The sequence below is a fragment of the Cibotium barometz genome, chromosome 17 (assembly GCF_041138505.1).
Source record: "Cibotium barometz isolate CiBa-2024 chromosome 17, ASM4113850v1, whole genome shotgun sequence".
In the NCBI taxonomy this organism is placed as follows: domain Eukaryota; kingdom Viridiplantae; phylum Streptophyta; class Polypodiopsida; order Cyatheales; family Cibotiaceae; genus Cibotium; species Cibotium barometz.
This window is the reverse complement of record NC_141062.1, coordinates 45838994-45983172: the sequence shown is the minus strand read 5'-3', so window position 1 is coordinate 45983172 and position 144179 is coordinate 45838994. Positions and strand designations below refer to the sequence as shown.

Here is a 144179-nt window from a genome sequence, read left to right as displayed (position 1 = left end):
CTCAACCCTCTTCAAGTCTATTTCTATTTCCTCCGATGTGGGGAAAAAGACTTGGCCTGTCTTGGCCACACTTTCCTTATCCCTCATAACCCTAGGGGCTGTCCCATTGATCCTCACTGTGTTAGTAAGCCTGGAGCCAAAGCTTGGAGCCAGAAGGTTGGGTTGGTAATTTTGGTCTTAGACCATGTCCAGTGTGCTGGCTGATGGGCCCATGCCTCCAAATTGTGTCATCTTCCGTGCCATGTTGGAGACCAAAAAATCCCCTGACCATATCAAAGATTCCACATGATCTTGCAAGGGAAGATGGTTTTTGTCCCTCTCAAAGGCCATAGAATCATAGCCCTTCTTCCATGGATTCTTCACTACTTGTATCAACGGTGGTCAGATTCCTCCAAGTTGAAACACTCAATTGAGTGCTCATTGAATGGCCTGAGCCCACACTCAATTGAGTGCTCGTTGAACGGCCTGAGCCCACACTCCTTTGATAGGAAGAACCTGGGTGGTTTGATGCACTGTCATCTCGGGAGAGGAAGATGGTTTTTCTTCCTCTCAAAAGCTAGAGAATCGTAGCCCTTCTTCCATGGATTCTTCACTTCTTGTATCAACGGTGGTCAGATTCCTCCAAGCTGAAACACTCAATTGAATGCTCGTTGAATGGCCTGAGCCCACAATCCTTTGATAGGAAGAACCTGGATGGTTTGATGCACTGTCATTCGGGAGTAGGGTCATCTCTAATGAGTTTATCGAACCTCAAGTGCATGAAAGTGTACTTTGAGAGGCGAAATTACCACTCTAATGTTTTCAACTGGTTTTCTGTGGAACAGTCTCTTTTGGCCATGAACTAGCAATAATCTGTGAAACCACAAAGAATGGCTTGTAAGATTCCTCCCCAGCCCCTCCAAGATGTCCAGTATCTTCCCCTGTAATCAATTCCCTTTTCTGAATAATAAAAGATCTTCTTTCTACCTGTTTTGGCCTAGAGAGAGAAAATATTCTAGAGAGAGATAACTCAGTTTTTAGATATCTTTGGATGGAAAAATATCCTTTCTTATTCAAATAAATTCCTCCAAAACAGAAGTTTAAAAAGAATTTCCTAAGGTGCATTAGAAATAAATTATAATCCGCTAAAAAGACCTTAGCCTAAGGGTCCAGATTTTCTAAAAATTTTGGATTAAGGTTCTAAGGGACCAATCAGATTAATCCAAATATAGGGAGGAGATAAATCAAAGAAATAAAGAAAAACCTCCCACAAATGAGTAAATACTCACATAAGATGAAGAGTGGGACCAAAGGAAACATTAAAAAAATGAATTTTTGACACCTCAGAGTGGGGATTCCCCCTCATGAAGGAGGCGCCTTTTTTCTCATTCATTGCTTTCCATTTTAAATCAATAAAATGAGATATTTCATCTCTCCTCTCTCCTAATTCAAGTCTAGTTCCAAAAAGTCAGATGAACTGACCCAAAAATGGTCAAAAATTAACCAAATTGATCTGAAAATTTCTAGAACCAGTTTGCTTGGTTAGAGGCGCACTTTTTCCTATAAATAGAAGCCTCCCCCTTTGTAAAAGCTTAATAGTGTTTATGCAATGTTACTCTACTCCTCCCCAGAGCCAAAAAAATTGAATTCACTTGATAATTCAATTGTTTTTTACTACATCCTCTACAAAGAATTGGTGGCCACTCGATCCAAACAAGAGTAGAACCCTCAATCCCTCAAGCCAAAGGAAAGCTCACAAAACTCCATGTAAGTTTTAAAAAAAAATTAAAATTTTAATCTATGGTTTTCTAATTTCTTTGCTTTTTTAATGTGAATATGGATGTTATGCCTTGATGTAAAGGCCACCCCCTTCTCTTCATTAAGAATTCAACCTTTCTTTATCCTAAAACGAGTAACAAATAAATTGATTTAAACTTTTCTTATTGTTGTTTACTCTTTAGAAAGTGAAAATTGAGTAGATTAGAGTGCTTTACTTCAACTTGGGATTAATTTAAAGTGATATTAGAATGTAAAAACTAAGAAATGGTCAGCCATACAAAGGAGGTTATAGTAAAATTTTCTTAAATTTTGTGGAAATAAAGTTTATCTTTATGTTATTCTAAAAGAGTAATCCCCACCGTTTGTGCATCCTAAAAGAATTTTTTTTTATAAAAGTGTTATTTTCATTAGATTAAATTTCTATGCATGGAAAGATGCATAATAGAAAATTTTTTATTATAAAAGTGTTATTTTCATCAGATTTAATTTCTATGCATGGAAAGATGCATAATAGAAATTTTTTATTATAAAGTGTTATTTTCATTAGATTTAATTTCTATGCATGGAAAGATGCATAATAGAAATATTTTTCATAAAAGTGTTATTTTCATTAGATTTAATTTCTATGCATGGAAAGATGCATAATAGAAATATTTTTATTTTAAAAGTGTTATTTTCATCAAATTTAATTTCTATGCATGGAAAGATGCATGATAGAAATTTTTTTATTATAAAAGTGTTATTTTCATCAGATTTAATTTCTATGCATGAAAAGATGCATGATAGAAATCTTTTTATTATAAAAGTGCTATTTTCATCAGATTTAATTTCTATGCATGGAAAGATGCATGATAGAAATTTTTTTATTATAAAAGTGTTATTTTCATCAGATTTAATTTCTATGCATGAGCAGAGGAGATTCGAGCATTGCGGTGTCCACGAGCGCCCGGATATCGACCTTCCCACAGACATCAACATATGATCAGGGACATTCGGGCACGACACCAGAGGCAACTACAAGAGAGAGGACAACAGAGACCCATTGATCTGGCGGCCATCTTGCATATCATTACAACTGGCACGTTGACATGTATGACATATTACACCCCCCCCTCACCATAGGATGGAGCTGACTAGGAGCATGCATGCATTGAGCATCGTTGTATCACCCTGGCATATAGTTGTGCCAGGGTGATACAACTGGCGGCCATCTTGCATATCATTACTACTGGCACGCTGACATGTATGACATATTACACCCCCCCTCACCATAGGATGGAGCTGACTAGGAGCATGCATGCATTGAGCCGTTGTATCACCTTGGCATATAGTTGTGCATTTACCCCAGTAGTTCTCCATCCTTATATATGTACATACATCCCCCAACCTCACAGTAGCAATTTTCTTCCAGTTGTTGTATTGTGCACTGAGCACCATATGATACTTAGAGATACCACATACATTGTACATGGTTTTGTCTCATAGGCCAATTCTCTTTGGCCTAAGAGAGACGGTAATACAATCTCTCTCTCTCTCTCTCTCTCTCTCTCTCTCTCTCTCTCTCTCTCTCTCTCTCTCATTGTCTCTTGTGCTTTGTGCTTCCTTTTATATCCCCCTTGCCATCACATTGTGGCTCACACTCTATCTCTGAACTAGTAACATTGTAATGACCATCACACATGCCATCTCTATGATCTTAGCTAAGATGAAAAAGCTTTGCAAGGTCTAAGGAATACCCTTTTCAGAGGTAATGTATTTTGGTGAGAAAAAACCTAAACTTTTCTTTGTAGATGTAGAATTTGTTAATAGTCATAGAACTTTTTATACATTTCACACATGCTACTCTCTAATAGATGAGAAGATCAACATCTCATCCAAAAATATAAACACAAGGTATCTTCCATTTGATTATATGCTATCAGTGCATTGGTCAAGCATGGCATATCCACAAACTCATAATGAGCACATTTGGTCATAAAAATCTGTCTTAGGGGGATGTACCCCTTGACATTCCAAACTTGGTGGTAAGCACTCTTTAGGTTTATCTTGGAAAAGATCATGGTACCATCTAAGTGATCTAAGGGAAACCAAATTTTATTAGTCGGCATGTTCAAGTACCAATAATAATTCACACAAAGAGGTGTGCCAATTTGTCCTTTTTTTTTAATGAAGAGAATTATGTGTAGCTATAAACCATGATACATGGGTGTATAAACCAATTCCTCTAGTTTTCTAGGGGTAGTGTCCGAGGCACCACTTTTAGTCTCCCCTCCATCTTGGGTTTAGCATGGAATAGAGTCTATCATAGCTTAAGTTAGAGGCTTGATGAGGGTGTCTTTGGCCTTTTGTGGAGGGTTAACTTCATAGTAGCCTGGGTCTACCAATAACTTTATGGCATCCAACGAGGCTTGGGTTATGGGTTTGTCTTTGTGGTGCTGCTCAAGGACTTTTCTTAGCTTGCCTTGTCTTGGGGGTTGGGGGTTGGATTCTTGTGAAAAAGATGTTGCCAAGTTTGGGCTTTGACATCATAGAGCCCTTGGCTAGCTAGGGTGCTTTTGGGCATCCACCACTACTCCTTAGGGGACACCCTTGGGGGTTGTGAAGCTTGGCATTTAGGAGGCGGCCTCCATCTCTATCGGCAAGGTTTTGGATCACCATAATAGTTTGAGGCAATAGTCAAGAGATGATAAGGCAAGGAGATGATTAATGTTTAAATTTATCTAAGTTGGTGGAATATATTTGGAAGACAAGGCTTGGGAAGTTAAAAAGTTTGGGGTATCCTTGTCTAAGAGTGTATGGTAAACTTACAAAAAATAAGCTTATTTCTAATGTAAAACTCTATTTCAAAATAACCTATGGTTAAGGATTGACAATTGTTTAACAATTGTTTATCATAGTGATGGTAGCTATTGAGGGTGTTAGGGGTGGGTGGCCTAGTGAAATCCATGTCTCCCATGATAACAAGTTGTGACTAGCCTTGATATCAACCAAGGATGGCTACAAAACTACGTGGTCTTTCTAAGGGAAACTCTATCTTGAGCAGGTTTCACTTGAGGGGTGGGCACCCTAGTGAAGTCCACGTCTTTCATGATAGCAAGTTGTAACTAGTCTCGAGGCAAGCCTTTATGTATATATATTTGTGTATAGATATTTGTACACTCTCGCTCTACAACCTCTTTGGTTCTTTTTTTGCCTCAAGGTGAGCCTTGTGTTTTTCATTTTTTGCACTTTGTTTTTTCCTCCTTTTTCTTGTGGATTTATTAGATCGTGTCCTAGGCCAGGGGTCCTATCCCATCCAAGGAGGTCTCTATTCTAGCCACTCCTTGGGAATGATCTTTGTAAAGGAAGCATCCTAGGTCCCTATACTTGAGTTTTTATTTTTTGTTCTTAACATGGTACATGAGTACCATTTCACCTTCTTTCATGTTTTTATCTTTAAGTTGGTTATCAAAAATAACTGCTTGCATTGTAGATTTTTAACCACTGTGAGCATAATGCAATCTTTGATCACTTAGTTTCTCTAAAGCAACCAATATCTTAGTAAAATGATTTCCTTGAAGATCAATACACGGATGCAATTTAGAGGCTTGGGACTAGATGTTCATGGCTATGTCAACCAATCTCTCGGTGAGAGGATTTCCTTAAAGATCATGCCCGAATGAAATTTAGAGAGGCTTGGGATTAGATGTTTATGATTGTGTCAAGCCTAAATGTGAGATGGTGGAAAGGTATGATGTTCACAACCACCTTATAGACTATACGGTAAGCCATAAAGCATAGGGTATTTCTTCTTCCAATGATTCCCCTACCATCTTGTTGCACACAAGGTCTTATTTGTAATTTTAGCTTGGTCATTTGCATGTGGGGTAGTCTTTTTATGCATCAAAAGGAATTCTTTGAGCAAGAAATCCACAACATTGTTTATGAAATGTGTTCCTCACTCTCTATTTCTAGTGGCAACTAAAATGAATATATAAAATCACTCACTATTTCTAGTAGGCAACCACAATGAATATACAAATGTTCATAAAGGAGCTCGGCTGTCGCTCTCTCGTATCAACTTTCTCTGTATAGCTTTGGCCTCAACCCACTGTGTGTGCAGTAGTCTATGGTGACTATAGTGTATCATGCATGGTTCCTTTAGTGGTTGGGCTAATAGGACCCACAAAGTTTATGCCTTACTTTTTAAATGGTTGTTTGGAGATCATTAGAGTACATGCAATCCTTCTCTTGGAACATGGAAAACCTTTGGCGTTCATCATAATGTTTGATGAACTCTATTGTGTTTGTGTCTCCAAAGAGTGTAGGCCACCATAGGCTTGGATAACCTTGTGGGCTATTGTGTTCTACCAATCCAGTGATGCTAGAATAGGTTTATTTAAGAATAGCTTCGTTCTCATGAATGCATCTAATGCATGTGCATCTATGCATAATGCCTTTTTGACATGCCATCTTCACCTTTCTTATGGAGATAAATTGATAGTGGTAAGCCTTCTTAATAAGGCATTTGGCTTTACCTATAAGATCCCTGTCCCCACCGCGCAACAGTTTCAGGGGTGCTAGCAGCGGAAGTAGCACTTCTTGCACGGGGCAGGGTCCCACACTCAGGGCCTCGCCCACGGATATCCGGACAAGAGACTAATCCATCGGTTTTTCCAAAACCGAACCCAGAAAAACTTCTTTTGCCCGGAAAGTACGGGCGATTCCACCAGGATAACTTTTCCCTAACGTAGTCAAAAGCCTTAACTAACTGAGCTCATTTGACCGAACCCGTAAGTCCCATAGTCAGATCAGGGAAAAAGACTGTACTTGGATCATAGAGACCAACGCTTTTTTCCTCATTGAGAGGCACAGCCGTTGATTCTTTTCCATAGAACAATTTTTGTCCGGGATTTACTTCATCTATCGAACTAAACAGAAATTGAGTCTCGATTTATGGATCCATCAGTCCAGCCTAACCCCATCCAGTTCCATGGGTTAGAACCACTGTAGTGATGGGATCCAATTAGGAATTTGGTTAGGTTTTGTTTTGGGTACCAGGGAAAAGAGTTCCCAGGCCCCCTAGCCAGAGCAAATTTAACTCCAGTCACACCACTTACACACCCAGTATGAAATTGCCTTTTTCTTAGATTCAAATGTATTTAATTCAGTCATTTAATGAAAACATAGTGTTATTGATCATAAACTTCCAAGTATCCGGTTGAATCTTAATTTCCAATCATTCCTTCATCGGAGTATCTATGACATCATTGGCAACCAGAACGCTCACCACCTGTTCACTCAGGGGCCTTTTCGATAGTTCCTAGCTCATAGTACCCGACAGATAATCACTTATAAAAATCAAGATGGAATCCTTGTTGAAGATCAGCAAGATCAACCAACAGATCCATAAAAGAGAGCTATGGACTCATCAGTTGAGGACCAGCAAGGTCAATCAACCAGATCCATACTCGGTTTCAGAAAACAACTCTTACTCCTTGTTCCAATATCTTCCACGACGCACGTGTGGGTATCTTTGGCGACCCAGAGCCCGAGCACCGTATGGTCAGCACCCTCTAGGATCCTTCGCAGGTCACCTAGTGCTTCACTCATAGGCCGCTTCCTTGGTCCCTCATCCACCGTACCGGAAGCTCACCATTTAAATCGAACCGAGGCTGGTCAAGACCTCGGCCGATCTTGCTACGCGAGACGTCCTCCATTGACTCTCCGTTCCCAGTAGTTGCAACTTTATCAGTTAGGTCTCTACGACCTTAATCACAAGACGGTCAAAATGCTTCCCCAGCATTCTTGACGTAAAACAGTCATTTACAAACACGTCACAAATATAGTTTCGATATTGAACTCTTGTCTTTCCACATTATCCCTCATCAGTCCACATTACTTATTCCACATTCCATTTATATATGTACTCATTCTCATCCAATCATATCATTTTCCATCTCATCACCTCAGGTTCATTCACATCACATATCATATTTTCACATCCCAATTCACATGTCATCACATCTCATCCATTCACATGTCATCACATCTCATCCATTCACTCATATCGATAACACATCATTTCACATACACATTTGCATTCATTATTCTACATACACATCCACATTTGTACATCCACATTATACATCTAATTCCACATCCGCATTCATACATACACAACCATATCCACATCCATACATCCACATCCACATTCATACATCCATATCCACATCCACATCCATACATCCATTTCCACATCCACATCCACATACATACATCCACATCCACATCTACATCCATACATTCACATCCACATCTACATCCATACATCCATTTTCACATCCTCATTTATACATCCACATCCATACATCCACATCCACATTGATACATCCATATCCACATCCACATCCATACATCCTTTTTCACATCCACATTCATACGTCCACATCCACATACATACATCCACATCCACATCTACATCCATACATCCACATCTACATCCATACATCCATTTTCACATCCACATTCATACATCCACATCCACATACATATATCCACATCCACATCTACATCCATACATCCATATTCACATCTATATCCATACATCCACATCTACATCCATACATTCATTTTCACATCCACATTCATACATCCACATCCACATACATACATCCACATCCACATCTACATCCATACATCCACATCTACATCCATACATCCATTTTCACATCAACATCCACATACATACATCCACATCCACATCTACATCCATACATCCACATCCACATCCATACATCCATTTTCACATCCACATCCACATACATACATCCATATCCACATCTACATCCATACATCCATTTTTACATCCTCATTCATACATCCACATCCACATTGATACATCCATATCCACAGCCACATCCACATACATACATCCACATCCACATTGATACATCCATATCCACAGCCACATCCATACATCCTTTTTCACGTCCACATTCATACATCCACATCCACATACATACATCCACATCCACATCTACATCCATACATCCACATCCACATCCATACATCCATTTCCACATCCACATCCACATACATACATCCACATCCACATCTACATCCATACATCCACATCCACATCCTCATTCATACATCCACATTGATACATCCATATCCACATCCACATCCATACATCCTTTTTCACATCCACATTCATACGTCCACATCTACATCCATACATCCATATCCACATCTACATCCATACATCCACATCTACATCTATACATCCATTTTCACATCCACATTCATACATCCTCATCCACATACATACATCCACATCCACATCTACATCCATACATCCATTTTCACATCCACATCCACATCCACATCCATACACCCATTTTCACATCCACATCCACATACATACATCCACATCCACATACATACTTCCACATCCGCATCTACATCCATACATCCACATCCACATCCACATTCACATTCATACATCCATATCCACATTCCACATTCATTCATCCATATCCACATTCACATTCATACATCCACATCCACATCTACATTCACATCCATACATCCATTTTCACATTTCACATTCATTCATCCATATCCACATTCACATTCATACATCCACATCCACATCCACATCTACATCTACATTCACATCCATACATCCATTTCCACATTTCATATTCATACATCCATATTCATAATTCACATCCATACATCCATTTACATCTATCTGATTCATATCACATCTTATCACATCTATTTATAGAATGTAGGAGAATTCTAATTTTTTGATATAAAGATTCTTTATGCATCTAATTAGGCATAAAGACAACTTTAGTACTAATAACACTTTTATAAAAATCCTTTTATGCATCTATTTAGGCATAAGTTCAATTTTAAGGAACATAACACTTTCGAATTAAAAATAAACCTTTTTTGCATTTTACTATGCATAAATTCCATTTTAATGAGAATAACACTTTCAAAATAAAAATAAATCTTTTATGCATTTTACTATGCATAAGTTTAAATTCAATGAAAATAATACTTTCGAAATAAAAATAAATTTTTTATGCATCTTTCCATGCATAAAATCAATATTGATAAGAATAACTCTTTTGAATAAATAAAAAAATCTTTATGCATCTTTCTATGCAAAAAATCAAAATTGATGAAAATAACTCTTTTGAATTAAAAATAAAATTCTTTATGCATCTATTTATGCATAAAATCAAAATTGATGAGAATAACACTTTTGGATTAAAATAAATTCTTTATGCATCTTTCCATGCATAAATCCAATTTAGTAGGAACTACACTTTTAGAATAAAAAAATTTCTCTTATGCATCTAATTTATGCATAAAATCCATGTATGATGAAAATCACACTTTTAATATAAAAAATATCTTTTATGCATACAAATCAATTATAATGAAAATCACTCTTTTAATATAAAAGAATTTCTTTTATGCATAAAAATCATTTATGATGAAAATAATTATTTTAATATTAAAAAATATCTTTTATGCAAATCATTTATGATGAAAATCACTCTTTTAATATAAAATAATTTCTTTTATGCATCTATTTATGCATAAAAATCATTTATGATGAAAATCACTCTTTTAATATAAAAAAATATCTTTTATGCATATGTTTATGCATACAAATCATTTATGATGAAAATCACTCTTTTAATATAAAAGAATTTCTTTTATGCATCTATTTATGCATAAAAATTATTTATGATAAAAATCACACTTTTAATATAAAAATATATCTTTTATGCATATGTTTCTGCATACAAATCATTTATAATGAAAATCACTCTTTTAATATAAAAGAATTTCTTTTATGCATAAAAATCATTTATGATGAAAATCACTCTTTTGAATTAAAAATAAAATTCTTAATGCATCTTTCTATGCATAAAATAAAAATTGATGAAAATAACACTTTTTGGATTAATTTAAATTTTTTATGCATCTTTTCATGCATAAATCTAATTTACTAAGAATTACACTTTTAGAATAAAAAAATAAAACTTATTTTTACACAATTTTAAAAAATTTTACCATAACCTCCTTTGTATGGCTGATCATTTTTCAATTTTTAACTCTTTAAAATCAACTAGAATTTCACCAAGAGTATTTAAATCATTCTAATGTAAACAATTTCTACTTATTTAAGAGAATCATTATGAAAAACTTGATTTTATCCATTAATCATTTATCTAGGATAAAGAATGGTTGGATTTACTAAAGAAGAGAGGGGAATGCCTTTTTTCAATGAGGCATAACATCATAATCAATTTAGAGAAGGCAAAAATCATTAAAATTATTAAAATTAAACATAAATAAAAATTTATGTATTTTCTTACTACCATTCATCAATTAACTTAATATCATTAAAAAGCCTTTCCAATTAAGCTTCTTAAGCTTGAGAGGGGTTGAGAAGAGAGAAACATTGAGAAATTATGAAAAAAGATCAAAATTCACACTTTACCTTACAAATTGCTTAATTCTTTGATCACGGTAGAGGCCCGCAACCAATCAATTGGTTTGGTGTGTTGATGGAGCCACCAATGGAGATTGAAGAAGGAGGAAAGCTCCAATTTCTTCAATTTGGAGAGAATTTTAGAGAATAGTAAAAATTATCATTATTTCAACATAATTCTAGCATAGTATAATTCTCCTAAAGAACTTGGGTTCTATTTATAGTAGGAGAGGGAGGCTCTAACGAGGCTCTAACCAAGACCAACTAATTTCTAGAATTTTCTAGATTCAGTTTGGTTGAATTTGGACTAGATTTGGACCTAGTTTGGTTCTTTTTTTATTCGGTTTTGATTCGGTTTGATCCAAGAGAGAGGAGAGATAAAAATATCACATTATTTTTTAGTTTAAAACTCATTCAAGCATGTGAAGTAGGCGCCTCCTTGAAGGGACTCCCCTTCCTTACAGGTGTCAAAATGGAATCGTTATACCCAAAATATCTCATTTTTTTAGTAATACTCATAGTTTTTTACTAGTAACCATTGTACATAGTCAACTCTTCATCTTATGTGAGCATTTACTCATTTTTGGGTATTTTTCTTTTACAAATTGAATTTATCTCCTCCCCATACATGTATTGATCTTATTGACCCATAGAAACCTTAATTTAAAATTTTAAAAAAATCTTGACCCTCAGGATAAGGCCTCTTAAACAGATTATACTTGATTTCTAATGCACCTTCTGAAAATCTTTTTGAACTTCTGCTTCGGGGGAACTTATTTTAATAAGAAGAGACATTTTTTCATCCAAAAATATTTAAAAACTGAATTACCACTCTTTAGAAGATTTTCTCTCTCTAGGCCAAGACTGGTAGAAACAAGATCTTTTATATTTCTGAAGAGGGATTTGACTACAAGTGTAATTTTGATTTTATGCATAGGAAGTTGCATAAAGAAATTTATTTTTATTTCAAAAGAGTTATTTTCATCAATTTTGATTTTATGCATAGAAAGATACATAAAGAATTTATTTTTATTCTAAAAGAGTTATTCTCATTAATTTTGATTTTATGCATAGAAAGATGCATAAAGAATTTATTTTTATTTCAAAAGAGTTATTCTCATCAATTTTGATTTTATGCATAGAAAGATGCATAAAGAATTTATTTTTATTCTAAAAGAGTTTTTCTCATCAATTTTGATTTTATGCATAGAAAGATGCATAAAGAATTTATTTTTATTCTAAAAGAGTTATTCTCATCAATTTTGATTTTATGCATAGAAAGATGCATATAGAATTTATTTTTATTTTATTTTGAAAGTGTTATTTTTCTTAAAATTGAATTTATGCATAAATAGATGTTTAAAAGGGTTTTTATAAAAGTGTTATTCCCATTGAAGTTGATTTTTATGATGTGAATGAATGGATGGATAGATGTGATGTGAATCAGATAAATGTGAATGAATGGATGTGTAATAAAGTAGGAACTTTATTAAATAGGATTAATAATGGGGACAAGTCCAGGTATAAAAGAGGGGACTTGGACCATGGTTGTAACTTTTGGATGATCATTTTTAGAAATGGAAACTTATGTTTCTTGGAGCTCATGGCTTCTCTCTTGGCTTGTGGAAGGCTATTTCCATTCTCTTGGTGTGAGAGACTAAACACACTTAGGCATCATGTTTACATGGTGATTACTCATATTTTCATGCATTACATCCCTTCATTCCAATTGGTATCAGAGCTCTTGATTTTGATCATGGGCATGCATGGGTTGTTGGGAAAATTTGCTTGAAAATTTGAGTTTCTTTTAATTTTTTTTCATTTTCTTGTAATCCTTGAGTGATTCTTGACAAATCTTCTCTAATCTTGCTTAATCTCATGGATATGGTGAGCATTTCATGGAAATTGCTTGAATTTTGAGTGATTTTGGCCAATTTTACCATTTTTGGACCAAATTTTGGGCCTCTGGACCAAAAATTTGGGGCAGTCGGGCCAAAACTTAGGGCAAGTGACTAATTGCAATTAACTTTTCTGTTAATCATGATTAGTAATCATCTTCTTCTTCCTCAAGCTTTCCATAGCCATGGGATGCTCTTCCTTTACCCGTTTTGATGCCAAACCTTGGGGTTTTTGTAGAGCTCATTGAGATCTTTCATTTGAGCCTCTTCTTGCTAATTTTTTTTCTCAAGATTTGGGAGCTTTTGTTCATTTCTCCATGGCTGAAAGTTGAGCTTAACCTACCTTCCATTGAACCATATCTTGCATTGCTAAGCTTCTACACATTTCATAGGCATGTTTGGCATTCTAATCATCTCATGGAGGAGGCTAAGATGCACACGGCGGGCTGCAGCATGCTGCCGCCTCAAAACGCGTTGAAATGATGGAGAGGGAGAGCTAGGTTACCTAGCTCTACTACCTCATGTGTTGGAAGCTATGCAATAGGGTTCTTAGCTATTGTTTGGAGCATATTTTTAAGCCTATTTCAAGCACATGGGAGATGTTATGTGGCTGCAAATTTGAGAGCAAAAGAGACCTACGTTTTTCTTCAACAAGAGGCTTCTTCAACAAATTTCAGTCATTGAAGCTTAAGGGATGCCATTGGTGAGTGCCTTCATCAATTTCTAGCAATTTTGAAGCATTCATTGGTGCTTTGGGAGTTGATTGGGGTTCATTACATTGAGAAACCCTAAATTTCAGAAATGAAGCATTTAATGGCAAATCCATGTAGCATTGGTTGGAATTGAAGCATCATTCACATATCATATACACCATTCATATGCCATATCCATGCTATGGATTGCCATTTGATAAGCTCATACCATGCCATGGACACATGCTCATTTTGGATGCCATATGGACACTAGGAATGCAATTACATATGCCTTGACTTTGGTCTTACAAATGCTTATGCAAATGCCAAATGCCATGGTGAGGGCATTGTGATTTGATGGTTGATGTTGGATTGTTTGATGAATGGAGTTATGAGAATGAGCATGAATTCATGCATAATGATTCATGAGAATATTGTAAATGGCATGAGTCATGCCACACACATGTAAGTGATTTTACCTTCATCCCATTTGTAAATTCCAAACACATACACTCACCATTGCATTCACTTTCATTTCCTAGTGAATCTAGCAATGTGTGAGGGTACCTTGGCGTTGGTTGGAGAGGCCAAGGGGAGCATGTTTTGAATCTACCGTGTCGTGATTGCTTTGGGAAAGCGATACGGTGGAGGATTAGGTACATGGTGGTGAAGACATGGCCTCAACCTTCACCTTGGAGGAAAACTTGGTGAAGGGGTGAGAAGGGCTTGGCCGGGAGATCGGCAAGCTTCAACGCGCATCCTCAACAATCCTCACATCGACTTTATGGATGCATTTGGGCAATGGGGCCCCTATTCCATCATATTGTGTGGATGTTGCTAATGCCTTGATGGACAAAGATTGCATAAGAGCTTTCATGGCATTGTGGGATGCAAAGAGCATTGTATTTTGATTTCAGAAATTGCATTTTCAGTTGAGATTTGGCTCCATTTACAAAGGAGACTATGGCAAAATCTTTCCAAAATCTTGGCTATGCATGGCAATTGAGGTTGGTGAAACATTAATTGCAGACCTTGGGATGCAAAGGAAGTGCAAAAGGTGCTAACAAAGGTGTGGGAACAAGCAAGGATCATTGGGGGCACAAAAGGGTCACTTGGGCAAGAAAATTGCAGATTTACAAAACCCTAATTCAGTCCCAAACCTTTTGGACTGAATTAAAGGTGATCATATGAGCTCTTAGTGCTTCCTTAGAGCTACCCAATGAGCCCTTAACCTTTCCGTTTCGATATCTCTTTGGGGTAGAAATTAGGGTTTTTGTAGAACCAGTAAACCCTAATTCAGTCATAGGGGTTTTAAGGTCTTCAAGATCTAATCACATAGGCTCGTAGTACTCATCGCGAGGGCTTCGATTTGAACTAAGAAGTTTTGCATTCGGATATTTCTAGCTCAAGTTATGCTCAAAATACTATTTCAGCCTATAACCCTGTAAACCCTAAAACAGAGAATAGTAGCACTTCTCACCTCTTAAGGGTCTTTGTATAGTGGTCTAGTACACCTCATTAGCTCTCCAACAAGCTCTAGACCACTTCAATCGGACATCCCTACCTCAAGTTAGAGCCAAATCTTTGAAACCGATACTTTCCATGGGAACGAGGACAAGAGGGCGACCAAAGCATAACACCTTGACTCCCGACGAGGTAGAGGGAGAAGAAGCAATTATGGAGCAAGGAATCTTAGATGCTCCGGAAGATACTTGTGGGCATACTTCAAGGGAAGTGCATGAAGAAGTGAATGTTGGAAGTGCCCACAAGCCCACCCCACAAGCGTCACATACCATTCCCATCGATTCGATCATGCAAATGCTGATGCAAATGAATGCGAAGATGGACACGATGGCTACAAGGGTGGAGGTCAATGATAGACTTGATACTATGGCCACAAGGATGGAAGTCTTGGAAGAGAGGGTGGCTCGGCCAATGAGCCAACCTTCATTTGATAGTGGTCATGGTGTTTCACATGCAGGCAAGCAATATGGGACAGCTTTTGAAGGCCGTAGGGAAGGCAAGCTACCTATGGCACAAGAGGTTTCTCCCAAAGTAATGCATGAGCATGCCACCAAGAATGCTACTTTTGGATTCATGGCGGATGCACGGAGGCCCCTTGTCAAGGACATGTTTCATTCTTCTTTTCACTCGGGTCCATCTAATTCCAATATGCACATGATTGATGAAGAGGTGGTACTCGATTGGAACCAATTGTCCTTTGCCCAAAGACAAAGGGATGCTCATGAGAAGTGGATGGAGTTACCAAATGACATCAAGAGGGACTACAAAGACTTTGCGCAATTCATGGAATCGTATATGAAGATGCAAAGGTTCAAACCCTCTACCCAACATGACAACCCATCCTACACAGCTTCTAAGGATGTCAAAGACAAAGTCTCACTATCAAAGTTCAAAGGTGATGGATCATCTCCGCAAGAGTTGGAGAAGTGGGCTACCAAGCTTGACACCTATTTCCAACTTTACCCAAAAAGTGAGCGTGATATGGTACAATTTGCTTCCCTACATCTTGAAGACTATGCTCATCAATGGTGGAGGTATATGGTCAAACAAGGGAACACGCCATCAACTTGGGAAGGATTGAAGCGGGAGATGAACTTGGCCTTCCTTTCATCCTTAGTGCTTGATCGATACCATGAAGAATGGTATGAGCTTTCTCAAAAGGGGATGATGGTGAGAGATTATATCAAGAGGTTTTTGAAGCTTTCAATGTATGTGGAAGGTTTGAGTGAAGACATGAAGATGAGAAAGTTTGTGCATGGGCTTGAACATTTCATCAAGGCGGATGTGTCGGCTCAAAGGCCTAGCTCTCTCAAAGAAGCTATGAGGTTAGCCGAACTTTATGAGCCAAAGTACAAGAGGTCTCAGCCCATGACCTTCGCCATAGACACACCCAAACCAACCACTACTACTTGTAACCTTGGGAAGGATCCTACCTCCACATTACCATCCTCTACTCCAAGGTTTCCTACATCATGTGGGAGTGGACAGCCAAAGGATGGAGTGCATATTGATGCCAAAAAGGGTAGTGATCCTACGAAGAAGCCCTTTCAACACTTCAAGGAGATTCAAAGAATGGATGATCAGAACATTGAGGAGTTGAGAAGCAAAGGGCTATGCTTTAAGTGCAAAGAGAGGTGGTCACCCGGGCATGCTTGCAAATCAAAGAAGATGGTGATCACTATGATCCTCATGGACAAAGAAGAGAACAAGTATGACTCTCATGACATTGAGGAATGGGAGGATTGCAATGATGAAGTGCATGAGGATGGTGAGTTTCCTTTTGACCCGGGAGGGTGAGTTAAGGAAAATCTTGTGGATGGAGACATGCCTACCAATGCAGAAATTTCAGTTTGCATATGCTCTATCTCACAAGATGTATTGACGGGTTGCAAGGACCCAAGCACACAAAGGTTGGTGGGGCCTAGAGTGCTGAAACTACCTTGCCAAATGGATACAATTACCCATGAATATGGCTACTTGGCAATCAATGGACTATGCCCAACAACATGGCTTACTTGTGGATGATTTTCTTGGCCAAGTGGTATGATTTACTTGAGCAAATTGGGTAATATGAGGAGGATTATACATGCTGTAATTTCTGGACAGCTTTGGAAAGGTCTACTATTGGGCCTATTTTTCTACTCCAACAAGCTTCATTCGGCATCAAAATGGAAGACCATGATGTGGGACATATATGGCTGAGTGTACATATCATTTCCAGCCCATTTTATGGAGTTTACATGAAGAATTTTCAAGGTACTTCATCGACTAGAAGGGCTGTCATAACAGTCTCACTTATACTTTTTGGACTTGGAGCTTGGCGGACTTGTGTACATCCGGATTTTCATTGCATATGTGCTTTGGATGTACTTGAGGACTCTCAACCACTTCCCATTGATTACATTAGAGTCTCATATTTGGAGATTGTACACATTATAGATTTTGAGGACAAAATCTTTGGGAAGGGATGGTTTGTAATAAAGTAGGAACTTTATTAAATAGGATTAATAATGGGGACAAGTCCAGGTATAAAAGAGGGGACTTGGACCATGGTTGTAACTTTTGGATGATCATTTTTAGAAATGGAAACTTATGTTTCTTGGAGCTCATGGCTTCTCTCTTGGCTTGTGGAAGGCTATTTCCATTCTCTTGGTGTGAGAGACTAAACACACTTAGGCATCATGTTTACATGGTGATTACTCATATTTTCATGCATTACATCCCTTCATTCCAGGATGGATAGATGTGATGTGAATCAGATAAATGTGAATGAATGGATGGATAGATGATGTGATGTGAATCAGATAAATGTGAATAAAAGGATGGATAGATGTGATGTGAATCAGATAAATGTGAATGAATGGATGGATGGATGTGGATGTATGCGAAGAATAGAAGTGGATGTATGTGAAAGAATGGATGTGGATGGGTGTATGTGAAAGGATGAATGTGGATGTATGTGAAGAATAGAAGTGGATGTATGTGAAGAGTAGAAGTGGATGTATATGAAAGAATGGATGTGGATGTATGTGAAAGGATAGATGTGGATGTGTATGTGATAAGTATGGATGTGGATGTATGTGAAAGAATAGATGTGGATGTGTATGTGATAAGTATGGATGTGGATGTATGTGGGAGAATACATGTGGATGTAAATGTGATGGATATGAACGAGAATTGAGGCAATGAGATGTGATGTAAATTGGATAGATATGAATGATAAGGGATGTGAATATGATAAGGGATGTGAATGAATGATAAGGGATGTGAATGAATGTGATAGCATGTGAATCAAGATGTAAACATGTGAATCAGGATGTGAATGAATGATATAGGATGTGAATGAATGTGTTAGCATGTGAATCGAGATGTGAATGAATGATATAGGATGTGAATGAATGTGTTAGTATGTGAATCGGGATGTGAATGAATGATAAGGGATGTGAATGGATGTGATGTGATGTGAATCGGGATGTGAATGAACGATAAGTGGTGAAGTAATGAGATGTATAGGTAGATGCAAGTGGATGAGATCTGATGAGGATAAATGAGGAAATAAGTGATGAGATAGAACAAGATGTGATTAGATGAGAATAGGAATGCTTATGAAATGAATGTGGATGGATGTGTAGATAATGTGGATTGATGTATGGATGATGTGGATTGATGTGTGGATGATGCGATTGGATATGATTTAATGTGGGAACGATGTGATGTGATATGGATTGATGAAGAAAATAAAATTATGGTAAGATGAGAAAAGATGGGGTCTAATGAGAAAGGATGCGGAGTAATGAGAAAAGATGGAAATATTGTTGGAACTGTATTGTATGTGAAATCTGTTTTCAAATAACTATTTTATGTCAAGAATGCTGGGAAAGCATTTTGATCGTCTTATGAATGAGGTCGTGGAGACCTATCTATTAAAGTTGCAACTGCTAAACGGAGAGTCATCGGAGGACATCTCGCGTAGCAAGGTCGGCCGAGGTCTTGAGTGACCAGCCTCGGTTTGATTTAAATGGTGAGCTTTTAGTACAGTGGATGAGGGACCAAGGAAGCAGCCTATGAGTGAAGCGCTAGGTGACCTATGAAGGATCCTAGAGGGTGCTGACCATACGGTGCTCGGTCGTCGTGAAGATACCCACAAGTACGTCGGGAAAGATATTGGAACAAGGAGTAAGAGTTGTTTTCTGAATTCGGGCATGGATCTGGTTGATTGACCTTGCTGGTCCTCAACGAATGAGTCCATGGCTCTTTTATATGGATCTGTTGGGTTGATCTTGCTGATTTTCAACGGCGATTCCATCTGGATATTTTATGTCATTATATTGTCGGGTACTATGAGCTAGGAGCTATTGAAAAGGCCCCTGAGTGAATAGGTGGTGAGTGTTTTGGTTGCCAATGATGCCATAGGTACACCGATGAAGGAATGAATTGGAAATTAGGATTCAACTGGATAATTAGAGAATTATGATCAGTAACACTATGGTTTCATTAAATGATTGTTTTAAAGATTGTTGAATCTGTGAAAAAGGCAAGTTCATATTGGGTGTGTAAGTGGTGTGACTAGTTTTATGTTTGCATGAATATCCGGCTAGGGGGCCTGGGAACTCTTTTCCCTGGTATTCGAGACAAAACCTAACCAAATTCCTAATTGGATCCCATCACTACATTGGTTTGGGAGTTTGGCTAACCCATGGGACTAGGCTGGACTGATGGATCCGTAAATCGAGACTCAATTTCTGTTTAGTACGATAGATGAGGTAAATCCTAGATAAAAATTATTCTATGGAAAAGAATCAACGGCTGTGCCTCTGAATGAGGAAAAAAGCGTTGGTCTCTATGATCCAAGTACAATCTTTTCCCTGATATGACTATGGGACTTACAGGTTCGGTCAGATCAGTTCAGTTAGTTCAGGCTTTGACTACATTAGAGAAAAGTTATATTGGAGGATTCGCCCGTGCTTTCAGGGCAAGGGAAGTTTTTCCGAGTTCGGTTTTGAAAGAACCGATGGATTAGTCTCTTGTCTGGATATCCATGGGTGAGGCCCCGAGTGTGGGACCCTGTCCCATGCAAGAAGTGCTACTTTCGCTGCTAGCACCCCCAAATTCATTGCGCAGTGGGATCAGGGATCTTACAGCTGGTATCAGAGCAAATTGGCTAATGAGAATTGACCAAGAAACCAAAAATGTCAAAAATTTATGTAGAAGCAGTAAAGGGTTGTAATTGTATGATAAAATTCATGCAAATTGATATTCAAACTGAAATTCATAAATTGGTAATTGGGTCCTTCAAATTGAAATTGGTAAATTGGTAATTGGGTCTTGAGATGGAAGTACTGTAATTGTATGGAATCCCTGACTTGCTTGAGGCCTAAATATGATGGAATTATAGTTCCATCATATTTAGGCCTCAAGCAAGTCAGGGATTCCATACAATTACAGTACTGTAATTGTATGGAATCCCTGACTTGCTTGAGGCCTAAATATGATGGAATTATAGTTCCAAGGACCGTGTGACTACCCGTATATACCGAGGGTATAACTGCAGCTCTTTACTTGCAATATATACGAGTAAATCTAAGACATGAAAGTACTGTAATTGTATGGAATCCCTGACTTGCTTGAGGCCTAAATATGATGGAATTATAGTTCCAAGGACCGTGTGACTACCCGTATATACCGAGGGTATAACTGCAGCTCTTTACTTGCAATATATACGAGTAAATCTAAGACATGAAATTATAAGCATTAATAATATCTAGATGATGAATTCGAATGTGATTGATATGATTTTAAATTCTGATTGAGAACTGATGAGTTGATTTGGATTCTGATTGAAAAATGAAGATTCCTAAATTTTGGTTGAAATGTAATAAACTAAGAAAAACCACAATGAGGATGAATGGGACGAGTCCCTGTGATGATGTTTGTAGCTGGAATGACGTTAATTGTTGCCATATATATAGGCAGTGATGTGTGTGAATACACTTAGGACCGCCGGGGCACTTTTTCCCTCTTTAGGAGGTTTTTTTTCCCAGCTTGTATATACGCCCATTATTCTAGGGCTAACTTATCTTTGTACATTGACACACACTGTGTGTTGTGTGCATTCTTGCTTCTTCTTCTCCAAGCTTTGTGTGCTTTCCTGCAACCCTAATTTCAACAATTGGTATCAGAGCAGGCATCGGCTCCTAGGGCTACGCCGCTACCACCCTCCGACTCACGTTCTCTGATTGAGGTGAGCTTTCACGAGCGCTTGTAAGTCCCTATGCTCTGTAGATAAGCCCGTAGGGTATTGCGTTCTTAGAAATTGCATCTGAGGTCGTTTCGGGCTCCGTTTTTGCATTACAAGTTCTGTATAGGTGTTTTCGTCATTTTGTGTAGAAATTTTGACAGTGCAGTTTTCTGCAAAATAGGCATACGTATTCTATTGTGGACCGTGCTACATAGCATGAGTTATTTTCTGTTCAGTCTTTGCTCCATTATAGGTAGCTTTTGCATCAGTTTCAGTCAGTGGCCATGGCTGATAACAGGAATGATATATTTCGCATGTTGTCTGTGCTAATGAGACAAATTGGATGGAGACAGCAACTACTCAGTTTGGGCATACATGATGCAGCATGTTTTGGTTGCAAAAGGAGTGTGGAACATTGTGCAGGGTATGGATGTACGTCCAGGTTCTGTGGATGTAGGATCTGTTGAGAATGTTGCAGGTTCTAGCAGCTCTACTATTGCTGCTATTTTACCCACTGCTGAGCAAGCTCATTGGGATGGTAAAGATGCACAGGCTCATGCCTTGATTGCACTTTCTGTCAAACGTAACATCACTCCATATATTCGTTCAGCTAAAACAGCAAAACAGGCTTGGGATATTCTAGCTGGTTTTGTATGCAGGTCGTAAACGAGGCAAAAATCTCTTACCTGCGTAGGCCCCTGATGAGTGAACAGGTGGTGAGCGTTTTGGTTGCCAATGATGCTATAGGTACACCGATGAAGGAATGAATTAGAAATTAGGATTCAACTGGATAATTAGAGGATTATGATCAGTAACACTATGGTTTCATTAAATGATTGTTTTAAAGATTGTTGAATCTGTGAAAAAGGCAAGTTCATATTGGGTGTGTAAGTGGTGTGACTAGTTTTATGTTTGCATGAATATCCGGCTAGAGGACCTGGGAACTCTTTTCCCTCGTACCTGGGACAAAACCTAACCAAATTCCTAATTGGATCCCATCACTACAGTGGTTGGGCAGTTGGCTAACCCATGGGACTAAGCTGGACTAATGGATCCGTAAATTGAGACTCAATTTCTGTTTAGTACGATAGATGAGGTAAATCCTAGATACAAATTGTTCTATGGAAAAGAATCAACGGCTACGCCTCTCAATGAGGAAAAAAGCGTTGGTCTCTATGATCTAAGTACAATCTTTTTCATTCAAACATCAATTCAACTTGTTTTTTTAGTAGGATGTTTTTATTAATTAGCATTATGTTAGGTAAAACATACATTACAAAACAGTCCTTAAATGGCAAATCCTAGGAGTTAAGATCGGCTCTGATACCAATTGTAAGGTTCTCCCCTTCTAGAATAGGGAAAACACTTAAGATAGTCCACTAACTCTTAACTTGGAGAAAATTTTCTATTCATCGACACCTTGACCATGTAGAGATTCAAGGATACGATTCATAGGTAAGACCTAGTCCTATCCCGCAGAGCAGGGGGAGCGTGATCTTCTAAAAATCAAATCACCCATAGGGTATTTGATCATAAATTGGGCAACTACTAGACTTAATTTCTAGAGACAACGCTTTTTTCCTCATCCATGCAAGGCACAACCCGCTGGCCTAGTCTTCTAGAATAGAGTTGCCCAAGAACCTCTTTATCTAGGGTAGGGCTTTCACTTAATCTGTTGGAAAGCTACCTGACTAATCGAGTCCACCCGTCCGTAGGATGGTGCCGTCGGGGCATTCCATCCTCCCACTTTCCACCCTACTCACGCGTCAATTTATTTTCTAATTAATCCTACCACACTATTTGACATAAATAAACATGTTCCTTAATTAAGGCTCTTTTCACAAGGTTTGTTAAAATAGTCTTTTTCCACAATACAATATACCAAAGACAAGATTTATAATATATAAAAAAATTATACATGAATCAATTCCATACAAGCCAAACCGGCTCTCTTATTCTTTTCCTTTATACTTAGAATTCGGCCTTCCAGCCTCTACATGCTGGGTAAAATCCTACGGGACCATACACCTCATTGTCGGCCGCCGCCGTCGCTCGCGAGGAGTCAAGCGCCTGCCGCCCTCTCAGGCTCCGTCGCTCAATCCTCCCCCCCTCAGAGGAATGTCTGGACACTAGGGTGGGCTTATTCACTGCACTAGCATGGGCCCTCAGAACTAGACATCATCATAATCTCTCGCCTCAATCGGCGAACCTTATTCTCCCAATGGTATGAGGGATACCTTGGGCCGTTCCTGGGCTTTTCTAACGATGTCACCCGGCTACACAAGCACGGAACGGAGTTAGCGTCGAAGCCAAGAAAAACTTGTACTCTTTAAAGATAACAATTTCAATGCAATTCATTGAATACAGCATCACTCAATTCGTAACTTCATACAATTTTATGTCATTATTTTAAAAGAAAAATATACACATTTATTAACACTAATATTTATTAAAAAAACTCTTCTTTAAATGATAACCAAGCTAACTTGGCCACCATTTCCTTGAGGAGCTTGTAAAGGGAGGGTTGGAGCCGGCATCGGGAGCATCTTCTCTAATCTCGTTGTTGCGCGCTCCTTCCAAGGCAATATCTGACGTTTCTGGGAAGGGGCCATCTTGGACGTCGTCTTGTAGGGCTCGCTGTCGCGTTCGAAACGCTCTAGTCAAATCTCAATTCTGAGATCGTTTGCTCACGGTATGAGCAAAGGACCACAGCGCATGAGCCCTCTCTCCTTAAGGCTAAAACCTCTTGCTAAAGTCCACACAAATTGGGGGGGGGTGGGAATTGTGAGATGTCCTTAACACAAAAACGTTTTGCTGAAGGGGAGAAGGGCTGCTGTAAGTCTCTTCACACGCGGGGGGGAGGGGGAGGTAGAAGAGTTAAGGACACTGCCTTCTAGCAAGAGGGGGATAGAGGAAAATTGCCTTATCTGAAAAGTGGCAAATGAGGGGGTGTGGAGAGGGGTGGCTATAAGGGGCGGCTGTACTATAGCAAATACACCAGCAAATACACTGCACTGGAACAGACGGCAGTACGGACGGCGGCACAGCAGAGCATAAGCTACGCAGAAATGCGTGTTGCCCATGGAGCACCCCGGGGGTTTATATAATTGTGGGGTATGGGTATGGGCACCGCGCAAAGCAAGGACGAAAGGACGGTGTACCAGCAAAGGCTGTAGATTAGTGGCCTGCATGGAGCACCCCGGGGGTTTATATAATTGTGGGGTATGGGTATGGGCACCGCGCAAAGCAAGGACGAAAGGACGGTGTACCAGCAAAGGCTGTAGATTAGTGGCCTGCATGGCTCAGGGGGAAGGTATGGTGTCGGTTAACAGGGAAAGGAGTGGTACGCATATACCTTACCTGGTCAAGGGCAGCATGGGTGTCCACGTAGCGGTACGTGTGGACCACACAGTGGGCGATCGTCCTTTGGTTCTTGTACGGCCATCGTACGGGCAAATTTTGGGCGGGGTCTCCAATTTTAGGGCACCGACCTTGATTTGCATGCCGGACTGCCTCGGGTGAACTTTTTTTTTGGTCCGGGATGTTCTCCTGGTCGTTGGGGTGCAGACCGTTTGTCAATCGGATGCCCGGTTGTGCATTTATTAAGGTTTAAAGGTCGTCGCTTTCTAAAAATGACTGAAATTTGCGTATAAGCTTGATCCGATGTCCGTTTTGGATACTATAAAATCCTATATTTGGGTAAAATCGCACGCAAATTCCAAATTTGGACTCAAAATTTGAAGATTCTAAGTAGAAATGACTCATTTAATAAAATCATTGATTTTTATACCATAAAAACTCATAAATTTATCTATTACATGGACATTTCTTTATTAGTGAAGATGGGTATGTTACAATTATGGACAGAGCATAATATGGGTTTCAACCAAGTCCTTAACCCATAATCATATGCAAAGTTTTAAAAACACAGTAATATGAAAACCATCGTGGGAATCCATAGTTCAATATCCCATCAATTGTGTATCAAAAGCAAGTCACTATGAGTTACCTGAGAGGAAAAAGAACTCCCTGCTGATGCAAGAACAATAGACATGGTGAAAGACCACCAACAAACGAGCTAAGTGAGTGTGGAAGCACACACCATTCATCGCTTATTTTATAGGTGGAGTCAAGTTGCTGTAGCCATTCATCATCGCCATGAAAGCTCCTTACCGACGTACATAGTGTATTAACCACAACCAGCCATAGCCGGCTAATGCTCAAAATGAATGTCATGTCAGGCATGCATAACTCGCATGCAAGATATTCAAGATATGAATATTTTTGGGTAGTTGTACGTATGGGAATAATATCCATACTTTAGGTGTTTGTGTGAAGCCATTCCCAACCCATTCATGCCATTAATAAGAGTTTTACCATAGATGAGAAATGTGTGTGGGTGTGTGTGTGTGTGTGTGTGTGTGTGTCCCAGCACTAACCTAGGAACCCTAACCTAGGAAGTAGGTCAACACTTGTGGGGCAATAGGCCACATCCGTAACCTAGGAAGTAGGGCAATAGGCTACACCACTCATATGGGTGGCCTACTGCCCATACCAAACTAAAACATAGGAATGTATGCATCATACACTAAAAGTATTAAAACCATGGATAATACTTAAAGGGGCAAAAAAGGACATAGAATACCTTTTTAGTAGCTTATACATGGACCAAATCATTCCAATGGTAGCCAATACAAATAGTAGATCCCCACCTAGTCGGTTAATGAGATAAGGAACTTAAACAAAGGTTATGTATCATTATATTCTCGATACTTTCATATGGTTACCCACCTAGGTATATGCCAACATATGCTCTTACGTGTGTACTAATGGTAAAAAGGTATATGTGATCAAGAGTATACCAAAATGGGAGCTTTTATGCAAAATCATGGTATCACTGTATCAAGGTGTAATAACCACAATAACATACAAGGTTGTGTAAATAAGTGTATAGTAACACCCATAATAACGACAAGTTTTAGTGTAAAGAAAGGTGTCATACAAAATGACATTTAAAGGTAATCCATTATAATTTTAACATGTAATCCCAAAGAAGAAATTACATAAACTCTTTTGTATTGATGAACTATCCCTCTCTAACCAATCCACCCATAAAAGGTACTATTATTGTGCATAGTCTGGACAAAACATGTATGAGAAACAAGTTGGGGTAGTGTAATTCACAAAGCGGTCTAAAGTGCCACAACTCCTTAACTACAAGAAACCCTAGCAAAATTGTGTGTGTGTTCTATCCTACAAATCATCACTACCACTTAATTGAGCCACTCAATCAAGTCAACGACCAACTCTATAAACAAATCACATTTCCAAACATATTTCAATGAGGCCACAAACTCCTTAACTACAAGAAACCCTAGCGAAATTGTGTGTGTTCTATCCTCACTTCCACTTAATTGAGCCACTCAAACAAGTTGATAACCAAATCTATAAACAAATGACGTAAATTCCATTTCAATGGAAACATATTTCAATGAGGTTATTAATAATATGCTCAAATGCCAATTAATAATATGGAAACATATGAGGTTATTACTAATTATTACTAATTAATTTATAATTTATTAATCACTATAAGTATAATCAATCCTAAAGCACAAACCATTGCATTGACACTTATCCCATATGCTATACAAAACTATCATCAATGGATTAGAGAGATGTATGTGGATGCCAAGTATATTAGTTATATCAACCACCCATTGTGTCATCAATGGATTAGAGAGATATATGTGGATGCCAAGTATATTAGTTATATCAACCACCCATTGTCATCAATGGATTAGAGAGATGTATGTGGGTGCCAAGATATTAGATATATCAATGGAGTAGAGAGATGCATGTGGATGCCAACAAGTATCTTAGTTATTATAAAGGGCTCTTATGTGCCACCATCCACAAACATCCAACGAACAAGAAAATTATATTTTAAAATTATCTAATGGGAAGGTAGGTGTCAAAGCCCTACCCTCCTTGTCATTGGGGTCACGTCCTTATGGATTGAATGCAAATGATGGTAGATATAGCCATATACTAGGGCATCAATAAAGAAAGTGAGTGTACATAAAAAATACACTCAAAGTAATAGCATACACACTATCCCGAGTGTGCATAGAAGCTCGAAAAATAAATACCTTGGCTCAACTAGCTCATATACCACCTTTAATTTAACAAAATGCCCACCTGTATGCAAAGACACATGTAGAGAGCTATCAAGTAGGATCCATGTAAACATCCCAATATGTGGTTAAAAACACACAACCATGATCATGATGTTTAGACATCTTAATTGCTTGAACCTAGGCATCAAACCATAAGATCAAGGTCATGGTGACCTACACAACACAACATATCTATATTTTCTATATGAAAACACCCTTATGAGCTAAACATCAATTGTGGAGACAATGGAATTTCATGAGAGTGTAAGCCTTTACATAAAGATTATTCTAGGCTTCCTAGTGTGCAATATTATGTCTAAGCAACCATGAGAAAGCTCAAGTGAATCGGTGCAAGCTTGGGAGTGATAGGGGATAAGCTTGTAGCACTGTCCCCATCATGACCACAATCGTAACAAGTCATACACCATAGCAACATCAAGTGTAGAGGAAATATAAACAAGATTGATGCAAGCTTAGGAGTGATAGGGGACAAGCTTGTAGCACATTCCATCATGACCACAATCACAACAAGTCATACACCATAAACAACATTGTAGAGGCGCGAGCACTTTGTGAGAGTGTGAGCCTTTACATTAGGCTTTTACACAATTTCTAGTGTGCAATATTACTTTTGAGCATTAATAAGAAAGCTCAATTGAAGGCGACATTAGTGCAAGCTTAGGACTGATAGGGGACAAGCTTGTAGCACAATCCATCATGACCACAATCATAACAATCATACATCATAAACAATCATAACAATCATCCATCATGACCACAATCATAACAATCATACATCATAAACAACATCAATCGTAGAGGCACTAATGCTTTATGAGAGTGTGAGCCTTTACATTAGGCTTATTATAGGCTTTCTAGTGTACACAATTATGTTTAAACATTAATAGCAAAATAGGAAAGCCGAACAGTAAGAAGGAGAGGCGAGGAAAGTTCCACGTACATGGAATGTAGCTACATGGGTGAGAAGTAGAGTAAGATAAGTGTGCAATAAAATCACATCACCTACCATTATGACATTGGAAGGGTCAATTTATTAAGTTTTAATTAACACATTTCGTGGGAAATTAAAGCAATGATATTCCTACCCCTGCACTCCCATAGCAATAGTACGTGTGAGTGCTAGAGTGTAAAAATTCAATAAGGTGGGTATTATCTTGAGTCAAGCTAAGTCCATTATGACACATAAAATATGTAATATGTAAAATGAACTGCGTTGAAAGGTAAAGAACATATATTCATACCCTTCAAAACTCTAAAAATATGTGCAAATTATGCTTAATCTTAATTTGAAAAACTCAAATTTTGGCATGTAAGATTTTATATACGAATATTTTTTTTATTTCTACAGATCATAGGAATTGAAGAAAGATAAGAAGAGTAAGAAAGGGGCTAAAAGCTCAAGCAATCACATTTACACCTTTGCTTTTCAAGAAGGAGCCTACAAGTCTACTTGTGGTGGTTTTGTTTTGCTAGATAGAAGGCTAGGTAGATATTTCTTGTTTGCTTGATAAAGTTGAGGGAAGCTTCTCCTCCATCTCCATCCAATATGTTTGTTTCAACAAGAAACCACATTATAGCTCACCAATCTTCCTTGCCTTAAAGTCATAGAGTCACTAATACTTTAACTCTATACTATACCCCGAAAAGATGCACTTGTGGCTTTTTTGTTCCCACTTGGTCTTGTATTTGAGTTTGACACATAATTAAAATAGATACTTTTAGTGAAGTTATCTTACTAGGGTATTGATGAGCCATACCCTTGACTTATGTTTTCTTCCAACAAGATTGTAGTGGGGTCTAAAATGATTACACCATCTCATCAATCAAATTGAAACCTCTAGTCATGGTCCATGATGGCCACAACAAACAACAAGTTCATCTTGATTTTTTGTACATAGAGAATATCCAAGCTTTTTAGTAACATTATTATTTGTCATAAAAGGAATAATATTAGTGCTTTTGGCATCATTTCCAGTACTACAAGGATGTCATCTCCTACTAGCTATAGAGACATATACTAATCCTTCTAATTGGTCATGTGTCCGACACTCCACTATTAATAATCCAAGAACCATCAAGTCTTTTTAAATATTTATTGAAATCAATAAAGAGATCTAATTTCGCTTAAGAGCTCTACTAAATTCCTTCTTGGTGGGCTTAAAAGTACGAATTTTCTCATGTGTTTGCCTTTTTTTTGCAATCATTTTGAATACAACTAGTCTTATTGCATTAGAAACACTTCTCCTTCTTCATCTTCTTCTCCTCCCCTCTGATTTTTTATTGTTGGAAAAGATACCAACCATCTCTTGCATATTTATGTACCCCTCCTCCAAGAATATAGCACTAAACTCTTCAAAAGTACAAGGAGGATTCCTAATCTATGCACTCTCACTAAAGCAAAAACACCATTTTATCTTTAAGGCAAGGCCCTTATGTATGCCTATTTATTTCACTAAAGTAACAAGAAATTATATTTTTAAGGCAAGACATTGAACTACATACATGCAAGATCTTTGGTTATTTTACTAAGGTTCTAATTATAAACTTTTTTAATTATCTTTTTAATTATCAAAAAGATTATTGATAATTGCAACGAGAATTGCTCCATCACTTCTACCTCATAAAGCTTATCAAAGGAAAGTTAATTCTCAAGGTTTTGAATCCTTGCCGAGATTGTGATCTCGTACTAACTTCTCTCATACTAATGTCTTAGAACTAGTGAGGTTTTGAATCATTGTCAAGTTTGTGATCTCGTACTGATTCCTCAAAACTAGGAAGGCTTTTACAATCATAGAAACATGTTGGATGCTTGTGAAAATAGAAACCATAAAAACATGTTGGACGCTTGTGAAAATAGAATGTAGTGTAGTGTATCTGCATCTCTTCTCCTCCATGCCAAGATAAGAGCAAGATCTGGAAAAAGGATTGACTATCAATTCCATTAATGGTGTCACATATCCCTTACAAAAAGATTACCTTTATCTTCAACTTCCAGTAATTTCCCTTTAAAGCTAATTGGAAGAACGCTTGTGAAAATAGAATGTAGTGTAGTGTATCTGCATCTCTTCTCCTCCATGCCAAGATAAGAGCAAGATCTGGAAAAAGGATTGACTATCAATTCCATTAATGGTGTCACATGCCCTTACAAAAAGATTACCTTTATCTTCAACTTCCAGTAATTTCCCTTTAAAGCTAAGGTGATGGAAGAACCCTTTAGGTTGCATTAATTAGAAATTGAGCGATTTCTTTGAATTGGATCACACATAACAACTAGGCAAAGAGTCTTGTCTACTAGAGCTTACACTTTGATACCATGAAATAAATTATGACTCGCAAGTCAAACAGTAAGAGCTTCAATGTAAGACTAGGTACAACTTGAAAAATGAAATAAATTATGACTCGCAAGTCAAATAGTAAGAGCTTCAAATGTAAGACTAGGTACAACTTGCAAAATGAAATAGATGGGGAACAATGCTAAATTATTGTTACAAAATAAAAAATACATTTGATGGTAATTGCTTCCTACTTGACTGCTCCAATTGGGAGCTTTCATAACATTCATGAAATATACTAAGACGGAGTCCATATATATATATATATCGCATACACTATAAAGCAAGGGTGCACATACAATGAAGCTATATGATGATATTTATTCTTATTTGAGAGATGCATTATGTGTTTATATATAGTTCCCAAGGGGGTTGTATGATAGACCCATGTTAGCCACACACTCCATTGGGTCAAACTAAACCCAACTCATAACGTCACTTGAATGGTTCAATATTAGACTAAGCACTAAGCATAAGACCATTACGCCTTAGTGTAGCTTCCGGACCCATTTGAGATCACCTAGGCACCCATTTAGACCCTATAACTTAAGCATGATGTGTCTTGAGAATATCTTTCGCTACCCTTACTGCAATGAGATATGGGAATATCAATTGCACGTATATGTAGCCTACTTGGGTGGATGCCAATCCTATCTAAGCCATGTCTAACCCCATCAAGCGTTAATGTTGTTTCAACAAACACAAAGCAACTTCTCCTCATAAAGAGAGCCTAACAAATTAGAGTTGTTTGATACCCATGTAGTAAGTTGAGAGTGAACATTTTTCAAACACCCCCTCCCCCCTATATGTCCATTTGCATGATGTTGAGTTGATGAATATACGATTCTAGAAGATCTCTCCCAAGAGCCTTTATGAAGATATATGTATAATTCTTTGTTGTTAAGAAGAGATGATCTTCACCTCTCCATCCATGATCATTTGCGTATAAAGTGACTTTAAAGCTAATGCACTTTGTGGGTTCATGGAACACAAGGTTCTTTATGATTGACGTGCAACTATGATTATGACACTTTACATCTTCATTAGCTAACTACTCTAGCACTATTTCCATATCCCGTTTAACCAGATTGCTTTATAAGAACCAAAGCTTGTTTCTTTGTACTCAAAATTAGTACATAAAAGGACCAAAATAATATTTTTTTTTAAAATCCATGACATAATTCCATCCAATAAAGAAGTGGTAATCTATCACTCATCATCTCCTACTACAAAAATCACTTACACACAAAACCTAGTTAAGGAGGCCTTGCTCACCACATATAGGTGATGTCATACACTCTTATGTACCTTTGATGTATGTCAATGCCCATAACCCTACTGTAATGGTTCTTCGAGGTTTGTTTTTAAAACTTCTCAACACATTAATTACATAGTTGATGTTTGGCCATATATTACACAAGAAGACTAGATTCCTCTCATTAGCCTCTTCCACGATTTTCATGTCCCAAGTAGGCTTATTTCATACAAGGAAAGTACGTGAGGTGAGTTCATACAAAAAGGTGACTTATCCACCAAGGGCCCCTGTAACCATCTTGGAATTAGTTTCCAACTAACTCGCACTCAAACCCTTTGAGATTATCTGAGTTCATACAAAAAGGTGACTTATCCACCAAGGGCCCCTGCAAACCATCTTGGAATTAGTTTCCAACTAACTCGCACTCAAACCCTTTGAGATTATCTGAGTACTTATTTTGTCCATAGAACACAAGAGCAATATGTCTTAGGATCTCCCTTAGTTTAATCCATTTCACCCCCCCACCCCCCCCCCCATGTATGTTGCCTATTTGGCCGAATGCTAGCCACACTCAACCCACAACCTCCACATTGGAACTTCAACCCCCTAATCACTCGACAGCATGGTAGGTAACTTATTTCTTCATTTTTCAATGTCAAGTTGCCCAAAAGAGTTTGAATGTACGTCTTTTTGCCTTGAACTTAGGAGAGAGCTTTGATAGAAATTGGAAAAATAAAAACTCTTATGGGGATCCTCCTCATAATCTCTTTTCATATAGATGCTTACAATGTTTAAGCATACTTCCTTCACCTTCAGCAACACATCGCAAAAAGATGTAGCATCTTCAAAATTAGGGATGTGGTATATTCAACATGATAAAGGGCCTTGTTACATCACAATGAAAGACATTTTGATCCACTTTGCCTCATTTTTTTTTTTACAAGATTAATCTTGTGACATTGATCATTTCCATGCCCTTTGTGGACCCTAAAATTGCCATTTTAAAACCTAGAAAACATAGTTCTACTTTGTAAGTGCTTCAATGCACCCCCTTTTGTAATAATCCAAATCAAGGAGGCCAAGTCTATGAAGACATATAATATAAAGAGACTATAATTTTCATGGCTACCTGTAAACCACTTACTATTCATGTTGGCGAGGACACTACCATAGCATCCCTCTCCAAAAACAAAGGACTAATAGTGCTTATAACTTGCTCTTTGTTGATGTAGCTTGCAATGCGCTCATACCAAGTGGTGATAGCCCTATAGATGATGGCCTTGCAATCTTACAATTGGTGGTTCTATTATTGCTAAGAGGTCCATTGATAAGGAACCCACAATAAAGCAAATTAGCTCTTAAAAGCTAGGGTTTTGAAGAAAAGCTAGAATTTGGAAGAAAGGCCAAGGTTTCTTCAAAGAGAGGCAACCTGAGGCCTTGTGGCATTTATCTGATCAAAATAGAAAGACAAGATAGCACCTTTGAATTATTCTAATAGATAGACAAGATAGCACCTTATACATTTGAATCCTAATGCGAGGGTTTCAAGAGTAAAAGTTGCATGTATGGACACATAGTAAAGGGGGTTGTCTTGAGAAGCAAACAAGAAGTGCTAATAATGAAAAGCATGTGTACTAGTTAGTCAAAGATAAGGTTTTGGGAAATAATAAACATCTCAAACTCCACATTAGTGTTGAAATTCGAAGCCTTCAGAGGGCATCAAAGTCCTTCAAACCTTCTAAAAATGGCATCTTAGAAAATAGGGTTGCAAGAGAAGGCCACCGGAAGCCACTATTTTGAATCCTAATGAAAGTTGCATGTATGGACACATAGTAAAGAGGGGTTGTCTTGAGAAGCAAACAAGAAGTCTAACAAACAAAAAGCATTTGTACTAGTTGGCTACAGATAAAGTTTTGGGAAAAAATAAACATGTCAAAGTCCACACAAGTGCTGAAATTTGAAGCCTTCAGAGGGCTCAAAGCCCTCTGAATCTTATAGAAAAGGTAGCTTAGAAAATAAGGTTGCAAAAGAAGGCCACTATTTTGAATCCTAATGAAAGTTGCATGTATGGACACATAGTAAAGAGGGGTTGTCTTGAGAAGCAAACAAGAAGTGCTAACAAACAAAAAGCATTTGTACTAGTTAGTTAAAGATAAAGTTTTGGGAAAAAATAAACAACTCGAACTCCAGAGTCCCACCCCACCCCCCGCCCCCCCAACCAAAGAAATCCCTCTATTTAGGACATTCACACATTTTCCCATGCTAGCTCATAATCCCATGTTTTTGCTTAGCAGCATGGGGGAATCTACCTCGCCCCATCTCTCATGAGAATAAGAATCCTCTTCAAAATTTTCAAGTTTTAGTTATGTTTTGCAAAATTTATAGAGAAATGCCTTCTCAAAATGGTCAATTTCCTCTTCAAATTACAATGAGAAGGTTTTCAATTTGACTCAATAAAATGTATTTCCCAAACACTACTCCATATCTGTCCCACAAATTTGAGCAAAATTTGAACAAGTTCTAGGCTAAGTCGAACTGAGTCTCCCCATCCACTCACCTTTTACGCACACACCCAATATTTTCGCCCTTGCCCAGCTCGTGTGTGAAGCCCCTTAGGGACTTGGGGGGGGGGGTTCACACGCTCTAAAAAGTTAAACGGTTTGACAATATCTAAAAAGTTAAAGGGGCCCAGTGCCATGTAAGCATAAGAGAAATTAAATGTCTAACCTGGCCGAGGCTCGTGAATGCTACACAGGACTTCTTCATTGTCAGAGGTTTCTGCTCCAAAGTTCAAACTCCAATTTTGGATTCATGGCGATTCTGTATGCCCTGGTGGCCAGGGGAACTGTGGTTCTAGCGGAGTTCAGTGCTGCGTCCGGCAACGCGGGCACCATCGCCCGCCGCCTGCTGGAGAAGCTGTCCATAGCAGTGAGAGGGGACACGCGCCTCTCCTTCGCCCAAGACCGCCATGTCTTCCACATCATGCGCTCAGAGCAGCTCACCTTCCTCTGCATGGCCAACGACACCTTCGGAAGTAAGCCTTTCTCGCACGCGAATGTAATTGTAAAGGGATGTGAACTGAGGGTTTTTGATCTATACATGTGTTTACATGATCCAGATCACCCTAGGGTTCAGTTTTACCGCTAGGTTTTCATGTAGGGTCGTATGATGCTAGGATTTGTCATGTTTCATTTAACGTAAGGGTTTAGGTAAATGTCTTGTTGTCCATATTACTCCCAGAGTATCATTTTCTGCTAGGGTTTGTTATCTATCATGGGTTTTCATTCCTTTCATGTACTGCTAGGGGTTGCTATGTATTATATCCTCCGATTATGGAGAGAGGTTGATTGTTTATTGCTGATCTCATGGCAAAAGTCAATCTGCCGTTTGGTACTTGCATGGACCATTTTGCAAACTACTCAAGTTTATTACTACATTCCTGTGTGCCATGTTTTTCTTGGCCAGCCTTAGTGGGGACAAGCTGACAGCTTTCCTTTCGAGTTCACACCATTTGGCAAATTATTCATCTCCAATTTTTGGACAGCAGGTGCTAGGAACAATGGGAAGCTAGAAACAATGAGATATGATGGCAGGTAGCAAACATGATTTAGTCTAAATTAGTCCCAATCTGGCATGGGTTGGCCTTTGGCTGGCCCATAGGCATGCTTAACATGCATCTACCTGACTAAATTGAAAGAATGTGCACAAGCGGAAGCAAATAAACATGAGAGAGAGAAAGATTGCAAGCAAGAACAAGAGCTTTATTAGCTTGAGGTTACAGAGTTCAAGAGCCAGCAAATAGGGCAATTGAAAGATGATTGAATGAATAAAAGAGAGCAAGTCTTATATACTTGTGCATGAAGCAGTTGGCTGTAGAAAACAGGCCGACAAGACTCCAGAGAGATGCAATATTTTAACACCCTCTCTGCATCTTGAAGTGTGCAAAAAAAAAATAAAATCAGAAGAAAATTGATGAAACGAAGGTGCGACCATGGACACCTCAGCATGGCCAGGACTGAGTACACCTCGGAAAATGCACGTGTCAGCTTGTTGTCTTTAGAAAACATAATGCCACTATAAAGAGCAAAAGAAAATCTGCATGGCTCCAAACTCAAAGTAGAACTGTGAACACATCACATCCAATAACCTCGAACAAATGAACATGGCACATCCTATCCATAGTCTCTGCTGACCAATAGTTCTGGAACTCATCCAAACCATGAAGGAAACTTGGTTGATCCTGGAACTCATCCGGACCATCAAGTGAACTTGCTTGTCTTTATACTTGGAACTCCGACACACGGGTCCCATGCTCCAGATTTAATATAAGAGAGCTTTTGAAAGCTCCCTCTCTCGCCCACAAGCCGTTTCTGGAAGACAGCGCGCAGGGGATGTCCTTAGGATCAGAGCAAGACACCAGTCATGTTCTCTCCAGTCTGTAAGGCCTTGGGAGAGCTGGGGTTATCACTAGATGAGTCAGTGTCAGTGTCATGTGACTTGTTTTGCCCTTCTTTGAAGACTTGCCCTTGTCCCTGGCTTTGCCTTTGTTCTTGGACTGACAATCCTTTGACAAGTGGCCTTTCTTCCCACACTTGTAACATCGACTCCGAACTTTCTTCTGCACCGTCGAGAGTGCCTGATCAGGTCCAATAGATGATGAAACTTTCAATTTCCCCTGTGAAACTAGGATGGATTCCTCTTCCACACAGATCATCAAACTCGAGGGAACGTGTTGTGATCTGAACCCGCAAAGCTCGGGAAACCATGTCATAATCTGCAGGAAGCCTGATGAGGAGGAGAGCAGCTAACTGAGAAGAGGTTAGGGTAGTACTCATTGCCACTAATTGGTCATGAATTACCTTAACCTTCATCACAAATGATTGCATGGAAGTCCCTGCTGTAAACTCCAGGGAAAAGAGCTGACCCAATAGGTTGACAGACCGCATTGTAGAGTCCCGTGCATATAGATATGTTAGCTTTCTCCAAACAGAAGCAGCACAATCCAATGTTTGCACGGCGGGGGAGACCTCTGGTGAGATGGCTCGTACAAGTGCAGAGTGAGCTTTTGAGTCTTGATTCTCCCAAGCTAAAAGTTCTGCGAGAAAGGCATCCTCCTGGTCCTGAGTCCACTTCTTAGAGCTAGTAGGGCGTTCAGGCTTTCGTTCGTGGCCCTTAACAATCTCCTAGAGTCCCTTGTGTGTGAACCAGACCTTCATCTGTAGCTTCTAGTGATCATAGTTTGAACCACTGAGCTTGTCCTCCTTGTTCGTGAGGGGGGGACCCATGTCTGCCTCAAAGAAGCTGTCTCAAACAACCTCTGTAGCTAAGCAATCCACGTGCTCTCTCAAGCACCTTTCCATAGGATCCAACTAGGGACTAGTAGCCCCCTCTGAAGATGCAAGCTGGACAGCAGCAAAAGAAACCCAAAAACACACCACTGGCAAACTCCTACCGGAAGAGGGAGGGGATCTTGGAGGGAGAAGAGCTGAGGTGCCACTTGTCTGATGCACTTACTGAATCTGCAGCTAGAAATCCTCCACTTGCCTCTGTAGAAGAAAACGCAGCTTGGGGGCTGGCCGACAGCAGTTGGAGGGCTTGTAGAGCAAAAAACGCAGCCACTGTTTGAAGGATCTACAGCCTGGAGAATCTAGGGAAGTAGAAAACGGAGAGAAGTAGATTGTGAAACAGCCAGAGCCTAGGCGTATGATACCATGAAGAATGTGCACAAGCGGAAGCAAATAAACATGAGAGATTGCAAGCAAGAACAAGCGCTTTATTAGCTTGAGGTTACAGAGTACAAGAGCCAGCAAATAGGGCAATTGAAAGATGATTGAATGAATAAAAGAGAGCAACTCTTATATACTTGTGCATGAAGCAGTTGGTTGGCTGTAGAAAACAGGGCGACAGGACTCCACGACAGCATTAAGAGAGATGCAATGTTTTATTAACATAAACTTCTACATTCTTGCTAATGCACGGACTAAAGCAAGGTTGACTTCTACATGAACCTATATGAAGGTTGACTTCTACATGAACCTATATGATGAATTCTCCAAGTGGAGAGGACTGACACATGTAGACTCTCTATGGCTGTGGAGACTGACTTACATAGCTCGTGCCTAACATGTCCCGAATTGGGGCTCACAATGGGGCTACAGCATATGAAAAAATATTCCTAAAAAAGGGAATCCTACTTTATACATGTTGCATTGATGTAGAGCTAGTGCGTCACATAGCACTTTAGTGCAGGGTGCATGTTACATATGGGGTAGTTATCACTATATAAGTGAGGCTTGGATTATTATTGAGACAGTTGTTGTACGGATGCACCACTAATGTTGTGGCTTGGACCAAGAGAGCATACATGCTCATGCCACGCACATGGCGGCTACGTAGGTTGGCATGTCGAAGGCATATGGTAGGCTTCAGTGGTATGGGACGCTGGAGTTAGACATGGGCCTATGGGATTGTGCAGGAAGCCCTAGCCTTGGCCTAGGGGAGATCGGTGGATGCCGGTCATGGTTGGGAGATGACTATTACACATGATTCGGTTTAAGACTAACCTTGGTTTTTCATCTGTGTTTAGGGAGATTCAAGGAAGGACTTTACACATATATGGGTGAATAACTCTTTTTATTTCTCCATTCTTTGTCTTGATGTCTAAATTGTTTCAGTGGATACTTAGGATTACTTGCAAAATGTTTCTATAAGAGTATCGAATAGTATATTTGTCACACAAATTTTTTTCCCTCCAACACTATGTTGTATTCTAAAAGCACAAGATTTACTCGCTAGTGTTTTGTAAAATATTTCAACCTTCGATACCGCTAACTTAGATTCCTTAGCAATAAAATAAATGCATTAGGTTCCTTTGGAGTAAACTCACCTTGCCACCCAAAATTATTAAGGACTATGAATCAAGCATTTCTTTTATTATTGACAATCACTTTTAAATAAATGCATTAGGTTCCTTTGCAGTAAAAAACTCACCTTGCCCCACCAAAAATTTCCAAGGATGTATTAATCAAGCATTTCTTTTATTATTGACAATCACTTTTACTGCTCATAGTCTTCTTTTGAGTAAGAGGGAATGTTACATTTAGTGATCAAGTAAAGATAATCTTTCTTCATTAATAGGGTATAGCTTTTTGTTGAAGCACAAGCCTTCTTTTTAGAGATACAATTTTTTAATTGTAACTCCACACTTTATTTGATTAATCTATGGATCAAGGCAATAAAATACTTATTATTAATGTCCAAATATTCTTGGGCTTTGTAAGGTCAGTCATGCTCAAGCTAATTAATATAATTAGTAAGTGTGTTTCAAACTTTCATGGTTACTTTATATGTAGTTAATTTAGACCAACATCAACATCCACACCTTTGAAGCACAAGAAAATTTGGTCTTTGTTTCCTTCATAGCCGCATGGCAGAAATAAAACAACGTAATGCTTTTTTTGTAATCAATTGTACCCATCCAAGTTTAAACTTTTGCATATTCCTGCATCATCAAGTCTTAGGAATGCAATACATGTGGAGTCTAGACAATGGTATGTATCTTTTGTAGAGCTTGTTCTATTGCCAATGGTCCTTTTTCTATGTTAGAATCAATCATACACAAAGCTCTTGTTTGTGAGTCTCTGGGGAAGAATTTTTGGAGTTTGCGGCATGTGTTGTTTAGCATAAGAATGCAGGCTTATCAAAAAAATTAGGGGCTTTTGACTTTTCAATCATTTGGTGTACTAAATTGGGCTCTTATTTGGATATCCTTTTGGTCGTGTAATTGGTTGCCTTTGTCATGACACCATAGGAAAATCTCTAAGTCCTAATGTGGAAGAGAAAAAGGAATTAAGATAGAAAGAGGACTCTCTAGTTCATTCATGAAACAGAAATCGGGATTGTTGGAGAATGTACAGGCGGAAGCATAAACAATGTTCATTCTGTCAGAATACGCAGCGGAGGTGATGACCAAATCTGGAAACACAAGAGCACGTGCAGAAAATAGACAGCAATGGAGAGAGAGAGGCGTATAACTCTACTGTATATACACAAGATCCCGAATACAATACACAATGTGGCAAGGGGCTGTGGGGCCATTTTATATGGCCCCAAACAGCAGTCGGCCTGTTCATAGGCAGCCGACAGGACTCCAGAAGTGCCCACGACTGTATACACCAGTCGGCCAGCTCATAGGGGTGTCGGCCAGCACCAAGGAGGTCCACGACCCGTCCACATACAGTCGGCCACCACCACTAAGAGGACTGATGCAGTCGGCTACCAAAAAGGACATCGTGCCACCTCAGGGCTGCCTCCCAAGCCACAGAAAAAATTGGGAAAAATGGGGGAAAAATACGAGGAGTGAGGAAAAATGAGAAAACACCTACAAAGGGCGGGCACACCCACAACAGAGGCCCTGGTGTCTGGTAAAGATAGGAGATGACTTCTAACACATTCTTGAACAACCGGAGGAAATTAGGAAAGACAAATTGCCGTGGAGAGCATGTTGACAGAAAATGATCAAAGAAAAAAGTGGTTTAATAATAATCTCAAGGATAAGGAAATCAATGAGGGAGACCTTGTTCTTATGTATGGAGTCTGTAACATTTTGTGTCTACAAAATAACACCTGAAGGTACCATGCGTGTTGAAACCCTTGATAGGATTGAAATCATTAGCTTCCTTAATGGCACAAAACTCAAAAAGTATAATGATCCTCTTATCGAGAAAGCCTTACAAGTCACATATGATAAGAAGACAGCCAAGGAAAAAGCAAAATTAAAGAAAGGCCAAGCTGGACAAGAAGCTAAGAAAGGCAAATACGACAACAACAAATGACGAGACATTATTCCTGAATCTGCATATGCCTTGTGGGAGAAGTTGAAGGAGACATAGAGGAGCACATAGCACCTCTATGAACATCCATTCAATTGCCTAGCCCTTATGGTAAAGTTGAGAGAGAGTAGAGAGAGCTTGTGGACAAGATCACCTTTTATATTAGCTTGAAGCTTTACAATGGCAATTGGCCAGCAAGAGAATGTTGAACTCGTGCAAGGGATTGGATGATAAGTGAGCAATGGGGAGGACTCCTTATATAGTGAATATATGACCTGGCCGATATCTCTAAAACAGGTCAACTAGCTCACGACCTACTACATAGGGAGAAAATACATAAAATACCAAATAAATGGTACAACTCCAAAACACTAAGATGCATAAATTCTAACACCCCCTCTGCAGCTCATAGTGTGCAAGAGTCGGAAGAAGATAAGCCGATTAAGATGCAACCATGGACCCTCTAGCACCGCGAATACTGGAATCACCTCGGAGAGAGCACCCACCAACTTATTTCTTCAAAACAAAATGCTACCACGAGCAACAAGGAACTTTGCTTGGCCACGAATTCTTACACAAGTGTGCAGTGAACTCCAAGAATAGATGATGAGCTGCTGGACACACCGTCCCCATAATCCCCAACAGTGGACGGAAAACACATCACGTCCCAAAAGCCTCGAACAATGAACTCAGAACGGATCCGGTCCATAATCTCTACTACACAAAAGATAACCATGTCCTTCCAGATGTCTAATGCTTGGAACTCCGAATCACAGTCCCTATGCACTAGTAAGTGGAGCTGTAATCAGCCCCCTCTCCCGCCCACAAGCCTCCTCTGGCTGGAAGCACATGGGGTAGAGAAGCACACCATTTGGGTCCTCCTGAGCCGGAAGCGCCCTGGGAGCCCTAGAAGTGGTACCATAAGAATCTGTATCATTATTTTGTGTATGATTATTACCCGTTTTTGTTGGCCAAATAAACTTGTTTTCCAAAAGAGAAGCAGTGACACTGTCGTGTATGTTGCACTGTAACAAGTGCTTGATCCTGTCCACTAGGACGGAACCTTACTTGCTCTTGAGAAACAAGGATAGATGCCTCCTCCAAGAGGGAACCCATATCCGCAGCAACAAGAAACACAGATGTCAGCCCTCAAAGACTTCTCTCAAGTGCTTTCCAATGAAGCGAGGCTCCAGAACCAATCAGCCCCCTCTCAAAACTGAGAGAGGAGGAGGCTGGACAGCAGCAAAACAGTGAACCTCCTACCGGAAGGGCAGGGACTCGTGGAGAAAGAAGGAGATGTACAGCCACTTGTCTGGCAACTCCACATGCAAGAAACTCACCAACAACTGATGTCGGAGTAGAAAACACAGCCAAAACTCCAACGCTTGCCTCTGTAGAAGAAAATGTTTGTGGCATGTGAACAGGTGATAAGTATTAATCTAAAACTTTGTTTATTATTATCAAGGTTTTATAACCTTAGCTGTTTCCACTTATTAAAGTTGGGCACTGCCCATTGGCCAGTGTGTCTCCAGATCAGTTTGAATCACTATAAGCATATTACCCCCCCCCCCCCCCCCCCCCCCCCGGGCACGCGTGCGGGGCGGGGCCCCGCCGCGGGGGGGGGGGGGGGGGGGGGGGGGGGGGGATAAAACAAGCCAAGATCCAGGGTGCCCTGAAAATAGTGGAAGATACGCTTAACGCTTGCCAATGCTTAGTACTCGGAGTGTGCATAAATTTGTTGGCTTGGGAAACACCAAATTGTATATCTGGTCTTGTGTTGCACAAAAATATGAGACATCCAACTACTTGGCTGTACATACTCATGTCATAAGGCTCTCCTGCATCATACATGCTCAATTTATTCTGTAGTTCTAGGGTAGAAATAGACTTACAATCCTGAAAGCCAAACTTATGCAAGAGCTTTTGTGTGTAGTTGGGTTGAAGCATCGTAATGCCGTCATCTGTCTACACAAACTATATGGCCAAATAGTAATGCAAGAGACCCAGATCTGACATCTTGAATGAGGTCTTTAATTCAGCTTTGAAAGCTGAAATTGCATCCTCACTATTCCCAGTCAATAGCATGTCAACCATGTAAAATATGAGCACAAGTAAAACCCTATGATCCCAATTACTCTGGCTACCACCGAGGCAACAATTGCCGTGTGCGCCGGGGTGGGGTGGGGTGGGGTGGGGGGGTGTGTTTACCTGCCCAAACATCCCTCCGATTGAATGGAGGAGAGGGTGATACAAGCCGGGGAAGCAGATCGTGACGGGCAAGCTAGAAATACCTGTAAGGGAGTTAGATGCGGGGTTGAAGCCGTGATGCCATCTAGCCAAAAACGCATGAGCATTGAGTATTGTGATGGGGCTCTGTTGCATCAATCAACCTGCCGCCTGCAAAAAAAGGATACCGGTGATTTTGCCCTGCTCACCAATGAGGGTTGCCTACAGCAAGTCCTGAATTTGTCCGTGTGGGGCGGCTCCCTACGAGCTTGCAAACTAGGGAAGATGTCAAATCCACACGGATCTTCCCTCGTGATCGATCTTGGTTCGAAACTCGAATCCTGCAAACAAACGAACAACAAACAAGCAAGGGGGTGCAGGCCTGACTCACCTCCCAACCATGACAGCCGTGGGCGAGCCCACAGTCTTGGCTGTCCCCACCGAGCCACGAGCTGAGCTAACTAAGTTGACGTACCGACCAATCTCCTCCTCGCGACGTCCCATACCGCCACGAAGCTGCCCTCGCGGGCCTCGAGATTGCTGCCGGCCTCGGCTGCATAAAGCAGGTGCACGTCTGCACTAGATCCAGGCTCCAAGACCATAGAGCTCTCACAAACTCGCGAGACTCTCTATGTTCCAATAACTAACCTTGGCCACCCTTTTATAGGCTCTTGGCCGGTCATCGGGCGTCCACACTTGGTCGCCCGCCCGTCCATACTTGGGTGCCCGCCCGTTAGTATATCCCTAACTCAGCTCGTCAATCAGCCTGCCTAGTTCCAAGCTTCCCCAAGCCTCGAAACTAGTCTTGCATGCGTATAGCACACGGTAGATACCCACTGTGCACATGACATACTCCCCTTCCTCTAAGAGCTCACTCCTGAGCTCACTAAAAAGCCAGGGTAATCTCTCTGAAGAGAAGTCAGTGTCTCCCATGTAGCGTCCTCCTCAACACGATCCTTCCACTTGATCTTGTATTCCGTGATAAGCGTATGACGCAATCTTCGTTCACGAAAGCCAAGAATCTTTTCAGGTTCGTGCGGAACAAATGTCATGTCCTGGACATCTATAATTTCTTGAGGAGTAACTAACTGATCTGCTCCACCCAGTACTTCCTTAAGTCTACTGACATGAAATACAGGATGAACTTTCACATGAGAAGGCAAATCCAATTCATATGCAACTGAACCAATCCGTCGTGTAACACGAAATGGTCCACAGTATCTAGGGGATAATTTCGGAGATCTACCTGTCCGTAAAGTCTCGGAATCTTTCGGAACTCGCAAATACACCATCGTTCCTTCAGAGAACTCTCTAGGTGAACGATGTCTATTAGAATAAAACCTGTCTCGGTCTTGAGCACTTCTAATAGATTCCTTTGCAACTTGTAACATTTCCTGCATATCTTGCAAAAAATTACGTGCTGCATCATGCTGAAGTCCTGAGAATCCTACTGTAACAGGTGATCTTGGTTGAAAACCGTACATAAGCATGAAAGGACTAAACCCTGTACTCGTATGCTTAGTACTGTTGTATGCAAATTCTAACATAGGAAGATAATCCTCCCATGAACTTTGTCTTTTGGATACATATGCTCGAAGCATATCCTCCAAAATCTGATTCACTCTTTCAGTCTGGCCATCAGATTGAGGATGATCTGAGGAACTCAAATTCAAAGTTGTTTCCAACTTCTCGAAAACAAGCTTCCAAAAGTCACTCGTAAACTTAGAGTCCCTATCACTGACTATGTCCTGCGGTAACCCGTACAGTCTAAACAATTGCTCGATAAACTGCCGAGCTAATTGCGTAGCTGTAATATTCTTCCGGGTCGGTAAAAATCTAGCCATCTTTGTCAAGCGATCTACCACAACCCAAATAGAATCGTGGCCTTGATGTGTTCTTGGCAATCCGGTAATAAAATCCATGGAAATACTTTCCCATTTATTACGTGGGATTTGCAAAGGATGCAACAACCCAGCCTGTCTAAAGCGTTCAGCTTTATTTGCCTGACAAATATGACACTTGAGAACATAATCTTCTACATACCCTTTCATCTTCGGCCAATAAAAAGTGTGTTTCACTAATGATAGTGTCCTGTGTACCCCAGGGTATCCAGCAGAAGGGGCGTCGTGACACTCCCTCAGAATCTTGGACCTAATGTCCGGGATCTGTGGTACACAAATTTTGTCATTACGGAATAGTAAACCATTCCGAATCATCCACTGACCTCCTGCAGCCTGAATGGTAGACTGCGCAGTCACCGAGTCTTGGTCAATCAATGAGCTCCCGTCCTGGATCTTCTGCCAAAATGGACCAAAATAACTATTAGTCCTGCAAAGCCCTCTCAATGACTGAAATAAGTCAGTAGAAATCTCGGTGAACGACAAAGTATTCACCTCTCTAATCCGACTAAGCGCATCTGCAATATTATTCATGGACCCTTTCCGATAACGGATCTCAAAATCAAAATCTTGCATTAACTCTGCCCAACGAGCTTTCCTGCCTCTCAAATCATCCGCATCACACACATACTTGATTGACTGATGATCAGTCAATACCACAAACTTGGAGCCATATAAATAATGTCTCCAAACCTTGAGAGCATGAATCACAGCATAAAGCTCCTTCTCAAGCGAGATTGAGTGTCATCTAGCTTTTTAGTTTCAAAAGCAACCGGTCTACCATCTTGAAATAAAGCAGCCCCAATAGCATAGTCACTGGCATCAGTTTCAAGAACATAAGGCCGACTAGGATCAGGCAATGCTAAGATAGGTGCTTCCTTGACTTTATCTTTCAAAAGTCTGAAGGCCATATCCAAATCGTTATTCCAAGTGATAGGCTGATTGGACTTACGTCCACGACCTTTCAATAAGTCGGTCGTCGGTAGTGTGAGCTGAGAGTACTCTCGTACAGATTTCCTAAGAAAAACAACAAAACCGAGAAAAGAACGAAGTTGTTTCACTGTTCGCGGTATAGGCCAGTCCAAAACCTTCTGAACTCGGTCATAGTCAATGCTCAATCCATCTCTAGTGATCTTGTGTCCCAAGTAAATGATGTCGGTCATAAAGAACTCACATTTACTGAATTTAGCATATAGTCGATTCTGTCTTAAAATAGATAAGACAATCGTGAGGTGTCTGACATGATCCTCAAGAGTACGACTATATATCAAAATATCATCCAGGAACACCACCACAAATTTTCCCAAATGTTCACGAAAAAGATCGTTCATCATTTGCTGGAAAGTGGCTGGAGCATTGGTTAACCCAAAAGGTAATACGAGAAACTCGTAATGGCCATACCTAGTCCGAAAGGCAGTTCTTTCGACATGTCTTTCATGAATACGTATCTGGTGATAGCCAGTACGCAAATCTATCTTCGTGAAATATTTCGCTCCTGCTAACCGGTCAATTAGGTCATCTGATCTAGGGAGAGGATAACGGTTCTTAATGGTCAGCTTGTTCAATCTTTTGTAATCTATACACATTCTCCAAGTATTGTCCTTCTTTCTCCTAAGCAACACAGGTGCACCCCAAGGTGATTTACTTGGACGGATCTGGTCCATCCTTAAATAATCTTCGAGTTGTTTAGCCAACTCATCTTCCTCAGCTTGGCTCATCCTATAAGGTGGAATACTCACAGGATGAGCACCAGGGATCAATTCGATACGATGATCTACTGCCCGTTCAGGTGGTAAACCCGATGGCAATTTCTTAGGAAATACATCTTGAAACGAATCAAGTATCTTCTGTAATTCTTTGCTTTCAAACACACTTAATTCATTCATATCCATGGAAGGGATGAGAAAAGAAGAAAGTGGAATCAAAACACAATGGAAAGCAGTGTACAAAGAAGAATTCATTATATTTCCAAAATCAATTGTATTTACAAGAGGTCCCTGAGAGGGATGGATACAATCACCTAAAATACTATACTTGGTGTCCCTATGCTGAAAAGAAAAAATATGACTAGACCAATCTATCTGGACATCAAGAGTCTTAAACCACTCAATCCCTAATAACAAGTCTACATTTTCCAGATGCATGACATAGCATTCCAGAGTATCTTTGTAGTCCTGAATCTGGATTGGAAGCATCTCGACCTTGCGATCCCAAACTTGTCTGCCCGCAGGTAGACGTACCTCATAGGTATGGTCACTGAGTGTCGTGTCAAGACTCAATTTCTGCACAAGTTTGTAGTTAACAAAGTTATGCGAACTGCCAGGGTCTAAAAGAATGTGAATTTTATGGCCATTCACTTCTCCATAAACTCGGAGAAGATCATGTATGCCAAATACCTTAGAATTGAACAGACAATCAGAACAAGTACTAGGGCGAGAAAGTACAGTAATTGACGTACCTGTCAAAGACAACTGGTTAGCTGCCTTTGACTTGGGTCCTGCGTTTGACTTGGTACCCTTTTGCTTCGGGCACTCATTACGCATGTGTCCTTTTTCTTCGCAGATAAAACAACGTCCTTCCTTCTTGAGCTTCAAAGCCCTAAGGAGTCGTTTCTTCTTCGCTGGTGTCGAACTGGAATTCTTCGAAGGTTGGTCTGAAGACTTGCCTTCTGTCTTGTTAGCCATAGGTGCGGAGAACTTTCTTTTACGTTTGTTCCCCTGCTCGGTAACGGGTTTTGACTTGGAAGAGACCATCGTATCATCATAGATACGAGCTGAATGAATGGTCTCGTCCAAAGTTTTACATTTGTTATTTTTAACCTGTAATCGGTACGAGTCTGGTAAACCAGCTACGAAAAACCCCAAAAGAGTAGTGGGATCCATCTTTGTAGCCTTCATCTGCAAGTCACGAAACTTCTGGAGGTAGACCTCATAAGTGAGGTGCTGCGAGGTCATGGTCAAAGCTGAAAACCGGGCAACAACATCGTAGTCATCCTCTTTCTTGAGGAATTCTTTCTTGAAACTGTCTTCGAATTGTGCCCAAGTCGTTGGCTTTGGGTTCAGTTCCTTCCACCAAAGCAAAGCTTTGCCGGACAGGAAACCTGCTGCTAACTGTATCTTCTTTCCATCATCATATGGATGAAACTGAAAGTGAACTTGCCACTTATGTAGCCAAGTGTCCACGATCTCCTTGGTTCTCTGCTTTTGCTCGCCCCCGAACGGTTCCGGAGTAATATTGGGGCCTAAAGCTGAAGCCAAGGTATCCATTCCCGAGAAAGTAGAGAGGGTAGTGGTCAATAGAGCGATGGAGTTCTGCAAAGCCTGCATCTGGGCTGCGATTTGTGCCTGACGTTCCGCCGAAGAAGCTTCAAGAGTTACTTTGAACTCTTGGAAATCTGATTTTGACACAAACTCGTCAAAAAGATCGGCATCAGTGCCTTCCGTAGCCGGCAAGCCTTCGCGTTCCACGAGGGGCTCCAACTCTGATTCTTGGGTCGACATCGTGAAGAGGATACGTGGAGAGAAAATTTGGTCTTTGCACAACAAAAGTGCGAGCGAACTTGAGAGCTTGAGAGCTTGAAAACTTGAGAACTTGAGAACTCGAGAGATGTGTGGCAAGAAGCCCACGTGAGGGGGTTTATAAAGGTTTCCCAAAAGCCAAAAAATCTCGAAAAGCTATGCTTAGCTTTTGCTTTAGCTTTTGTGTTTTTTTTCTTTTTCTTTTTTCTTGAATAAATAAATAAATAAATATATATATATATATATTTTAATATATATATATATATATGGATATATATATTCGCTTTTCTTAAAAAAATAAACATCTTGAAACCTTTGAAACCTTGGAGGAGAGATGACTTTTAAATTTTTATAAAAAATTTAAACTTAAAAAAAACAAAAGCTTGTAAAAAAAACGTAAGCTTTACTTCTGTTTTTTTTTTTTTTCTCTCCTGGATTAACCCGTCGGCTGTTTGCAGGCGTCACACGTGCAGGGTCGCTCGCCATCTTTGCTGCCGGCCTGCTTTCCAACGTTTGCGCCAGCCTCGCGTAGGACTTGCCACCACTAGGCTGCGTGGGCCTGGGCTGGCTACGCAGGACTGGCCTGGGCGCTTTGCTTGGCAGGCCTGGCTGGCTACGCTACCTGGCTTGGGCGCTTCCCTTGTGGCAGGCCTGGCTGGCTATGCTGCCTGGCCTGGGCGCTTCCCTTGGCAGGCCTGGCCGCCTGGTCATGGAGGCATGGCCGCCCGCTTCCCTGCCTGCGCACAAGTCAGCCTGCGCACAAGCGCCTGGATACGTGCGCCAGAGCATATTAAACAACCTGCAACAAGCGACTGCATAATAATACCCGCCACAGTCGTCGATAGACAACGCTAGTACTTGCCAGTACACAAACGCTCTCTCTCTCACTCTCTCTCTCTCTCGTTCAACGAAAAGAAACGAAAAGCATCATGCTTTTTTTTCCTGATTTTCTGTTTTCTCTCATGCGACTGCACAACATCGACTCCTCTTCTTTGCAAAGCAATCAACCCTTCTTATTCTACCATCTCCCATCAACATGGGGTTCTTTGATGAAGAAAAAACACATACGAAATCTGAAACTGCAGTATGCACAGGCAAAACAGCAAGTTTTTAACACATACCGTTCTTCGACCTCTTCTTCTCTACCTACCGACTTGCTCGTTCACGAGGTATGCTCTGATACCACTGTCAAATCCACACGGATCTTCCCTCGTGATCGATCTTGGTTCGAAACTCGAATCCTGCAAACAAACGAACAACAAACAAGCAAGGGGGTGCAGGCCTGACTCACCTCCCAACCATGACAGCCGTGGGCGAGCCCACAGTCTTGGCTGTCCCCACCGAGCCACGAGCTGAGCTAACTAAGTTGACGTACCGACCAATCTCCTCCTCGCGACGTCCCATACCGCCACGAAGCTGCCCTCGCGGGCCTCGAGATTGCTGCCGGCCTCGGCTGCATAAAGCAGGTGCACGTCTGCACTAGATCCAGGCTCCAAGACCATAGAGCTCTCACAAACTCGCGAGACTCTCTATGTTCCAATAACTAACCTTGGCCACCCTTTTATAGGCTCTTGGCCGGTCATCGGGCGTCCACACTTGGCCGCCCGCCCGTCCATACTTGGGTGCCCGCCCGTTAGTATATCCCTAACTCAGCTCGTCAATCAGCCTGCCTAGTTCCAAGCTTCCCCAAGCCTCGAAACTAGTCTTGCATGCGTATAGCACACGGTAGATACCCACTGTGCACATGACAGAAGAGGCCGTGAGGGAGGCAACTGTAGAATCCAAGAGTTGGAGGTCTCCTTTGGAAAAATGGCAAAGGGTGGCGTCCTCGGTTGGGGATGACAGAGCCCAGAGAGTCCTACTAAAAGGGAAAAGCCCGGAGGAGCCAAACCTCGCCTAAAGAACAAAAAACCCTAACACTGGAACCTGAAGAGAAAAGGGAACGGACGGGGGGACGAGGGAAAAGGAAAGGAGCTGGAGAGGTTCTTGGGAGGAAGGGCAAGGGTAGGACAGCTGGGGGCTACAACATCAATTGAGGGTTGGTGGAGAAGGGCAATGAGGTGGGCAAGGTGGGCCAATGGCGGACGGAGGCTGAGGGGTAGGTGGATGGGAAGCGAGGGTGGTAGGCGAAAGGGAGAGCTCACAAGTAGGCAGGTGTGCGGAGGGTGGGGGACGGGCAGCGGGAGCACGAAGGCGGTGAAAGGCGAGAAGTGGGGGCGCAATGGCAAGCAGGCAGAGCAAAGTAGGTAGGCAGAAGGCGGAGAGCACATGGCGCAGGGAGAGGGGTGACCAGGTAAGGACGGCGCAGAGGGGGAGGGTGGCAGGTTTGTGCATTGGGGAGGCTCTGTCTCTCGTGTTCATTGATTATTTCTAGAGCACACAGGTCATCGGAATGTATTGATTTTGATCTCACATAATATAAAGCATTTGAAGTGATATCATTCTGAGTATTTTATCAAAGGAGATTGTTCCCGGGCATAGCATGGGCCTCCATTCTAGTTACTATTAGTTAAAAGTGAAATGAGAAAAATAAGTTGAGAAAAATAAAGTAGAAACTAGGGATCGATCACAATTTGGAGGAGATGGTGAGGAAATTGGGGTGAAATCCGGGAGGCATGTTTGGAGAGAACATTAGGAAATGGAAAAGGGCAATGATGACTTTGGTTTTCTACTTTTTTGGCTAGGAAATTTCATTTTTTTGGTACTATGAGTTGAGTTCTTGGTCCTAGAAGATAATTATACATTTCTTATTGAGGTTTTAAAGGCGAGGATGATTTATCATCTATGTTTTGGTAAAGTTTTTGGAGGCTATGTACTTTAGGAGCAATGCACATGCTTAAGAAAGCTAATTTGGTGTTGTCTTTCTAATATCCAATTAGTGCTACCTTTCTTTCCAAGTGTTTGGCAATGCTTGTGTCATGGATGTAGTTGATATTATTGCTTCTCACTTTTTCTATGTATATGTTATTTTTAGGACGCATTCCATTTGCATATTTGGAAGACATTCACATGAGATTCATGAAGACCTATGGACAGACGGCTTATATAGCTCTTGCTTATGCAATGAATGATGAATTTTCAAGAGTCCTACATCAGCAAATGGAGTACTTTTCTACCAACCCCAATGCGGATACTATTAATCGTGCCAAAGGAGAAATGAACGAGGCAAGTTTTTTTTTTGTTTTTTTTGGGAGATATATTAATGTCTTCAAAAGACTCGGAGGGTCTTTGTGACCAAAAAGGTAGTACATTGCATCCATAATGAATATTGAACCATGGAAGATTTTTTTGGTAGGAAACTAGCTACGACCACCATGCATTGTGGTCCCATAAATCACACAGGATAAGGATACATATACAATTTTCACAAAGGCTAAAGTATCCATGTGATCCTACATGGTGACAATGGGTGGCCGTATAGTGATACCATCCTCCTCCAGAATAGAAAGCAAAGTAGCCATAGCATCTCCCTTTGTGATGGGAGCTCGCTATGTCGTCGAAGGATATCCTGGATATGCAGCTACCGGGTGGAGGGATGAGGCCTCTGAGGTCTCGGTTGTTTGGCCCTCAGAAGGGATCACACATGCTCATTAATGACACTCAGTGTACGTGGGGCTGGAGGATCATGCATCTGTGTAGGCCGTCATGGACCTGCTGGCTGGTCGTGCTGCTACTCCTATCAGGCCACTATAGTTGGTAACTGTGACCCAAAGAAATCTGTGATAAGGTCTGGGAGGCGCCTTCCTGGCTTTGTATCTTGGAATGCTGCCTCAGCATGTAATGATGAAGCTCCAATAACTACATGCCTAAATATCTGTATTTTCGTATTGCATGACCTGTGATGAGGGGGGGTCGTGAAGAGAACGAAATCTCCCTCAGATCTCATAGTAGGGTGGGCAGCTGAACAAACAGTGCTTCTCATCCTCCACCTCACTAGTGGTGCATATACATGCATCTCAGATGCTCTTGGTTCTGCGAGACTCAGTACCTTGGGCCTTCAATGAACCCATCCTCAGAAAGAAGAAAAATCTCTGTAAAACTGAGGTGTTTTTTTGGTGAGGGCTAGTGGGGACACCCATGACCGGCTCGTGTGAAGCCATAGCAGGTCCAGATGAATGAAATGGTTGATCTCTTGCTATGTAGAGATCCTAAAACGGAGAATCCAGCTGTTGTAGAAGGGAGGAATCGGTCCATCTGCCTGCGTGAGAAAAAGAAAGAAAGTAACTTATATTAAATGTCTTTAAAAGACCTAGTGGGTCTATGAGACCAAAAGTGATACAATAGTGTCCATGTAATCTCATCATGGTACAAAAGAAAACAAAGACGAGAGCTATGAGCTGGGAATGTCAAGTCCGAGCCATCTGATACAAAGTGGGACTATCATCATCATACAACCTATGGAGCTAACCCCCCAATAGGAGGTCACTTTGTGCCTCTTCAAGATCTCCTCAAGCTGGGGCTGATGTCTGTGTTGCTGGTCGAGGTCGAGGTCGAGAGAGAGAAGCGTCTACTAAAGACCCAATCAGCCTATGAGACCAAAGTGATACAATAATGTCCATGGCATATCTCATCATGGAATGGAAAATAAAACAGAAACAAAACATTAACATAGCTATCTTGTTGGGGTGATACAAAACTGTTCATGGAAACTCATCATGGAATACTAGGAACATAGAAACATCAGAGCAGCATCAGCCCCCAGTAGATGGTATACCACTCTCGAAAATATCAAGCATGGCGCTAATGAGTATGGCCGAGAGGTCTCCCTCAGCTATGTTACGTGGAAAGGTAGCTCGATGGCGGTGGAGCATGTCCTGGATTTGGAGCTGATGAGGGCATCGTGGCCGGGGGCATTGGGCACGCTACTAGAGTGTGGAGGCCCGGTCCAAGGTCCGGAGCAACTCAAGGTGGGTCCACAAGATCCACTGAATTTGTGTCCTCCACCTCTTGGTTCCGGAAGAAACTGGTGATGGTTGGCCGGCAAGGAAGGGGGCGGGGTGGCTGGGGCCAAAGCTCTCTCAAGAAAGTGTCCCTGTGTCTGCCGAGCTCATGCAAGAAGAGGCCTAGGCAACGTTGGTCCTAGAGAGTGGACCAAATCCCTCATGAAACAGACAGTGAAACCTCTCGCAGATCTCATAGTATACTGGGCAGCTGCCAATGGCATATGTAATCCTCCTTTGTGTCAACCTTTGTGTGGCATAATCGGTAGATCCTCTCCTCTCTGGGTCTCTGTATGAGCTTCCCGGCTTTGAAGACGCGCTCAGCTCTACCTGTCTCCACTTTGAGGCGGTGGGATGAAACCCGTATCTGGCCAATTGCAATCCGCATGGCATGGGACATGTGAACAATCAGGCAGCTTGGCTGCTGAATGAATTCATTCTCAATGCGTGCTCTGTAGAAGTGCATCTTCGTTGGGAGTTTCGGAGGTGTGATCCATGTGCAATGGGTGTAGAGGCTGAGAAGATCTAAGTGGATAACCGGGTTGGTATCATAGTTGCCAGGCGTTTCATGAAACGCGTTCCATAAACGTTTCTTTCAAATCCCAGACGTTTCATACAAAACAGGGGGGGTTACATGTCAGAATACGCGGCGGAGATGATGACCAGATATGGGAACACGAGCAAAACGCAGTGCAGAAAATCGCAGCACAAGAGAGAGAGAGATAGAGGCGTGTAACTCTGCTCTATATACACAAGAAGATCCCGAGAATGATACAAAAATGACAAGGGGGCTGGGGGCCATTTTATATGCCCCCCCATCAGCAGTCGGCCTGCTGTAGGGCAGCCAACAGGACACAAAAACACCCCCACGACTGAAAAATCCACAGTCGGCCAGCAGCAAAGGGGGTCGGCCAGCATAAGGGAAGTCCACGACTCATGCAATGCAGTCGGCCACTTCCAGAGTCTCTAGAGATGTAGTCGGCTAGGTTCAAGGTCCTCCTGCCACTACGAGATTGCCTCCCATGCCACAGAAAAATAGGGAAAAAATGGGGGGGAAATACGGAGAGTGGGGAAAAATGAGAAAACACCTCATAAGGGCGGGCACACCCACAACAAAGGCCTTGGTGTATAAAAATAGACAGGAGATGACTTCTAACACCCCCTCTCAGCTCCTGGCTGTGAAACCAACCACAAGGAGCTGGAGTGCCGCCCGAGCAAATCCTGAGACAGCGACTTCGTGAAGAGGTCCATCGTACTGTCCTCCATCGAGCAGAACTCTAGCAAGATGTCATCAGCAACGATCTGTTCACGAACAAAGTGCCTCTGGATGACCATGGGTTCCTCCAGTGGAAGCCCAATCCTGCAATGCAACCTCACCTCCTCATAAGCAGCATCACAAGCAGCCCGGTACTCTGTCTCTGTCCTCGACAAGGCAAAAGATGACTCTCTTACTGCTCCAAAAAACTGCTCCTGGGCTTGAAGTAGATCTCCTCGTGTCCGGATCTCCTCCCCAAACTAAGTCACTCCAACCGTGGAGTCGGACTCCATCAATCAATCCCCCTCTTGTGCACAAGAGTTGAAACCGGCTTGACGGGCGGTGAAACAAACACTTGCACATAAAACACTTCAACGCCATTGAGGACCTAGAAAAGGAAAACAAACAGGGGGAGCTAGAGTGCTCCTGCAAACAGTACACGGACACCGATTGGCCCCAAAACGCAGTGGCGCCCCTTGCGGTATTTCTTTAATTGATTATAAGAGCTTTGATTACAATAAGGCTGGGAACTCGGCCGTCATAGTAGAACTCCTGAAGCCTGCAAAGAACCTGCATCATGGCTTCTTGTCCACTCGGCATCCACAAACAAATCCAGCCATTGTTCACATCGAAAGACTCTCTCACATTGAGTCTGCATCACATAGAAGCTTTCTCCCATGATCAGGACTGCCACAACCATCCATAGCCTCTCACACTATGAATAGCCTCAAGACAGCACCTGCACCTGGTCGCCACACAGCCCTGTGCCAGATGACGAGCAGCAGTCTGTACTTGGTCGCCACGCAGCCAATCAGCACGTTCTCTCCTTCACGCAGCCACAATCACCCTGAAGCGCAGCCCTGTAGCACACCTTGAAGCACAGCCCGCCAGCCCTTCCCATAGAGAAAAAGCGCACACTCCAGATTCAGTAGTCGCCTCCCAAAAAGCATGAGAGAGAAAAAGGCGCATCCTCCAAAAGTGGAGTAGCTTGCCAAAATAGCTTTTGGGCCACCAAAGGTTATAAAACCTTTTTAATTAAAATGTCTTTGTCCCCTTCACACTTGGGGTTGTCCACACATGGGTTTCCTTTTCAACTCCAAACAGATGCCATTCACACTGTCCACCATGTCCCCGTGCACACCTGCATACTGTCCAGAGAAAAACACAGGGTCATGACATACCTCCCTCTTTAAAAATTGCAAGCGTCCTCGATTGCACTCAATGGCACAGTAAGGCATCTTATGAGCAAAGACTCCCCATACGACAAAAGCAATGGCCCTCAAGTGCATCTGGGTGATGAAATAATCATCCTGCACAATAGGCCACACTATCACATCAAAGTGACAAACCACTCTTGCTTGTTCCTTCAGAACCTACAGCAAAAGTTTAAAACCAAATGGAAACACGTTAACTGTGTTAGCCAAAAACAAAACCATGCATCATTCTACATATGACAAACATATGCATGACACATATATGCATTCGCAAACAATATGCTCCTCAAGTTGCTCTACCTACTCTAAAGTAACAGTCTAAGGGCTGCTCGCAAGCCTTACGCCCATGGGCATCCCGCAGGACCCACGACTGATGGTACAACATGAGCATATGAAAGCATTCAATGCATCCAAACACTACATCCACTAAGTACTTCCCACATATGTCTCATGGCCATCCCGCAGGAGTCACACCCAGTGGTGCATCCATGCACATAATAAAGTACTTGATGTATCATACCAATATACATGCAGCACACGACACAATCTAGAGTATTACCCAATGTATTCTCAATGGTACCAGGATCCAATGGCACCAGAATACAATAATTCCACAAAAATTGTATGCATACATGCACAAATAGAGTTCGATCCATATAGCCATGAACCAAACCAACTCTAGGACTGCTCGCAAGACTTATGCCCTCCATAGAGTTATCCATAGTTGCAGTTATAGTTCAAGGTGCGCGCGATTGTGAACCATACTCAAGCATCATCTCATGTGTCTAGAACACAATATCATAGAAGTCCCATAAGCAAATGTACTGTCAGCCTTAGTACCTTCGGTTGAATACAAAGATGTCACCAAGCGACTCCTAGATGACAACTGAGCCTGTCTGTAACAAGGGAGCGGAGGTGCTACCCCCCTCTTGAGCATCAGGCAATGCTCCAGACCTATGCTCTACTGAACCTGAATGAGCCGTAACAAGAGTCGACTCCAACTCAAAGGCATCAAGATAAAGCTGCAAATCTGTCAAATCCCCACGGATCCCCTCGTGATCGATCTTGGTTCGAAACTCGAATCCTGCAAACAAACGAACAAACAAACAAGCAAGGGGGTGCAGGCCTGACTCACCTCCTAATCATGACAGCCGTGGGCGAGCCCACAGTCTTGGCTGTCCCCACCGAGCCACGAGCTGAGCTAACTAGGTTGACATACCGACCAATCTCCTCCTCGTGACGTCCCATACCACCACGAAGCTGCCCTCGCGGGCCTCGAGATTGCTGCCGGCCTCGGCTGCATAAAGCAGGTGCACGTCTGCACTAGATCCAGGCTCCAAGACCATAGAGCTCTCACAAACTCGCGAGACTCTCTACAATACAATAACTAACCTTGGCCACCCTTTTATAGGCTCTTGGCCGGTCATCGGGCGTCCACACTTGGCCGCCCGCCCGTCCATACTTGGGTGTCCGCCCGTTAGTATTTCCCTAACTCAGCTCGTCAATCAGCCTGCCTAGTTCCAAGCTTCCCCAAGCCTCGAAACTAGTCTTGCATGCGTATAGCACACGGTAGATACCCACTGTGCACATGACATACTCCCCTTCCTCTAAGAGCTCACTCCTGAGCTCACTAAAAAGCCAGGGTAATCTCTCTGAAGCGAAGTCAATGTCTCCCATGTAGCGTCCTCCTCAACACGATCCTTCCACTTGATCTTGTATTCCGTGATAAGCTTATGACGCAATCTTCGTTCACGAAAGCCAATAATCTTTTCAGGTTCGTGCGGAACAAATGTCATGTCCTGGACATCTATAATTTCTTGAGGAGTAACTAACTGATCTGCTCCACCCAGTACTTCCTTAAGTCTACTGACATGAAATACAGGATGAACTTTCACATGAGAAGGCAAATCCAATTCATATGCAACTGAACCAATCCGTCGTGAAACACGAAATGGTCCACAGTATCTAGGGGATAATTTCAGAGATCTACCTGTCCGTAAAGTCTCGGAATCTTTCAGAACTCGCAAATACACCATCGTTCCTTCAGAGAACTCTCTGGGTGAATGATGTCTATTAGAATAAAACCTGTCTTGGTCTTGAGCACTTCTAATAGATTCCTTCGCAACTTGTAACATTTCCTGCATATCTTGCAAAAAATTACGTGCTGCATCATGCTGAAGTCCTGAGAATCCTACTGTAACAGGTGATCTTGGTTGAAAACCATACATAAGCATGAAAGGACTAAACCCTGTACTCGTATGCTTAGTACTGTTATATGCAAATTCTAACATAGGAAGATAATCCTCCCATGAACTCTGTCTTTTGGATACATATGCTCGAAGCATATCCTCCAAAATCTGATTCACTCTTTCAGTCAGGCCATCAGATTGAGGATGATCAGAGGAACTCAAATTCAAAGTTGTTTCCAACTTCTCGAAAACAAGTTTCCAAAAATCACTTGTAAGCTTAGAGTCCCTATCACTGACTATGTCCTGCGGTAACCCGTACAGTCTAAACAAATGCTCGATAAACTGCCGAGCTAATTGCGTAGCTGTAATAGTCTTCCGGGTCGGTAAAAATCTAGCCATTTTTGTCAAGCGATCTACCACAACCCAAATAGAATCGTGGCCTTGATGTGTTCTTGGCAATCCGGTAATAAAATCCATGGAAATACTTTCCCACTTATTACTTGGGATTTGCAAAGGATGCAACAACGGGTATAGGCCAGTTTACACTAGTAAGTGGCCGCCACCGAAATGTGAATGTATCTTGAATTCTAAGCAAATTCTGAAGTGACCATAGTGGTCAAAGATGGTCAGGAGACCAGAAGGAATGCAGATGACATCATCCCTAAAATCTAGGGAACTGCTATTTTTGGCAGTGTCGGAATTGAAAAGTGTTCGCGTCAGTTTGTGCGGAATGTCAAGGGGACCAAAAGCTGACAAAGGACTGTTGTGAGAATGTGAACCAGTCAGGAGATTTTTAGCCTGGAAGATTGCATGTGGAAAAGGCTAAAAAATGTGCCAAGTGTCAAATTTATGGCATTTTTCCACATTAAGAAGAGGGAGGCGTGGGAATTTGGGAAAAAGGAGGCTCATTTGCAGCAATATGGTGGATTGTTGCAGGAAAACCAGCTATGGTGGTGCACTCCCTTGCCCTACAACTCATGAATTGAGGGTTGAGCTTGCTCCCCACAGCCTCTCTCTCTCTTTCTCTCTCTTGCAGACTATGGAAATGCTCTCATCAGATAAAATCAGGTACAGTTGTGTGAATTTCATGCTTATATGCAAAGGCTAGCTAGTTGCCTCCTTGAACAGGAACCGGTGTAGTTAGTTCCTACACCAAAGCAGGGACGGAAGAGGGTGATAACCTCTTCAATACAATGCTGTTTCAGCACTGTTTAGGTGCTGTTTTTGGGCTGTTATGTTGCCCGGTTGATGCCAAAATGCAGTAGGACTTTGTTAAAGTCCTCCAGGACAGTACAAGGGTTATTTTGGGCTGAAAACAGAGCTGAAAACAGGTCTGTGCAGAAAATTACAGCAAGCTGAATTGTGATGTTTTGGACTCCATTGGGTAGCTTGATGCCTATGGAAGTGAGCCTGTCAGTTGGGATTCATTCTGAGATGTTATGGAACAGTTTTAGTGCAGTCATGCTGGCAAATTTCTCCTAGAATTTGTAAAATTCAGCTGATGCAAGTAGAGTGCTTTGTTGCACTTGTGCTTTGTAATTTCCAACCTTTTAACAATAAAGAAATACCGCAAGGGGCGCCGGACTTCGGGGCCAATGTGTTGTTGAGCGAGGGAGCGAGGATTCTGTGAATGTGTGTGTCAGTAAGTCCAGGTTATTTGTGAATGAATTACCGCTTTATGTGTCCATAGACCGGTTTTATGGTTCCATTGCCGGGATAGGGTCCTCTTTTCTGCAAGAGCCCGGACACGGATTGGATTGGGTGAACAAGAGACACACATAGTGAGGCACAATTGATTACAGGTGAGAAAGAGTACGGTCTCTTTCTTTGGATACAGGTTCCCTTAAACTTTCAGTTGACAGTATGACAGACAAAGGGAAAGGCAAGCTCCCTGTCGAAGAGAGTTCCTCTTCTACTCGCAGACAGCATATAGAGGTGACAGGTGCCCAGGTGTTAGTCTCTGCTCGGACGGAGCCAGTAGTACAGCCAGCCTTGTTAGAGGAAGAACAGGAACAAGAGGATTTATTTCATGCGCAGCTCCTGAGCATGGTTGGTACCTTTGAACAGTTGGTGAAGAATCCCAGGATGAAGAGGTATTTGCAGTCAAGGATAGGGGATTCCCAGGCTGAATCATCTCAGCATGCAGTTGAGAGGGCACAGGAACAAATGCCAAGGATGCCACAGCATGTAGAGCAGACACCAGTAGTGGCACCTGATCCAGTGCAGCATGTTACACAGGCACAGGTACATGCATTTAATGGCCAGGAAAGTAATGTGCAAAGGGTCATGCCGACCATTCCTCCATTCGTTGCTTTCCAGCCCGACTATTTTGGTGGTGGGTCTGTTTTCTAGGCCATGGCTAGGCCGCCCACAGTTTTGCCAGGACTGATGTCAAGAGGGTCACCAGGAATGATGCCTATGGAAGCTGTGAACCCTCTTTATGCCAATATAGGTGTGCAGCCCGGATTTCAAACTTATTTTAGTCCAGCTTTGGGGCCCGCAGCACCTGTCAGTGTGGCTGAATTCTCTCAACCTAGTGGACAAAGAACAGTAAGGACTGATGCAGAAAAGGTGCAAAAGGATTACAAAGAAGGAGGTCAAGCAGTAAAGTTTGAGACTTTCAGTGGGATGCAAGACAAATTGAAAGCGCTGACTTTCATTCAGCAGTTTGATGCAGCATATACTGGGGGTAACTTTACAGAGTCTTCTAAGGTGCGGAAGGCTGCTACTTTCTTGAAAGGTAATGCATTGCAGTGGTGGACTTCATTGTTGATGCAAGGACAAGCACCTGCTACATGGGTTCAGTTTAAACAGCAGTTCTCTTTTGCCTGGCTTACAAATACTTTTGAAGTGGATGTTATGACAGCATGGCACAAACTTGATGCAGCCAAGTGTGTAAATTTGGAAGAGTATAATAAGAAGTTTTGGGATGCACTCTTGCCAGTAACTTCCTACAGAACAGTGCCATTGTCAGAGCAAATAGAAAAGTATTGCTGTGGTTTGCCCAAAGAAATCAGGGATTATTGCATTAAGACCAATGTTTCTAATATGACTCAGCTCATTGAGAATGCAAACATGGCTAATGCATTGTTACAGGGAGGTTCACGTGGCTTTAAGAGCACAGTGAACAAGGAACCTCAGGGCAAACAGGAACCAGTTGTGAAGAGGGATTTCCCACCTAGACCATTCTATGGAAAGAAGCCATTTGAGAAGAAGACTTGGCAGTCACAGCCTCAGAAAAGTGCTGGTCAAGGCAAAGGGACAGAAGAGGCCACTATATGGCAAGTCATTTGAAGAGAGAAAGGCATTGATGCAAGCTGGGAAATGTTTCATCTGTGAACAGAAAGGGCATATGGCTGCAAAATGCCCACAACAGCCAGCAAAAGATGCCGAGGATAAAGAAGGGCCACTCAAGAAGAAGACAATGCCGAGTGCAGGATTGGTACCTGACATGGTTGGTGACCAGCCATGTGATAATGCTACAGAATTGTGCAGAGCATGGGGTAAAATCAGAGATGCTACAGTGCTGATTTTCTTTGACCCTGGTGCTCGAGCCAACTTTATTTCACCGGCATTGGCAGCCAAGTTGGGAATTCGTGCTGAAGAGATGGGACCAGTTGCACAGGCTGATTTGGCATGCCCTGGGCATTCAGTTCCTGTCACTCCTATACTTGGCAAACTTCGCATGCATATACAGAGTTATGTGGACACAGAGGAGTTTCTTATCATGCCCTTGGAAGGATGTGATGTCTTGTTGGGAATTCCATGGTGTCATAGGAAACATGCAGTGTTGGATGCTTTCAACAGGAAAATCACAATTGTACATAGGGACAAGACTCATGTTTTGGATGTGAAGCTGAAAGGAGAGTCTGTCCCAGTTATTTCTGCTTCTGCTATAACTTCAGTAATGAAAAATCATCTTTCTGCGTACTTGGTTTTTGCAAAGGAAGTGAATGAAGTTGAAATTGATTTGTCTACACTAGACGAAGGTAGAAAAGCTTTCTTGGATACATTCAGAGACTGTTTTTCAGAGTCTTTACCAGGAGAGTTACCCCCTGAGAGGCCAGAGGATCATGCCATAGATCTTATTCCAGGGTCTAGTCCGCCCAATAGGCCATCGTACAGGGTTAGTGCAGCCCAGCAGAAAGAGATTATGACACAGGTTAATGAGCTGTTAGAGAAGGGACTAATTCAGCCCAGTAGTTCCCCGTTTTGTTCACCTGTGTTACTAGTACAGAAGAAAGACGGTTCATGGCGAATGTGTATTGACTACAGAGCCTTGAACAAGAACACGATCAAGAATAGATTTCCGATTCCGCGCATAGATGATATTCTTGATCGTTTGCAAGGAGCAGAAATGTTTAGCAGGATAGATTTGAAGAGTGGGTACCATCAGATTAGAATCAGACCCGAGGATGTGCACAAGACCGCATTTCGCACTACATTTGGTCTCTATGAGTTCTTAGTCATGCCTTTTGGATTGACAAATGCTCCTGCCACATTTAACAGAATGATGGACATAATTTTCTGTCCTTACAAAAGCTTTGTGGGCACATTCTCTGATGACATGATAGTCTATTCAAAGAGTGAAGAGGAGCACAGAGACCAGGAGCACAGAGACCATCTGACAGCAGTCTTTAATGAGCTGAAACACAACAGATTGCTCATTAATGGCAAGAAGAGTGAATTCTTTCTGGAAGAAATTCACTTCCTTGGGCACATTGTATCAAAGGATGGTGTCACAATGGATCCTGCTAAGATTGAAGCAATCGTTTCATGGCCAGATTTACAGACTGTGCATGATGTTCGCAGTTTTCTTGGCCTATGCTCTTACTACCGCAGATTTGTAAGGCATTTTGTAGAGATTGCTTCACCGTTACATGCGCTTGAAAAGAAGGCCAGATTGCTTAAATGGCAATGGACAGATAAAGAGAAATCAGCATTTAGATGCCTGAAACAGAAAATGACTACAGATCCTGTGTTGACATTGCCAGATTTGTCTAAGTCATTTGTTGTGGAGTGTGATGCATGTGGGAACAGCATTGGTGCTGTCTTGATGCAGAATGGCCGAGTCGTGGCATATGAGAGTAGAATACTCTCTGACACTGAGAAGAACTATCAGATTTATGAGAAAGAGCTATTAGCTGTGATCCATGCACTTACCAGTTGGAGACACTATTTGCTTGGTGCTGATTTTGTTGTGCAAACGGATCATCAGACGCTCAGATACTTTCTCACACAGGCAAAGTTGTCAGAGAAACACATGCATTGGGCAAATTTTCTGTCAGTGTTCCATTTTCAGATAGTGCATGTGGAAGGCAAGAAGAATGTGGTTGCAGATGCATTGTCTCGCAAACCACAAGTGTCAGCTGTTTCTATTTCTTATCACCAAGAATTGGATGATATGAAAGAGCAGTATGCCAGTGATGAAGATTTTTCCAGAATCTATGAGCAGCTAATGAATAATCAACATCATGATCACTATGTTTTGAAAGACGGCTTTCTCATGATGCATGGAAAGCTATGTGTGACTAAGCAGTTAAGGCTGAAAGTAATGCTAGAAAGTCATGCTCCACCGTATGCTGGACATCGAGGCATTGATGCTACAGTGAAAGCGGTAGAGACTTTCTTTTATTGGCCAGCTTTGAGACGTGATCTTGATGCTTATGTCAGATCTTGCCTAGTATGCCAGAAGGTCAAGTTTGATAGACAGAAGGCACCTGGGTTATTGCAACCACTGCCTATTCCAGAGAGACCATGGGAGAGTATTGCCATGGACTTCATTTTTGATCTTCCAAGGACAACGACAGGGAATGATGGAATTTGGACTATAATATGTAGATTCAGTAAGCAGGCACACTTCATTCCTGTTAGAAAGAAGATAAAGCCCGAGCACATGGTTAAGATTTTCATGCAGAATATCTTTAAATACCATGGTATGCCACAGTCTATTGTCAGTGACAGAGACCCAAGGATGACTAGCTTGTTTTGGAAAGCATTGTATGAGAATATGGGCACGACCTTGAAATTCTCATCTTCTTTTCATCCTCAAACTGATGGGCAGTCTGAAGAGGCTAACTCTACTGTCTTGGACCTGCTGAAATGTTATGTGTCAGAACATAAGGCAACTTGGGAGCATTATTTGCCATTAGTAGAGTATGCTTACAACAATACAGTGCATTCCTCTATTGGCAAGGCGCCTTTTGAAATTGTTGAAGGTGGCAAGAAAGTACCTCCCATTCTGTAGACAAAGGATAAGATATTTGAAGCAGATCGGTATGTTGAGGGATGGCAAGAAGCATATAAGAAGGTCAAATATGCCTTGGAAAAGTCACAAGCTAAGCAGAAAAGAGCTGCTGACATGCATCATCGAGAGCTCTTGTTTAAAGAGAATGACTGGGTCTTATTGCGTTTTGAAAAGGCACGACTGAGAAAAAGAAAGGGCAAGGAACGTCTGTTTCCTAAGCTGAGTATGCGATATTATGGTCCTTTCCAAGTCTCAGAGAAGATAAGTGATGTAGCATACAGGCTGAAATTGCCAAAAACCTGGAAGATACATAATGCATTTCATGTGAGCCTTTTGAGGCCTTTTATTGGCAATGTGCCAGAAGATATAGTGCCACAGGAACAGCCTGAAGTGGAGGAATTGGATGAGATTCTGGTTCCTGAGCAGATTCTGGCCCATAAAGACAGAAAAGTGAAAGGACAAGTTGCAAGAAGATACTTGGTGAAATTCAAAAATTATTCACCAATGGATGCTAAATGGATGGATGAGGTTGAACTGACTGATTCACCTCAGTTGATGCAACTTTACAAGGAAGCCTTCCTGTTAGAACCTGCAGTGGTTTAATATGCTTTTTGAAGCTGAATTCTAAATGACCTGTACATTTGTATTATATGTTTGGCAATGTACAGTTTTGACCTTTGTTGTCAATGACTTAATAAATGAATGAACTTTCAGTGCTTTGAAGTTGTATCTGTTACGCTTCAAATGAATGATTTACATGTTGTGACACTAATAGTACAAGATATATGCTATCGCCCTGTGTTGCATCCGGAAACATGTATTTGAAAGGCTTGAACCTGCGATGGCACAAATGGTAGTGGGGAATTCCTATCATCGCCCCGTGTCATGCGTTGGCAGGAGATACATGCGATGACACTAATCACCTGGGGAATCTGGTGATCGTCCTGTGTCATCCGTTTGCATGTGGACTTGCAATCGAGGTCGCTTGCTTCTTTCAAGAGGGGGGTATGTCACCAAGAGGTGAAACTTTTTGCAGTTGTTTTCCTTATTTACATTTCTTTATAAATATATATTTTTCTTTTCTTTCTCTTTGGTTGCTGTTGCTTTCCCCCGGGATCTCTTGGAAGGGCTTGGACCATTGCAATGTCAAAATGGGTCAACCAGTGGGACTTTGGACCAGTGGTTGGCTAAGCCTAAGAATTGCACTGAAAGATGAATGACAGTGTCTAGGACATGGCCACTGAATGAGGGTATAGGCCAGTTTACACTAGTAAGTGGCCGCCACCGAAATGTGAATGTATCTTGAATTCTAAGCAAATTCTGAAGTGACCATAGTGGTCAAAGATGGTCAGGAGACCAGAAGGAATGCAGATGACATTATCCCTAAAATCTAGGGAACTGCTATTTTTGGCAGTGTCGGAATTGAAAAGTGTTCGCGTCAGTTTGTGCGGAATGTCAAGGGGACCAAAAGCTGACAAAGGACTGTTGTGAGAATGTGAACCAGTCAGGAGATTTTTAGCCTGGAAGATTGCATGTGGAAAAGGCTAAAAAATGTGCCAAGTGTCAAATTTATGGCATTTTTCCACATTAAGAAGAGGGAGGCGTGGGAATTTGGGAAAAAGGAGGCTCATTTGCAGCAATATGGTGGATTGTTGCAAGAAAACCAGCTATGGTGGTGCACTCCCTTGCCCTACAACTCATGAATTGAGGGTTGAGCTTGCTCCCCACAGCCTCTCTCTCTCTTTCTCTCTCTTGCAGACTATGGAAATGCTCTCATCAGATAAAATCAGGTACAGTTGTGTGAATTTCATGCTTATATGCAAAGGCTAGCTAGTTGCCTCCTTGAACAGGAACCGGTGTAGTTAGTTCCTACACCAAAGCAGGGACGGAAGAGGGTGATAACCTCTTCAATACAATGCTGTTTCAGCACTGTTTAGGTGCTGTTTTTGGGCTGTTATGTTGCCCGGTTGATGCCAAAATGCAGTAGGACTTTGTTAAAGTCCTCCAGGACAGTACAAGGGTTATTTTGGGCTGAAAACAGAGCTGAAAACAGGTCTGTGCAGAAAATTACAGCAAGCTGAATTGTGATGTTTTGGACTCCATTGGGTAGCTTGATGCCTATGGAAGTGAGCCTGTCAGTTGGGATTCATTCTGAGATGTTATGGAACAGTTTTAGTGCAGTCATGCTGGCAAATTTCTCCTAGAATTTGTAAAATTCAGCTGATGCAAGTAGAGTGCTTTGTTGCACTTGTGCTTTGTAATTTCCAACCTTTTAACAATAAAGAAATACCGCAAGGGGCGCCGGACTTCGGGGCCAATGTGTTGTTGAGCGAGGGAGCGAGGATTCTGTGAATGTGTGTGTCAGTAAGTCCAGGTTATTTGTGAATGAATTACCGCTTTATGTGTCCATAGACCGGTTTTATGGTTTCATTGCCGGGATAGGGTCCTCTTTTCTGCAAGAGCCCGGACACGGATTGGATTGGGTGAACAAGAGACACACATAGTGAGGCACAATTGATTACAGGTGAGAAAGAGTACGGTCTCTTTCTTTGGATACAGGTTCCCTTAAACTTTCAGTTGACAGTATGACAGACAAAGGGAAAGGCAAGCTCCCTGTCGAAGAGAGTTCCTCTTCTACTCGCAGACAGCATATAGAGGTGACAGGTGCCCAGGTGTTAGCCTCTGCTCGGACGGAGCCAGTAGTACAGCCAGCCTTGTTAGAGGAAGAACAGGAACAAGAGGATTTATTTCATGCGCAGCGCCTGAGCATGGTTGGTACCTTTGAACAGTTGGTGAAGAATCCCGGGATGAAGAGGTATTTGCAGTCAAGGACAGGGGATTCCCAAGCTGAATCATCTCAGCATGCAGTTGAGAGGGCACAGGAACAAATGCCAAGGATGCCGCAGCACGTAGAGCAGACACCAGTAGTGGCACCTGATCCAGTGCAGCATGTTACACAGGCACAGGTACATGCATTTAATGGCCAGGAAAGTAATGTGCAAAGGGTCATGCCGACCATTCCTCCATTCGTTGCTTTCCAGCCCGGCTATTTTGGTGGTGGGTCTGTTTTCTAGGCCATGGCTAGGCCGCCCACAGTTTTGCCAGGACTGATGTCAAGAGGGTCACCAGGAATGATGCCTATGGAAGCTGTGAACCCTCTTTATGCCAATATAGGTGTGCAGCCCGGATTTCAAACTTATTTTAGTCCAGCTTTGGGGCCCGCAGCACCTGTCAGTGTGGCTGAATTCTCTCAACCTAGTGGACAAAGAACAGTAAGGACTGATGCAGAAAAGGTGCAAAAGGATTACAAAGAAGGAGGTCAAGCAGTAAAGTTTGAGACTTTCAGTGGGATGCAAGACAAATTGAAAGCGCTGACTTTCATTCAGCAGTTTGATGCAGCATACACTGGGGGTAACTTTACAGAGTCTTCTAAGGTGCGGAAGGCTGCTACTTTCTTGAAAGGTAATGCATTGCAGTGGTGGACTTCATTGTTGATGCAAGGACAAGCACCTGCTACATGGGTTCAGTTTAAACAGCAGTTCTCTTTTGCCTGGCTTACAAATACTTTTGAAGTCGATGTTATGACAGCATGGCACAAACTTGATGCAGCCAACTGTGTAAATTTGGAAGAGTATAATAAGAAGTTTTGGGATGCACTCTTGCCAGTAACTTCCTACAGAACAGTGCCATTGTCAGAGCAAATAGAAAAGTATTGCTGTGGTTTGCCCAAAGAAATCAGGGATTATTGCATTAAGACCAATGTTTCTAATATGACTCAGCTCATTGAGAATGCAAACATGGCTAATGCATTGTTACAGGGAGGTTCACGTGGCTTTAAGAGCACAGTGAACAAGGAACTTCAGGGCAAACAGGAACCAGTTGTGAAGAGGGATTTCCCACCTAGACCATTCTATGGAAAGAAGCCATTTGAGAAGAAGACTTGGCAGTCACAGCCTCAGAAAAGTGCTGGTCAAGGCAAAGGGACAGAAGAGGCCACTATATGGCAAGTCATTTGAAGAGAGAAAGGCATTGATGCAAGCTGGGAAATGTTTCATCTGTGAACAGAAAGGGCATATGGCTGCAAAATGCCCACAACAGCCAGCAAAAGATGCCGAGGATAAAGAAGGGCCACTCAAGAAGAAGACAATGCCGAGTGCAGGATTGGTACCTGACATGGTTGGTGACCAGCCATGTGATAATGCTACAGAATTGTGCAGAGCATGGGGTAAAATCAGAGATGCTACAGTGCTGATTTTCTTTGACCCTGGTGCTCGAGCCAACTTTATTTCACCGGCATTGGCAGCCAAGTTGGGAATTCGTGCTGAAGAGATGGGACCAGTTGCACAGGTTGATTTGGCATGCCCTGGGCATTCAGTTCCTGTCACTCCTATACTTGGCAAACTTCGCATGCATATACAGAGTTATGTGGACACAGAGGAGTTTCTTATCATGCCCTTGGAAGGATGTGATGTCTTGTTGGGAATTCCATGGTGTCATAGGAAACATGCAGTGTTGGATGCTTTCAACAGGAAAATCACAATTGTACATAGGGACAAGACTCATGTTTTGGATGTGAAGCTGAAAGGAGAGTCTGTCCCAGTTATTTCTGCTTCTGCTATAACTTCAGTAATGAAAAATCATCTTTCTGCGTACTTGGTTTTTGCAAAGGAAGTGAATGAAGTTGAAATTGATTTGTCTACACTAGACGAAGGTAGAAAAGCTTTCTTGGATACATTCAGAGACTGTTTTTCAGAGTCTTTACCAGGAGAGTTACCCCCTGAGAGGCCAGAGGATCATGCCATAGATCTTATTCCAGGGTCTAGTCCGCCCAATAGGCCATCGTACAGGGTTAGTGCAGCCCAGCAGAAAGAGATTATGACACAGGTTAATGAGCTGTTAGAGAAGGGACTAATTCAGCCCAGTAGTTCCCCGTTTTGTTCACCTGTGTTACTAGTACAGAAGAAAGACGGTTCATGGCGAATGTGTATTGACTACAGAGCCTTGAACAAGAACACGATCAAGAATAGATTTCCGATTCCGCGCATAGATGATATTCTTGATCGTTTGCAAGGAGCAGAAATGTTTAGCAGGATAGATTTGAAGAGTGGGTACCATCAGATTAGAATCAGACCCGAGGATGTGCACAAGACCGCATTTCGCACTACATTTGGTCTCTATGAGTTCTTAGTCATGCCTTTTGGATTGACAAATGCTCTTGCCACATTTAACAGAATGATGGACAGAATTTTCCGTCCTTACAAAAGCTTTGTGGGCACATTCTTTGATGACATGATAGTCTATTCAAAGAGTGAAGAGGAGCACAGAGACCAGGAGCACAGAGACCATCTGACAGCAGTCTTTAATGAGCTGAAACACAACAGATTGCTCATTAATGGCAAGAAGAGTGAATTCTTTCTGGAAGAAATTCACTTCCTTGGGCACATTGTATCAAAGGATGGTGTCACAATGGATCCTGCTAAGATTGAAGCAATCGTTTCATGGCCAGATTTACAGACTGTGCATGATGTTCGCAGTTTTCTTGGCCTATGCTCTTACTACCGCAGATTTGTAAGGCATTTTGTAGAGATTGCTTCACCGTTACATGTGCTTGAAAAGAAGGCCATTAAATGGCAATGGACAGATAAAGAGAAATCAGCATTTAGATGCCTGAAACAGAAAATGACTACAGATCCTGTGTTGACATTGCCAGATTTGTCTAAGTCATTTGTTGTGCAGTGTGATGCATGTGGGAACAGCATTGGTGCTGTCTTGATGCAGAATGGCCGAGTCGTGGCATATGAGAGTAGAATACTCTCTGACACTGAGAAGAACTATCAGATTTATGAGAAAGAGCTATTAGCTGTGATCCATGCACTTACCAGTTGGAAACACTATTTGCTTGGTGCTGATTTTGTTGTGCAAACGGATCATCAGACGCTCAGATACTTTCTCACACAGGCAAAGTTGTCAGAGAAACACATGTGCTGGGCAAATTTTCTGTCAATGTTCCATTTTCAGATAGTGCATGTGGAAGGCAAGAAGAATGTGGTTGCAGATGCATTGTCTCGCAAACCACAAGTGTCAGCTGTTTCTATTTCTTATCACCAAGAATTGGATGATATGAAAGAGCAGTATGCCAGTGATGAAGATTTTTCCAGAATCTATGAGCAGCTAATGAATAATCAACATCATGATCACTATGTTTTGAAAGACGGCTTTCTCATGATGCATGGAAAGCTATGTGTGACTAAGCAGTTAAGGCCGAAAGTAATGCTAGAAAGTCATGCTCCACCGTATGCTGGACATCGAGGCATTGATGCTACAGTGAAAGCATGGGGGCTGAGGACCTATATATACCTCCCTGGAAGGGCAGTCGGCCAGCACTAAAAGTGTCCACGACTGAAGAAAGAGGTCCACGACTGCATAAATGCAGTCGGCCAGCTATTTGATGCCCACGACTGGTAAAAGGCAGTCGGCCAGCAGCCCTGAAGCCCACGACTGATGAAGATCCAGTCGGCCAGCACTGGGGTGCTCCCGGCATCATCTGGCAGCCCTCCCAAGCCTCAGAAAAATGGGAAAAATAGGGGAAAAATACGGAGAGTGGGGAAAAATGGGAAAACACCTCATAAGGGCGGGCACACCCACAACAAAGGCCCTGGTGTATAAATCTAGACAGGAGATGACTTCTAACACCCCCTCTCAGCTCCTGGCTGTGTAACCAACCACTGGGAGCTGGGGTGCCGCCTGAGCAAATCCTGAGAGTGACTTCGTGAAGAGGTCTACCGTACTGTCCTCCGTCGAACAGAACTCCAGCAAGATGTCATCAGCAACGATCTGTTCACGAACAAAGTGCCTCTGGATGACCATGGGTTCCTCCAGTGGAAGCCCAAACCTGCAATGTAACCTCCTCCTGCTCCGTAAAACTGCTCCTGGGCCATAAGTAGATCTCCTCGTGTTCGGATCTCCTCCCCAAACCGAGTCACTCCAACCGCGGAGTCGGACTCCATCCAACAATCCCCCTCCTGTGTACAAGAGTCCATGATCCTTCGCATGCCGCAGAAACCACAGGAAACGCAATCCTGCCTCACAAAGAGACATCTGCAACCAAGAGCTCAACTGCCTCATCAGGAAGCTCCCGTCCAATCCGGTGTCCATCAACCAGATCCATGAACCATACAGCTTCTGAATCACAGAGACATCACACTGCTCACAAGGATCAACACCTGTTACGGTGCACAAGCAAGTCTTGGAAACCTTCTGAAGACCACGCAAGGCCTTCTGAAACCTGTCAACCACCCCCTCTGAATCCGGAACCACAAAGCCTGGAGAAACCACCTCCTTCTGCAAGTAATCACCTGTCACCTGCCTGGCTTTCCGAAAGGTCCCCGTGGAAAGAACATCCTCAACTACTGGAAGTTCTATGTCCCGAACACTAGGAGACATCAGAGCATAAGTGACCTGTTCAGCTTCCTCTGACTCACGAACACAAGAACTACCAACCTCAGTACTGGAAAGTTCCTGCCAACTGCTGCCATCTACTGGCAAGCTATCCACCATCTGGTCCCGGAAAGCCCGCACCTGCAGCGTATCCACACCTGAGTAGCTATTACCATACTGCCACTCATCACAATCTTGAGGACCTGGGAGAGAGAGTGCTGAAAGCCTGTAGACTCCATTCTCCACTCCACCTTCCCAAACCACTTGGCCTGTTGCTTTGTCCCGGAGAGCAACAAAATGCTCATCAAACTCCACCCGTACGCCAGTCTTGCAAACCTGATGCACTGACAACAGATGAAAACCAAGTGCCGGAACATACAACACCTGGGAGGAATGCTTCCCCCCTCTGCCATCGGGAACTATCTCCATCCTGCCCTCACTGTGAACTGGGATAGTGGACGTATCCCCAGTAAGAATATGACCAGAAAGCCTGCAGAGATCCTGTTAACCGGAATGGGAAGGAGTCATGTGCCTGGAAGCACCACTATCAAGAATCCACTCCTGAGTATCCGTTGTTGCGGAGAGTCCTCCAATCTCCTCCCTGCCTGAAGAAAATGAAACATCGGTGTCCATCACCTCCAGGTGCACAAAAGCCGGAGTCTTCGTGATTGCTGAGGAGTCTTCACCCTTCTCGGTCTTCCGCTTGGGACACTGCCTCCAGTAGTGGCCTTTCTCGCCACAATCATTACAGGTCCTCTCTGCCTTTAGTTTCTCGCGGTCAGCGTCGGACATCTTCTCAGAAGACTTCTCCGATGAAGCCTTCCTTTGCCTGAGTTACGGCCTTTCGACCGTTGGCCAGTAAAGGCCTCCGAACCTCCACCCTGAGGAGGGTTCGTGAATCGTTCCTCCTGGTCCAAGACCATGGGCACAACCTCCTCCCACGTGATGGTGCTGAGCCTGCCACTGGTAATCAACGACGAGTAAAATGCTAAGTACGAAGAGGGCAAATGTGACAGCAACGTTATGGCCATGTCCTCTGACGATATCTCCTTCCCAGCCTGAAGAACTTCCTGCTGAAGAGCCTGCAGCTTGTTAATATGCTCCCGCATCGTCGATGACCTTGCAGGGCTCATAACCCGCATCTGTACTTCCAAGGAAATCCTCTTCATGGGCGATACCCTGTTGTAAAGTGAGGCCAAATGCTGCCATATACCTCTGGCCAGCGTCATATGCTTTACATGATTGATTACTTGCGGTGTGCAGTTGAGGAAAATAAACGAACGGACCCTGGCGTTGACGCGATCCCACATCTGCGTCTGGGCCTCCCGGTCCTTTCGGGTTGACGGTAACTCCCCTTCCTCTTCTTCCGGCCGTGGAACACCAACAACGACGAAATCGGCGAGATCGTAGGACTCCAGAACGGATTCCATCATCACCTTCCATATGCCGTAGTTGCTTCTGTCCAACTGACGGTCCATCGGGAACGTGGGGAGTGTCGGGATCTTCACATGTCTCTCGGCCATCTCAAACAGATCTGCCATAGCGGGGATGTACTCTGAAAAGGGTGGGTGGGTGGGAACAAAGAAGAATTGATACCTGCAAGTGGCTGTCCAGCAAATCAGCCCGCCTTCCTCTTGCTTCTCCTCTTCCCGAACAGTCCAGAACAGTCCACCAATCAGCCACAAAACAGCCCCCCTCTTGCTCACACAAATCCCAAGACCTATCTAGAGCCTAGGCTCTGATACCATGTCAGAATATGCAGCGGAGATGATGACCAAATCTGGGAACACAAGAGCAAAAACGCAGGCAGAAAAACAGCACAAGAGAGAGACAGATGTAGGCGTGTAACTCTGCTCTATATACACAAGAAGATCCCGAGATATGATACAAATAAGGCATGGGGGCTGAGGACCTATCTATACCTCCCTGGAAGGGCAGTTGGCCAGCACTAAAAGTGTCCACGACTGAAGAAAGAGGTCCACGACTGCATAAATGCAGTCGGCCAGCTATCTGATGCCCACGACTGGTAAAAGGCAGTCGGCCAGCAGCCCTGAAGCCCACGACTGATGAAGATCCAGTCGGCCAGCACTGGGGTGCTCCTGGCATCATCTGGCAGCCCTCCCAAGCCTCAGAAAAATGGGAAAAATAGGGGAAAAATACGGAGAGTGGGGAAAAATGGGAAAACACCTCATAAGGGCGGGCACACCCACAACAAAGGCCCTGGTGTATAAATCTAGACAGGAGATGACTTCTAACAAGTACCTCCCATTCTGTAGACAAAGGATAAGATATTTGAAGCAGATCGGTATGTTGAGGGATGGCAAGAAGCATATAAGAAGGTCAAATATGCCTTGGAAAAGTCACAAGCTAAACAGAAAAGAGCTGCTGACATGCATCATCGAGAGCTCTTGTTTAAAGAGAATGACTGGGTCTTATTGCGTTTTGAAAAGGCACGACTGAGAAAAAGAAAGGGCAAGGAACGTCTGTTTCCTAAGCTGAGTATGCGATATTATGGTCCTTTCCAAGTCTCAGAGAAGATAAGTGATGTAGCATACAGGCTGAAATTGCCAAAAACCTGGAAGATACATAATGCATTTCATGTGAGCCTTTTGAGGCCTTTTATTGGCAATGTGCCAGAAGATATAGTGCCACAGGAACAGCCTGAAGTGGAGGAATTGGATGAGATTCTGGTTCCTGAGCAGATTCTGGCCCATAAAGACAGAAAAGTGAAAGGACAAGTTGCAAGAAGATACTTGGTGAAATTCAAAAATTATTCACCAATGGATGCTAAATGGATGGATGAGGTTGAACTGACTGATTCACCTCAGTTGATGCAACTTTACAAGGAAGCCTTCCTGTTAGAACCTGCAGTGGTTTAATATGCTTTTTGAAGCTGAATTCTAAATGACCTGTACATTTGTATTATATGTTTGGCAATGTACAGTTTTGACCTTTGTTGTCAATGACTTAATAAATGAATGAACTTTCAGTGCTTTGAAGTTGTATCTGTTATGCTTCAAATGAATGATTTACATGTTGTGACACTAATAGTACAAGATATATGCTATCGCCCTGTGTTGCATCCGGAAACATGTATTTGAAAGGCTTGAACCTGCGATGGCACAAATGGTAGTGGGGAATTCCTATCATCGCCCCGTGTCATGCGTTGGCAGGAGATACATGCGATGACACTAATCACCTGGGGAATCTGGTGATCGTCCTGTGTCATCCGTTTGCATGTGGACTTGCAATCGAGGTCGCTTGCTTCTTTCAAGAGGGGGGTATGTCACCAAGAGGTGAAACTTTTTGCAGTTGTTTTCCTTATTTACATTTCTTTATAAATATATATTTTTCTTTTCTTTCTCTTTGGTTGCTGTTGCTTTCCCCCGGGATCTCTTGGAAGGGCTTGGACCATTGCAATGTCAAAATGGGTCAACCAGTGGGACTTTGGACCAGTGGTTGGCTAAGCCTAAGAATTGCACTGAAAGATGAATGACAGTGTCTAGGACATGGCCACTGAATGAGGGTATAGGCCAGTTTACACTAGTAAGTGGCCGCCACCGAAATGTGAATGTATCTTGAATTCTAAGCAAATTCTGAAGTGACCATAGTGGTCAAAGATGGTCAGGAGACCAGAAGGAATGCAGATGACATCATCCCTAAAATCTAGGGAACTGCTATTTTTGGCAGTGTCGGAATTGAAAAGTGTTCGCGTCAGTTTGTGCGGAATGTCAAGGGGACCAAAAGCTGACAAAGGACTGTTGTGAGAATGTGAACCAGTCAGGAGATTTTTAGCCTGGAAGATTGCATGTGGAAAAGGCTAAAAAATGTGCCAAGTGTCAAATTTATGGCATTTTTCCACATTAAGAAGAGGGAGGCGTGGGAATTTGGGAAAAAGGAGGCTCATTTGCAGCAATATGGTGGATTGTTGCAGGAAAACCAGCTATGGTGGTGCACTCCCTTGCCCTACAACTCATGAATTGAGGGTTGAGCTTGCTCCCCACAGCCTCTCTCTCTCTTTCTCTCTCTTGCAGACTATGGAAATGCTCTCATCAGATAAAATCAGGTACAGTTGTGTGAATTTCATGCTTATATGCGAAGGCTAGCTAGTTGCCTCCTTGAGCAGGAACCGGTGTAGTTAGTTCCTACACCAAAGCAGGGACGGAAGAGGGTGATAACCTCTTCAATACAATGCTGTTTCAGCATTGTTTAGGTGCTGTTTTTGGGCTGTTATGTTGCCCGGTTGATGCCAAAATGCAGTAGGACTTTGTTAAAGTCCTCCAGGACAGTACAAGGGTTATTTTGGGCTGAAAACAGAGCTGAAAACAGGTCTGTGCAGAAAATTACAGCAAGCTGAATTGTGATGTTTTGGACTCCATTGGGTAGCTTGATGCCTATGGAAGTGAGCCTGTCAGTTGGGATTCATTCTGAGATGTTATGGAACAGTTTTAGTGCAGTCATGCTGGCAAATTTCTCCTAGAATTTGTAAAATTCAGCTGATGCAAGTAGAGTGCTTTGTTGCACTTGTGCTTTGTAATTTCCAACCTTTTAACAATAAAGAAATACCGCAAGGGGCGCCGGACTTCGGGGCCAATGTGTTGTTGAGCGAGGGAGCGAGGATTCTGTGAATGTGTGTGTCAGTAAGTCCAGGTTATTTGTGAATGAATTACCGCTTTGTGTCCATAGACCGGTTTTATACCCTTTCATCTTCGGCCAATAAAAAGTGTGTTTCACTAATGATAGTGTCCTGTGTACCCCAGGGTGTCCAGCAAAAGGGGCGTCGTGACACTTCTTCAGAATCTTGGACCTAATGTCCGGGATCTGTGGTACATAAATTTTGTCATTACAGAATAGTAAACCATTCCGAATCATCCACTGACCTCCTGCAGCCTGAATGGAAGACTGCTCAGTCACCGAGTCTTGGTCAATCAATGAGCTCCCGTCCTGGATCTTCTGCCAAAATGGACCAAAATAACTATCAGTCCTGCAAAGCCCTCTCAATGACTGAAATAAGTCAGTAGAAATCTCGGTGAACGACAAAGTATTCACCTCTCTAATCCGACTAAGCGCATCTGCAATATTATTCATGGACCCTTTCCGATAACCGATCTCAAAATCAAAATCTTGCATTAACTCTGCCCAACGAGCTTTCCTGCCTCTCAAATCATCCGCATCACACACGTACTTGATTGACTGATGATCAGTCAATACCACAAACTTGGAGCCATATAAATAATGTCTCCAAACCTTGAGAGCATGAATCACAGCATAAAGCTCCTTCTCAAGGGTTGGCCAACAAGATTGAGTGTTGTCTAGCTTTTTGCTTTCAAAAGCAACCGGTCTACCATCTTGAAATAAAGCAGCCCCGATAGCATAGTCACTGGCATCAGTTTCAAGAACATAAGGCCGACTAGGATCAGGCAATGCTAAGATAGGTGCTTCCTTGACTTTATCTTTCAAAAGTCTGAAGGCCATATCCAAATCGTTATTCCAAGTGATAGGCTGATTGGACTTACGTCCACGACCTTTCAATAAGTCGGTCATCGGTAGTGTGAGCTGAGAGTACTCTCGTACAGATTTCCGAAGAAAAACAACAAAACCGAGGAAAGAACGAAGTTGTTTCACTGTTCGTGGTATAGGCCAGTCCAAAACCTTCTGAACTCAGTCATAGTCAATGCTCAATCCATCTCGAGTGATCTTGTGTCCCAAGTAAATGATGTCGGTCTTAAAGAACTCACATTTACTTAACTTAGCATATAGTCGATTCTGTCTTAAAATAGATAAGACAATCGTGAGGTGTCTGACATGATCCTCAAGAGTACGACTATAAATCAAAATATCATCCAGGAACACCACCACAAATTTTCCCAAATGTTCACGAAAAAGATCGTTCATCATACTGGAAAGTGGCTGGAGCATTGGTTAACCCAAAAGGTAATACGAGAAACTCGTAATGGCCATACCTAGTCCGAAAGGCGGTTCTTTCGACATGCCTTTCATGAATACGTATCTGGTGGTAGCCAGTACACAAATCTATCTTCGTGAAATATTTCGCTCCTGCTAACCGGTCAATTAGGTCATCTGATCTAGGGAGAGGATAACGGTTCTTAATTGTCTTCTTGTTCAATCTTTTGTAATCTATACACATTCTCCAAGTATTGTCCTTCTTTCTCCTAAGCAACACAAGTGCACCCCAAGGTGATTTACTTGGACGGATCTGGCCTATCCTCAGATAATCTTCGAGTTGTTTAGCTAACTCATCTTCCTCAGCTTGGCTCATCCTATAAGGTGGAATACTGACAGGATGAGCACCAGGGATCAAGTCAATACGATGATCTACTGTCCGTTCAGGTGGTAAACCCGATGGCAGTTCCTTAGGAAATACATCTTGAAACGAATCAAGTATCTTCTGTAATTCTTTGCTTTCAAACACACTTAATTCATTCACATCCATGGAAGGGATGAGAAAAGAAGAAAGTGGAATCAAGACACAATGGAAAGCGGTGTACAAAGAAGAATTCATTATATTTCCAAAATCAATTGTATTTACAAGAGGTCCCTGAGAGGGATGGATACAATCACCTAAAATACTATCCTTGGTGTTCCTATGCTGAAAAGAAAAAATATGACTAGACCAATCTATCTGGACATCAAGAGTCTTAAACCACTCAATCCCTAATAACAAGTCTACATTTTCCAGATGCATAACATAGCATTCCAGAGTATCTTTGTAGTCCTGAATCTGGATTGGAAGCATCTCCACCTTGCGATCCCAAACTTGTCTGCCTGCAGGTAGACGTACCTCATAGGTATGGTCGTTGAGTGTCGTATCAAGACTCAATTTCTGCACAAGTTTGTAGTTAACAAAGTTATGCGAACTGCCAGGGTCTAAAAGAATGTGAATTTTATGGCCATTCACTTCTCCATAAACTCGGAGAAGATCATGCATGCCAAATACCTTAGAATTGAACAAACAATCAGAACAAGTACTAGGGCGAGAAAGTATAGTAATTGATGTACCTCTCAAAGACAACTGGTTAGCTGCCTTTGGCTTGGGTCCTGCGTTTGACTTGGTACTCTTTTTCTTCGGGCACTCATTACGCATGTGTCCTTTTTCTTCGCAGATAAAACAACGTCCTTCCTTCTTGAGCTTCAGAGCCCTAAGGAGTCGTTTCTTCTTGGCTGGTGTCGAACTTGTATTCTTCGAAGGTTGGTCCGAAGACTTGCCTTCAGTCGTGTTAGCCATAGGTGCGGAGAACTTTCTTTTATGCTTGTTCCCCTGCTCAGTAACGGGTTTTGACTTGGAAGAGACCATCGTATCATCATAGATACGAGCTGAATGAATGGCCTCGTCCAAAGTTTTACATTTGTTATTTTTAACCTGTAATCGGTACGAGTCGGGTAAACCAGCTACGAAAAACCCCAAAAGAGTAGTGGGATCCATCTTTGTAGCCTTCATCTGCAAGTCACGAAACTTTTGGAGGTAGACCTCATAAGTGAGGTGCTGCGAGGTCATGGTCAAAGCTGAAAACCGGGCAACAACATCGTAGTCATCCTCTTTCTTGAGGAATTCTTTCTTGAAAATATCTTCAAATTGTGCCCAAGTCGTTGGCTTTGGGTTCAGTTCCTTCCACCAAAGCAAAGCTTTGCCGGACAGGAAACCTGCTGCTAACTGTATCTTCTTTCCATCATCATATGGATGAAACTGAAATTTCGTAGCGTTTTTTTTTTCGCCCCTTGGATTAGCGCCGTCGGCGAGTTGTTGATGTCATCCATCGCCGTTGCCAACTGCTGTCGGCGCCTGTGCGACCTGCGCCAGCCTCCCGTAGGCCTTGCCATGAGGCCATGTGGGCCTGGGCTGGCTGCTACGCAGCTTGGCCTGGCGGGCTACGCTGCCTGGCCTGGGGTGGCTGCACAAGCCGCCTGGCTTGGCAGGCTTGGCCCCCCGGCTGCCTACAAGCCTAGCCCGCCTGCAACGTAGCTGTTCGACTGTCATGCCAACACAAATCGGCCAGCAACCCACTCGCCAGCACTTCGTTCGCTCTCTCTCTCTCATGCGTTCAACGAAAGCAACTTGCTTTTTCTCTCTCTTTTTTTCAGTTTTCTCTCCCTGTAGTTCATGCGTATGCACAACAATTCACCTCTTCTTTGCAAAAGCAATCAACCCTACTTACACTACCATCTCCCATCAACATGGGGTTCTTTGATGAAGAAAAAACACATACAAAATCTGAAAACTGCAGTATGCACAGAAAAACAGCAAGTTTTTTAACACATACCGTTCTTCGACCTCTTCTTCTCTACCTACCGAGACTTGCTCGTTCACGAGGTATGCTCTGATACCACTGTCAAATCCCCACGGATCCCCTCGTGATCAATCTTGGTTCGAAACTCGAATCTTGCAAACAAACGAACAAACAAACAAGCAAGGGGGTGCAGGCCGGACTCACCTCCCAACCATGACAGCCGTGGGCGAGCCCACAGTCTTGGCTGTCCCCACCGAGCCACGAGCTGAGCTAACTAGGTTGACGTACCGACCAATCTCCTCCTCGTGACGTCCCATACCGCCACGAAGCTGCCCTCGCGGGCCTCGAGATTGTTGCCGGCCTCGGCTGCATAAAGCAGGTGCACCTCTGCACTAGATCTAGGCTCCAAGACCATAGAGCTCTCACAAACTCGCGAGACTCTCTACAATACAATAGCTAACCTTGGCCACCCTTTTATAGGCTCTTGGCCGGTCATCGGGCGTCCACACTTGGGTGCCCGCCCGTCCATACTTGGGTGCCCGCCCGTTAGTATTTCCCTAACTCAGCTCGTCAATCAGCCTGCCTAGTTCCAAGCTTCCCCAAGCCTCGAAACTAGTCTTGCATGCGTATAGCACACGGTAGATATCCACTGTGCACATGACAAAATCCTGAGGTGAATCTGCTAAGTCATCCTCCTCCATCCACTTCGCATCCATCAGTGAACAGTTCTTGAACTTCACAAGATAGTGAAGGGAAACTTTACCTTGTACCTTTCATTCCTCATGTGCCAGTATCTGCTTGGGAATAAGAACCTCGTTAAGTTCCTCCGCTTCCGTCTGAGCCTCATCTGATACATCCTCAGGCACCCAAAACTTGCTTGCACTTCACCCAAGTGGTAAGCACAAGTCCTCGATGAAGCATAGTAGATCACCACTACTAAACATAGAAAGAAAGTGTCTTCCGAACCCATGAAGCCTCTATGAAGGTACGACCGGTGACAAACTGTCGAAAGCCATAGCCTTCAACCCATGTTTTGCACCATAACACTTCAACTCCTTCTTGCTGACTACTTCTTGTCCTTGGTGTCTTTTCTCCTGAGCTTCATCTTCAGCTCTTGCTCTTCACCTCATATAGGCAAATACACACAATCCTGCACTGCCTCCTGCACTTCCTTTTCACTTTCCACATGTTGAAGCTTTTGATGTGACTCTCATGAGACAACCACGAGCTCGCCCCCTTAGGAAAGTTGGCGAATGTCCCGAACAAAGCAACCACGGACTCGCCTCCTTGAGAAAGTCGACGATGTCCCGGCAACAACGGAACCTTGAAACCGGCCTGACGGGCGGTGAAACAAACACTTGCACATAAAACACTTCAACGCCATTGAGGACCTAGAAAAGGAAAACAAACAGGGGGAGCTAGAGTGCTCTTGCAAACAGTACACGGACACCGATTGGCCTCAAAAACAGTGGCGCCCCTTGCGGTATTTCTTTAATTGATTATAAGAGCTTTGATTACAATAAGGCTGGGAACTCAACCGTCATAGTAGAACTCCTGAAGCCTGCAAAGAACCTGCATCATTGTTGGGTTTTATGCTGTGTATGCGCCCAGAGGAGTGCTAGTGATCATCAGTAGATTACTGGGACACTTTTTTACTTCAGTTAGTGGAGGTTTTTTCCCCCAGTTTAGCTTAGTTTCACTTATAACAGTTTATAAGTGTTTTGGTCCACCCGGCACACTTTATGGCCAGACATGTGAACACATCTTTTAGGTCACTTCATTATGTGGCTATTGTACTTCACATTATCATACTGAATACAATAAGAGTCGTGTTCTCTCTCTCTGCTTCCCCACGTTTTCTGTTTTGCAGTACCTCTAAACCCTAACCCTAACTGCTGAAAGCCTTCATTTGGTATCAGAGCAACCAGGTTGGCCTGCCTTTGCCCTGCCCGTACTGTTCCACACCACCATCCGTACAGGCCATCTTCATTAGCTTCGCCTGCAACTGTCCGTACAGCTTCGCCTGCAAACAACAGCCCGTACCCTGCAGCTGCCCGTACAAGTTCGCCGACAGCTACACAGCACCGTACAGGCTACTGTCCTACTCCGTACACTATGCCTGCCCGTACTGTTCCACACCTGCGCAGACAGCGCTGTCAACCTCTGTACACACCTGCGCAGACAGTAGTACTGTCCTGCGCAGACAGCCGTACAGCTGTCCGTATAGGCGACCTGCATCATTCCGTACAGGCGACCTGCTGCGTACCTGTTCAATACCAGTCGACTGTACGTGCTGCGCATATCTGAAGTCAACAATCGACTGCAGCTTCGGTACATGCTTCCGTACAGTACTGGTACCTGCTTCCGTACAGTACCACGACTGCAGTTGCTGTGTACCTGCACAGTACAGTCGACTGTACTTGTTCCTTACAGGACACCAGAACCTGCTCCGTACAGTTGTGGTAAGCTTTACAAGTTTTGAAATTTGGGCATTTTTCTTTGTGAAAATCTTCTGGAAGATACAGGCAGATTTTCTTGCAAAGAAATCTCTACAGGTTTCTTGCAAGGTTTTGGGTGCAGTAACTTTGGGCATTTTTTGGGCATCTTGGCAGTGTGTAAGCCATTTGTGCTGCTCTACTCAGTCAGTGGTGCATTGTTTTGCACATTCAGAGGATTGAGAGTGCAGGCATATTTGGGTTAGCTGTATTCAGTGGAGTACAGTCGCTTTCAAGGTTCTTGCTATTGGGTTTTTTGATACACAGGTACAACATTGTGCATTGGCATAATGGCAAATCAACAGCAGAGTGATGTATTCACGTATTTGTCTAAGGAAGACAAATTGGACGGCACGAACTACTTGTGGAGTTTTATGCTGAGAAATGTGCTTGTGGCAAAAGGTCTTTGGGATTTTGTTAGTGGTGATGAGCCACGTCCAGGTCCATTGGCTCCAGAGACTCCTCCCCAAGGGGGTGCTCGTGGACGAGGACAACAGGTACAAGCACCAGGTCAGCCATTGCCTGTTCAAAGAACAAATGCTCAGAAGACATGGGATGCCAGAGATGCACAAGCCTTGTCACTCATTGCATTGTCAGTACAGAGGTCTATTATACCTCATATTCGTTCAGCTAGCTCTTCACGGAATGCATAGGTGACTTTGGAGCAGATGTATGCTGCTCGTAATTAGGCTCGAATCTCGTTGTTGAAGAGAGAGCTGGAAAATCAGAAAATGCATGAAGGAGATGATATGTCTAGCCACTTAAACAAGCTGTAGGATTTGAGAGAGCAACTCATCAATGTGGATGAGATTATTCCTGAGACACAGCTTGTGTCCACCATCTTGAACTATTTGCTAAGATCTTACTTGGCTTTTCATACCTCTTTGAACCTCAGCATGAGGAATGCTGTTGAACCCCTTAAGTATCAGGAACTTGTTGCTCTCTTGCTACAAGAAGAGCAAATCAGGAAGAATATGAATATGAACACAAGTGCTGAACAAGCATTTACTACAGGTCAAAAAGGGAAAGGCAAATTTCAGCCAAAGAGTTCAAATCAGAATTCAGGTGATGGTGGTTCATCTCAGGATACCAAGAAAGGTGATGGACAGCCCAAGAAGAAGGGCAAATGCCATTACTTTAAGAAGCCAGGTCACTACATCACAGAGTGTAGAAAGAGGATTGCCAAAGAGAAGGCAAAGGAATCTGGGATGTCTGTAAATGATGCCTCTAAAGCTCCTCCAGAGACTGCTGCTTTTGTTGAGGACAGGGATTATTGTTTCTATACATGCAACTATGATGCCTCTTGGTCTTCACAGGCACCCAGTATGACAGAGCATGCATGTACTTGGTATTTTGATAGTGGTGTCTCAGAGCATATCATATCTCGCAGGGATTTGTTTTGTCATGTAGGCCCTGCCCCTGTTGGCAAAACTGTTCAGTGTGCCAACAATGCTTCATATCCAGTTCGTGGCATTGGGGAGATTCAGCTCACAGCTATTGATGGCTCTATTCTTCGCCTTAAAGATGCCTTATATGTACCAAGGATAAAGAAGAATTTGTTGTCCATTTCTTCTTTAGCACACTGTGGTATGCAAGTCCACTTTGATGATGACAAATGCATGGTCAGAGACAAAGCTAATGCTTTGACCTTGATGCTTACTGGTACATTATGTCATGGACTTTATGAGTTGGATGTATTTCAGCCAGTGGATCAGTCTGCTTATAATGCATTCACTCTTACTCTAGCTATGGTTGATGCGGAGTTATGGCATGCTCGCATGGGGCATGTAAATTTTGGTAGTCTTATGCTTATGCAGCGACATAACATGTTTACAGACCTACCTCTTATGGAGAAGCCTCCAGATCACATTTGTGAAGGATGTATTTTGGGAAAAATGCATCGGTTTTCCTTTCCACGTGATCAGGCTCTACGAGCAACTGCAAAGTTGCAGCTTATACACAGTGATCTTTGTGGTCCCATGCAGACGAAGTCATTAGGAGGTTGCTTCTATTTTGCTACATTTATTGATGACTTCTCTCGTATATGTTGGGTCTATCCGTTGACACAGAAATCATAGGTATATGATGCATTTTTGGCCTTTGTAGCACTTGCTGAAACAGAGTCAGGATGCAAGGTTAATACTCTCCGTTCTGACCGAGGGGGGGAATATATGTCACACATGTTGAATTCCTTTCTTGAGAGTAGAGGTATAAAACATCAGTATACTACTCCTTATACTCCACAGCAGAATGGGGTTGCAGAAAGGAAGAATTGGTCACTCATGGAGATGGCCAGATGTATGCTAAAGGCAAAGAAGCTACCACATATCTTTTGGGTGGAAGCTGTCATGTGTGCTTGTCATATTTTGAATCGATGTCCTGCAAAGGCATTGGTTTCCATTACTCCTTTTGAGGCTTGGCATGGCCGCAAGCCTTCGGTATCACATTTTCGTACTTTTGGGTGTCTTGCATATGCACACATACCCAAAGAGCTAAGGAAGTTGGATAATAAAGCCACAAAATGCATTTTTGTTGGGTATAGCCGTGAGAGCAAGGGCTACCGGTTATATGACCCACTATCCAGGAAGATATTCACTAGTCGGGATGTGATTTTTGATGAAAAATCAGAAATATCCATGGCTGGTTACGATGCAAATCAGGCTGAAAATGATGTGTTTGAAGGTCTACTACCTATGGAGTTTCATTCCACAATTGGTGATCCAACTCATGAGGGTACAGGACAGCCAGCAAATCATGAAGGTGGTGCAGAAATTCAGCAGCAAATTGAGCCAGAAGCTGAACCAAATATGGGGCAGCAGGCACCACAGGTCAGACACATACCTAGATGGTATTTGAGGACATTACAGGACAGCCATCTAGAGGGTCCTCTTGCTGGTCATACTCGTAGGGAGACACAGACCAATGAGCATGCACACATCATGGATTTGAATATGGTTATGGCAGCCAGTTTACAGGATGATGATGAGCCTGATTCATTTGTGGATGCACGAGACAATGTGCATTGGAATAAAGCCATGCAAGATGAGCTTGATTCTATTAAAAGGAATCAAACATGGGATGATGATGAGCCTGATTCATTTGTGGATGCACGAGACAATTTGCATTGGAATAAAGCCATGCAGGATGAGCTTGATTCTATTAAAAGGAATCAAACATGGGATTTGGTTGATCTGCCCAAAGGCAAGAAAGGCATTGGTACTAAGTGGGTCTATAAGTTGAAAAGACATGCAGATGGATCCATTGACAAGTACAAAGCCCGTTTAGTTGCAAAGGGCTATGCACAGAAGAAGGGCATTGATTATGAGGAGACATTTGCTCCTACATCCCGTATGTCGACACTTAGGTGTGTCATTGCATTGGCTGCACATCGTGGTTGGGTTGTTCACCAGTTGGACATTAAGACTGCTTTCCTACATGGGGACCTCGAGGAGGAAGTTTATGTATATCAGCCCATAGGTTTTGCAGAATATGGTCATGAAGGGAAAGTATGTAGGCTGAAAAGGGCCTTATATGGTTTGAAACAAGCTCCACGAGCTTGGTATGCAAAAATAGATACTTTCCTACTCACTCAAGGATTTGTGAACAGTCCATCAGAAGCCACTTTGTATGTAAAGAAAGAAGATCTGCTGGTCATCAGTATTTATGTAGATGATCTCTTGCTCATGGGATCAAATGATGACAAAATTGCAGCTTTTAAAGAGATACTGCAACAGACATTTGACATGTCTGATTTGGGGCTTGTATACTACTATTTGGGCATACAGTTTGTGCAGGATAACAGAGGCATTGGGTTGTTGCAATCTAGGTATGTTGCTAAACTTCTGGAGAAGTTTAAATTTCAGGATTGCAAGCCTATTAGCACTCCTATGGAGCCTGGGATGAAACTGTCACTACAAGATGACAGTATTTCCTTTGATGCCACTACATATGCTCAGGCTGTTGGGTGCCTTATTTATTTGTGTACTACACGGCCAGATATTCAGTATGCCGTATCTCAGTTGAGCAGATTCATGCACAGCCCGCGATTGTCACATTAGCAAGCTGTGAAGCGTGTATTCCGGTATTTGCAGGGTACCTTTTCTCTTGGATTGCTTTATCCTGAGGGGGGTGACATGCAGTTATACGCTTACAATGATTCAGATTGGGCTGGTGATTTTGATACCAGACATTCCGCTAGTGGAAATTGTTTCTTTCTTGGCTCTTCATGCATTTCTTGGCTAAGCAAGAAATAGACCACAGTGGCCACTTCGTCTTGTGAGGCAAAGTACAGAGCAGCCTACACTACTACTGTTGAGTGTGTTTGGCTGTGTCGTCTCATGACTGATATGGATATTTCAGTGGAGGAGCCTACACCTATCTATACTTATAGTCAGAGTGCCATTGCTGTGGCCAGGAATCCTATGTTTCATGCTCGCACGAAACACATTGAGATTCACTATCATTTTGTTCGGGAGAGACTTCAGGCAGGTGATATCAGTCTGATCTAGTGTCCTACAGATCAGAATGTGGCAGACATCTTCACCAAGGCATTACCACGTCCGAAATTCGAAGCATTCCGCACTGCTTTGAATTTGTTTCCTTTTGGTAGATGATGTACAGTGATCACATATCACTCCAGGGGGGGTTTGTTGGGTTTTATGCTGTGTATGCACCTAGAGGAGTGCTAGTGATCATCAGTAGATTACTGGGGCACTTTTTTACTTCAGTTAGTGGAGGTTTTTTCCCCCAGTTTAGCTTAGTTTCACTTATAACAGTTTATAAGTGTTTTGGTCCACCCGGCTCACTTTATGGCCGGACATGTGAACACATCTTTTAGGTCACTTCATTATGTGGCTATTGTACTTCACATTATCATACTGAATACAACAAGAGTCGTGTTCTCTCTCTCTCTCTGCTTCCCCACGTTTTCTGTTTTGCAGTACCTCTAAACCCTAACCCTAACTGCTGAAAGCCTTCAATCATGGCTTCTTGTCCGCTCGGCATCCACAAACAAATCCAGCCATTGTTCACATCGAAAGACTCTCTCACATTGAGTCTGCATCATACAGAAGCTTTCTCCCATGATCAGGAGTGCCACAACCATCCATAGCCTCTCACACTATGAACAGCCTCACACCCTAACATATCCAGTGCTCCTGCATCACAACACAGACTACAGCATACCATACAGTCGACACACCCGTACCAACCTTCTCTACCTTCCAAGGGTACTATCCATCTCTGTCATGGATTCCCTATCCCCTGTCCAATCAGTAGCAAGGCTGTACCATACATGTGTCCATTCTTGTACCTTCTACCTGCATTTGATCTATCTCCTAGAGAAACCCAAAAAACATGTTTCCTCGAGAAACCTACGACCTGTTTCCACATGAAACCCTTAGGCGTGTTTCCCTTTTAAACTTCTGTCCTGTTTCCATACAGAACCATTCATAGCACCATTCAACAACAGTGCCAACAACGGCATACATCTAGTTACGTGTTCCCTCATGAAACATCTGGAAACATAGAGATGCCCATAACTGTTGGTCCCTTTGTTCCTTTCTAGCAAGAAGAAAACAATCTGCTCCATGAGCACGCAGCCATGCGAGCTTGCATCACTCCCATGCCAAGAAACATAACCAAGTGACCTGTACTTGCAGCCAAAAACCCAAGTACATAGCTGAATTTGCAGCCAAACAAAAACAGCCCATAAACAGTCCCGAACTGATCTCAAAACAGTCCCGGAATCGCTCATATTCGTAGCCACATGCACTGCCATGAAACAATCCATAAACCCTTTCCAAACAGTCCCGAACCAAAGCAAAGGGAAGCTGAAAGTTATCAGTTGAACGCCATCGACGTGATGTCTATGTTCATGAGAAAAACAGCCCCTATCCGCCTTTATGTCCAGTGAAACCAGCCCTTGGCCACCTAGGAGAAGAGCACGCAGCCCTGAGCGCCTGCAGTCCAGCCCTCCTGTGCACCAAGCGAGAGAGAGAGAGAGAAAAGAGCATGTGCCGCAGCTTCAGCCCTCCTTCTACTGTTTCTCCTGCAACTTGCCACCCTCCACGAGAGGGAACAATTCTGTCGGCCTGTAGTCCTGACCACGTGTAGTCCAAAGCTGTACTTCTCTGCAGCCCAGCCAGCCGCCTAGAGAGAGAAGGAAAACGTGCAGCTGTAGCCGGTCAGTTACTAGGTGGTAAACATCTGCTGTGCAGCCCCTGTGCACTGCTTGCCCAACCAACGCACAGTCCAGCCTGCTCTCCGCTCATCCTTCGTGCAGTCCAGCCCACTTGTATGCTGCGCCTGCAGCAATCCGTACAGGACAGCACCTGCACCTGGTCCCCACACAGCCCTGCGCTAGATGACGAGCAGCAGCTTGTACTTGGTTGCCACGCAGCCAATCAGCACGTCCTCTCCTTCACGCAGCCACAATCAGCCTGAAGCGCAGCCCTGTAGCACACCTCGAAGCACAGCCCGCCAGCCCTTCCCATAGAGAAAAAGCGCACACTCCAGATTCAGTAGTCGCCTCCCAAAAAGCATGAGAGAGAAAAAGGCGCATCCTCCAAAAGTGGAGTAGCTTGCCAAAATAGCTTTTGGGCCACCAAAGGTTATTAAACCTTTTTAATTAAAATGTCTTTGTCCCCTTCACACTTGGGGTTGTCCACACATGGGTTTCCTTTTCAACTCCAAACAGATGCCATTCACACTGTCCACCATGTCCCTGTGCACACTTGCATACTGTCCAGAGAAAAACACAGGGTCGTGATAAGAGTCCATGATCCTTCGCATGCCGCAGAAACCACAGGAAACGCAATCCTGCCTCCCAAAGAGTCATCCGCAACCATGAGCTCAACTGCCTCATCAGGAAGCTCCCGTCCAAACTGGTGTCCATCAACTAGATCAATGAACCATTCTGCTTCTGAGTCAAAAAGGCATTACACTGCTCACAAGGATCAACACCTGTTACGGTGCAAAACCAAGTTCTGGAAACTTGATGAAGACCACGCAAGGCCTTCTGAAACCTGTCAACCACCCCCTCTGAATCCGGAACCACAAAGCCTGGAGTATGCACCTCCTTCTGCAAGTAATCAATTGCCACCTGCCTGGCTTTCCGAAAGGTCCTCGTGGAAAGAACATCCTCATCTACAGGAGGTTCTTTGTCCCGAATACTACGAGACATCAGAGCATAAGTTACCTGTTCAGTTTCCTCTGACTGACGAACACAAGAACTACCAACATTAGTATTGGAGAGTTCCTGCCAACTGCTGCCATCTACTGGCAAGCTATCCACCATTTGGTCCCGGAAAGCCTGCACCTGCAGCGTATCCACACTTAATCAAACTCCACCCGTACGCCAGTCTTGCAAACCTGATGCACTGACAACAGATGAAAACCAAGTGACGGAACATACAACACCTGGGAGGAATGCTTCCCCGCTCTGCCATCGAGAACTATCTCCATCCTGCCCTCACTGTGAACTGGGATAGTGGATGTATCCCCAGTAAGAATGTGACCAAAAAACCTGCAAAGATCCTGTAAACCGGAACGGGAAGGAGTCATGTGCCTAGAAGCACCACTATCTAGAATCCACTCCCGAGTATCCGTTGTGGAGAGTCCTCCAATCTCCTCCCTGCCTGAAGAAAATGAAACATCGGTGTCCACCACCTCTAGGTGCACAAAAGCCGGAGTCTTCATGATTGCTGCGGAGGAATCTTCACTCTTCTCGGTCTTCTGCTTGGGACACTGTCTCCAATAGTGGCCTTTCTCGCCACAATCATTACAGGTCCTCTCTGCCTTTAGTTTCTCGCGGTCAGTAATGGACGTCTTCTCAGAAGACTTCTCCGACAAAGCCTTCCCTTTGCCCGTGTTACGGCCTTTCGACCGTTGGCCAGCTAAGGCCTCCGAACCTCCACCTTGAGGAGGGTTCGTGAATCGTTCCTCTTGGTCCAAGACCATGGGCACAAGCTCCTCCCACGTGATGGTGCTGAGCCTACCACTGGTAATCAAAGACGAGTAAAATGCTGAGTACTGAGAGGGCAAGTGTGACAGCAACGTTATGGCCATGTCCTCTGATGATATCTCCTTCCTAGCCTGAAGAACTTCCTGCTAAAGAGCCTGCAGCTTGTTAATATGCTCCCGCATCGTCAACGACTTTGCAGGACTCATAACCCGCATGTGTACTTCCAAGGAAATCCTCTTCATGGGCGATACCCTGTTGTAAAGAGAAGCCAAATGCTGCCATATACCTCTGGCCAGCATCATATGCTTTACATGATTGATTACCTGCGGTGTGCAGTTGAGAAAGATAAACGAACGGACCCTGGCGTTGACATGATCCCACATCTGTGTCTGAGCCTCCCGGTCCTTTCGGATTGACGGTAACTCCCCTTCCTCTACTTCCGACCATGGAACCCCAACAACGACGAAATCAGCGAGGTCGTAAGACTCCAGAACAGATTCCATCATAACCTTCCATATGCCGTAGTTGTTCCCGTCCAACTGACGGTCCACCGGGAACGTGGGGAGTGTCGGGATCTTCACATGCCTCTCGGCCATCTCAAACAGATCTGCCATTGCGGGGATGTACTATGAAAAAGGGTGCGTGGGTGGGAACAAAGAAGAACTAACACCTGCAAGTGGCTGTCCAGCAAATCAGCCGGCCGTCCTCTTACTTCTCCTCTTCCCGAACAGTCCCGTACGGTCCACCAATCAGCAACACAACAATCCCCCTCTTGCTCACACAAATCCCAAGAACTATCTAGAGCCTAGGCTCTGATACCATGTCAGAATACGCAGCGGAGATGATGACCAGATCTGGGAACACAAGAGCAAAACGCAGTGCAGAAAATCACAGCACAAGAGAGAGAGAGATAGAGGCGTGTAACTCTGCTCTATATACACAAGAAGATCCCGAGAATGATACAAAAATGACAAGGGGGCTGGGGGCCATTTTATATGGCCCCCCATCAGCAGTCGGCCTGCTGTAGGGCAGCTGACAAGATACAAAAACACCCCCACGACTGAAAAATCCATAGTCGGCCAGCAGCAAAGGGGGTCGGCCAGCATAAGGGAAGTCCACGACTCATGCAATGCAGTCGGCCACTTCCAGAGTCTCTACAGATGTAGTCGGCCAGGTTCAAGGTCCTCCTGCCACTACGAGACTGCCTCCCATGCCACAGGAAAATAGGGAAAAAATGGGGGAAAAATACGGAGAGCGGGGAAAAATGAGAAAACACCTCATAAGGGCGGGCACACCCACAACAAAGGCCTTGGTGTATAAAAATAGACAGGAGATGACTTCTAACATTACAGGCCCCAAAATTTGTATATAAGTTTATAATATGTAAAAAATATGTTGCCTTGCCTGCAAAACAATATTAAACATGCATCATTTACACATTAAAACATGTTTTCAAGTTAAAACTAAAGAATCTGGCTAAAAAATGCTTAAATCGTACAGTTCCCAGGTGGACACGAATGAAACGCATTTCATTCGTACGAAACGTTTTGTTTCATTCAAACTGAATGAAACGCGTTTCATTGCAACTATGGACCGTATCCTTGTGAGAGAATCGGAGAAAAGGGGAGTCCAAACTGTACTCAAGGGTGGTAGGCAGTCCATGCGGAACCCATATACTAAGAACCAAGTGGAAACTAATGCACACCATACTCCAGAGTGGCCCTCAAGTGCTAGCTGTCTCGAGGACTCTAGGGCTAAGAGAGAGAGAGAGAGAGAGAGAGAGAGAGAGAGAGAGAGAGAGAGATGAATGTCTACAAAAGACGCAAAGGGCCTATGAGACCATGAATAGTACAATGATACCATGGGTATATAGTGCCATGGAAAAACTAAAAAAGAACATGAAAACTGACTCTAGGTGGCACGTAGGATGGAGTAGCCATGGCCACTTAGGAGACTACCTTGGGATGCGAATATGCCCCATGTGTACGGTTGGTATGAGCTGATGTCGATGTGCAATGCTGGTGCGGGTGCTTGATGTGGATGCTTGTGCCGTGAAGAAATCAATAATGGATCTCTGGGCAAGGTCTTGTATGGGCTGGCATTGTCTCTCAGCATTTCCTTTCAATACTCTGTCTCTATGTCGTCTGAGCTCTATCAAGTACATCCCGAGACAATCTCTGGTCTTCATACTGCATCACCCATGCCAACGGCCCAAAACCCTCTTGGAAGAGGCAGTGAAATTTCCCCCGTATCTCATAATATGCTGGGTATCTGAACACAGAGTGAGCCTTGTCCTCTACGGTTCTACCTCCCCTACCGTGCTATGGTGCATAATCTGCATATCCGCTCCTCTCGTGGGATGTTCTCAGCTCTCCCAGTCTCTACTCGAAGGTGGTGGGAGGATACTATGAGCGGACAAAACGCAATGCGCATAGCATGTGACATGTGGATTTGCATGTACCTCAGGATCTCAAAGAATCCATCCCTGGTGAGTCTCAAAAAATGCTCCATTGCACTCTGTAGGACTTACGTTTCATCTCTATCTTTGATGATGACACCGAAGTCTAATGTATGTGTAGGCCGAGTAAATCCAACCGGATGTCATGAGAGGTTGAGGTGTAGGGAATCTAGGCTGTACTGAAATGGGGGGAGATGATCCATCTGCAATCCATGTGCATGAAACCATCAACTACCTCTTGAGTACTATACTTGCTTTGGTAAGGGTGGTGGCCATCTTCTCCGCGAGATGGAGGGCAGTCTGGCCTGTCTCTCTCGCTCCCTGTCCCTATCATGATACAACTACATAGAAGACTCTAGCGCTAGCCGAGGAAGACGGTCTCTGTTGAGGGAGTATACATGCTGAATGTAAGTAATGGTCTGGAAGAGAGCACCTGTGACTACTCTTGATCATGTGTGACAACATCAGCACGTGAAGCGTCTCAATACTCCTCCACACATCCTTCCTGGTCACCAAATAGCTGCTCCATACATAGCTGTGGGGTGCACTAAGGTGTAAAAGAGCCAACACATAGTGCGGGGTTCCTGAAAATGTGGCTGGAAGCAGTCTATCCAAATGGGGGAGGCATGCCCTCGTGCTAATCTGTCAGTGGCAGCAGTAGTCATACTAAACATGGGGCTTGTAAATGTGACTTCAAGGTATACATATCTTCGCACAATTTCCACTAGCGTTGTCACGTGCATGCCCATGCCATGGCTTAATCTTCAGCATGAACATGCTTAATCCTGACTAATCCAGTAGTTAGGACAGCATGCAGTGTCACCATCAGTGTTAGAAGCATCTTCATCAGCATCAGAATCATCATTGTCAGGACCATCATCATCAGCTCATAGTCGGCAGTAGGTGCAGAAGTCCTAGCATCAGATAGCATCCAGAATCAGTTGGCCAGCATATTGTGGGGATCTAGCATTTTATGCCACCAAGCGCTTAGCATTATATGTTAGTATAGGCATTTATGGGACTGTCCAGCAGGCTGACAGCTGTATAACTGTCTGACTGCTGTTCCATCCATATCTATAAGCATAACTCATAATTCAGCATTCAGGCACTCGATAGATCATCATTCATCCATCCATAGCAGTAGTAGAAGATTTGTAGAAGGGGCAGGGTCACCCCTATGGGGCTTACCAAAGCCCTAAACCATGTACAAGCATTTATCAACCTTTTTGTACCATATTAATACAAGAAAACCCTGACACCCAATCTCTCTTTTCTTCTCTCTCCTTTGTCTTAATCATGCTTATTTAACATCAATGTCTAAATCAGGCTTAGGGCCATGGATCGGTACAACAAGGCTTCCGTGCATGCAACAAGTGCGATAGGCAACATTTGGCGAGGGAGTTATCCGAGGGAATGCTGGTGTATTTGTGAATATCCAAGAGTTCAGAGATGTTATGCGGACGTGGAAGGTTGGGAAGTTATCCCCTAGGTATTATGGACCTTTCCGGATCCTTGAAAAGATCCCCAAGAGGTAGCCTATAAGCTAGAATTGCCTCAGAATGCGAAAGTTTATCTAATCTTTCATGTCAGTATTCTAAAAGAGATGTTGGGAGCTGAGGATAGCATTGTGACTACTTGGGAGCTCGTTGAGGTTGAGGACTCGTCCTATGTTCCACGTGAACCGAAAACGACGATTGATTTTAGGGAAAGGCAACTTAGAAATAAGTTGATTCCTGAGTATAAAATTAAGTGGAAAGATAGGGTAGAAGAGGACTTGACTTGGGAGACAGTTGCTAGTTGAAAGCATATGTTTTTGGTTTTCTTGCTTAGATAGATTTTGTTTCCAAGAGTGGAAATGTCTGAGGAGGGGAAATGTGTTATGTACCTGGAGCTAATCCTTGGGTTAGTTGGCCTAGTCTAGTAGGGTTAGGGACCCTGGTAGGAAAAATGTATTGGTGTAATGTGTACATAATGTCACATAAAATGTTGTTGGGGATAGTGCACACATGCACATACATAAGTGCTAGGGGCACATTAGATGTTAGGATTAAATAAAAGGTTGTAGACCTTAGTCTAGCACATAGCACCTTTATTAGTATAGGTACACATAAGTGCACACCTAGATGCACACATAGCATGAGAGCAATTATTTGCTATATCCTTTGTATACATGTGTCATAGTTACTATATGGGCATAAGGCCACAACTTGTGATAAAAGGAGGCTTAAATGTTAATAGAAAGTATGGTCTTCCAAAGATTCAAAACTCCATGTTTTTTCTCTTAATCCTATGTGTGCTGGTCATCATATTCTCTCTTTGTGTGTGTGTGTGTGTGTGTGTGAAATTTAGAGTCCAGTCGTTGCAGAACTGATCGCCCCACAACCGCCGACTCATAGCTGTTGCCGTCATCTTAGAGCCAAGCACCGCCAATCTCACCATCTTCTGCTTGCCACTCTCCGCCAATTCTCACCTGTGTTTCCTCTCTCTCTCTCTCTCTCTCTCTCTCTCTCTCTCTCTCTCTCTCTCTCTCTCTATTCTTCCGTTGCACATTCTATCACAAACCCCGTCGGTAGCATTTGCGGTGTGCTCTCAGGGTGCTTTGGTACTTGAGTGGTACTTTGGATTTTGGCATCTGTTATGGCTAGGGGTGCATTCTTCTTGGATGGATTGATTCAGATTGGTTGGAGATCCGGATACTTGGCGTTCGACCACTGGTTGTGTTTTCTCACTTGGGTCGGGAGCCATTTCATGGAGTAGTAAAAAGTAGACTATTGTGGCGCTTTTCTCTACAGAGGCGGAGTATCGAGAAGCTTGCTATGTTGCATGTGAGGCGATTTGGTTGCGGAGATTATTGGGATAACTTGGCTTTCCTCCTACTGGGTCTACTCTTCTTTGGTGTGACAATCAGAGTTGCATCACCATCACCAAGAATGTGTTTCATGCTTGTACGAAACACATTGAGATCTAGTATCACTATGTTCATGAATGGGTTCTTGCGGGAGAGATGCGTTTGGAGTACTGTCCTTCAGCAAATAATGTAGGAGATTTGTTCACCAAGCCGGTGTCTTAGGCTTCCTTGGCTCCTCATCTTTGGCTTCTTGGAGTTTGTTCACCATTCGGTGTTGAGGGGGTGTTGGCATTTCATCCTTGTATGCTGCCCATATTTGTTCCCTTTTATGGCCCTTGATTGTGGGCTGTGGCCACCCTTATTTTCCCCCTATTTTTCCCCTTTTTCCTAGCATTTTTCCCAGGTCGGGTCTTCATGACCAATTGGTCAGCTCCCTACCTATAAATAGGTGGGCTGTCCTCACCCATTCATATCTTCATTAGTTGAGTTGTCGGCCAGCTCATTACCTATAAATAGGTGGGCTGGCCTCTCCCATTCATATCTTCATTAGTTGAGTTGTGTGGTTCATGTGTTGACACACTGACTCCCTTTTGTATCCTTCACTTATGAGACTATTAAGTCTCTTGCTCAGGATTGTATTCACTGCAGTGTATTCAGCCTTTTTGGCTTCATATCTCCCTCTCTTTTGCATTCTCAGTTCAGCTCATTCTAGTGCTCCCTTTGCTTCCGCTCAGAGCACACAATCAATTATGGGGTTGAGAGAGTTCGAAAAAAATTGTGTATGGTTGCAAGACACGCCTCATTGAAAAGATGTCGTAAAAGGGTCAATTATCTTTGACCCACAAGCAAAGAAAATTGTCTGCTCAGCTCTTCCATTCTGAATTCCTCCCTCAAATTATTAGTGGTGAATAAAGAAAATGTAGAAGATTGGGTATGTGTGAAGAGATCTAGTGATGGCTGGTTAGGGACTTCAAGGAGCATCTCTATGCTACGTACCCCCAGCATCCTTGCCGTGACTCACATAAAAGTTTCAGTAGTTTTAGGATAATTTATTTCAGCAGTAGATTTAAGTGTAGCTACTTCTTTTAAAGTCTAGTCTTTGGTGGAAACAACTCAAGATAAGGAATGATTGATCTTAGAGATAAAGGAATGATTGAGCTAGTGTAATGAACAGGTGCGGGCTGTGATGGTGGAGAACATAGACAAGGTTTTGGATAGAGGAGAACGAATAGAGCTTCTAGTGGACAGGACGTCAACAATACAGGATAATTCATTCCGCTTCAGGAAGCAGTCACGGCGTCTTCAACAAGCACTATGGATGAAGAATGCTAAACTATGGTAGGTTTTATCTTGTAAATTAATTAGGGGTTGTAGCACATTGAGCATTGATTGTGCTTTTGTTTAGCTAAACCTCTAATTTATTATTATCTTTATTGTTTTGCAGGGGTACCTTGACTTGTATTATATTGATTGCTTTGTACTTAATTATAGCTATGATATGTGGTGGCCTTGCTCTTAATTCGTGTCGCTCGTAATCCGAGAGACAATGGGTAGTGTTTCACATGCTCTTCAACTGGGCCTTTTCACATCTGTTGTGGTTGCCTTTAGCGAGGGTATTGCTAGGTATCTCTCATTTATCATGCCCCCACACCAAGCTGGGGGGCTGTCCTTCAGGAAGCATCTTCAAGTGTGCTTTTGGTTTGTTGTTTTGAAGAGTGTCTCAACTGGACTTGTAAGCAGCCAGCATTCAGCATCCGGACATGCATTAAGGAAGGTTTGTCCATCAGTCCCATATGCAAATTTTGAATGTCAGCCTTGAAGGACGCAGAATACCAGGTGGTGGAAAACGGATGTGGTGTTTAGGTCCCTTGGTCTAGGGGGGATCATTGTAGTCCTTAATGTTTTTTTTAAAATGGTTGAACTATTAGGACAAACTTAGGGTAGAATTTATTTTGCAAGTATTCTTTCAACAGTTCTGAAGAACTGTTGCGTGCTAACAAAGTGTGCCCTGGGATTTTGTAGTGGTATTTATGTGTTGCCTATGAAGCACTACAACTTTTCATCTTCAAATGCTTGAATCGTGTTACTAAGTTTTCCTTGGGATAGTAATAGTGTTTAAAAGACGTATTAAATCACTCGAACTTGTTAGAAAAATGTTTAGTTACTCATGTTCCATAATAAACCGATTTCAGAAATGCCTGCTGTAGGACCCACCTGTGATTTCATTTGCATCTTCCACCATGATGCTAATGATGTAAATAAAATTTTACAGGAATAGCAGGTGCTTCCTACAAGGATTTTACTTCATGCATATCAATAACAAACCTTAATGAGCACAAACGCCTACGATAGCATAATTTTCTTCTCAACATGCTACATTGTCTCCTCTCTTTCTTGCTTGTTCCTTTCCCTAGCTACTGGGTGAAATCCTTTGTAGTTAAAAGAAGTTATTATGCATCTCCATCTGAGAGAGAGAGAGAGAGAGAGGTTGATTACATTCTCAAAGACTAGACTCCATGAAAATTAAAGTCTTTAAGAATGTAAAGTGATTCAACTTGACAAAGTTTAAAGTCTTCAAGAATGTAAAGTGATTCAACTTGACAAAGTTTAAAGTCTTTAAGAATGCGAAGTCTAAATTTGAAGTCTTTAAGAATGTAATCAACCTCTCTCTCTCTCTCTCTCTCTCAGATGGAGATGCATAATAACTTCAGTCTTTCATTGTTGCCTCTCTTAAAGATGGAGAGAGAGAGGTTGATTACATATGTGCTGTTGGGGTGAAGAGAGGCAACAATGAAAGGATACTAATAGGGGAGGGGTAAATGAGCAGGGGTTCAAATAATAAACTCGAGTGGTAAATGAGAAGGGGATTAAAGGGGGTTAATGCGAGACTATCAGTTAGAGGGTCCCCAAAGTTTAGGGTAAAAAGGGTTAGTTACATGTGTGAGTGTGAGTGTGAGTGTGAGTGTTTTGTGTGTGTGTGTGTCTGTGTGTGTGTGGGCAGTGGTCTTTGTGGGTGAGTAACCTTTGTGTGTGAGCTAGAGAAAGGCGGGTTTTTTTTTTCATTCCCAAGTATAAGTTGGGAAAGGCGGGTTTTTTTTTTCATTCCCAAGTATAAGTAACCTTTGTGTGTGAGCTAGAGAAAGGCGGGTTTTTTTTTTCATTCCCAAGTATAAGTTGTATGTATACTTGATTGGGGTTGTATATTACATACGTACAAATGAGGTTTTTTTTCATTCCCAAGTATCAGTTGTATGTACCCTTGATTGATATGTACAAATGAGGTTTAAGGCTTTTGGTTTACCATATGACCTTAGTGAGCAAAGGTAGAGAACCGATTGCCACAATGAAATCTTTGATGTTAGCGTCATTGGCTTTGCTAGTGCACACTTGATTAACTTTGTCCTTCTAGCTTGCGAGAGTTGGTGTTGCGTCATGGTGTACGTGGGTGATGTGGGACCATGGTGATTGCTCTAATTCTTTGGGTTGCTTGATTGTGCTGTCACTAAAGTTTGTACATTGATTTCTTAGGGGTTAGGCACCATAGGTGGCTCGCCCTTTCGTGATAATAGAGATGAGTAGGGCCACCCACATGAGCTTGGTGATCCCTCTTGCTGCTTGGTGTCCATGATAGTCTTCCAATTCCTTTGGAGAGATGGTGTTGGCTCATGAGTTGAGGTGGTAACCATTGCTCTCCATTCTCACTTAAGCTTTTTTTTTTTTGGGGGGGGGGGGATTCAAAGACATGGCTTTAGATTGCCACTCCATCTTTGGTTTGGCATTAGATGGCATGGTTGCCAAGGCTTGCAGTGAGAGTTTCTTTGACCTCAAGGGGTTCCCCTCTCATAAAAACCTTAAGCTTCTAGTAGTTTTGAATTTGGGGGGGTATCTCTTTTGACTCTCTTTGGCTTAGGAGATTTAGGTTCATACCCCTTGAGGTTTTTAGGAGGGTTTCCCTAGTAGTAGAAGCCTTGAGCTTCTAACATCTTGACAAGGATGGCTCCCGCTTGGCATATTTCTACGCATGGGTAGGCTTCTAGTATCGGTGATTGCCATGTCTTTGTACTCTTCCTTAGCTAGCCATGGTACTCTTGAGTATCCACTCCATTCTTTCATGGCGACCTCCCTGAAGGGTTATTGAGGTTACGTGGGGGGGCGCGGGGGGGGGGGGGGGGTCTTCATCTCAATGAGGTTTTGGATCTTTAACACATCAAGGTGAGGTGTGTTGAATTTTTTGCATGAGGCGATGGTATGTATTTGGAAAAGACTATGCTTGAGATGTTGAAGGGATATATCCTCGTCCACCACAACCAAGGTTATGGTGAGACCATTTTGTAGGGAAGATCAAGTGTGATTACGCAATTCATCCCCTTCTAAGGATGATGCCATCTTTCATTGTACCCCCACTAAGGTTTATAAAGCAATATTTACAACACATTGAGGTATTCATGAATTGGCCTCTATGCCAATTCTTAATGGAAAGAGAATTTAGCATATCTTAGAAAAGTATTTAAGAGGTGCAAAATATACATCTTGCTAAACCTACTTAAATGCCAATTTTGGGTTAATCGTGATCTTGGGACACAACAATGTAACCAAGGGGGAACAATATGGACTTGCACGTGAGATTTTCTACACAAATAGTTGAACGATGTTGAACGCAACTATACGAGGAAGGAATATTAGCTATGTTGTATGCAATTAAAAAATATCGGCACTATCTCCGGCCGTCAACAAGCATTGCTTTACTTGGTGGACAAGTCCTATGCCACATGGCAAATTACTTGATGTCTACTAATCCTCATATTTCTCTATCACATAAAGAAAAAGGTCAATGCATGTTCATGTGGACCATCTTTCAAGAACACCCAATGAAGAACCTCCCCTAGAGGTGGAAGATCTTCTTGATGCTTCACTATTTCACTATACCAAAATGAAGCAAAGTCATTGTCCACAACTTGGGAAAATGGTCTCTCATAAAAAAAGATAAAGCTAGATGCCTTATCAATAACATTTCACCCTATCAATTGATAGAGGCCAAGATAAATCTAGATGCCTTATCAAGAAGGTTGCCCCCTATCAATTGATCGGGGGGGCGGGGGGGGGGGGAAGAATGTTATATAAGAGAGGCCAAGATGGTATTATGGGAAGATGTGTTTAGGAAGACGAATTTATTCCCAAGGATAATTTAACTTAGAGGTTAGTAATAAGCCTATTTCTTGAGCAAGCTCATTTGGCAAGTGCTAGGATGCATTAACGGGTGATGGCTTCTTCAAGGGCAGGTAATGGTGGTTGAGCACTCAGGTTAAGCCATGACGATGGTAGGTTGACATGGCGGTGGTGTCTAAGATGAACATGAGGAAGTGTTCATTGAGAGAGAGAGAGAGAGAGAGAGAGAGAGAGAGAGAGAGAGAGAGAGAGAGATCATGCCATTATTGGAGAGGGAGGTGGTTATAGGCAGGTAGAGGGTTTTTGTTTTTTATTATTTTATTTTATTTTGTGCTATTTGTTTGTTATAAATTGTTTATAGTTTTTTTTTGGGGGGGAGGGTTCTTTTCTTTTCCTTTACCCTTATTAAATTATTTTTTTTCTAATTAGAACAAAAAACACAAGGGGGAGGGTGGTTTGCGACTTGTTTTGGAGGAATAAAATGGAGGAGAAAAATTTGAATTAAAATGATTAATATGAAGGGATACGAAAAACAAAAGGAGTTAGTGGATGAGGAAAACTAGGGGGGTGTTTCTAAATCCTTAGATCATGAGCTTGCATGCTTGAGTTAAAAGAAATCAGCTAGGTGGAGTAGTAGATGGGAAAGAAAGCACAACGGGCCTTCACGAGCGGGTAAACTAAGATGGCCCAACATGGTGTAAGGGATCAGAATAGGGCTAGATGAACTCAAATTTGGAGATCGGTGATACACATGGGGGTAGAACTTGAGGAAGTTATCTTGTGGATGATTGGATGTGTTAAAGGGGGGAATGAGCAGCCTCAAAGTAGTTCAAACAAGGCATCTGTGAGATAAATTTGGGCTCATAATGGCCTTTGGTGGTTAAGGACCAAACTTTGTCCAAGGTGAATCCACATGTAATATCACGTGACGAAGATGGGTAAGTATTTGAGGGGAAATAGCTATGAATGAGAAACCTTAGAGTACCTCTAAAAGCATAATAATTAATTTAATTAAGTGTTTGGACCATAGCAAGGCTGGTCGGCAGCCTAAAATTACTTTTAGAAAGGGTTTTAATAGTGTGAATACAAACATATGCTCTCAGAATGACTAGACCTTGGAATAAGAAATGGAAATCCATGTGTAGGACATAATGGTGAGGTTGGAGATAGGATCCCATCAACATAAGGCTTCTTGGGCGGCCTTTAAGCATTAAAATTAAATATTTTGAACACTCGAGGGATGCCTAAAAGGTCTAATTACTTCAATTGGTAGGCAAGTTAGTGTGGATAATGTAATAAAGTGGGTGGGACATTGGTGTGGTGTTAAAGTAGGTTTTACATTGAGTTTAGACATCATGGGTGGATAAAAAATAATTAGGCAAGGTAGTTTTCAAGTGTGAACACACTTATTTAAACTCAAAATGGTGTTCTCTCTTAAAATCAAGTAGATTACATGAAAAAGCATCTCATGGTGATGTCAAATTAGAATTGCCACAAGTATCGGGGATCTTGAGTAGCCTTAGACATAAACATAACTAATTTGAGAGGGATACTTTGGGCATCACCCATTAAGGGTAAATGGGGTTGAATTGGAATCATCTCATAGGGAAGGGTAAAGGCTAGTAGGAATCCACCCAAGAATGAAAGAAAAAGGAAGGGCAACATACACAAGCTTTGAGGGCAGTGGATGAAAGCTATTCAACAACCAATGGGAGCAAGGGGCAAGAATTTTGAAGCAAGATAAGGAGGAAATAAGTTCTAGGTGGGAAGGGAGGGTGGATGCATGTGTTTGCTAATGCAAAATCATTATGCATTTCAATGTATGCAAAAACTAGAAATATAACAAGGGAAATAGAATGGGACTCCTTGAATTCCTACTTTATTGTCACATCGATCCTTCACGATGCATGAACCATCATTCTTCATCCTTTCAAGGAAGATAAATCAAGCTATTAGTCACACAATCTTCTTCCCTCAACAATTCAAGAATCTTACAACTTTAAGCTTTGTTAGTTTTCTTAGAAAAATTTAAGTTAGGCCTTTGCTTCACCATTCTTCAAGGATTCTTGCCACAATGTTTGGGGAGTCTTCGGGAGCATCCTTTTTTTAAATTTAATCAAGGCCTAGAGGACCATCATCATTTAGAGGGTTATGAAGCTCACCACCATTACTTGTTTCTTTATGGGACTAGTAAGGGGACTTTGGATGTCAACCCCATGGAGGGTAATACTAATTTAGCCAGTATCCCGTGGAGGGTAATACTATTGTTGGTATAAGGAAAAGATCTTTATATTTATCTATTACTTGGATTGCTTTGTTGGGACCCATTGGGAAATAGACCACTTTGCATGGTCCCATCCATCTTTATTGAAGCTTATCTCTAGGAGCTTACCATACCTGGAATCATAAGCAAGAACATGCTTCTCTTTTTTACCTTTGGCTTGAGGAACCCATCAATGATAAACTTTGCTTCTTAAATGTGTGGCTTCTACTATGCATTGCCATCCATCCAAGAACTCCAAATGGAGCAGTCTTCTATTTAATGATTCATGTTCTCCAAGTCTCTTGGCTAAGGCTACTCGATGGGAAGGTAACTCCATCTCCATGAGGAAAATGGCTTCAGTTCCATACATTAATTGAAAGGGGGTAGCCCACAATGCTTCTAGTAATTTGTCGTCCCAATCTCACATGTGTGCTACCACCATTTGGGTAAGGATGGAGCATAGGATCGTTGGGGATTGTTGGTGACTTCCACTTGTCCATTGGCTTAGGGGTAATAAGGTGTTGACTTACAATGGTAGATATTATGCACTTTTGAAAGCTCTTCAATGATTAGATTTATGAAGTGGGATCCTCAATCACTTTTACTAACTCCAAGGGACTACCAAACCTTGTGATAATGTTCCTTCCATCTCCCTCGCCTTTTCTTCACACCATTTTGTCACATGATCTATGCACACTAAGATGTATTGGTTCTACCTTCTCTTTGTTGGCTCAAATAGTTACAAAGTCTATACCCCGCTTCTCAAATGATTTCAAGGCAAGGATGGGGTTAAGTGGCATATCTCATGTCTTGGTTAGCTTAGCCCCATTCATTGGCAAGCATCACATCTCTTGCAATATTTAAAGGTATCTTTGGCCACCACTGCTAATATCCTGCGCCAAGAGCAATCTTCTTGGCAATCTTTTGTCTTACAAAGTGTCCTCCACCACAAGGCTCATCATGGAAAGCCTTCAAGATAATTGAGGTTTCACTTTGGTCGATGCACCTTCTTAGGAATTTCCAAACTTACCGCCACTGATTGCATTTGCTATATCATTGCATTCATTAACTCCTTCTTCATGTCGGCCAAGGAGGTGGCCAGGTAGTCTTTTAATGTTCTCTTATGGTACACTCTTATGATACATAGCGGGGGCAAGAGTATGGGGATTCTATGCTATCACACTACATAAAAATAGACGGGAAGGAGGAGGGTTCCTTGGATTTTTATTTTGCTAAGGTGTAGGTAGGACACTATTGTTGACTCCATGAGGGTTGGGTCCACTGTGACTATGGGTTTACTACCAAAGGATGTGGCTAGGACCAAGCTTGACTCTAACTATGGAAAGATGCATGGGGTGGAAAAATTCTTAAGGGTGTTGGGGGCCCATAAATAATTCTTGGGTTGGAAATAGAGTTACCCATAGGTGAGGTAGGTAGCACTCCTCTTCCTCTTATCAACTGGGAGATCCTCGTGTCTACGTCATCAAACAATTTGGTGGTTGTCACACTGCCTCTTGAAGGGTGTGAGGCCTTTCTAACTTGATAAACTTTCTTGAAGGGTGTGGTAGTAGGTACTCCTCTTCCTCTTGTCTCGCGATAAGAAGATCCTTGTGTCTACATCATCATATAATGTGGCGTGGTTTTCACAGTGCCTCTTGAGAGGTGCGAGATCCTCGTGTCTACGTCATCAAACAATTTGGTGGTTGTCACACTGCCTCTTGAAGTGTGTGAGGCCTTTCTAACTCGATAAACTTTCTTGAAGGGTGTGGTAGTAGGTACTCCTCTTCCTCTTGTCTCGCGATCAGGAGATCCTTGTGTCTACATCATCATATAATGTGGCGTGGTTGTCACACTGCCTCTTGAGGGGTGCGAGGTCTTTGTAACATGATAAAATTTCTTATTATTGGGTCCATACCTCTTAAAGGACACCCTTTTTTGGATAAAATTTCTAACTCGATAAAGTTTCTTATGATTGGGTCCATACCTTTTATGGCAGGGAATATGGCTATAGTAGCCACCAATGCTCTAGGGTCATGGCATTGTTGGCTATTGCTACCACTAAGAACTCCACTACTTGAAGATCAAGGTCTTCGTTGTGTTCTCCTTTGAAGATTGGTAGTGTGAGATCACATTGACTAGGCAATCATCATTAACATACCTAGCTGCTGTAACTATTTGTATTGGGATCACTCCTATGGGTTCCTAGCGGAAGAGCCATGTAAATGAATAACAGAAATAAGCCTTCAAAAGCACTTTCAAACCCTTTCTCTGTTTCTTGGACCAACCTTGTTCTCTCTCTCTCTCTCTCATCTTACTAGATCTTGTAGCCTTTCTCTTAATTGGTATCTAATCTCTTTGTTTATAACTACAGTCTTGCATCATTTTCCTTTTGTTCTTTGTCTTACTTGAGAAGCTTTCTCGTTCCACAAGATTTTGTGGTCCTGTAGGTCGTACTTATTCTTAAGGAAAAATCATGTCTTCCTTTCCTAATAAAAAATATTTCCTCAAGTCTTCATATTTTACTTTTTCAAGGACGGCTATGGTTGTGGCTCTTTAGTATCCTAAGCAAGTAGAGAAATGATCTGTGTCAAGCTCCACCTTATCCACTAAGTCCTAGTATGTTGCTAATTGGACAACAAGGAGGTAAGGATCAAAATATTTCATGTATTCCAAGTTGTACACATCTATACAAAATATTCACACTCCTTTGTATTCCTAGTACTTGTTTCTTATCTTTTTTTACTTTATTCTTTCACACATTATTAGATGGCAAGGAGGTAAGGATTAGAATATTCCACATATACCAAGTTGTACACATCTACACACGCAAGACCCATTCACCCTCCTTTATATTCCAATACTTGTTTCTACTCACGTCTTGTATTTATTTACCCACTCACATTCTTGGAGGGCAAGGAGGTAGGATTAAAATAATCCACGTATACCAATTTGTACACATCCATACACAAGACGCATTCACACTCCTTTGTATTCCCAATACTTTGTTTCTACTCATGTCTTGTTTTTCTTTACATGTAAGGAGATTTGATGGTGATCGGGGGGAGGATGCCTTGCTTACAAGAATGCTTGAGCGCACAATGAACTTGATGATGAGCAAAGGCTACCAAAGTAGTCTATATATAGTGCCTTGGGTAGGCATGGATGTAGGTTGGCCATGTCAGCCAACGGTCTAAAATGACCAAATGACCATATTATCTGACTAGGACCATATTGGACCCTCTAAAAGGCCTCGCCAACAAGACAACAATGTGTCCTCAGTTTGTTGTCTAGCACTACTCACTAATATGGTCACATAGCCTACACATAGCCTACACAAGCATGCATCCTAGTTTGCATAGTACCAAGTAGACTTAGCATAGCATGCATCTTACTTGGTAGGAAATGTATCCTACTTGGTAGAGTGCTAAGTAGACTTAGCAAAGCATGCATCCTACTTCATAGGACATGCATCCTACTTGGCAAAGTGCCAAGTCTACATAAGTTGTCTCCAAACCATCTAGCCACATTTGGCCAGATGGTTAGGAGACTTGGTAGATGCTAGCCATGGTGAGGAGACTTGGTAGAGCACCAAGTCTATATAAATCATCTCCTAACCATCCAATGTCTAAAAACTGGGAATTGTCACGTGCTCAGGTGCTCACCACAATGGCTAATCCTCATATAGGGGGCCTTACAAAATAGAACACATTTATCATCTACTGTAACAACACGAGGGTGGAGCATTCATCATATAGGGGGCCTTACAAAATAGAACACATTTGTCATCTACAATAATAACATGACGATGGAACATTGAGCAAGTGCTTTTCCAATAGAGGAAGGTATACACTAGGGTAGTGTATGAAGGATTTACACAAACCCCCTTTCTTCACCAAAAAGATAACAAGGGGAAGAACTTTGTATGCTCAGTTTGGGAACCATGACCTCAAATTTTGGAAGAACTTTGTATGCTCAATTTGGGAAGCATGACCTCAAAATTTGGGTGTGCCTCATGCACATTAATGTCGTTGAGCACTCCTTTATTTACATTCCCAACCACATATCCATAACTATGGGTGTAACTTGCCTTAGAATGCTACAAAGTAAAAAATATTTCCTTAGTGCTACATGGATTATCCCAAAAATCCAAGAATGGTGTGGACACCTCTAGAGTTAGAGCGTTTTGGAAATGCTTGAATTTCCTTGACATTAACAAGGTTTTCTTTCTTGATCTCTATATTGAAGAGGAAGCTACCAACAAGTAATTTTTTTCTCACATCGACAAATATCGTTGAGGTGCAACCACATAACGATGAAGGTAGATCTAGATATGGCTCCAAAGTGAATCCAATAAAGCTTTTTGAGGGCAACCCTAAGCTTGGTATTTCAAAAGCTTGTAGTAACTCCTTGAAAGAGTAGGAGACAAAGTTCTTGAGGGTTATGTTTGCAAATGGAAGCCCTAAGCTTTTTAAGGGTAGCTCTAAGCTTGGTGTTTCAAAAACCTACATTAATAACTCCTGGTGATGACTTTATCCTTGTTTCTCCATGCCATGACATGAGTGATGCTTCTTTCATGTGACTTGCAATGCTCCCTACAATGTGACCTTTGTTTTAAAATAAGTAGATGCTTACACTAGTTTTTTGGGTGGTCTCTAGCCATTGCAATTTAACACATCCTAACGTTTTTTGTGTTGTTTTTTAATTGATATTAAAAATGTTATTTTTCTAATATAATTATTATGTCTTTTTCCCCAATATAATTATTATGATTATTTTTCCAATATAATTATTATGCTTACTGTGTTTTTTACTCCTAAATTTTTGAATCCTTCGTACATTTAACTTCCTCACATTATCTATGATTTTTTCCTACTGTGTAGGATTTTCATGTCAAAGATTCGGCCATAGTATGAGAGTATAATTAATCAGGGGCCTCAATTAAATAATACACACTCATGAAATAAGGTGAATGTGTAGACTTAAAAAAAGGAACTATTTAAGGATATAGACTTTGATTGGTCTGGAGGTGCAAACAAAAGAGAAGATCATTACTAGGGATCATATAGACTTTGATTGGTCTAAATAATGGAAGGAGGAGCAAACAGAAGAGATCATTAGTAGGGATTATGTAGAAGCCTTCAAATAATAGTAATAATGGAAAGGATTTAAAAAAAAACAAAAGGTGGAAACTATAAAGGAAAAGGCATAAATTATAAAGTAATAAAGGAAAATGGAAACACAAGAACTGATAACTAGGGAATAAAAGAGAGGCAAACAAAATAAAGATTATAGAAGCAAGCATTAAAGAGGTAAACCTAATCCCACTCCCTAGACTTTGATCGCAAACTAGAAGGGATGAAAGAGGCTTACCCATGGTCAAAGGATTGCAAACGAAGGAAGTGTTCTCTATCTAGACTACAAGATGGTCAAGAGTCTCAATGTTCTTTTATTTGGCTAAATTTAGGAAAAATAACTTAGAGGGAGTATTTAAGAATTTTGGCTAAGATTCCCACTCTTGTTACACATGGTGATCGCCTAAAAATGATCCATAAGGGGGCCTAAGGGGTGGTGGATGGTCGCCAATAAATATCACTTTACAGAGGGAAGATATATATTTTTTATTTTTAAATGAGTCTTAAGAAGAGGAGAGAGATATGGAGGAAGGGGTCTGAAAAGACAAATTTTGGGAGGGGCCCTCTAAAAAAGAGGAGAGAGGTATGGAGGAAGGGGTCTGAAAGACAAAGTTTGTGAGGGGCCCTCCAAAAAAGAGAGGTATGGAGGAAGGGGTTTGAAAGACAGATTTTGGGAGGGGCCCTCCAAAAAAAACCATGGACACATAGGAAGAATATTCTCTTAAGGCATGAATTTGTAGGGTTAAAAAGGGAGGTGCTCCTAATTTGAATGAAGAATGCACATAATAACAAAGAGGAGCACTCTCTTTTAAAAAAATATAGCACATCATCTTTAAAAAAAAAGAATGATTTTACCCTTAAAAAGGTAAAAGTGTCTCTACAAGGCTGTAGAAAATTTAGGAAAGCTTGAAGAAGAAGTGGCTTAAGCGGCCTAGGTATTGGGTAGCTTATTTGGTAACTCCCTTAATCTCAATGACTTGATTCTCGTTAATGCCAATATAAAGGAGGAGAACAACCAACAAAAAAGAAGCACTTGAGCATTGTTATATATGATAAAAGTGAAATTTAAGAGAAAGTGGAAGGAAAATTATGATAGTTACCTTATGACTTTTAAATTGCACATACCATGTACCTTATGAATTTTAAATTGCACATACCATGATGTACCTTATGAATTTTAAATTGCACATACCATGATGTACCTAATGAAATTTAAATTGCACATGCCAAGATGTACTTGATGTGTATGTAAGACAAGTTAGAGAGTTTTTCCTCTAAACTACACATGCTGACAAATGAGGATCCATTCTATTATGATTTCTATTGTACTATTCGACCCAAACATAAATCAACGCAATGCTTAAGCGTTGTTCTTGGGGGTAAGGATTTGCATCATGATCATTTCAACATGCTTACCTGCCTCATTTTATGGCTTAGATCAGAGTGGTGATTTCTACAATGCTATGTTGATATTCCTTGGCACCACAAAGATGTCAAGAACCTCAAATGGCATCACTAGCATGATGGCTTTCCTAAAGGGAAATCATCTATTTCATTCGAGTAGCCAAGGGTTTTAGCTGCTAAGAAGTGAGAGTGTGAGCACCATCAGTGAGCATGTGCAAAGTTGAAAGGATTCAATATGGTGAAGTGTATATGCCCACCAAAAGGGTAGCATCCATTTCCTTTGAGTAGCCAAGGTTTTTACCCAAAGTAAGAGTGTTAGCACCATCACAAGCATGTGCAAATTGAAAGGACGTAATATGGTGAAGTGTATATGACCAAAATACTTGGGCACTAGGTGTCCATCCATATTTAGATTTTTTACTTATCCATTAGGATTTATCTTTGGTAGTGATAAGTTCATGTGTGAATCCTAGAGAGCCTATAGGATGCATCTATGTAAATAAGCTTTGTGACAGTGGTTAACCTAGGTATAAGGATGGGTTCTTAAGAATGAGAAAGGATGGGTTTTTAAGCATGACTATATTTTGTCATAGTATAAATGGGTGACTATGCTAAAATGACCCTTGCTGTATGTAAGAGACATTTTTGTTACTAAAACAAATCTTTTTCTGTGCTTAATTTTGCATTATGAATATATATATATTTTTCCTTCTCCCCTCTTAGCTTCTAATAAACCCTAGCTATAGAGTCACACACACTAATCCTCTCCTCTCTTGCAATGTATCACCCACCTCTCCATTATCACATGCATATCACCCACCTCTCCATCATCACATCCAATTAGTGGAATGTGGATATTTCTCTTGTAATGACAAAGGGGGCCAATCCTCTTAGCAAAGTGCTCTAATGAGAAGATCTCAAGCTCTTTCTCTCCACATGTTGTGCATGAATTTTGATGAAGCTGGCTAAAAGAGCCTCTAATTTCAAGTATGTGATGCTTATTAGAGAAATATCCATTACCTCTTGCTTGTTGTGGAAGAGGAGGAAATACTAACATAAATTGTGTGTGTGTGTAAATAATGAAATTTAATCTTAATTAAAAAGAACTAAATACCATCCCTCTAAAGCATGGAGACTAATTAATCCCTCTCAAGCATGGATATTATCAAGGCAATAGGTTGTATGAAAGACTATGGAAATTTTGTGAGTAAAGAGGAGGAACCCCATCTTTCCCACTTCATACAATGAAGCAACCTCCTTCTTTTGATGGATTTGCTGACCATATAAAGGGTGATGGTTTTGAACTAGATTTGAAAGTGGATTGATATGGGAGTAGGTAATCAATCAAAAGGGGATTAATATGTGAAGTAGGTAGTGGACAAGTCTATGTTTTGGAACTAAAAGCATGCAAATCTATGCATGCATATCTATGCCTAAAATCACCAAGACTGGGATCTAAATGCAATAATACTCCGTTTCACAATTTTCCAATCCAATGTTATAATTAAAAGTTAGAGTTGGTATCAAATGTCCTAGAAGGATGATCTTCTTATAAAAAATATGTCGTTATTTTATGTAGACATGGGTATGGTATGCTAAATGTGATAGCCATGCTTTTTATTACATGTCCATCCAAGATCTTGCCTTAAGTGAGTATCATTGATGGGTTTTCATTGGGTGATGCTAGCAACTTTTCTTTTCTCTTGGGGGCCTCATGTGGAAGCATGGTAGTCCCTCATGTGGAAGCAACTTCATAGGATGATACTGGCAGCTTTTCCTATCTTCTCTTGGGGGCTTAAAGTGGAGATAACACCTCCTTAAGTTTTGGACTGGCAATTTTTTTAGCAAGCTTCACTAGTTGAGCTTTTTTTGCAATCCCACAAAGTAGCAAGCTATTTTTTGCAATCCCTTGTTTGGTATTCAAAAATGTTAGGAGATTGATTCCTTGGCCAACAATAGTATGCTCAATTATCCATCGAATATCTTCACACTTAGGGCATTTCTTCATCCCAAGGTGGCAAATGGTATGTAACATATAGAATAGAAGGAAGGTCTAGTGCAATCCTAGAGCAACTGAAAGAATGTCCAAGTATGATAAAATAGTACAATGTATACAAAAAAGGATTCATCATTCAATTCTACCAAATTATACATGTCATATGTAAACAATAGAAAGGTTCTATAAATGCAAAATTTCCATCTGTAACATAAAGTTTGATTGATGAGTCCATATCCATAAGGGTAGGTTAAATACAAAATTTCTACACTGCATACTATCAAGGCTATTATACAACCACATACTTTAAAAAAAGGATTATAGATGTGTATACAAAAAAGGATGGTCACCATAAAAGAGGATGGTGGTACTAAACCTTCCTCTAAGTGCGGCACACAAGTTAGAAGCACAATGAAGGTTGATGCATGAATATGTGCTCATTCTTATCAAGCCCCAACACACATAGAAAAACATAATAAAGATGCTTAATGCAATATATGCTTTTTTGGCAACGTCTCATTTATGGAAGTCTCACTAAGTACATTATTATGGCTCACTTTTTATATGCGCCTCATAAACAGTGGCCTCCTTCTAAAAGAGCATGTTGTTGCAACATGGAATATAATAAGTTTAGAGGGTTTCACTCTTGCAAGACATAAGCCTCCATTTCTTGAGTATTATGTACATTCTTCTTAGAATCCTTTGATGTAAAAGGGCACCATCTTGTCCGATGTGAAGAGCTATGATCCGTTCCAAAACTTGCGGGTCCATGTTGCATGTCTGGCTGTGAAGTTGAATGCAAAGAGCTTACAGGAATTGTTGTCCCCCCTTGTGTTGCTGTCAACTTTCTCATGAGAGTTGGAGGGATAGTTTCATGTAGTATAAAACTAGCAGCAGTGAGACTAATGCCATTGCTTCCATGGTTGTACCTTCCACACATGAGGAACCTTTTCAAGAGTATGCATGATGTTGGGATCTATGTGCCATGTATGTGTAACATCATCATTGTAGAACCACATCATTTGCACCTTTGGACCTCCTTTGCCAGGGTGTTTGCGCTCTGAATAAAAGCAAGGTGCTAGCACACCTTTTCCAAAGCTCTGAAGGTAATGATTACACTTGAGACATCCATTTAGCAAACCAAATCTCTTTTCTCTCTCTCTCTCTCTCTCTCTCTCTCTCTCTCTCTCTCTCTCTCTCTCTCTCTCTCTCTCTCTCTCATGTTGGTCATGTTAGCCCATGTCCGCCTGGCCATTTATGGTGTGAACCCTCTCTATCCCCGAACACTTTTTACCCTGATTGGATAGGGGTTTTTTCCTCGTGGGAACACTTTTGTGTGTGGGAACTTTGCCCTAGAGTACTTTAGTACTCATCCTTTGTACTTTCATTTATTATTATCAAGTACATCTTTCCAGCCTCTCACGTTTCTTTGTGTGCTTGAGCTTGTGTGTGTGTGTGTGCATGCTAGCTGCCCTCCTACCCAACATTGGTATCAGAGCTTGGTTAGGGTTACACATCAGAGCTAGGGTTAGGGTTAGGGTTACACATCAGAGCTAGGGGTTGCCCTTCTTGCTCAATCTTTGGCCTATTGCACACAGATGAGCAAGTCTCTTGCAGCAGCTGATGTACTGTTCTACTCGACCATTGCTGTGCACCGATCCTTGAAGCTGCCGACTTGCGCCGTCAACTCCTTGCAGCTACCGCCTTGCATTCCTTTGCACCCGCCCAACTATACTTGGCGAATTTGCGCCGACCTGTTGTCCTGCGCAACTACTACCACATGTCACCCCCGACTGGAGTTGCCTTGCTTACTCTACTGCCATGTGCTGAACCTGCTGCTATTGTTCATCCTACGCAAGTTACAAGTTGTATGCAACTTTGTGGGATTTGTAGATTTTAACCTGAAAATGCACATTTTGTCTGCTAAAACTTGGGGCTTTTCACCATTGAGCCTGCATTGCAACATTGGCACACATTGGCATTGATTTCACCACAAGATTTGGTGCATAATTGTACTAGAAATTTGGGGATTTTGTAAAAATTGACATTATTTGCAGGTCTATTATAGACATTTGCATGCATTTTGGGTGTTACAGGCACATTCACTTGGCATTGAGACATTTCCCCCAATTTTTTGGGCATTATAGCATTTGGTACAAGTGACAATTGCACATTTAGACATTTTAGCAGATTTATAGGTGTCGGTTCAAATTTAGTCTAATCGACTGCCTAAAAATTGGGGCTTTTCTACATTGAGCCCATTTTTGTAGCATTCGACCCATTTACCTTTGATTTTGTTAGGATTTGAGCACTTGCAGCTCTTACAAGTGTCAGCTAATCGTGTTTTTCATGGCACATGTATACATTTGTGGTTTGCTTCTGTAGTATATGTATGCCATTGTGGACACTTTGACAGATTTGCATTATCGTGCAGTACACTTGCAGATTTGGGACATGCATATGTATTTCTTGTGGTGTGAAGGAGTTCCCTTTCAGTCCATTGATTATCATGCTATTTATCTCCCGCATTCTTACAGTTTTGCTGGGCATTGCCTACTCTTGTGGTGACCTGCAGATTTGCTGTGTTGTTATAAACAACAATAACAATGACCTCTTTGGCAAGAGGACAAGCTTAATGGGGATAACTACCCTATGTGGGCTTATATGATGCATCATGTATTGGTTGCCAAGAATGTATGGCTATATGTGGATGGTATTGAGGAGCATGGTGAAGTGATTCCCTCTCACCCTCCCATAGGTCAACCTTCTCATCCTCCTCCTACCCAGCAGCAGCAGCGTACTTAGGATGCTAGGGATGCTCAGCCCCATGTGTTGATTGCTCTCTTGTGCCGTAGGCACATCATTTTGTACATTCGGTCCTGCACTACCGCAAAGGGTGCTTGGGATACCTTGGAGGCATTGTTTTCACGTCGCAAAAATGAGTTTTGTGTAGCTTACCTTTGGGGCAAGCTAACCGCATGCTTGAAGGTCTCTATTGTTTAGTACCTTACCCATGTGAAAGACCTTCGAGAGAGCAGCTCATTAACATTGATGAGGTCTTGATAGATGGCTATCTTGTGCAGATAGTCTTACGTAATTTGCCCGACTCTTATGAGACAATTGGCACCACTTTGCGGTTGTTAGCTGGCAATGCACCTAATGTGGTCACTTTTGACAACCTTGTGACTCTCTTGCTCAGTGAAGAGCAATGCTATTCCAACAGGAACAACATGATGTCTGATGAGTCAGCAACTGCTCCCCTTCGTGGGAATCGATCTGGGCCTAAACCTAGCCCATCGGATCCTCCCAAGATAGAGGACAAGCCTAAAAAGAAAAAGCACTATAATTATTGCAGAAAAATAGGGCACATCATAGAGGAATGCAAGAAGCATATTGAGAGTGAAAAAAAGAAGAAGCTGGCATCTTCTTCCATAGGTGCAGATCAGGCCAATTTGGCTACACATGTATCAGCCTTGACCATTACATCTTCATCACCTCCAGAGATGTCTTCTGATGCCATTACTTTTGATGACTATGCTTTATAGTCAGTACTTCTTGGTATGCATTATCTGTCAGATGCATTTCAGGGAGGGGATTTTACTTGCCCACATGCAGTTGGTGATGCCTCATGGTCACTTATTCTTGTTGACCCTTATGCTTGTCTATGCTAGACGCTTTCTCTTATATGTGATGTCTACTGGAGATGCCTTTTATGCTGTTTTCCCTTGCAGCAGGATTGTTTCTACAGTGTTGACATTGTCACTTTCTCACATGTGATGTTTACGGGGGTGGGAGTGCCTTCTACACACTTGGCCAGTGTTAGCTTGCCCTCATGGTATTGACATGTCACATGTATATTATTCACTGTGGGATTATGCATCTTTACACTTGCCATACATGCCATTGATAATGGCATCGCTGAAAGTTTACCCATCCTCTTATAGCATTGGCTAATGCCTGCCCCCCCGCCCCCATTTTTTCTCCTAATTTTCAGCTTTCCCCATTGTTGAATTTTTACTTTTATCAACCCTACCATTGCTGATTTTTCCTCATCGGACCATCCATTAATGAGTTTACCTCTTGCAGCTTACATTGCATGTCTCATAGGCATGACTTCTGGATCCTATTGCCTTTACACATGTGTATATCTGCTCCATTTACCTATGCTTATCACTGGTGCCGTTACAGAGCTATGCTTTGCTCTCTTGTTGTCATTGATATGGATTACATGCAGTTCAGTTTGGCATTTTTGGATGCTTACCTTGAGGGGGGTATTATCTTTACTTTTCTTACTTGAGGATATTATAACACACCTTCTCCTAATGTAGCTTATGCGATACCTCTTGATTTGATGCAATTGATGTACACATGATCCTTGACATGCATTTTAAGTGATGCGTTTATGTACTACTGTGCTCTAGCTTTAGTACTATGACATTGGGGTTTCTCATTTTCCCCGTCATATAGTGCTTGCTTTTCCCATTGGCACTGTAGCTCATCTTTGCCATTGTGATCTCTCTTTATCACTCTTACTGTGGAGCATAGTGCAGGGCAACATTCACAGCCTTATCACCCTGCTACCGGTTACACATCGTTCACTTGAGGGGGGTTTATTGGTCATGTTAGTCCATGTCCGCCTGGCCATTTATGGTGTGAATCTTCGCTATCCTCGGACACATTTTACCTTGACTAGGGTTTTTTCCCCGTGGGAACACACTTTTGTGTGTGGGCACTGTGCCCTAGAGTACTTTAGTACTCATCCTTTGTGCTTTCATTTATTATTATCGAGTACATCTTTCCAGCCTCTTACATTTCTCTGTGTGCTTGAGCTTGTGTGTGTGTGTGTGTGTGTGCAGGCTAGCTGCCTTTCTACCTAACATCTCTCTCTCCCCCTTTGTCAGTCCCCCCTGTCCCTTTCTCTCTTTGTGCCACCATTCACCCTCGGTCTATCTCTCTCCCTCTATATCGTTCTCTATCCCTCTTTCTCAATCTCTCCTTCTCCCTCCCTCTCTCTCTTTCCCATTTCTTCTCAGCACTTAACATTTATTCCCCCCCCCCCTCTCTCTCTCTCTCTCTCTCTCTCTCTCTCTCTCTCTCTCTCTCTCTCTACTCATGCTCTCTCCCCCCTCTATATATCCTTCTCCCTTTCTCTTCCCCTTGCCACCGTACATCCTCGGTCTATCTCTTTGTCTCTCTCTATCATTCTCTATTCCTCTCTCTCAATCTCTCCTTCTCCCTCCCTCCGTCCCTCCGTCCCTCTCTCCCCCATGTTGTCTCACCACTCTCGGCATTCCTTTCCACCCATCCATTCTTCATCTATCTCTATATCTCTTGTTACACAGATATTGCATTCTTGTTTCTTGCATCACAACCTTTCACAAACCTACATTGTGCTGAAAATACATACAATTGAATGGCTCTCTCTCTCTCTCTCTCTCTCTCTCTCTCTCTCTCTCTCTCCCTCTCTCACAAACAAACACTCATTATACTATAAATTAGTTCACAAAAGTGTTTTATATTTCTCCATCAGAGAAGATTTTTATAGCTGAGTAAGTGGCAACAAGGCATGTGCGGCCACTTTAACATTCGGCTTAACACAAACAACATTTCTCCCAACATGTGCGTATATACCCTGGCCAAATCGCTTGCTCCAACAAACAAGTCAAGGATAACATCCCTTGGTCTTATCATGGAATCCAATATGTGTTCCCATGTCTATCGAGCATGTTGTAAGCCTCCTACACATATAAACAATTAAAAATATGACTCAAACATATGTACGTTGGGACTTATGAATGGGGTCCATTTTAGAAATTTCTCTTACCTCTTCGTGGCTTCATGTTGTTCTCATATCCAATTACTTTCTTCACAATCGTGAAAAATATGGTCAACTTGTGGAGCGTCATACTACGATGCAGCACTTACTCTCATGAAAGCCATCATCACAAGTATCCATGTCTGTAAACCACCTCAAAACAAATGAAAATCACTACACATGCTAACCATACATTGCGTGTATTTTTAGACGCCACCAACCTTAAAGACATTTAAACTTACATGTGTACCACATATCGTTCCAACCTTGGTCTTGTGCCTTATGGTCTACATGAAATGCAGTTGTGCCAATCCCTTTCCATGTTGGACAATTGAATTGCACTATACATAATTGCCTATACTAACTAGTGTCCCACTGTCACACAATACTCTGCTAGTAATGTCAAACAAGTACTCCTCATCCTTCATAGTATAAAATTTCCAATCTTTCATCCCAGCCCTTATTCTATACACATTACCTCCAGTGGGTAGTCTTGCCATGACCAAGTCACATCCTGCTAGCTGCCTTTCTCCTCCCACGAGATACCTTGTTTCTGATTGGTGGAGTGACCCTAATGCTCCTATGATATGCTAAAAGTTCAGGGTTCCACTATCCTCCAGTAATTTAGCGGCTATGTTTATCGGATCAGCGACCACAAGCAAGACTTTGCCAAGGGCTGTTAACTTTGTTCACATCATGGTTCCTTTAACTATTTCATGATTCATACATGTTTCTCGTGCACCTCATATGTTGTATAAGATAAAGTTACCATTTCACAATGTGTTTTGGTTTCAGTTTCACTACCAATTTGCGTTGCCCCCACCACTAGGACCATCAATTGTTCTCCTACCCTGTCAAACACAAAAATATGTCACTATCCATGATACTTCTTGTAAACGGTCAATGTTACATATGCACTTACTTTTGCCCTGGAATAGGAGGCTTTCCATCATCATCTCTCTCACTATGCTCCTCTACTATTGGAGTAGGCGCACTTTGCTAATCATAGTGTTTTACATTATATCACATTGTTCTAGAGTTGTGAATCCAGCATCATTAACAAATTGTACCTTAGGTTTTTTGTTCCATACTGCATGTTGTCGTTCTTCATCCATGCGAGCACTTGCAATCTTTAACCACACACAACACTCCATTACTTCTACTTATCGTTACTTGTATGGAGGATGTTTGTTTACAATTACAATGTGTATAGAAAACACTCATTGAACCAAGGTGTGTTAGGTCTACGGGTGAGAAGAAGGAGGACCTCATGATTTGTTAGAACGGAGCTGTGAATCCTCATTGTTGTCACGTATACCAATTTTCTCTTCTTGAGGGCTTCTTAATTTTTTTCCTTGTGTAATAAATCTAATGGTTGTGTATTTTTACATTGAGTGGGTCTAACATCATTCATCCTTTTTTAAAACACGCTTACTTACTTTGGTATCTTGGTTGACCATCCTTTTCTTTTCTTGTAGTACAAATTCTGCTTGCTCTTCTATAGGATACTTTCCACGAGGAAAGTCCAACCACCAAGGACAAGTAAGAAAAACATCCTCCTCCCAAAATTCATTGGCTTGTAAATTTATGCACACTGTGTCGTTGGAGGAACTATCCATCTAAGATTTGACGATTGGGGGCATCGTCTTGATTTAACAAGCTAAAGTACATGCTCTTAGCCACCAACAATTCGTAGGTTATGTACAGTGCATGCTCTACCATACTAGAAGTTGGAAGCTTGGTCAACAAGAAAGTTCCTGAATATGCATCTCTTGGATGCTTGCTTCAATCCGGGCTGCTTGTCAATTGTGAAGGAAGACTTCACTCTCTCGATTAGCTCATCAAACACGCTATTGAAGTACTTCCTTTTTGTTTCGAGTATGGTGAGAGAATGTGTTGGGTAATTTTATTTTGTAGGTCGTCTCTATATTCCGAATTATGGAGGTGCTTTGTTTTAAAATCTAGCTCCACATCACCTCTCTTTTTAAGAACCTCCTGAAGTCTTGCATGTTTGCAAACGTTGTTCAAAATGGAAAAAGTCAGTACCACTCCTAGGCTAGCATGATTACCAAGATCGTCATCACTACTTTGGCGATTGCACTTACCATGAGGCACATGATGCACGACCCTTGTGTCCTTTTCTACATCCTTTAGTAGGTACAATATATGACACTTATCTACCGGCCCTAGTGTTGAGTGAGTGTGCAATAGAGTACACCCTGTCTTCTGTCAAGTCTTTTAGCTTGTCATCCCAATTCACTTGCACTAGCAAACTATATAAATGGTACATGTTACATGCTGCTTTCTGGTCATACAAGCGTGGTAAATAAATAAGGAGAAGATACAAACCTGAAGAAATCTTTGCCATTAATTGGATCTTCCACCATCATGGCAAGTCTCCTGGCACCTCGCATATAAACTTCGTAAAATGCCTCTCTCACTTACTTTAAAAGGTGTCAGACTTCAAAAAATCCATTTGTTAGAGATTTTCATGTAGCCTGGCCTGGTAGTCATCCTACAAGTATGATATTTTATGGCATTAGATTTATAGCTTGGTTATAAATGATTTAAAAGCCGTCAATACTAGAAGACTTCAATAACTTGGAAAAAATTTTGTGAGAGAACCAATAAGGGACAGCTGTACCAGGGTCGCAGACAGCCCACGAGACTCTTTCTGCATATGTTTCTCCATCTACTTTGTGTCCTCTGGTGAAGCCTGACAAAGTAACGTGTCTTTGTTAGCACATTTGAGTGCACGGATCATGCATATCTTATCCGTCATCGTGGAACGCACATATCCATTCTCATTAAAGCTAGAAGTTTCAATTATGTGTTTTAGTAATGAAGTTACATACATTTTAGTGTATTGAGATATAGCTTAGACATCTCAGTTGTTAAGTTGGGCGATCACCGAGACAACACCTCTCCTTCATCACGTGTGAAAATATCTAATAGGGTAGCCTTGACAAATAGATGTTTTGAACTGTCGTGTGTGAATGCTACATTGAAACTATTTCAATATGCAAAGCTATACTCTACGCACGGTGCCAAGGAATTATAACAACACTATACCTCTTTTGATTTCTTCCATCCAAGCGTGTAATTGGTAGTTGCCATCCTAGACATAAAACACTTTTCAAGATAAGAATTCCCACTTCGTCCCTTTTGATCCTCAAACTCTTTGTTCTTTCTCTCCAATATCTTATCCCATAGACCTTTGTTGCTTTCCATTATTTCACGTGTCAGAAGTGAAGGAGTTGCGATATAACATATGAATGTTTCTTTTGTACGCACGTAACCATGTTTCTTTTGTACGCACGTAACCATGGTTGAAAAACATGACACAAAGCTTCATGTACTGTGCATTTCATGGGAAGAGAGCATGTCATGCCGTCAGTCTATCCAAGACCTCTTGTAGCATGTCAACATGCAGTTCACTTTTGCTACCATAGTTGATAATGAAAGCATCTCGATGCTCATCTTCATCCTAATCATCCTCACTCACCATTGTTTGATTGGCACCCTTGCTAGCTTTTGATTTGCCTTCCATCTCCACTTGTGCTGCTTTCCCTTTTCCTCTGCCTTTTGGCTTCTTGTTGTGGACCATTTGTGTGTAATCACTATCACTCTCATCTTCATTCTTTTGCCTACCTCGCTTTCGAGATGACGTTGGCACTTTCATCGTGTAGTCCTCATCACTATCTTACTTTTTCTTTCTTCTATCTCTCTTGCTCTGGTTGTCTTGATTGCAGGGGCCTTTTGTGATTGTTGAGTGAGGACCACCGGATGTGTTATGTAAGTGTCAACATGAGATGTATGTACTATACTCCCATCTCCTTTAATCTGTTTACTTATAGTTAGTAGTTAAAAAAAAAACATGAGATGTATGTACTATACTCCCATCTCCTTTAATCTATTTGCTTCTAGTTAGTAGTAAAACTAAACAAATCATGAAAGTGACACTAACAAAGTATACTTACCAAGTTGACCTTTTCCTATATCACAAATGAGTTCATGGTGTCATGCAACATATACATGTCACGCTGCTCAATTGGATACGCAAGGGAATGTCTTTTTGAGACAATTCTCAACTATGAATCCCACATTGCCTTTCGAAATAGGTCAAGAATGCACACTTTGACTTGTGGATGTGTGTGTTACACGTCCACACCCAACCTTCCTTCATACAAACATAATTGACACTTCGTCATTATGCACAAAATTTTGATGTGATAAGTAAAACAAGTTAGTACATGCACAAACATAAGTTTTTGAAATGTACCATTATAAGATCAAATAATATAATTATACCTCTACTTTGTCCATATCATCTCGAATCCATCCCCAACTATGTTAATGATGCTAGCCATCTAGAAAACACAGTCTGTCCAAATTAAGACAATTATATCAAATTAATTATGTATGTCAAACTACAACAAATAAAATATTTCAAACTTTACAAATAAAAATAAATAAAAAGATAATAATATTTTTTTATATTTTTAATTAAACAATTTATTAATATTTTTGAATGATATATTTTAATATATTAAGATAGTTATATTATAACATTTTTTAAACACAAATATAACAAATTGCTTATGTACATCAAATTTAAACAAATAAAACATTTAAAACTATAAATATTATTATTTACTATGTACTAGTTATTAAACAAAAATATAACAAATTAAACGTGCATATCAAATTATATCAAATTTAAACAAATAAAACATTTTTAAAAAATGAATTAAAAACTAAAATACCCGAGAAAGGGAAGGAAGAGGACTGTAAGGTGGAGGGAGAGGCAGGAAGAGGGAGAGGAGAGGCGCGAGAAGAGGATAAGGAGGGGGAGGAGGGCGTGACGATAGGATAAGGGGAAGAGGGACCCCCCTTTATAAGGGGGGAGGGAGGTGTTGGTAAGTAGAGGAGAGAGAGAGAGAGAGAGAGAGAAGAGAGAGAGAGAGAGAGAGAGAGAGAGAGAGAGAGAGAGAGAGAGAGAGAGAGAGAGAGAGAGAGAGATGCATGAAGAGGATGAGAGAGAGAGAGAGAGAGAGAGAGAGAGAGAGAGAGAGAGAGAGAGAGAGAGAGAGAGAGAGAGAGAGAGAGAGAGAGAGAGAGAGAGATGCATGAAGAGGATAAGAGAGAGAGAGAGAGAGAGAGAGAGAGAGAGAGAGAGAGAGAGAGAGATGCATGAAGAGGATAAGAGGGATAGGGACCCCTCTTTACAAGAGGGGGAGGGAGGCGAGAGCGAGTAGAGGATAAGGGGGGGAGTGGCGAGGGGAGAGGGGGGGAGGGAAGAGGCACGAGCAGAGGATAAGGGGGAGAGGGACGGGAGGGAGGTAGTGGGACAGGATAAGGGGGGAGAGGCAAAAGTAGAGAATAAGGGCAGGGGGAGGCGTAAGTAGAGGATGGGGGGGAGGCGTGGGCATGAGGAGAGCGAGGAGAGGATAAGGGGGGAGGGACCCCCCTTTATAAGGGGGGTTGCCTATTTTTTGGGGGACCGCCTCCCAACAATCCCCATAGGCTATGTGTTGTGGGGTGAGCTTGCTATAACAGCCACGTGTTTGCCACCACAACCCGTGGCCTATGGGGACTGTTGGGGGGGAGATGTCACCCAAAAATATGCGACCCCTTATAAAGGGGGTCCCTCTCCCCCCTTAGCCTCTCCTCGTGCCTCTCTCCTCTTCTCTCCCCCTTATCCTCTCCTCACACCTATGCCTCTCCCCTTATCCTCTCATGCATGCGCATACTCCCCTATCCTCTCCTTGCGCCCAAAGACCTCATCCCACCTCCACAAAGACCTCCCAAAATATGAGAGCATTAAATGTCATTAAATAACATTAAATACATATCATTTATTAGCAATCATTAAATGATATTTAATATATTATTTTTTATTATTAATCATTATTTGTAACAAAAAATGAATTAACAGAATAAAATCTACTGACTGAGGAGTTACTATTTAATGCAATTCAAATACTGCTACTCATTGTTTTTATTGTAAATTCTTTCATATTTTTCATTTTTTAAAATTTCGTTTGATTTAAGCACCCCTCCAACTATGTCCCTCCCACATTTTTTGACTCAGTCTTTCTCACATTTTCGTCTCTAATATTGTGTTTTGAGCTATCTAAGCCTTTGTATTTGCAATGGAATGCTATGCTATATCAGTTTTCTTTGGTGCTGTCAATAATGAGAAAATGGTATCTTTTCCTTGTGTAGGTCAATATTTAGTATTGAAACACTGGGATAGAGAGAGGGAGTGAGTATAAGAGATACGAGAGAGGGCATGAGAGAGAGAGGAGTGGAGGGGCCATTGCTGGGCTAGGAGGGGAAGAGGGCATGAGAGAGAGAGGAGTGGGGAGGGGCCATTGCTGGGCTGGGAGTAGGGAAGAGGATGACCAACACCATCTCTAGTTGGAGTATCTTCACTCTGTGGTGGTGGGGCTAGAAGTCAATTTTCTTTAGTCTACCCTTTTTGCTTTCTGTCTTGATTTTCCATAACATATCCTAGACAGTGTGAGCTATTTTCCTCCACACCTATTGATCTCCATTTCTTTCATTGCACTATTTTTCTATCTTCATGGAGAGACCCTGGTTGCTCATAGGGGTACATGCAACAACCCCATGGATGGCTTGTACTATTTGTGGGGAAGTTGATGTGCTTCTTAGCGACGCTCATTCAATTAAGGTATCTATGCTAGAGCCACCACCAACATGCCTACCTAGCATGTAAGCATATTGTTTTGCACTTTGAAGCAAGGTATTTGCCATATCTAAGACACAAGCATCATAGAGAGTGATTTTCCATTAATGCTCTCATCCAAATTTGTTCTTGGAGTACATGCTTCCTCCAAGAGACTCCTCTCTAATTATTGAAAATAATTTGACATCCAAGACCACATTACATATCTACAAGAATGTAAGAAATGTTTATCTGATGTATGCTCACCATAGTCATAAGTTTTTCCCAATGTGTGACCCTCACATCCCACCACCTTAACCAAATATCCATTGATGGGATAGCCACATTACCCTGTCGCCCCCACCACTATCTAATGATCTTGGATTGATCAAAAGCCTTGTCTTTAGAACTTTTACTCAAGCGTCACCACTGCTCACATAGTGACAAATGTTCACCTCTCATTTTAAGCTTCACAAATTTGCAGGTGTGTTGGTGAAGGCTTTGCTCCCAATGGAACAAACATATGCGTTTTGTATCTACCATCACGTTCTATGGACCACCATTGAAAACTGTTCAACAACCTTCCAATTGGTCTTAGCCTCATCCGCCATGAACCCATGGAAAATCAGTAGGAGGATGGCCAAATTGGTGCATTGTTGTATTCAACATTTCCCAAAATAATACTTTTTTTGTGTCCTCTTCCTTTAATTCACATTTTGCAATTGTGAGTAACTCATATACGGTGTTGTTAGCCAAACTAGTAGGTAAGCACAAAGTTCAGCAAAACCCTACTACTAGTTTAATAGAAGCATGGAGCATACATGTTACCTAGGATCATACACATGAGATGCACATGTTACCTAGGATCATACACATGAGATGCCATCGTATTCCAATTAACCACCCGGTGTGTATGGTCAAACTACACCCATGAACTGCACAAAGCTCCTTTCTCTCTCCATGCCTCATTCGATTGACTAAATCCACACCTGATGTAGGACCCTTGGTAGACATCTTAAATAAAAAACATCTTTTGTCAGGTAACCCCTGACTTGGAAAGCGACTTGCATGAAAAAATGGATAGGTTGATCTTCTTTTCATCAATAAAATTATATCAAACCCTTCTCCAACTAGCATTTAAGACTTCTTTTCTTGCGAAACAATCCTTATGAACCAATACATAGAGAAGAAAAATTAAAAAAAGTACACACACACACACAAACACACACACACACATATGATACTATTGACATTCATACATTTTCATATCATACTTTTGATTTTCCATGAATGGAACCAATTCTTCTAAAAAGTTGTTGAGCTCAACATCCCCTATTATGTGATCAATTCGTATTATCATCTTCAAGGACTGTGGACATTAGCTCCTTTGCCAATAGATATTTGAACCTTCCTAGGTCCTGCATTCCTCTCTACCTTGACATCTGCCACCAATTTCTTTGTTTTCTCAATCATTGCCTTGGAGGTCCATGGTTGTACTGCGCTTATGATCACCATAATGGACCATGAGCCTGGTTATAATGGTATCATAGGGCATTACATAATACACCACACAGTTGCAAGTATTAATGCAATATGCAACCCTCTGGCAAAAATGGCACGTGACTTTATTGGTTCTCTCCTTTGCCAGTAGACCAAGAGAAACCTTTCTTTGGAGATAGCGTTTGAAGAAAGTCCTATAAAATTTCTTGTGATTGAGATACAATGGGCAAGTGTTTCTATGGCACTCTAAAGAACCAATATAGTAGCTCAACCTAACAGTGCATTGGATAGACACATTAGTGGTCATAGGCTTTGTCCAAAGGTGGCCATCATATTTTTGCTCCATGCTGTCCATGCCCTTGACTTTGCCAAATGTAGGAGGGAATTAAAATATCACATTCCCATTATATTCCCTTGGACTTCAATTCTTGACTTTAATACACTGGCCTTGGTACTTACTTCTCTTGATCTAAGGGAGAATGCTCATAGCCTTACCTTTTTCTTCAAGATCAATGAGAGTGAAATGAGGTCCGTGGGTTCATTGTGTGTCAACATTGACATGAGGGATTTCTATATCTGTCTCTTCAAGATCAATAAAAGGTGAATGAGGTCCTTGGGTTGATTATGTGTCAACATTAATACCGAGAAGTTCTATATCTGGTTCTTTAAAAGGCACTTCAAGTTCACTTGGTGTGTCAACATTGACACCGGGGAGTTCTATCTATGGCTCCTCTAATGAAACATCTGGCTCCTTTGATGAAACATCATGAACAGCACAAGATGGCACTGCTTTATCCTTCAAGTGGACTATTGTAGCCTTGTATTTGCTCATGCACCATTACATACCTTGTTGTTAATGAAAACTCTAGTACAAAATGCGTCGTTTCATCAATATCCCATTATGAGGAAGGCTCTATGCACATATTGCTACCTTTAATGTTAGCAATATTATGAGGAAGGCTCTATGCACATATTGCTACCTTTAATGAAAACTCTAGTACAAAATGCGTCGTTTCATCAATATCCCATTATGAGGAAGGCTCTATGCACATATTGCTACCTTTAATGTTAGCAATCAATGAAATGATCTTGTGGGTATTAGGAAGAAACTTTTGTAAAAATGCCATACTAATGTCCCTAAATGGGACAACTCAATGCAGCTTATCAGTATACAACTCCCACTTAATTGTAGCTTCAATATCCATAAGTACAATGAGTAATGTGGATGTAGAGGTTGAGATTGTAGAACAAGTGTGGATGCGGAGGGCTGAGATTGCAGAAGAAGTTTGTAGTGGCTTTTAGTTGATGACCTGAGGTGGATGTGGAGCAACACTAAATATGCTATCATGATGAGATTTTTGCTCAATTCTATCACTCCCTTTCATCATTAAACTTAATATTCAGTTTGTAGTGGCTTTTAGTTGACGACCCTAGGTGGATAGGGAGTAATTACAACAATAAAGATGCTATCATGAAGAGATTTTCCCTCAACTGTGTCACTCACTTTCATCATTTATTTTTTAAAGGTCCAAGGATGGCGGCCAAGTAAGATGTTCAATTTATGTTTAGATGTTGAAGATACATACATTACCTCTTATTTTTTTTAAGGCAACTCTTATAAAATAGGAAAGGTTCCAAGGCAACCATATGTTTTATGTCTTGTTACTTTGGGCACCACAACAATGTTTTTTCATATGCTCCAATGTTTGTATTAGATTGGCTCATTTACATGTGGCTCCAACGTTCTCACACAAGATCTTTCTCTTCCAAAAGTTTGGATTAGCTGACAAGTTTGGATTGCAAATCCAAAAAATGGGAATGGTTTCTTTTAGATGCTCTACAATTATGATTGGTCAAAGAAGGGGCTTGTCAATTCAATGACAAAGGATAAGATGTATCCTCTAGCAAGCACATGTCTCAGCCCAGAAAGGTAATTAAGATCCTTTTAGACTACATTTTAGAGTATATATTTACATGTTTTATCTAAACCCTAAACATGTGGATGTAGAAAAAAAGAGGTCCTCCACATGTTCATGACAACAAAAGTGAAGGATCTTGTAGCCTTGGGAAAGTTTGGGGATGCTAAGAAGCTCCTCAACTATGTAAAGAAGGAAGTAGATTGGGAGTACTTGCTCCAATGAGGTAAGAGCATCAGAACTCCTGGTCGCTACTTGCGGGTGAGGAAGTGCCTCAAGGGTTCAAGGTCTTCTAAAAATGGCAAAGAACATTGTGTCTTTTTGATTCTTTCCCTAATCTTTGGAAAGACGTGAGTGGGACAAAGGATTTGGAGAAGTAGCCCTAAATGGAAGAGAGCTCAAAGTGCTTGGTTTATAGGTACGAAATGGAACTCTTATAGCTCAAAGTGCTTGGTTTATAGGTACGAAATGGAACTCTTAAACATGTATGCTTATTATATATAGTTTGCCATTTGCGCTTGATGAGAACTTTGTTTAAACCTTGATATCCAATTGCAGATGGATAATGTCTAGGTACAGAGGTGGTACTTCTCGGAGAACCTCCCAAACCCTCTATGCACATGGATAGATGTGACTAGTGTAGATTCCATGTACCTGACATCATGGATAGATGTGACTAGTGTAGATTCCATGTACTTCGGAGAACCTCCCAAACCCTCTATGCACATGGATAGATGTGACTAGTGTAGATACTTCAGAGAACCTCCCAAACCCTCTATGCACATGGATAGATGTGACTAGTGTAGATTCCATGTACTTGATATCCAATTGCAGATGGACAATGTCCAGGTACAGAGGTGGTACTTCGGAGAACCTCCCAAACCCTTTATGCACATGGATAGATGTGACTGGTGTAGATTCCATGTACCTGACATCATGGAAATACAAGGAACTTAGCTAGTGGGAAATTCACGAATGCCCATAGTGGCTTGACTACCCACTAGGTTCAATTCATGAGTTCGAGTATGATTTGTGGGAAAGGGTACTATTCCACCTGCTATTTCAAAACTGCAAAAATGTATATATGCTATTATAAAACATAGTGCTACCGTCGCATTTCTTACTATTTTGCAGATTTTGAGCAATATCACGAACAGGAAGGGAATGCAGTAGGAAGAGATTCCCATGGTGCTGAAGGAGAACAAGAACATGACATTGGACCTAATGTAATACCTCCAACTGAGCAAGCCTCTAAACAAAGGCCTCAAGGAGACATAGTAGAGACCTCTTGAGAGATACGTAGCAAGAGAGGGCTTGACTTTCAAGGTCATGGCCATTCTGGGGGAACAAGTGAGAAACCACACTAGCACACCTACACACATTGATCCATACATGAGCATACCCCATGTGAGAATTGATGAGCACGACGTATCCCCTTTCAATCTTTGAGACAATCTTCATTGCATTGCGGTAATCTTAAGAGTCTCCTGTAAGCTAGTGCATTTGGAGTACATGTCAAGAGTGGTGTTCCAAAACAAACATCCGAATGGAGCCCACATTTATGAATATTATCATGAATTTCGTTACCAATAGCATCTAGAGCTTCATTGTTCTTCTCATGTCCTACCATCCTACTGTAGCATTATATGGTAGTGATGTGTGTGAACACACTTAGGACCGCTGGGGAACTTTTTCCCTCACTAAGAGGTTTTTTCCCCGGTGCGTATGTACACCCTCTTATCTACTCATTTTGGGGTGTGTACTTATCTTTTGTATCTGCTGGCACACATTTGTTCATTCTAATCTAGTGAGTTTGTGTGCTCTCAAACTTCTTTATCTTGTGTATGTGCATTGTTGCAAACCTTACCCTAATTCTAACAATTGGTATCAGAGCTAGCTTCCTTAACACTTGATCTAGTAGTCTGCCTCCCTCCTCACGACCCTATTTTTCTGTCTCCGATTGAGATACCCTCTTAGGAGAAGAAGGTGTATACTGTAGTGTGATGTATACAAAGTATACAAAATTTTTGGGGTCCGCGGCGCGATTCGGGCGCGTTTTGGGCACAACAAGGTTTCTGCAAACGTTCTGGAGAGGTGCCATTTTGGATTGGTTCTGCTCAATTTTGGGTGTTTGGGCTGTGTAGCGGTAAAAATTTGGTGCAGCAGTAACATCTATAGTGTCTTCACAACATCGACCATTATACTTTCGCCAGTAACACTCTATTCTCTACTCTGTGTTAATTTTCATACACTTTACAGGTGATTCAGTCAGCCATCCAAGGTTGCATTCAATGAATATTGAGTACTTGCAGTGTGTTGAAAGATTTTGCATTTGGTAGAAAGTCATGGTTGTTGGCAGTAGTAATGTATTCAACATGTTGTCTACTGAGGACAAACTTGATGGGACTAACTACTCATTGTGGTCTTATATGATGAGGCATGTATTGGTTGCTAAAGGCCTTTGGAATGTGGTCAGTTGTAGTGAAACCCATCCTGTTTCACAACTACTAGTGCAACCAGGTGCTGCAGGTACATCTGAAGTAGAATCTGATATAGATGTAGCTCCTCCACATGCACCACCAGTACCTCCCATTGCTTCTCAAATGATTTGGGATGGAAGAGATGCACAAGCAAATGCATTGCTTGCACTTTCTCTGAAGCGAAGCATTATTCCTCATATTCGGTCATGTAAGACTTCAAAACATGCATGGGATGCACTTGCTACATTATACCAGGTGCGCAATGAAGCACGTGTTGCATATCTGCACAAACAGTTGGAGTCTGAGCACATGAATGAGGGAGACTCAATGGACAGATCAAAGATTTTAAGGAGTAGCTTGCTAGTGTGGATGAGATATATCCTGATAGTACATTGGTGCCCACAGTTCTCAATGCATTGTCAGATTCTTATCAAAGTTTTACCTCTATCCTTAGACTCATGATGATGAAGGGAAATCCAAATGCCCTTGCATTTAATGAGGTGAGCAGTCTAGCCAAAAAAGATCTAATATGCGAGTTGGTGACCAAGCTTTTGTTACCAATCAGAAAGGCAAAGTAAAGCTTCTTCGCATGGTGGCTATAAGCCAAAATCAGAATCCTCACGTAAGGATGTAGAGAAAGAAGGTGATAAGCCTAAAAAGAAGGGTAAGTGTCACTATTGCAGGAAACCAAGGCACTGCATACATGAGTGCAAGAAAAGGCTAGAGAAGGAGAAAAAGAAAGAATCAGGCATGGCTGTGGTGGCTGATGCATCTGCACCAAGTGCAGAGAAGAAGGAATCTGTAAGTTTTGCTGCTCAAGATGATTGGGCATGGATTATACATTGCAGTTTATGACCCTTCTATTCATGATGTATGCATGTCAGTGGGCAGAATCGGATGCTTGGTACTTTGACAGTGGTGCTAGTAAGCACATTACTTCACAAAAAGGTTTGTTCTCATCTCTGGAAGCCCCAAGTGTAGGAACTGTCACATGTGAAAATGGTTCCTCATATCCTGTCAAAGGAGTTGGTAGAGTTGTGCTCACTACTGCAAATGGAGGCGCATTTACTCTTTCGAAAGTTTTATATGTACTAGGCATTAAGAAGAACTTGCTGTCAGTTTCAGCCTTAGCCTTGTCAAGCTTGACGGTGAAATTTATGGATGACAGATGTACAGTTCAGGATAGAAATGATGGTTATGCTATCATTGCCTCAGGTACCTTGTTTCATGGCCTATACAAGATGGATGTATTTGAGAAGTTGCAGCATGATGCTTGCTCAGTCTCTACGACTCGTGCTATGAGTGATGTAGAATTATGGCATGCATGATTTGGCCATCTAAATTATGGCAGTTTGTTACGCCTTCAAAAACATGATATGGTGTTTGAGTTAACAACTCTTGAGACCCCTACTAGACGTGTATGTGAGGGGTGTATTCTTGGTAAAATGCATCGGGCATCATTTCCAAAGGATGGATCTGTGAGAGCTGCTAAGAAATTACAACTTATACATAGTGATGTATGTGGTCCTATGAGGACACCATCTATTGGGGGATATCTCTACTTCGTCACTTTTATTGATGATTACTCCAGATATAGCTGGGTGTATCCATTAAAGCAGAAATCAGAGGTTTTTATGTGCTTTAGGCACTTTGTATCCATGGCTGAAAATGCATGTGAATGTAAAGTTGGCACCCTTCGTTCAGATCGAGGGGGGGAGTATATGTCCAAGGAATTTCATGCATATATGGTTGAAAAAGGCATAAGGCATCAATGTACAGTGCCATACACACCTCAACAAAATGGTGTGGTTGAGAGGAAGAACAGGTCTGTCATGGAGATGGCACGACGTATGGTGAAAGCCCAAGATTTACCTCATGGTTTTTGGTTAGAGGCAACTATGTGCGCAAACTATGTGTTGAACAAATGCCCTACCAAGGCCTTGCAGTCTAAAACTCCTTATGAAGCTTGGTATGGCAGGAAGCCTTCTATGGCTCATTTGCGTGTTTTTTGTTGTCTTGCTTATGCTCTTGTGCCTAAGCAACAACGCAGTAAGCTTGATGTGATAAGGCAGTTAAATGCATATTTGTAGGATACAGTTCAGAAAGCAAGGGATATAGACTCTACCATCCGGCCTCAAAGCGGATTTTGGTAAGTAGAGATGTTGTTTTTGTTGAAAACTCAGTTCAACCCATGCTTTCATGCAAAAAACAGCAGAAAGTATGCTCACAGAACATGTTTGATTCGCTCCTACCTTTGTTTAATGGAGGGCAGCCATATGTAGAGCAATTGAATGCTCAACCAAGTGCTGAAATTCAACCTTTGCAAGTGCAAAATCAGCCTTTTGATGATGCAATTATTGAGGATGTGGTGGATGAGGAAAGAGTAGCCATAGAAGAATCTAGGCATATGCCAAAATGGCTTGTGCATACATTGAGGGATAGCAAGTTGGCAGCTCCTTTACCTAGCAGAACTCGTGCAGGTTCTCATCATGCAGATTATTCTCATGTGGATCATGTTCTCATTTCTACTTTATGTAATAAGGAGGAACCTGTTTCCTTTGAGGAAGCATAGGATGATGATCATTGGATGCATGCTATGCAGGATGAGTATAACTCTATACTCAAGAATGACACCTCGTATTTGACAGATCTACCTCATGGCAAGAAGGCCATTGGTACTAAGTGGGTTTACAAGTTAAAACGCAAAGCAGATGGTAGCATTGATCGCTACACGGCCAAACTTGTTGCAAAGGGGTATGCCCAGCAAAAGGGCATTGATTATGATGATACCTTTTGCACCCACATCTCGTATGACTACCATTAGGTGTCTCATTGCTTTGGCAGTACATCATGGGTGGAATGTACATTAGTTGGACATTAAGACTGCATTCTTGAATGGTGATTTACATGAGGAGGTGTATGTATCGCAGCCTCCTGGTTTTGATGTGAAAGGAGAAGAGTCTAAAGTATGCAGGTTGAAAAATGCAGGTTGAAAAAGGCTCTTTATGGCCTTAAGCAAGCTCCTAAAGCATGGTATGAGAAGATTCATGTATACTTGGTTGCAAATGATTTTTGCAACAGTCCAACAGAGAGTGAAGAGGAGTAAGGACACATTTTTGGTCATCGTTCTATATGTTGATGACATGCTGCTCACGGGACCGGATATAGATCAGATTTCAGCCTTTAAGACTGATTTGCAGTCATTGTTTGAGATGTCAAATTTGGGGCATTATTATTTGGGGATTCAGTTTATGCAGCGCAATGATGGCATTGTTATGCTGTGCAGTCTAAATATATACAAAAGCTATTGAAGAGGTTTAATCTTGAAGACTGTAAACCTTTGGCTACACCTATGGAGACAGGTACTCGACAGTCTTCAAGATGCAGGAGACTCTTTTGATGCTAGTTTGTATCAACAGGCTATTGGATTCTTTCTTTATGTATGCAACACGAGGCCAGATATACAGTATGCGGTCTCACAGTTGAGCATATTTATGCATAGCCTAGGTACGAAGCATTGGCAAGCTGTCAAGCGGGTTTTTCGCTATTTGTAGGGCACTCAATATTTTGGATTGTAAAGGAGTCACATCTACATGCTTTTAGTGATTCAGATTGGGCTGGATGTTATGACACACGAGTGTCCACTAGTGGGTTTTGTTTTCGCCTTGGTGATTCATTTATATCATGGCTCAGCAAAGAAGCAGCCTATAGTGGCCACTTCCAACTGTGAAGCTGAGTACAGGGCAGCTTTTACAGCTACAGTTGAGTGTGTGTGGCTCAGACGTCTTATGGTGGCTGATTTGGGTGTTGGTGGACAACCGTCTAGCACTACGATTTTCACTGACAGCCAGAGCGCATTAGCAATTGCGAGGAACCCAATGTTTCATGCTCGCACTAAGCACATTGAGGTGCATTAACACTTTGTTAGGGAAAGACTCTCTGCAGAGCAGAGATCAGCTTGGTCTATGTGCCTACACATGATAACATGGCATATTTATTCACGAAGACTCTTCCTCGTGACAAGTTCGAAGCTTTTCATAAAGCTTTGGGCTTACTGCCTTTTCAGGATTGATAGGCCATACCCTGTACATGTTCACATTATCACTCCAGGGAGGATTTGTAGCATTATATGGTAGTGATGTGTGTAAACACACTTAGGACCGTCGGGGCACTTTTTCCTTCACTAGGAGGTTTTTTCCCCCGTGCGTATGTACACCCTCTTATCTACTTATTTTGGAGTGTGTACTTATCTTTTGTATCTGGCATACATTTGTTCATTCTAATCTAGTGAGTTTGTGTGCTCTCAATCTAGTGAGTTTGTGTGCTCTCAAGCTTCTTTATCTTGTGTGTTCCCTAATTCTAACACCTACAATTGCATATTTTAACTTTGAAAGAGATAATTTTGCCGAAAATTATTTAATAGATATATATGCTAAGTGTGGCTTACTTTGCAAAAGCACATACCACGTAAATGTTGGCAAACTGTGCTACCACCTAGGCTAGCTTTCGTGAGAGTACTAATTCCACTCTGGGCATCCATCACTTGGGACCATCTCCACTTTCACTCTAGTTGGCAAGTCAGCCCAAACTAACTGAGTGACACACATGGAATGCCATCGTATGAGAGGTTTGGTGCATTCACTCTCTCCAGAAACTCATCTACCTTGCAATAATTCAACAAAGCATGCATGTAACCCATTAATAGGTAGATCTGTAGGAGGAAAATGGATAGCATGAGGGGAAAAAGGAACACCTTTTGGTTCTCCAATATAGCGGGCGACACACCAAATATTTCCTTCTCAGATGCTCCTTTGCAAGGGCACCACATTTAATATACATATCCACCAATATGTTGTCAAGTGACACCACTATTTTCCACCAACCCCAAATAGAGGCGATAAGATTGTATTTGTTCAAAACAGTTGGTAATATCATGCGATTAGTGCATTGCAAGAGACGACATGTATTAGTGCATTGCAAGAGATGACCTATGACACCCAGACTCTTCCCACCAAACATGCATACGAGCAACGAGAAAGTGGAAGCACATACATATAATCATAAATAAGATGAAGTGAGAGCAACAAGACAAAGCTTTTTTTACAAATTGAACAAAGAACAAAGACATTATTTAAAGCATTCTCTCTCTCCCACAATGCTATACACGGCAAAAGAAAATATTAAGTTCATGTTTTCCTTAGAACATGTCATACACCACTAGAAGTAAAACTACTAAGATGACCCATCAAGTTGATGAATGTCTAAGAGGAGAGCTTGTCAACAATGTAATTGTCCTTCTCAATGCCAATATGATTGCATGTCTTTGCTTTGACGTCCCAACTCCCCACGTCTAGCAAAGATGTCAATGACTGTGTCACTCTCATATATGAAAGTGCTAAGTAACCACCTACAAGAAATAACATTGCATTAAGATGCTAACCATCAAAACTCCTAAAATTTGGTACAAGATTTGGACCAAGATTGAGATATTGACTTGTAAAGATGCATAGATTGCTCAGCATCTCCTCGCATGTACATACCGGCCACTTTTGTTCTCTGAAATGGACATTGTTGATTGGATTCCCCTATCAAGTTGGATTTAGCATTAAATAGCGCAAGTGAGATCAATTGCCCTGCTTCTCTGTCTATCTTTGGGAGTGCATTATTTCCCTGCCAAAACAACCCAATTTGCAAGGACTTAACCTAGTAACAATATCAATTGACATGAGAGTACTATGATCAAATAAAAGTAATTAATGTGGGGGGACTACTATGACTAAATAGCGATTGAAACTACTCTCCATTGTCATGGACATATCCGAAGCCAAAGCGAAAAGCCACTCTTTGCATTTTGATATATGGCTAGGAAATGTTCTGCCACACCACAAGTCATAAACCACCCCTTGCTCGCTATTTTCTTCTATTTGCAAAAAAGCTCACCTAATGAAGCTCGCCAAAAAATCACTCATTTTGGACATGCCCACATGGCATTTGACACTAGTCCTTGCATCACATTGGGGGGGTTTGCATGGTGTCAATTGGTTCTTGAGTAGGGTCTCTCATGTCATGGCATATACAAATGTTACACAACTCTCACTGTAACGGCTCAGCTGATCCCCCTTCTCCCTTGAGATTTATGAATCCTCCTTTGGTGGAACAATTCAGATTGTGGTTTCTTTTGATGGGACTATATTAAGTATCTTCAATTCGAGATGTATACATTGTTAGTTGTTTCTAGGGGCAATGAGACTCTCTTTACAGTTATAGTAGGGCCCTATCTGAGTGGGCATGTGCATTACAATTTTGGTACCCCTAGTTAAAGCAAGTCCTAAGTTGTGAGGGTACTGATGTTTGCATTGTTGTGTAACCTCCTTCGGCCTTATAACTAATATTTAAACTATTTCTCTTAAAAAAAAAGCTTCCCAGCCATGGATTTAGCTTGGAAGCGTTGCTTATCTTGCCCATCAAGGGAGCTGCTTATCTAGATCCATATTGTATATATAAATAGTCTTTTTAAATACATTCGAAACTTGCAGACGAGCAAGCCGGCAAAATTGCTCCTTCTCTAAGTTCATGTACACATGTGTTCCTTGAATTTCAACACATCATCGTAAAAATAGGATGGTGGTCGGGGGATGGAGAGAGACCCCCCCCTCCATGAGCCATGAAATCCCCCCTCCTCGCCCCCTCCTCACTCCCCCCTTGATGAAGTTGTTATTTGTACACCCTTCCACCCCGACAAAGTTGTTGTTTTTCGTACACCCTTTTACTATAGAGGAGGGGTTTGTTTTGAACTCACGTCCTTGCTTCTTCGAGTAGGCTGTGCCATTGGGCTATTGTTCCCACTTGAGGGCATGATTTTTGGTGGGCACCCTTGAAAATTGATAGGTTCGGTGAAGTATAGCAAGTTTTTTTGTAAACTAGTGTAATTTTTGACAGGCATTTTAAATTTTGTAAGTATTTTACGACCAAAATGCTCAAAAAAACGGGCGCGATGTTGTCAGAAACCAACTATGGTTGGGCTATTGTTCTCACCGGCCAAGCTTAAACGCCTTGGGTTCATTTAAATAAGTGAGCAGTTAAATCATTGAAGTGAACAGTTTGTCTTCCACTCCTAAAATAATCTCTCCACCTCTCTGAGTTTGCCATAGCCTGGACAAGAAGAAACCATTTCCAGATCCGAGCACATCAGAAAATTCCAACAGATCAGAAGCCCTAGCGAGCTATGGAGAGCTTCGACGCCTACGTTGGGGGAGGAGACGATCTGCACGGCGGGGCGAACTCTCGTCCCTTCGACAGTGATGGGTACATGGGTTTCGATCCGAGGCTACCCTCGCAGAGGTTCGACTCATTCCGCATGCCAGAAGAGGGCTATGGCGAAGATCAGTACACTCCGGAGGAGTCCAAAGATCTGGGAGAAGTAGAAGAAGACGAGTACAATGCCCCCAAGGAAGGCGGTAGCAGCAATGGCGGCTTCGATGATCTCGGGGTGGAGGTGCCCCCGCCTTATCGGAGCGCGTTCGATGACGATCTAGGCGATAGCCAGTCCCCCGCCATGTCCTCCCCCTTCGGCCAGTCCTTCGAATCCCGACTCCAGCCTGAGTTCATCCCTGCTGATGAGTTCTCCCCTTCCGTCGACTCCAACGGCAAGGGTTTCGGCCATGGTGAGGGTTTCCCTCTTGGAGAGGGTTTCGGGCATGGTGAGGTCGACTCCCTTTATGGTTACCCTCCATCCGGCGGCTCCCTCAACGGCGCCGTCCTTCCTCCCCCTGAAGAAATGCAGGCTGAAGAAGGCTTCATCCTGCGAGAATGGAAACGGTATGTGTTTTTCTTGCATTTAGGGTTTGCAGCTTATGTGCCTGTTTTCTTTTCGTTCTCCCTGCTTGTTATGGTTCAGAATGATGGAGTAAGGGTTCGTGTGTGCAGCTGCTTGTCTGCGCTCTCTACATTCGTGGTTTAGAGTAGGGTTTCTCGAAGCATTTTCAAATCTGATGTTGTTCTGAGTAGGATTATATCTATAGAGAACGGATGGATCTGCTTGGGTTTTAATTTTAAGAGAATGTCAAATCTAAAGGGAGCAGACATATGATAGGGTTTTTATGAAGGGATGGAAGCAGTTGCAATTTGATGTGTCTGAGTAATGTCTCATATCAAGAGAAAGGGAAGTAGTTTTAGATCTGAATGTAGGTTTCTTGTATAAAGCATGGAAGCAACTGTGAAGAGAATGGAAGCTGTAAATCCTTCAAGGATTGTCATCTCTACTGTGTTGGACCGTAAGACTCTGATTGTTTTTGTAAAGACAATGGAAACATGTAGTGAATGGATAAAGAAAAGAAATAGAAGGCATGAGTAGCAACAAGTACTGGGATTTTAAAGGAGTGTGAATGGGTCATTTGTTTTGAGACTTGAACAGAGAAAGGCTTTTGTCATTAGCTTCATTGTCTCCAGTATCAGAGACGGTTTCGCTACTCCCTTAAGGCATTACCTTGGGAGACCCACGAGCGGGGCACGACAGCGACGGAGTACTCCCGGAGGAGCCCAGGTACTGTGGGACTTGCCCTCAGGCGCACCCACTAAAAACTCTGTCTGGCGGATTTCCGGAGAGGAATTGCCCTACCAAAGTTGGGTGTCGGCTCGAATGTGAATGGGTCGTGTGTCCAACTTGGTATGTGTGGATGTTAGCACATTCATCCCTAGTTTTTGCTCATTTTTGGTGCCCATTTGGTCCCTTTTGTATGGCCCTTGATTGTGGGCTGGCCACCCCTTTTTCCCATATTTTTTTGGGATTTTTCCCACCTGTTTTGGTATTTTACCAGTCGGCCAGCACACATGCTCCAGTTGGCCAGCATTCTCTATCCTAGTCGGCCAGCATACCTCACCTATAAATAGGTGACTGGTCGTTCGATCAAGGCTCTTAGGATTGACGGAGGGGGTGAGTTCATATCCTTGGAGTTTCATCAATATTGCAAAACACATGGCATTCGGAGACAGCTTACTACATCATATACTCCATCACAGAGAATGGAGTTGCAGAGAGGAAGAATAGGACCATTATGGAGATGGCCCGTGCTATGCTTGAGCATTCTTCATCACCTCGACGTTTTTGGGCTGAGGTGGCTTCCATTGTTGTCTACATTCAGAACAAGTCTCCTATTGTTGCTCTTCTCGATAAAACTCCATATGAGGCTTTCCATGGTATGATGATTACTCTACTCCTCCTCCAATGAGTTCGAGCAGATCCATGCCTGGATGCTATTATTAGATAGTTTGTGATTCTGGGTTACGTGAGCTTCCTTCTGCTCCTCTGCGTGGGTTCTCTCCGGCGTTCTTCCAGAGCTACAGGGAAACAAATTTATGAGGGCAACATGTTTGTTAATTATGCTCTTATGTCCTCTTAATGGTCCTTTTGATCTCACTTCTGTGGATGAGGCTCTTCACATGAGCCTTGGCGTCGTGCTATGCAGGCAAAGCTAGATGCTATCGAATGGAATGGCACTTGGATTTTGGTGCCTAGGTCACTGCAGCGTAAGGTGATGGGTGTGCGTTGGATCTTCAAATCGAAGTTTTGAGCTGATGGTAGCTTGGACAAGCACAAGGCGAGGTTGGTTGCCAAGGGTTATGCTCAGCGCCATGGAGTCGACTTCGATGAGACCTTCGCTCCGACGGCTCGGATGACTACCATTCGCACCGTTCTTACTCTTGCATGTCATCATAGATGGCCCGTTTTCTAGATGGATGTCAAGTCGGTTTTCTGGAATGGAGAGCTTACATAGGAGGTTTATGTTGATCAGCCGTTGGGATTTGTTGTTCTAGGCAAACAGGATCAGGTGTACCGGCTGAAGAAGGCTTTAATGGTCTGAAGCAGGCTCTGCGGGCTTGGTACCAGCAGATTGAAGAAGGCTTTATATGGTCTGAAGCAAGCTCCGCGGGCTTGGTACTAGCGGATTGAGGAGTTTTTTTAGAAGCTCGGCCTACGTCGTTCTCATGCAGATTCGAACCTTTATATCCTTCTTGAGAGGGGGTTGATTGTTATCATTGTGGTCTATGTTGATGACCTCATCTTTACAGGTTCTTATTCTGTTAGGATCCGTTCTGTCATGGATGCTTTGGAGACAGAGTTAGAGATGATGGATCTTGGCCTTCTGCATTATTTTCTCGGCTTTGAGATTTGGCAAACCTTGAAGGGCATTTTCTCCTCTCAGCAGAAGCACACACGGGAGATTCTCGACAGATTTCAGATGACTGGGTGCATACCAATATCTTCTCCTATGGATGTTAATGAGAAGCTTTCTCTACTTGATGCTTCTCCAGGGATTGATCAAGGACATTATCGGGTTCTCGTCGGTTGTTTGGTTTGGTTGACCTACTCCCGATTGGACATATGTTTCGCAGTCTTTATTGAGTTCTTTCTCATCCAAACCCCGTTAGCAGCATTGGCGGTGTGCTGTCAAAGTTCTTCGGTATTTGCGTGGCACTTTGGACTTTGGCATCTTCTATGGCCAAGGATGCACTCTTGTTGGATGGTCTGATTCAGATTGGGCTGGAGATCGAGATACTTGGCGTTCGAGCACTGGTTGTGTTTTTACACTCAGGTCTGGAGCCATTTCGTGGAGCAGTAAAAAGCAGCCTACTGTGGCGCTTTTCTCTACAGAAGCGGAGTACTGTGCGGTTTGTTATGTTGCATGTGAGGCGATATGGTTGCGGAGATTATTGGTGGAGCTCGGCTGTCCTCCTACTGGATCTACTTTTCGTTGGTGTGACAATCAGAGTTGCATCGCCATCGCTAAGAACCCTGTGTTTCATGCTTGTACGAAACACATTGAGATACAGTATCACTATGTTCGTGAACTGGTTTTTGCTGGAGATTTGCGTTTGGAGTATTGTCCTTCAGTGGAGAATGCTGCAGATTTGTTCACCAAGCCGGTTTCTCAGGCTTCCTTGGCTCCTCATCTTCGGCTTCTCGGAGTTTGTTCAGCATCTGGTGCTAAGAGGGGGTGTTAGCACATTCCTCCCCAATTTCTGCTCATTTTTGGTGCCCATTTGGTCCCTTTTGTATGGCCCTTGATGGGCTGGCCACCCCTTTTTCCCATATTTTTTTTGGGATTTTTCCCACCTGTTTTGGTATTTTACCAGTCGGCCAGCATTCTGTCCTAGTCGGCCAGCATACCTCACCTATAAATAGGTGGTACTGGCCTCTCATTTCTCATTCAGTTTTGTACATATTTTGCTCCCTCACTTATGAGACTTCTAGTGTCTCTTGCTTGGGACTGTTTTGCTTCAGTATATTCAGCATAGATTGCTCCATATCTCTCTCTCTCTCTCTTGCATTCTCTATTCAGCACACTCTAGTGCCACTTTGCTTCCGCTCTGTGCACTCTTTTAGTGGAATATTCTGATCCTTGCCTCCTTGCCATCCAACGATGTGTGAAAGGATAAAGCAAAGAAAGACAAGGAAGAAGTACTGGGAATACAAAGGAGTGTGAATGGGTCTTGTGTGTAGATGTGTAGAACTTGGTATACGTGGAATAGTCTGGTTTCAAACCGAAGTCATCACTCAGTAGAGTTGAGTGTCTGCACCACTACACAACACACACACGTCTGCACCACTACACAACACACACACGATTACATTTCATTTCTTGTTTGTGCTTTGTTATTTTATTCCATAAACTGATTGAATTAAAGGACCACAACAAGCTATTTGAATGGAGTTAGGACTTTACTTGTGAAGGTTATCAGCATATACTTATACGATCGGTCATTTGAATGTTTGTGCAGCAAGAATGCTATCCATTTGGAGGAGAAAGCCAGAAATGAGCGTGAGAAACTGTCTCAGATCATTGATGCGGCAGATGCTTTCAAGGATGAGTTTTATGAGAAGCGGAGAACACATTGTGAGACCAATAAAAAGAACAATCGGGATAAAGAGAAGGTATGCAGGCAATTCCTGCTTTTAATCCTGTCAGGGTTAAGTGCCTTTTTTTTCCCTTGCCTTTGCAAGTCAGTAATGTTTTTTAGAACTGTAATGCATTCTCAATGGAAGTTCATGCTTTCTATGAAGTTTGAGTTACAGGAGCACAATGTATGTCATCTTTATGCAGGATTATTTGGATGGAAATTAGTTTTTTAACCTGTAATTTCAGTCATAGCATTGCATTCCTTGGAAGTGGTTGGCATTTTTTTAGCATAGGAGGATGCTACTGAAATCACGGTTTAGGAGAGCAACTTGATCATGTTTGATATAGCATGTAATGGTTGCATGTTTATGGGATCTGCTGGCTGCACCAAGACACTCAAATATTTTGTGCAGGTGCAGCCATGTCTGAACAGTTTGGTTGACATGTTGATTAATCTTCCATCCCCTTCTCTCTCCTTTTTTCAGGTTTTTCTTGAAAATCTTGAGAATTTTCATGCTACTGCGGACAAGCATTACTGGAAGGCTGTTGGGGAGCTTATCCCTCATGAGCTGCCCTCCATGGAGATCAGGTCCCGTGGTAACAAAGATAAGAAGAAACCCTCTGTCGTAATCAATCATGGTCCCAAACCAGGGAAGGCAACAGATCTTACACGCATGAGGCAGGTCTTGGTGAAGCTCAAGCACAATCCACCAGCTCATATGAAAGCCCCACCACCAGCACCTCCTGCTGCTGCACCAGGTGCTGAGGGCTCTGATGCCAAACCTGCTCCAGCAGCAGCAGCAGCAGCAGCAGCAGCAGCAGCAGCCGCAGCTCCAGCTCCAGCTCCAGCTCCAGCTCCGCTGCAGAAGCAAGGAAGCATTCCAGCTGTTGTTACAGCCTGAAGAGAACGTGCTGGTTTATGTTTGCAATGTTTTTACTAGGGTTCTTTGACACATTCATTGCACATGCTATGACTTTGACAATTGGTAGGGTGTTCTTTGTTTTTAGAAGCACGGGAGAATAAATTGTAGTGTCTTGATATGCCACAGCTTGTGTTTTAATCATATAACAATGTGCAGTAAGGGTTTTGACTTTTTGAATACTAAAAATGTCATGGAAGCTGCCACCTTTGTTCACTTATCTGAACGGATTCTTTTTTAGTCAATTAATATTGTCAATTTTATGGACATGGGCTTATTTTGTTCTCACAATGTAGTTCTTGTGGTGTTTGATAAGTCTATGCAATGCAACATTGACGGAGCGTGCTTAAAGAATTTTTAAGTTGGTGCCAGCTTGCCAGGTTGGGTGAATGGCAATGTCTGTTCTGCTGCGAACTCAGAAGTAAAAGCTATGCCATGCTGTAATAACGAGGAGTAAAAAATTTAGAGGTCATCAGAAGGACTTCTGCCACCTAGTGTGGATTTTCGTAGCGTGTGTCTGGTGTGGGGGAGATGGCACCAAAACCCTATCCAAGATGAGATGATTATGTTAGCATTTGGCCACTGCTGCTAGGATACAGCAAAACATCCAGTTAATGAGAGCTTCCTAGAGGCAAGCACGTGGAGCACAAAGGTGAAGCATATGGATTGTATCTTAAACCATTGTGAAACTAACTCTAAACGGCTCTGTCCCATAATTTAAGGCAAGGCAGATGGAAATAATGATTCAGGTGGGACAATTTACCCAGTAGGCTGGGTGCAATGAAAAAAATGCCGTTGGATGTGTAAGTTCATGACTTCTTAAAGCCTTATT

At 42.2% G+C, this 144179-nt stretch overlaps 2 protein-coding genes across 2 annotated transcripts; both read left to right on the top strand.

Annotated features, from left to right (window-relative positions):
• Window positions 1-35130: 35130 nt before the first annotated feature.
• LOC147630071 (vesicle-associated membrane protein 714-like) lies at window positions 35131-98502 on the top strand. The gene is made up of 4 exons (XM_086811695.1): window positions 35131-35436; window positions 51850-52040; window positions 97342-97505; window positions 97612-98502. The coding sequence occupies exons 1-4, from the start codon at window positions 35214-35216 to the stop codon at window positions 97700-97702; spliced, it is 669 nt and encodes a 222-aa protein (XP_086667821.1). The 5' UTR covers window positions 35131-35213; the 3' UTR covers window positions 97703-98502.
• A 39116-nt stretch (window positions 98503-137618) lies between these two features.
• On the top strand, window positions 137619-143638 carry LOC147630070 (clathrin light chain 1-like). Its single transcript, XM_086811694.1, has 3 exons — window positions 137619-138348; window positions 142309-142462; window positions 142913-143638. The coding sequence occupies exons 1-3, from the start codon at window positions 137756-137758 to the stop codon at window positions 143327-143329; spliced, it is 1164 nt and encodes a 387-aa protein (XP_086667820.1). The 5' UTR covers window positions 137619-137755; the 3' UTR covers window positions 143330-143638.
• Window positions 143639-144179: the final 541 nt, after the last annotated feature.

Bases quoted from the DNA above. Each gene is read 5' to 3' on its own strand.
- LOC147630071 (XM_086811695.1), top strand. From the start codon at position 35,214: ATGGCGATTCTGTATGCCCTGGTGGCCAGGGGAACTGTGGTTCTAGCG. The intron at 52,041-97,341 runs GCAAGTTTTTTT...TGTAATGAACAG, and splicing joins CCAAAGGAGAAATGAACGAG to GTGCGGGCTGTGATGGTGGA. The intron at 97,506-97,611 runs GTAGGTTTTATC...ATTGTTTTGCAG, and splicing joins ATGAAGAATGCTAAACTATG to GGGTACCTTGACTTGTATTA.
- LOC147630070 (XM_086811694.1), top strand. From the start codon at position 137,756: ATGGAGAGCTTCGACGCCTACGTTGGGGGAGGAGACGATCTGCACGGC. The intron at 138,349-142,308 runs GTATGTGTTTTT...ATGTTTGTGCAG, and splicing joins ATCCTGCGAGAATGGAAACG to CAAGAATGCTATCCATTTGG. The intron at 142,463-142,912 runs GTATGCAGGCAA...TCCTTTTTTCAG, and splicing joins ACAATCGGGATAAAGAGAAG to GTTTTTCTTGAAAATCTTGA.